The sequence below is a fragment of the Pecten maximus genome, chromosome 9 (genome assembly GCF_902652985.1).
Source record: "Pecten maximus chromosome 9, xPecMax1.1, whole genome shotgun sequence".
Classification (NCBI taxonomy): Eukaryota; Metazoa; Mollusca; class Bivalvia; order Pectinida; family Pectinidae; genus Pecten; species Pecten maximus.
Genome location: NC_047023.1, coordinates 32,575,557 through 32,699,693, shown reverse-complemented (window position 1 = coordinate 32,699,693; position 124,137 = coordinate 32,575,557). Strand labels below are relative to the sequence as shown.

Sequence of the window (124,137 nt, the reverse complement as noted above, 5' to 3'; positions counted from 1 at the left end):
GTGGTTTTTTGCACCTTTATTAGCCACGAGGTCAAACGTACATGCATGTTATATGTATGTAGTTAAGAGTAATGATAGGACAAATGACAGCACACGAGGGGATGACAGCGTCCTTATAAGATATCGGTCACAGATATGTTTCAATTAAGATATCATATTACGCAGTCACAACATGATCATATCGAATACATTTGTGTAGCCTACGTAGAGAAAATCAGGTAATTTCATTCTGAAGAGCATGTTACCTGTGTACGTAACCTAAAACGTCAAGTCAAAGCGAATGTATTTTGTCGTGCTTTTATAAGTACACCAATCAAAGATAAATCATTTACAATTCTACTATCTAGTATCCAGAGAGGTAAAGTAAGGATGGACTTTCAAGAGAGGTAAGGGAAGGGTAGACTACCTAGAGAGGTAAGGGAAGGGTGGACTATCTAGAGAGGTAAGGGAAGGATGGACTATCTAGAGATGAAAGGGAAGGGTGGACTATCTAGAGAGGTAAGGGAAGGGTGGACTATCTAGAGATGAAAGGGAAGGATGGACTATCTAGAGAGGTAAGGGAAGGATGGACTATCTAGAGAGGTAAGGGAAGGATGGACTATCTAGAGATGAAAGGGAAGGGTGGACTATCTAGAGAGGTAAGGGAAGGGTGGACTATCTAGAGATGAAAGGGAAGGGTGGACTATCTAGAGAGGTAAGGGAAGGGTGGACTATCTAGAGATGAAAGGGAAGGATGGACTATCTAGAGAGGTAAGGAAAGGGTGGACTACCTAGAGAGGTAAGGGAAGGGTGGACTATCTAGAGATGAAAGGGAAGGATGGACTATCTAGAGAGGTAAGGGAAGGATGGACTATCTAGAGAGGTAAGGGAAGGATGGACTATCTAGAGAAGTAAGAGAAAGATGGACGATCTAGAGAGGTAAGGAAAGGGTGGACTATCTAGAGAGGTAAGGGAAGGATGGACTATCTAGAGAGGTAAGGGAAGGGTGAACTATCTAGAGAAGTAAGGGAAGGATGGATTATCTGGAGATGAAAGGGAAGGGTAGACTATCTAGAGAGGTAAGGGACGGATGGATTATCTGGAGATGAAAGGGAAGGATGGACTATCTAGAGATGAAAGGGAAGGATGGATTTACTAGAGAAGTAAGGGAAGGGTGGACTATCTAGAGAGGTAAGGGAAGGATGGACTATCTAGAGAGGTAAGGGAAGGATGGACTATCTAGAGATGAAAGGGAAGGATGGATTTACTAGAGAAGTAAGCGAAGGGTGGACTATCTAGAGATGAAAGGGAAGGATGGACTATCTAGAGAGGTAAGGGAACGGTGGACTATCTAGAGAGGTAAGGGAAGGGTGGACTATCTAGAGAGTTAACGGAAGGGTGGACTATCAAGAGAGGTAATGGAAGGATGGATTATCTAGAGATGAAAGGGAAGGATGGACTATCCAGAGAGGTAAGGGAAGGATGGATTTACTAGAGAAGTAAGGGAGGGATGGACTATCTAGAGAGGTAAGGGAAGGATGGACTATCTAGAGATGAAAGGGAAGGATGGATTACACTAGAGAAGTAAGGGAAGGATGGACTGTCTGGAGAGGTAAAGGAAGGGTGACTATCAAAAATCAAACGAGGTTAGGAAAGGCTTGACTATCTAGAGAAGTAAGGGAAGGATGGACTATCTGGAGAGGTAAGGGAAGGATGGACTATCTAGAGAGGTAAGGGAAGTGTAGACTATCTAGAGAGGAAAGGGAAGGATGGATTATCTGGAGATGAAAGGGAAGGGTAGACTATCTAGAGATGAAAGGGAAGGATGGATTTACTAGAGAAGTAAGGGAAGGATAGATTATCTAGAGAGGTAAGGGAAGGGTGGACTATCTGGAGATGAAAGGGAAGGATGGACTATCTAGAGATGAAAGGGAAGGATGGATTATCTAGAGAAGTAAGGGAAGGATAGATTATCTAGAGAGGTAAGGGAAGGGTGGACTATCAAGAGAGGTTAGGGAAGGATGGATTATCTAGAGAGGTAAGGGAAGGATGGATTATATAGAGAAGTAAGGGAAGGACGGATTATCTAGAGAAGTAAGGGAAGGATGGACTATCTAGAGATGAAAGGGAAGGATGGATTTACTAGAGAGGTAAAGTGAGTATGGACTATCTAGAGAGGTAAGGGAAGGATGGATTATCTGGAGATGAAAGGGAAGGATGGACTATCTGGAGAGGTAAATGAAGGATGGACTATCTAGAGAGGTAAGGGAAGGGTAGACTATCTAGAGAGGTAAGGGAAGGATGGATTATCTGGAGAGGTAAGGGAAGGGTGGATTATCAAGAGAGGTAAGGGAAGGGTGAACTATCTAGAGAAGTAAGGGAAGGGTGGACTATCTAGAGAGGTAAGGGAAGGATGGACTATCTAGAGAGGTAAGGGAAGGGTGGACTATCTAGAGAGGTAAGGGAAGGGTGGATTATCAAGAGAGGTAAGGGAAGGGTGAACTATCTAGAGAAGTAAGGGAAGGGTGGACTATCTAGAGGTAAGGGAAGGATGGACTATCTAGAGGTAAGGGAAGGGTGGATTATCAAGAGAGGTAAGGGAAGGGTAGACTATCTAGAAAGGTAAGGGAAGGATAGAATATAAGAGGTAAGGGAAGGGTGGACTATCTAGAGAAGTAAGGGAAGTATGGACTATCTAGAGAGGTAAGGGAAGGATGGACTATCTAGAGAGGTAAGGGAAGGGTGGACTATCTAGAAAGGTAAAGGAAGGATGGACTATCTAGAGAGGTAAGGGAAGTATGGACTATCTAGAGAGGTAAATGAAGGATGGACTATCTAGAGAGGTAAGGGAAGGATGGACTATCTAGAGAGGTAAATGAAGGATGGACTATCTAGAGACATAAGGGAAGTATGAACTATCTAGAAAGGTAAGGGAAGGATGCACTATCTAGAGAAGTAAGGGAAGGATGGACTATCTAGAGAAGTAAGGGAAGGATGGACTATCTAGAGAGGTAAAGTAAGGATGGACTATCTAGAGAGGTAAGGGAAGGATGGATTATCTGGAGAGGTAAGGGAAGGATGGACTATCTAGAGAGGTATTGGATGGATGGACTATCTAGAGAAGTAAGGGAAGTATGGACTATCTAGAGAAGTAAGGGAAGTATGGACTATCTAGAGAGGTAAAGGAAGGATGGACTATCTAGAGAGGTAAGGGAAGGATGGACTATCTAGAGAAGTAAGGGAAGTATGGACTATCTAGAGAGGTAAGGGAAGGATGGACTATCTGGAGAAGTAAGGGAAGGATGGACTATCTAGAAAGATAAAGGAAGGATGGACTATCTAGAGAGGTAAGGGAAGGATGGACTATCTGGAGAAGTAAGGCAAGGATGTATTATCTAGAGAGGTAAGGGAAGGATGACTATCTAGAAAGATAAAGGAAGGATGGACTATCTAGAGAGGTAAGGGAAGGATGGACTATCTAGAGAGGTAAGGGAAGGATGGACTATCTGGAGAAGTAAGGCAAGGATGTATTATCTAGAGAGGTAAGGGAAGGGTGGACTATCTAGAGAAGTATGGGAGGGATGGACGATCTAGAGAGGTAAGGGAAGGATGGACTATCTGAAGAGGTAAGGGAAGGGTGAACTATCTAGAGAAGTAAGGGAAGGGTGGACTATCTAGAGGTAAGGGAAGGGTGGATTATCAAGAGAAGTAAGGGAAGTATGGACTATCAAGAGAAGTAAGGGAAGGATGGACTATTTAGAGAAGTAAGGCAAGGCTGTATTATCTAGAGAAGTAAGGGAAGTATGGACTATCTAGAGAGGTAAGGGAAGGATGGACTATCTAGAGAAGTAAGGCAAGGCTGTATTATCTAGAGAAGTAAGGGAAGTATGGACTATCAAGAGAAGTAAGGGAAGGATGGACTATCTAGAGAAGTAAGGCAAGGCTGTATTATCTAGAGAAGTAAGGGAAGTATGGACTATCTAGAGAGGTAAGGGAAGGATGGACTATCTAGAGAAGTAAGGCAAGGCTGTATTATCTAGAGAAGTAAGGGAAGTATGGACTATCAAGAGAAGTAAGGGAAGGATGGACTATCTAGAGAAGTAAGGCAAGGCTGTATTATCTAGAGAAGTAAGGGAAGTATGGACTATCAAGAGAAGTAAGGCAAGGCTGTATTATCTAGAGAAGTAAGGGAAGGATGGACTATCTCGAGAGGTAAAGGAAGGATGGACTATCTAGAGAAGTAAGGGAAGGATGGACTATCTAGAGAGGTAAGGGAAGGATGGACTATCTAGAGAGGTAAAGGAAGGATGGACTATCTAGAGAAGTAAGGGAAGGATGGACTATCTAGAGAGGTAAGGGAAGGATGGACTATCTAGAGAGGTAAAGGAAGGATGGACTATCTAGAGAAGCAAGGGAAGGATGGACTATCTAGAGAGGTAAAGTAAGTATAGACTATCTAGAGAGGTAAAGTAAGTATAGAGTATCTAGAGAGGTAAAGTAAGTATAGACTATCTAGAGAGGTGGAGTAAGTATAGACTATCTAGAGAGGTAACGTAAGTATAGACTATCTAGAAAGGTAACGTAAGTATAGACTATCTAGAGAGGTGGAGTAAGTATAGACTATCTAGAGGGATGGAGTAAGTATAGACTATCTAGAGAGGTAAAGTAAGTATAGACTATCTAGAGAGGTAAAGTAAGTATAGAGTATCTAGAGAGGTAAAGTAAGTATAGACTATCTAGAGAGGTGGAGTAAGTATAGACTATCTAGAGAGGTAACGTAAGTATAGACTATCTAGAGAGGTAACGTAAGTATATACTATCTAGAGAGGTGGAGTAAGTATAGACTATCTAGAGAGGTAAAGTAAGTATAGAGTATCTAGAGAGGTAAAGTAAGTAAAGACTATCTAGAGAGGTAACGTAAGTATAGACTATCTAGAGAGGTAAAGTAAGTATAGACTATCTAGAGGGATGGAGTAAGTATAGACTATCTAGAGAGGTGGAGTAAGTATAGACTATCTAGAGGGGTGGAGTAAGTATAGACTATCTAGAGAGGTAAGGGAAGGATGGACTATCTAGAGGGGTAAAGTAAGTATAGACTATCTAGAGAGGTGGAGTAAGTATAGACTATCTAGAGAGGTGGAGTAAGTATAGACTATCTAGAGAGGTAAAGTAAGTATAGACTATCTAGAGAGGTGGAGTAAGTATAGACTATCTAGAGAGGTGAAGTAAATATAGACTATCTAGAGAGGTAACGTAAGTATAGATTATCTAGAGAGGTAAAGTAAGTATAGACTATCTAGATAGGTAAAGTAAGTATAGATTATCTAGAGAGGTAAAGTAAGTATAGACTATCTAGATAGGTAAAGTAAGTATAGACTATCTAGAGAGGTGGAGTAAGTATAGACTGTCTAGAGAGATGGAGTAAGTATTGACTATCTAGAGAGATTAAATAAAGATTGACTATTTAGAGAGGTACCTCTCTAGGTAGTCCGTGCTTTACAAAGGTACTTCTTGACAGTTCGATGTTTGATAAGCGAAGCATGGCATCATTATGCATACCACTTTCCTGAAAATTCACGCCAAAATATTCAAAATTGAATTATCTCATCTCTTCTCCAAACAATTTATAAAATGAGTGTCGTTCCTTGTTAATACAAAGAATATTGCCTGGCGGTGAATGCAGGCCGCCGTGTCACCAATAGGAAGAAAAAAGACTTCAATGTCGTTTAGACGCTTTGACTTCTATCTCAATAGATTTACCAAGTGTCAGATATATAATATTACAAAATGAGGGGATAAAATCATAATTATCTCACGGAGTCGCCACAACCTCATGGACGTCGTCTTGGGAATAATCAATATAGATATAAAGTATATAATGTATAAATGGAGACACGACTAAGATTTAGTCAGTATGTCACACAGATTTTGGGGAACTGTAACACACACAAAATGGCAGATAGATAAGCAGATATTGGTTATAAACTCAGAGCTATCATTTGGTCATCTTCCAGAAATTCGAAGTTCAAATAATTCTGGGATCTGAAATATTCAGTAGAATTTTTTTGTTGATTGCCTATTTCGCTATTCTTTATATTTGTATATAAATACACGGTGTTTATCTCAAGTTTCATGTAATGGTTGACTTAGTAACGTGATTTCTCCCGAAGAAATTTAGGTAATATTACAGCCCTGTTCTGACGGAAGGGGCGCATCTGAACTCTCCAAATCACAGGACCGGGAGTATGTATGCTAAGATAACTCTTATCTAGAAGGAACACATTAACAGATATTGTGGAGTGAAAATAACATATGGAAATCAACTTGTCTGTCTATAAATAAACATATCATTTCCTCTTCGAATGTGGTGTGGTGCGACACAGTACCCTTTCATCAAATCGGCCGAGGTGCACGAATCACATTCGCCGATTGCCATCATGACCTCGTTCTAGCGTCAGCTATTTACTATAGTCTGGCTGTTCCGTCTCATGTGATTACATATGCGTATAAACAACAACCAACCAATGTCTTGCCTCCCAATGATGATGCATGCGCAAACGAAGTCAAGTTGCTGTAGTCGGAATAGACATGCGCATGGTAACTACTTGTATCTCTACACATGCGCATTGCCTGCAACCAAAAAAAGTTCGCTTCTACAATAATTAGATCCTAGTCACTACAGTAGGCGCTCGAAATAGGCCCCTATCTATTGTGGGTACCAGTGTATGGTTATCGGTGCTGATTATAACGGAAGTGACGTCAAAATTATGACAAACAATAGATTTCATTATTTTGCATTCTACCATGTTTGCTATGCAACGCCAGTTTTGATTGGTTTAAAACCATGTATTATTTTCCAATAACCCACGCTCGTGCCAATAATACACGGTCGGGAGTCACGGCTGTAACAATTTTATATATCTAATATTCACCCGTTTAACAAAAGGTTACTATAGCTGAGTGGGCTAATGGGTTAGTCATTCAATAAATTTTTATCACGATGCGAGTTCGAATCCTACCAAGGCCCCCCCCCCCCCCCCCTTTTTTTTTTATCCTTTTTTTTTTAATTTTCAAAATCATTGCCATATAATAGATTATCTTGATCGTAGTACTGTATTGCCTGTGTATTTCATCAACAAATTAGAAAGAGGTCGATCTCAGAACTCAACAGTACATGGTAGAATAGAAATAATCAACTTTGACTCGTGTATTGTCAATTGCAAAATATCCTCGTCCTCGTTGTATATCCTGCAATAATACACGAATCATCGTTAATTATTTCTTAAATACATTGTAGCGTCAACTATTCAATTAAGGATTGGCCTTTTAGTTTGTTTAGTTAATGAAATAATAAATTTTGTACAATATCGTAATTTATTTCAATGAAAACACGAAAAGAATCGCAACACATATTACATATACAGCACTAAGGCGGTTAAATATGAATCTCTAACCCAGTCTTCAGTGCATGCTAGTCAAAGGAGAACATGTATCTAGCGTGTGTGTGGCGTAGATACAGATTAAAGGCAAATTGGAAAGTCTCTGTATACTTACACGATTGAGGATGGTGCCCCTAATTACCTATGAATGGCTGTACACAACATGGATGTCATTACGGAGACATAAAGGACTAGTTAAATCACTAGATTACACACAGAGATTATAATTAAAACAAAATTCTCTTTCAACTACATTTTTGAATTTGTCTACAAAGAACAAGGAAAGACACTCACAATTAAAAGCTAGTTCTTTGTCAGCCATATTATATGGTATTTACTTCTCCATCTTAGTACAAATCTCACATGGGTTCGCCAAATCGTCTCCTTCGTGATAAATGGAAAGATATGAGCAAGCGAAATGTAAAATAACGAACATCACAAATTGACGTGATGTTTCAAAGGAGCTGTATTGAATCAGATAGAACCAAACAGGATATGACGTCATCTAAGTCTATGGCGGTATTTAAAAGAACACGAATAATTTCCGCCCCTGTTTTCATTACTCTGTTTTTTGCTAATTACCGGAAGTATGTTCGCGATTGGAGCAGTAGCTGGGTATACAAATGTACTTTCACACGGAAGATCATTTCATGTGTGTATCGACATCGTTATTGAATTTTCCATTTTCCATTTCGTTTTGCTAATCAATTACAGAGTATTTAGCGAGTCATATTGGGTTTACGCTATTTAGATTAATGTAATTATATGGAAGATAACGCTCAGTATTGGCCATCTTGCACACCACTGAATAAACACGTTGATTTTGACATAATTTTATAATTAATCTTGATTTAGCCTTCAAAATTTGTGATATATGTATTAGAGAGTTGATTGTAATCATCAACTCGGATACTCGATAAAAGCTCCGTCATGTTATTGGCGTATTGAAGGAATGCGTTCATTAAAATCAGTATGGTGGTAGTGCTTTCCTTAAGCAATGCTTTAACAGCGTAAAAACAACTAAGATGAATTCTGTTAGAATAGAACAGTAGCGATTGGCTAAACATATCACTCAAACCGCTCCTTAAATTTTCAAAATGAAACTATAAACGTTCACGCCCGTTCGCCCGGATTGAAGCGCGTGAGGGATCTTACTGTGGAGCCCAGAGAAAGTGGTTAGGTACATGTATACGGTACATTTTCACGTTTGATCTGAGAATCAAACTCCGATCGCCGGTGTGAAAGGCGAGTGCCTTACCACCTTGTAACCCAACAACCGAATTAATGACGTATTCACCCGACCACTTAAATGATGACTTATTTCACCCGACCACTAAAATAATGACGTATTTCACCTAACCACCAAAATAATGACGTATTTCACCTAACCACCAAAATAATGACGTATTTCACCCGACCACCAATATAAAATACGAAATGTATAAATTCTAATGCCAGATACCATAGAACCAAACAATGTCCACAAAGCTCGAGACAAGGAATGTTGTCAGTTGCTCTTTGTCTCAACATCGACCCTTAGGAGCGAAAACAGTATATTAAAAACAAATCGAAACGTCCTGTAAAAGACTGCTATATAGCCTGCTGTACACCAGGTATACGTGAAGTGTAAGTATGATTTTGTAACAGTGAATTTACTTAACAATATGTGATTGCCTTGTCACTTTTTGTTTAATGGAACAACACACGATTCAATAAAACGTATAACCGATTTTTTCGGATTAATTTTTATTTATCCCCGTCGCCTACTTTTCCGGCCAATGATTCGGGGGTGATGTAGCTACAATACAATCAGACTAACTAGACAGTCCATCGCAAAGTCCTGGGGTTCGATTCTTTAGACAGTCTATCGGGGTTCAAGGTCAGCAACAATGACTTTTAAAATGTCCAGACATCCCTCTTGGTACAACGGCAACCACAGATGTCCCCTACGCGAGCGCTCAAGGACAAGCTTTGGGCACGGCAGACAACGGTGATTTATCATGACCACAACTGTCTTTGAATAAAAGCACGCGAAGGAAAAGGCAACAGACAGGACCATTGTCATTGGTACATTGTGATATCAGCAACCATGTCTCCGTATTCTTACATATATATCGCCTTCATAATCTCGACATCCCTGATTATAAATTCAACATACACGTATATCACCTTTATAAACACCATATCCTTGTCTACAAACTCAACACATGTCACCTTCATCAACTCGACATCCTTGTTTACAAACTCAACACATGTCACCTTCATCAACTCGACATCCTTGTCTACAAACTCAACACATGTCACCTTCATCAACTCGACATCCTTGTTTACAAACTCAACATATGTCACCTTCATCAACTCGACATCCTTGTTTACAAACTCAACACATGTCACCTTCATCAACTCGACATCCTTGTCTACAAACTCAACACATATCACCTTCATCAACTCGACATCCTTGTTTACAACCTCAACACATGTCACCTTCATCAACTCGACAACATTACTTACAAACTCAACACATGTCACCTTCATCAACTCGACATCCTTGTTTACAAACTCAACACATGTCACCTTCATCAACTCGACATCCTTGTCTACAAACTCAACACATGTCACCTTCATCAACTCGACATCCTTGTTTACAAACTCAACACATGTCACCTTCATCAACTCGACATCCTTGTTTACAAACTCAACACATGTCACCTTCATCAACTCGACATCCTTGTTTACAAACTCAACACATGTCACCTTCATCAACTCGACATCCTTGTCTACAAACTCAACACATGTCACCTTCATCAACTCGACATCCTTGTTTACAAACTCAACACATGTCACCTTCATCAACTCGACATCATTGCTTACAAACTCAACACATGTCACCTTCATCAACTCGACATCATTACTTACAAACTCAACACATGTCACCGTCATCAACTCGACATCCTTGTTTACAAACTCAACACATGTCACCTTCATCAACTCGACATCATTACTTACAAACTCAACATAGGTCAACTTGAACAAGTTGAAATCCCTGTCTGTACATTATACACGGGGTTATGTCATTATTATGATGATGGTCCCTTACATAATACTGACTTGAGTGGACCGTCAATACTACCGTGTGGCCGGTATAGAATTAATACATTAATGGATAGTCAATACTACAGGGTGGCCTGTATAGAATTAATGTATTAGTAGACCGTTAAGACTATCTACCGTGTGGCCGTGTATGACATTATTGTGTGTTGGACCGTTAAGACTACCGTGTGACCATGTATGACATCATTGTGTGTTGGACCGTTAAGACTACCTTGTGACCATGTATGGCATTATTGTGTGTTGGACCGTTAAGACTACCTTGTGACCATGTATGGCATTATTGTGTGTTGGACCGTTAAGACTACCGTGTGACCGTGTATGACATTATTGTGTGTTGGACCGTTAAGACTACCGTGTGACCGTGTATGACATTATTGTGTGTTGGACCGTTAAGACTACCGTGTGACCGTGTATGACATTATTGTGTGTTGGACCATTAAGACTACCGTGTGACCATGTATGGCATTATTGTGTGTTGGACCGTTAAGACTACCGTTTGTCCATGTATGACATTATGGTGTGTTGGACCGTTAAGACTACCGTGTGGCCCTGTATGACGTTATTGTGTGTTGCACCGTTAAGACTACCGTGTGACCATGTATGACATTATTGTGTGTTGGACCGTTAAGACTACCGTGTGACCCTGTATGACATTATTGTGTGTTGGACCGTTAAGACTACTGTATGACCATGTATGACGTTATGGTATGGTACCATGTTGCCCTGCATGATATTATTGATTAGTCTTAGGACTACAGTGCGGCTCTGTATGGCCAGATTGTGCTAGAAATCTCCAGTTTTTCATGAATAAATCAATGCATTTACATACAAGTTAACATTCTAAAAATACCCTTATTGAATTGGTTCCACACAGTGCGATCAAAGATAAACTAATATTTTACTAGTGAGTTCCAATGTGTACATCTTGTCAGAAGAAAATGTACGTTAGCAATTACCCAGTGAAATTACATTAAATATCAATATATGTGATCGTACATTGTATCTTTGTATAATTACATTGCTAGAATTAATTAATAACGAATAATTCATATTTGATATATGGCATTAGTCATTCAGCACGGAAAATACTTCATCATTAAATCGGTGTAATTCACGTGAAACATGTAAAGCAATTTTGTTACACTTCAAAGCATTAAAAAAAAAATCAAAATCGATTCTGTGAACGAAAGACGTTCAGAAACCCTTACAGGGATAAGGCGGACATTTACAACGAACCCATTTTCTGTAATATCGATTAAAAAAATCAAAGTGATATGTCAAAATCCGAAATCATTTTAGATTAATCTTCATCAAAGAACTGATAATTGTAATTAGTAATTGCGAGCAAACGCTAAATTCCGGAAATTGCATAACAGCCATTATTTTTAAATGGATTGAAGAAATCACCGAAAAAGAATCGTTAAATTCATATCATATTATCACACGAATTTAAAGTTCTCGAATCACAGCTATAGCATTTCATGCGATGTTTCCTTGTACTATTCACCAGCCTAATGAAATGTTATCAGATCATAACTGTTTATAGTTTTGATAAAATACTTAAAACAGAAGCAAGATTTTTTTGTTTTACCTCAAGTCGTCTTAGAAAGGCAAATAATGAAGGAAGATATTAATCTGCTTGTTAAAATCCTGAGGCAGTGTTTACACCGTATTGGCAAAATGGATCACAGATATTGGCTCCTGGTAGCCGTGACAGAGAAAAATGGACATTTCGCAGAGAATCGCAAAATACCAATGTGTCTCTGAGATATTCAGACAGTGTCGTTTCATTAAAATTTGAATATGGACTGCAGATTTTCCATCCTGTCGAATAATTTTTCAATATCAATAAAGAGTTATAGAAATATCTTTGCAGACGTAGACAACAAGCTATTTGTAATGTGTTGAAGTCATTTAAAATCAGGGATGTAATATTGACGGTTTTTACCAGTTTTGAGAGCATTGATGTAATACCCAACCGCATATGCATTTCTTATTCATGAGACGTTTGGAATTAGGATTTCTACAAATAAGTTTTGTCTTGGAATTTGCTATAAGTACTGGTGGTGTCCAAACGTTTGTTAGTACATTGTACATCTACTGTTCCACTCATATAGTTTGTACATAAAACCAGCGCAGCTTGTCTGACGGAGGAATGTGTTCTAGGATGTCACACCCATATGCATTTTCTTCTTTCCTTTTGACATGGTTCGAAGGTACTAAGACAGCTTGTCGAATCAGTAGAATCTCGTTATACTCGGAACAACTCCCTCAATATTTTTGTTCGATATGCCTCTAGAATATATGTACAAGTGCCGTGTTTGGCGAGTTTTATCGTTTTTTCATGATTTTCTCTTACACGATTCGTCATTGAACATATTGCGAACGACAGAAATACGAGTATTCACTCTAGGGGGGGGGGGGGGTTCTGATCGTGCCTAATTGTGTGTCAATTGTAAACAGTGTCATCAGCTCCATCATTTATTATGTTGTACAGATTAAATCTGATTTAATCAAAACTGATGTTTCCAACATTTATCTGAATAGCTGAAGGAGGATAGGACATTTATTGTAAATTTGTTTCTGAATGTTGATTGATTTATACGTAATAGTTTGTTATCGAGGCCACGTTTAGCTTAATTTAATGACTACTCTGCATGATCTCAGAGTTAGGCCGATGTGTATCGCCATATACAATGCAATATTGCGTAATGTGTTTTAATAAGTCAGTTGGTCAAAAGTCACGTGTAACTCACCATTTGAGTGACGTATAAACTGATATATACACTTCAGTTTATTTATAACACTTTGTATGGTAAGTGCATACTATACTTTTATTAAGCCTAGTCTTGTTCCACATTCTTCATTGTTTATCCCATTCACCTAGGCGGCCGATATTTAATCCCCATTCGAGGTATGGGGTCACCTACCCGACCAGGTGGGAACCCCTCTCGCGCTACCACCCGGTTCTTTCCCGGAGAAAGGGGTACACAAACCAGGCCCAGTTTCAGCAAATTTCTTAACTTCGGGAAATTCACTAACTTAAAATTCCCATAGGAAAACATAGGAGAATTAAAGTAGATTATTTAACTCAGAGTTTTCAGCAATGTTTTCATGAGAAATACACTGTAAGTGAAGGAATTCCTTTACGTCAAAGAACATACTAGACTGCTTCAATGCTGAATAATGTATTCTTAGTTTATTCTGTATCGATATTGGACAGGCTAGTAAGCCAGGGGTCCCGGGTTCGATTACTAGTGGAGGCATTGGGAAAATATTGACTTTTGTTAAATCAATAAAGGTAAGAGAGAGCCGTGTATATAAGTGTATACCTCTACATCCGACTCTAAGCATGTTTCTAACATCACCATACACATATATACTTACATCTACAAACACATACACGCTAAATAGACATCACAGTGTTTACTCAATGGTGGTAAATAAAATCCGGATCACTCAGAAGTTTTAAAACTTGCTTTTGAAATGTATTTATTGAAATCACTGATACCATATCTTCGGGGGGACTACTAGTAATACTCGTCGTAGAGAAAGTTAATGTGTACTTATTCTAAACATCAAGTTTAAACCAATAAAAATCAGATTGTTGTTTTTCATATTCAAGCTTCCTCCTCGCACTTTTATTGATAATATCAACTAATATTTGAAGATTGTATTAGAGTTTCTTAAAATATGTCTTTCTGTACGAGGCCCGTTGACAATCTTATATATAGCAGTGGTCAAATGGTCACTTGACCTACAAACTTAATCGTTCGATACAAAGAGTGGAAGTCCGAAGTGTGAAGACAGCCAGATACACTATCATTAAGTTTACTTCTTTTGGTACTCGCGAAATTTTTCGAGTCTTAGTTCTATATAAACGAGAATATTTGTAAACATATAAAATCTCAAGACAGTGTACTAATATACTTGTGGGCTGTGACGGGCCCTCCCACTATCTCCGATCACCTTTTCACACGTGTTATGATGATCCGTAGGCGTTTTTGTAGACTTGACCTAGACGTGACCGAAATGAGAGAGATCAGCTTTAACCTTTGATGTCAGGATAGACGAAATGTTGTGGAGGTTTGTATTCGCAGCATAGCAGGGCCCAAGGCTCAGAACATTAAGAACTAGTACATGTATGTTGTGATTGGTGCAGCGAATCTTGACGAAATCGGTCGAGTTGCCGGATTGATATTTCCGACACTTGACGGAATCGGCCGAAATATCGGGATTGGTATTTACGATCGAAATATCGGGTTGATATTTCCGATCGAAATATCGGGATTAGTATTTCCGATCGAAATATCGGGAATAGTATTTCCGACCCTTTAAGGAAGCGGTCAAGATTTTATTGGTATAGAACAGGTGAATGGAAGTTATATCGTATATTAGAGGTAGATCAGTTAACACTCAGACCAGAAATAAAACGTAACAGCCATAAAAATACCAATATATCATACATGACCGGATATATTGTATTGTAAAACTGACATATTGATAACATTTGGAACAGAAACCAATATTGCTACAAGAGAAATCAAAAGGTTGTATTGGTCTTTTATTATCGTAAGCTCATCAATAACACCGAGGAAAAATAGTTCCGAATGGAAATAAATCCTCTAAGGAGCGATAAATGTCCGAATAGAGCAAAGACAAGAAAATCGTAGGTCGAATGTTTCAGACATTTAAGTAATTATGTAGTGAAACACACAATTCTTATTCCTAGACGAGAATAGACCTTGTCAGTCGAGGCAATCAATAGTCTAGTTAAATAATGTAGCTACTTGAGATAATAAATTTCCAGGTGTTCCTTTCAAGAAAGATTTTTTGGCGCAAAGTATCAATTAAATTGTCGATGATGCTTGAGACCTAGATCAATGTTTGCAGAACCCCTGGTATCTCGTCAAGGTCGAAAGCAAGCGTGGTGTAGGGATCATCAAAATCATACAATCAACGAGTATCACCAATTTAAGATGCGAATACAAATAGATTATCATTAATATAATCAGTCTTTCCGCGATTCTCCGTCTGGGGAGAAAGAAAGGAAATATTTACTTGCAAAAATAAATTGAAATTACTTGATTATCATAAACATCGGATAACTTAAGAACTTAAAAAATGTCCAGCACTGACGCACATAGAGGTCCTTTCAAGACATCGGGATACATTACATATACTTGTACAATGTATTCGATCTTTTTTTTATAAATAAAACGCAAAGAAACGCATGCGGGAAATGTGAAACACCTCTGTGAGTGGTTCCTAGATTAGTCAGAGGGTGACTGCTAAGTAAAAAATCCTCTCTGAGTGGTCACTAGATTAGTCAGAGAAAGGTTAACTACTAAGCATATCTGTGAGCGGTCCCTAGATTAGTAAGACAGAGGGTGATTGCTAAGTAAAAATTCTCTGTGAGCGGTCCCTAGATAAGTCAGACAGAAGGTGACTACTAAGTAAAAATCCTCTGTGAGCGGTCCCTAGATAAGTCAGACAGAGGTTGACTGCTGAATATACATGTAGTATAACCAACCTTTACGACTATGTTAAACAAAACTTGTCCTCTAAAAAGTTCTAAACGTATGTCTTTTTAGGGAAAAACAAATACACAATGGCTACCCCAGCTTCTTGTTCATTCAACCCTTACTTACCTACATAATAATAATAATGAGTCTAGCTAGTGAAGTCTACATAAAGGGAAGGAAGGAAGGTACCCCGTATAGATTACATACCAATTTTACTTTTCTATTTTTTTTACTTGATGGTTACTCTGGACTGGCAATGAACCATTGCTACAAGACGGTGGGGCTAGATTTAGATCAAATCGTCACAAAGTTTGCGGACAAGAAAGACAGAAAACTTGATTTTGTTTAGTTCCGAAAGCTATCAAAATTTTTCGAATTGAATTATCTTGGTCTCTTTTTTCTGTTGTCTATGGTTTCATTTCTCACATTGTGGTTAAGCTTTGGTCAATTCAACTTCATTTTCTCTTCAGTGTTTGGAGCCAAGTTCCATTGCTCCTTCGCCATCGTGTTTTCTCTCCTTCGCCTTCGTGTTTTCGCTTCTTCTCTCCTTCGCGTTTAGGTCGAAGGAGTGAAGGAGCGATATTGCAGATTTGGCCCCAACGGAACACCATAAAAGACAGCTGACACCCGCCATGACGCCACTCACAATAGCGAAACGTCATTTTATGAAGCGTTTCCGCGTCGCATATTGATAACGTTATCAATTTCTGCGCACATTTCTATGATGGTGCAATGAAAAGATTCACAACACCTTATAATTGATTACTTTTTAAAATACAGTATGTAAGAAAAATAAGAAAGATTAAACATGGGCCTAAACCGTGGACATGCCCATGTAAGATTTTATTAATCTACTGTAGATCGTTGAGCAGTTATCCAATACTTTACAGGGAAATCTCCGTTTTTAGTAGGAAAAAGACAACTATGTAATATTCATTGGCTGTGTTTTAACCGGGATATAGGGAAAAGATAGCTTACGAGAGCTATGACGTCACTATATTGTTTCCCTGACGTCATACAATTGTTGTTGGTAGACGTCTAAAAGGATTGATTGTCAATTTTGTTTCTTGCATGGACTGATGAAGGGAAGTGAACCTCTTGCAAATGAAGTGAAATGCGAAGCAGTTCATGTACCATTTGCACGTGGTTCACTTCCCTTCATCAGTCCATGCAAGCAACAAAATTGACAATCAATCCTTATATTTACGTTAACCAAATTTAAAACTTCGCCACCAGATTGCAAAATTCGGTCGCAACGATGTGACGTAAGTGCGTCACTTTGTAACATGGTTATACGTATCGTACATGTGTGCACAGTAGCGGAACAGCAGATCTAGAAAGTCAGCTATTCTCGTCGCCAAGGCAACACAAAATATAGTCCAATACATGTTTTGATTATTACGATGTTGATAGACATAAATATGATATTTTCAAGGTAAAATATTCATTTATTTGTTATAAATAACAAATATTTATGCTATTGTATAATAAAAACTTAGCAATACCCATATAAATACGAACTTAAAGTGCAGTGTTGACAGTATAGTATGTGTGTGATTTGGTCACTCGAGACACAGGGACTCGGTTAAAAAAATGAGCACAAGGTTAACGTGACGACAGTTCAGTGAAATATCAAAACATTAAAACAAACAGTGTTTATATACTCTCTAAAGCCTTGAAAAAAATCGATTTTGTAAGGTTTTATAATTTGAATGAATGTTGGATTTTTAGTCTTGCGATTATTTATAGATCTATATCATATGTTACTCAAAATTTAACGCCGAACCCCTGCGACCGTATGTGATACAGTCTAACGGTCGAAATATTAAGAGCTCAAGAAAAAGTGTAACAACGTGGATTTTAGTCGCAGGTTAGCTGATGATGTACATGGTGTTCTTGAAATATTGGACTCATTGTCGCACTGGCGTTTTGGGATGTAAATTCTGATAATAGTAAGTAAAGAAACATTGATTTGAAAATTGGCGGTATTCGACGGTCGGAAACTTGTGTCCTCCATGTTTAGATTGATAATCATTATGAGTCAAATTAAAATTACGACAATAATGTGTCCCTGTGCTCGATATAGCATACTGCTGCTACCAGTCTGTTTTGTGTTGTTAAATAGTGTTAAAATTGAGGTTTATTTTCTGTGTGTGTTTGTGATGTCAATCTAGGTTTTGTGATGTAAACTAATAATATTGATCATGTATTATGTGCTTCAGGATCCTGTGTGATGAGTCCTGATTTGACCTCTACCCCTGACCCGGATGTATATAATCCACGTTGGTGACACATTTTGACAGCTATCTCCAGAAAATGCCCAACATGCTGGGTTGAAACTTTTATATTTTGCTTCTCAGATGTTGGTCTTGGCCAGGTGAGATGGAAAGTTGCATATGAGATTTTGGGAATTTATTATGAATTTTAATGTTACAATGAAACATATAGCGAAGCTAATTGTTGTCTTAGTCCACCTTATACATCGGATGTGACGTCAGTTTGTATATATCGTCAATATATAAATATGTATATAGAGTGGACTTCTTCTCTTCCCTTAATGTTATGATAGTCGTTTAAACCAAACAGGCTTTCCATTTTTAGACGGTTAATTTAAAGAATCCCGCATATTAACCTCGAAGGAGAATAACCTTCAGAACAGCTACATATCTTCGATCCAAGATTCATCTAGGAGATATTCCCACGATGTAATTTGATGAAGATAGTTTTGTTTTTGTTGTATGAAGCACAGGGATGCTAATTTGTACATGTAACAGTCTTTGTATTTTGGGGTCTATCCCAGTGTGTTGAGAATATTTGACACATTTTATGTGTCTGGAGTTTTATTTGGCAAGAATAACATCCCTCAATGTATTTTCCTGAATGTTAATGTATCTCTCTAAAACTTCTACAAATATCCTATCAACACAAGGGCGAGTCTTCGACTGAAACGAATTCTCGGGCCCTGTATTACACAGTTTTATCCTGTTAAACGGTCAGTAACACATGCATATGATACCGATCTGTGTACAAGCAATACAGAGTGCCGATCATGCTGATAAATTTTTAAGCTAATCTCAGCATAGCTTTAGATATTTCAACGCCTTCATTGATTAGATTTCACGAAGAACGTGAAATAAAATTAAATATTAATCATGGTTTTTAAAATACAATTTAGATTTAAATCAGTTTGTTTCTATGGAAATTTGTTAAGGTTACTAGCTTGTTTCGATCTGAACCCGTGTTAATTACAAAAGAAAGGCTGTCAAATTAACTATTCTCGAAAAAATGATTATGATATATCTTGTTAAACTTGGATCTAATTGTGTGTTAAAACACTGGTGATTATCGTGAATTTTAAACAAAGAATCGATACCGAAATGAGAACGATTAACGTAATTATGTGTTTGGCAACCATTTGAACTGATTAATTAATCAGCTGTGTTCGGTCCTGGTTATACTACCCCTACATTGAATTCTTCCAGCGCCGTAAGACATCATTTACAATCTCCACAGTGACGAGAGACACATACCTTACATTATAGATGAAATAGAAACAAAAAATAGCACAGCATCAACACACAGGGACAAAATACAGCACAACGTCAATACATCGAAAAAAAAACCCAGCACATCGTCAACACAAAGGGACAAAATATAACACAACGTCAACGCATACGGACAAATTATAGCACAGAGTCAACGCATACGGACAAATTATAGCACAGAGTAAACGCATACGGACAAATTATAGCACAGAGTCAACGTATACGGACAAATTATAGCACAGAGTCAACGTATACGGACAAATTATAGCACAGAGTCAACGGATACGGACAAATTATAGCACAGAGTCAACGTATACGGACAAATTATAGCACAGAGTCAACGTATACGGACAAATTATAGCACAGAGTCAACGGATACGGACAAATTATAGCACAGAGTCAACGTATACTGACAAATTATAGCACAGAGTCAACGTATACGGACAAATTATAGCACAGTCAACGTATACGGACAAATTATAGCACAGAGTCAACGTATACGGACAAATTATAGCACAGAGTCAACGCATACGGACAAATTATAGCACAGAGTCAACGCATACGGACAAATTATAGCACAGAGTCAACGTATACGGACAAATTATAGCACAGAGTCAACGTATACGGACAAATTATAGCACAGAGTCAACGCATACGGACAAATTATAGCACAGAGTCAGCGTATACGGACAAATTATAGCACAGAGTCAACGTATACGGACAAATTATAGCACAGAGTCAACGCATACGGACAAATTATAGCACAGAGTCAACGTATAGGGACAAAACGAGCATAGTGTCAACATCAAGAAACAAAAGTTAACACGATGTCAACACACATAAGCAAATTACAGCATATAGTCAACACACAAGGACAAAATGTAACAAAGCGTCAACACACAAGGACAAAATGCAACAAAGCGTCAACACACAAGGACAAAATACAACAAAGCGTCAACACACAAGGACAAAATGTAACAAAGCGTCAACACACAAGGACAAAAAAGAGTTAACACACGGGGCCAAAATACTGCATAGCGTCAGCACACAGGGACATAATTCAGCATAGGGTCAACACACGGGGTCAAAATACTGTATAGCGTCAACACACGGGGACAAATTACAGCATAATGTCAATACAAAGGGACAGAATGCTGCATAGCTTCAACACACAGGGACAAAATTCAGCACAGCGTAAACACAAAGGGACAAAATACAGCATAGCGTCAACACACAGGGACAAAATTCAGCATAACTTCAATACCACGGGGACAAAATACAGCACAGCGTAAAGAAAAAGGGACAAAATACAGCATAGCGTCAATACCACGGGGACAAACTACTGCATAGGATCACCACACAGGGACAAAATACTGCATAGCTTCAACACACAGGGACAAAATATAGCATTACGTCAATACCACGGAGACAAAATATAACACAGCGTAAACACGCAAGGGCAGAATGTAAGCGAGTGGCATCACTCAAGACAAAATGTAACCCAGTTTCAACTCGCAGGCACAAAAAAGAACCCAGCGTCAATAAAAAACGGACAAAATGTAACCTACATATGTAGCGTCAACACACAGGGACAAAATGTAACCCAGCGTAAACACACAGGGACAAAATGTAACCCAGCGTCAACACACAGGGACAAAATGTAACCCAGCGTAAACACAAAAAGGGTGTACAGCATCAGCAACAGGATATAAAGCCTTTCACAAACAAATATCGATGATTATTACACAAGCAATTTAAGAATCACATGTTTTATCTTTTCCCATGTACTGGTGCAAAGTGAATTTACCGTCGTACGTTTGTAGTTCACGCTTTTCCATGCATCACCTCCCCATCGTAAGTCACAGCGTCTCTATACGACTGTTAGATTTATCTGGATTTCGGTTCTACTCAAGGTCGGAAATCTTACCAAGTTTTCTACGTAGCCTGTCATCATCGAGGTTGCTTTCAACAAGAGTATATTATGATCTACCTCACCGCTGTGCGGTAATATTAACTTTTTATTAAGAGTGATTGTTTCGTACTTTAAATTGAACGTCAAGCGTTTAAAAGTGCAGTATTTTGAAATTGGCCTGATGACGAGATATTGAAAACTTTGTCACCGTTTCAAGTTCCATTTTCATTAATAAAGAGAGAGGAAACGTTTCACATGACTAATAGTCTGTTTTAATGTAAGACGTTCTCTTTCTCACCTATAATCTCATTCGAATTAAGCTTCTGGAGAAACCCGATCGATCTCTGCACCGCAGTCTGCAGTGTGCTAACGGAACTACATCAGTTAAAGTCACGTGTTCATGTGACATGCACAGAATGATCGAATCCAGTATAAGGAAACTTGTTTGGTACAATCCCGTTTCGGGATATCGTGCTTTAGGTTTTTTCTCGGCTCTGGTCAGTTGAAACATACTCGCTATGCAGCAACCATCATGTGAAGATATAAAAGAAATCCTGTATCATTTAAACAGATGATGATATCATCGGGTTTACTCAGAATCTTAACCCATCACTTATATACGTCGTATGTGTTAGTTTGTAGATGAAGTATGATAAAAAAAAGTCACTTATGATTAAGTAGGACCGACCTCCGCACGGGCAGTATGCAATCATTCTTAATTAAACCGGTCACCTAGGTTTCCCGACATTGATCAATCCCTTATATATCTAGTATTTTGTTTATCGGTATACAGTACCTTGCACTGAGACATGTTCTCAAATCCGGATTTATAGTAATATTCCTGTTATTTTCTTTGTGATGTCCTCTCATCGGGACTCCACTGTAAAGGAAACTTTTATATCCGGGGAACATGTAATTAGATATCCGGAATATCGAGTCTTCATTGTAAAGGAAACCCCTATATCCGGTGTACATATCATTAGATATCCGGGATATCGAGTCTCCACTGTAAAGGAAATCATATCCGGTGTACATGTCATTAGATATCCGGAATATCGAGTCTCCACTGTAAAGAAACTTTTATATCCGGTGTACATGCCATTAGATATCCGGAATATCGAGTCTCCACTGTAAAGGAAACTCTTATATCCGGTGTACATATCATTAGATATCCGGGATATCGAATCTCCACTGTAAAGGAAATCATATCCGGTGAAAATGTCATTAGATATCCGGAATATCGAGTCTTCACTGTAAAGGAAACTGTTATATATCCGGTGTACATGTCATTAGATATCCGGAATATCGAGTCTCCACTGTAAAGGAAACTCATATCTTGTGTAATTAGATAACAAGAATATCGAGGCTCAACTGTAATGTAAAATTTTTCATCTGGTGTACATGTAATTATATATCCGGTCTAGCGAGGTTCTACTGCATAGAGTATTCGATCTCTCTCAAACTGTGGTCTCGCAATGCACTCTGGGATATATTTGACAGCTTATAACGACATTCCACTCTAATATAAAAAAAACCCGTATGGTTGTTGATGACACGTTCGTGGTAAAACATTCTATGCAATATTTATACTTGACAGTTCCCCTGAGTGAAATATCCAGTTTTCACTTTTTAGCATATTAATATTAAAAGTTTCATAGCAATTGTTCATACCTTTATCATGCTTCGCCAAAGCGATATACACCTATTACAGAAGTCGCGGTATACCCAACCTTTGGGGTTCACAGTTTGTAGTTAGTGTATTTTTCGCGCGACAAACAAACGAAACGAAAAATATAATATAACTCTTGTCCATGATATTCATTATAGTCACCCGACATCTAACGGGACTGATATGTTCTTGTAGAGGCTAATCATGAATCACGACCGAGCTCCAAAAAGAACCCTCGAAGTTAATTTCGAAACAGAGTTACCTTGCAAACTTGCCAAATGTAAGACATCGCAAGATACTGACGAAATTGCAAAAGAAAATTGTTCCATTCGGAAGCCTAATTTATCTTACATAGCGATGATTTCAATGGCCATTCAAAGTGTACCCTCAAAACAGATGTTACTTTCGGAAATATATGAATGGATTTCAAAGAACTATCCGTATTATAAAATGGAGGATAAGAGTTGGAGAAACAGTATTCGTCACAATCTCTCCCTAAACGAGTGTTTTATAAAGTCGGGACGGAGTGAAAGTGGAAAGGGAAGTTACTGGTCAATCCATCCAGCTAACATAGAAGACTTTGGAAATGGCGACTTCCGCCGACGTCAGGCAAGGCGGCGCGTGCGAAAATGTGATGACGAGCTGCGGATGCTGTGTAAACCGTGTTATGCATCCGGGGATTCTGTGCTGACGTCACAACCTTCACATTCACAGGTCAAGCTTTACTCTGGGTACGTACCTATGAGCAGAACGTATGTGAGCACGGGATATCTGACATCCATATTTGGGACTGCTCCGATCCGTACCAAGGACGAACAAAACCGAAACGCACAACAGACAGATAGGTTTGTATTACCTAATGAGGTCATCCCTCCAACTCTTCAAACATTTCCCGGAAGTCTAACCGGTTCCCCCGGTGGTGGGGAAAATGATACCCCTTCTGTGAGTGTCAACGTGAATGTAAATCTAGACGGATTTCAACAACAATTTCGAAAGGTACAGCTATAATTAAAAACGGAATTGGACAGGAACTATCTACATATTTATGTACATTAATTTGTTATACTTATATATGTATATATATATATATATATATACAAATATAGATGAACTGCTGACTTGTTTGTGCAGTATATTACCGAAGATCTACGTCCAAATAATGGTTATTTTCGTTGCGCGGTCTTAGATTAGATCTAAATCTGTGGTTGTTTTAAGTGACTGAATTACGAACCTTTTGTTAATTAATTCCTGTTAATTGATAACGGAGCTGTTAATGCTATATACATGTGCAGGTTTTTTTATGCTAAAATAAGATATTTAACAATAAATGTTATTTTTATACAATGTTGAAGACGCAAGTCTGTTAATGATGCTGGATTTATAACAAAACATGTTTTTGCATTAAACTTATTTATCCTATAATGTACATCTGTTATAACGTGTAATAACTATGATACAAAAAATGTAATTAATTTCGTGGTATGTAATACAGACCTGTGGTATTTGACAATACAAAGGCGGTTTAGCAATTTGTTGTATGGCCATTCGAGTTATTCCCCTTCCATCAACCATACTGTACCATGATAGAGAGAAGTTCTCAAATCGTCTAAAATAATAACGTTGTTTTTCAGTCACATAAAGTATCGTAATGATATCCTGTTCAGATATGCTGTTTGGTTCTAAAAAGGTCTGTGCGATATTGAACAAAAATGGTTAACAGAAACAGGAAGACCTCATACAATGAGAGCAGAAAAAATCTGGGGAGTCCATTATCCTGTCAAAAGAATGGTTTTCTTTTTCCATCGAGCCGGTCGCATCGTGTTTCTGAAATAACGTTACCATGTAAAAGAACTTAATTATGTGTAATCCGGCTAGTTATAAAAACCCAAATTGACAATTGGATAATGGATGAGGAAATTGATTCAGTATAGGACTTTTATAGATACAAGCTTCCCCACCCAGAAGCATAGTCATGTCTGAGTTTAAGTGCCTTCAATTTCCTTAATCTACAGGACGATCTTAATTGCGAAGCCCCGTTAAGTTAGGAAATGTTTTCCGTTGCAATTTAAAATCAATATAAATCTGTCGGCGTGAGCGTATGTGACGATATCGTCTCACAGAGGTGCTATCCCTAATCAACAGTCCTGTATCCCTAATTGATCAACTTAGGCACGCGCGAGAGATAGTGAGTGCTGGTTTTGCTGACTACGACTTGCCTCTTTATACGTATCGAGCAGACTACAGAAAAACAGAAGTGTTATCATAACTTCAGACAACAAATCATGATAATTTTTTCAATGGGATTAGCTCCCTTTGAACACACTTTGTAAAACAAAGCGATGTGAATGATTTCAGTGTTTACAAACAAAACAACAACTATCATATAAACCGCCGTTTCTTTTGTAAAATTCTGCGAAGAAGTTTATCATTGCAAAACGTTTTACAGAAATTAAAGGAAAACACATTTCAGAATAAAATTTTAATTTTCGACGTCATTTCGACATAATTTGCATTGCAGATAGTCGGGTAGCACATTGGTAACACATATGCGGCCGAGGTTCTATTCCACCCGGAACCAAGTCTTCTTCTTCTTCTCCTTCTTCTTCTATTTTGATATACTTTGGTACAATATATATAGGTAAGTAACCAATATACCGCTCGGCTGGAGATATATTCTCTTTTTAAGTTCGATCGGTTGAGCGTAAGACTAGTAAGCTAGAGGTCCTGGGTTCGATCCCTAGCGGAGACAGTGATTTAATTTCAATTAATCACGCACAACAGCAGGGAGACCGGTCACTTTCGTAACCTCAATTTTACATTTAAACAAAATGGTGACCATTTCCTAGCATCTGATTGGTCGAAATTTTGTATATATGGGTATTAAGGGACTGTACAAGCAACCACACGGATGCTTCTGATTGGTCAAAATTTAAAGATACTACACCGCCGACAGAGTGTAATAAATTGTTATTATTTTGACATTTAGTCCATATATATATATGCCTATTTAAGACATACAAATGAAAAGAATAATTTTAAAACGTCAAAAATTGTCGGAATGATGTAAAGAAGCTTCTAACTTTTGAACATTATAATTTCTACTTTGCATACACTTGACCTTGGTCGCAGTGCATTCTGGGAGAGATTTACATACAGAAGAAAACAAATGGGACAACTGTATATTGCCTGTTGCCTAACATAACTACAACTTTTAATTGCGAGGTTTCCATGCAAACAGAAAATAAAAACTAAGTAAACATTTCAATATAATTCGTTGCGAAAAATCATGATCCTGTGCCTGTTGTCGCCCACGAACCGAAACGCTTTCTTAGCGTTACCCCCTTAGGCCCCTTTCGCTGGATTGATACAGGTATGATTTATCAACAGGTTTAAGCTGGTGAACTATAATAGTGACTCTGCAATCACTACAGATTCAATCGCATCATATGCTTTAAGTTTTCAGTAAATATGACAACACTGTCAACAGACCGAACGTTACACTACGTACGTGTGTACGTTACACACTTGCCTCTCCGAGAAAAACTCAACTCTGTCATTACCGCATGAGTTCCAATTCCATTGTCGTTCATAATTCCACCGGTTTGTGCAGCCTTCGATTGAAATCCTTCCATTTCTTCGTTCTCTTTCATAATCTAAATTATGCTCCGTTCTTTCTGGAGATGTTATGCTTACATATGTTGCCTTCCTCGCTTCGCCATGTGGTTCCTACTCGTTTGCGTTTTTCTGCTTTAGGCGCCTGCGCAGTCAGTATTTCATTCAACATGGAGGCGGAGCGAAATGGAATTTCTTCGGAACGCAAATAATAATAATTATTATTATTTTTTTAATTTTAAAGACAAATAAGAAGATGAATCTTTCAGAGGGTGGTAATAATGTCAAGTGTGCAACTTTTATTCCTGAAGAAAAATACATACGAGTCTATTTGTGTTTTTAATTGATACAAAAAAAATAGTATCTGTCGAAGGTGTAGCACCTTTAAATATTATCTGATTTTGACAATAAAAGAAGTATATATAGGGTCTAAGTGGACTGCGAATTCAACCGTATGGTCTTGGCTGCCACAGTTACCACAAAGAGGCATTTTAGGTGGGTCTGATTTACTTCGCCATTCTAGTTGTAATTACTTTAATTTTCTTATTATTCTCCTTCCACTTAATGAAACTTAAAACCAGAGTTCATCACGGTCAGGGTATTTTAATGAAAATCGGTATGTATATACACTATTGGACACCGGTCACTTTCGTAACCCCAGTTTCACATTTAAACAAAACGATCGCCATTTACGGGCCTCTGATTGGCCGAAATTTAGATATTGATCGATTTCAATGAAAATTGGTACAGAATGACCCGTACCTATAAAATTTGATAGATTTCAAGTTGTAATCAGTCATTCCGGAAACGAAGCATCATACAGTGTTCGTGAAGACTCGTGTTTCATAGAATCAGTTCGCTCTGTATGGCGGCCGGACAGTGCAAAATAGCTGTTTTGTATAGTTGACCTTAGTTGGAGTAAAAGAGAATACGTCACCTTTACTCTGTGCTAGTCATGTCTGTGTCATTTTATATTCGTTTTTCACAAATAAATGGAAAAGTTTCATTTCCGCTTACGCTGTGCCATCCATAACGTGAGGATCTTGTCATCACCAAGTAATTCAACGCATGCGCGCCATCCGCATCCGGGTTATGACTTAAACTCCAGTGGAAATATGACATATTTTCTCCGTCGTTAAATCGCCATGTTCCTTCTCCTTTGACGTCACTTCCTTGAATATAAATCTTTTCGTCCTGGATGATATCTACAAATATTGCAAACAACTCTTATTATCTTCCGGCAAATAAATACAAATCTCATTCACTGCGGACGAGCCTATTTACATTGTATGACTTTAAGTAACAGCTCCCGACTATCGTCCCAAAATGGTTGCGCCTATTGCATACATACATCGATTGTCGAAAAACACACTTTTGGCTTTAATAAAATTAACAAAAAAATATATAAATTAATAAAATAAAATAGAAATTAAAAAAACAAAACAGAAACCCCACAATGTCGGTGGAGAAAATATATACATAATCATTTTATCATATCATGAGGCAAAACACTTGATGGAGACATACTGAAATGATGTATTTTGCATAGCGTATAAAGGGCAACTGCAATGCATTTGGAACATAGTGGATACTTATCAGACGGCGATCAGATATCACGGGCCTTTAGGACAAACGAAGGAAGCACTTTGGTTTTTCCCAAATTCCAAAAGTGTATCGAAGGTGCATCTTCTGTTGACACACAATTATGGAAAGTGTGAAATATGTCAAAACAGCTGTATGACTTACCCAGATACTCGGTAAGGTGTTGCTGTTTCTTGTTCGAGTCTACTCTGACCAATTCGCCATTTTCCTCTTGGCATACCAGCGCTGCATCGGACGCTGATTTTACGTCAGCCCCGGAATGACGCTTGTAACATAACGACAGATGGCGCTGATGAATGTATCCAAGTGAGGGGTCACATTCTCCTCAAAAGTAAAAAAAAAAAAAAAAAATAGATAGTCACTAGAAACACGCATACAAATTCCGAGCCTGTTGTGCATAATACAGTATCAGTGTTATATGTATAGGTAAATTATGTATACATTATATGAGTAATGGCAAGGGTATTTGTGTCAAAATTATATGACGCAAGAATGGCTGGTTTTAGATGAAAACGTCGGAGCAAAACATTTCGGCATGCCAATACGCTATTGAATTTCATCTCGGATCACTTTTTATGAAACACACAACTTCTTACCTCCATTCATTTGGTAGTAGACCCAGGCCTTATCAGGGGTCCAGAAAGCGGAGGCAGGAAATAACACTGAATGCAAATTGCACACTCTTCTCTCTGTGTTGAAGAAGAACGAAACACAGTCACGGATACAGAGACAATGATACGAGCACATTCCAAGTGAGACAACTTTCATCGAGGTCAGTTGGTTTTCCCAAGCAACGAAATTTCGGTATTTTTTCTTTTCATTGGCGACCGCCACATTTTCAGAACTATAAATTCTAACAACAAACAAATGAAATGATATTAGGAACTTTGAAATAAATACAACAGTTGCCATGGTAGCTATGTAAACCACATACGTATATATATCTGCTGTACGGTGAGCACTATAGCCTCGTTTTGATTGAGGATCCCTTTTGCGTCACAGTTTGACGACCTTTCAAGCACCACCTGTGTTTTAGCTGACGCAGTATCTTAATTTCTCTCCTACAAAATGGAGTTCTCATTGTATATGTGTCAATGACGCGGAAGGCCTATCTCTTTCGCACACACTGTCCGGAGAACATCCCGCCATTATTACGTGTACCAATAACACGGTTCAATAGGCTCCTAGAATATTGGTAAAGCGCCAATGCGACTGAAATGATTGTTGTTAAGTATATTCGTTGATGGAGACAGTGGTGATGTTGACCGTGGTGTGTTTACTTTGAAGCGGAAATGGAAATGCTACGTTATTTCATTTCGATCTTTTAACGCGTGCTCACATTCTAAATTCGTGATTGTCTGCTAATATGTGAAAATTTCTTTGTCCATACATTGCTACAGAACTCTCTGGGATGGACTACGACACTTAACATGATATACAAAGAGATACATATCTACCCCTAATTGTATGTGAGGATAACATACGCCACACATGATAATCGAGGGGCCACCGCAGTGATTGTGTTTTTATCATCTATATAGTACTCATCAATTATTTTTTGAACGAAAGTCAATTTTAAATTGTAAACAATAATATTGTCGACTTACACAAGTTTCAACAGCAACGAAGCACATGTTGATGTGTCCACCGTCTTTCAATGTCAAGGCTACATTCCAATGTTGGCGGAGTAATATGTAGTGTTCAACAAAGGGCCTGTTTCCAGTAATGTTAATTCTCCATAGGAGCCTGCCCCCGTATAATTTCTTATCTACATTTGTAGCTCAACTACAGTTTTTTTTCTTTTCCGAAGAATAATTTTACACCTTTCCGACACCCAGATTTCATAATGTCAGTGAAAATGTATTTTTATAAAGTTGTCATTTTGAGCATCAAAGACATAAGGTCGTAAATAAAAGAAGGTAATCTCGAAATTGTAATTCGCAACATAGTATAAATTTCTTTTGATAAATATTTCCAAAACATCGTGTTTATTCATAAAACATAAAACAAAAAATTTCTCGGATGAAAATGCACTTGCAGAGACACAATTATGAAGAAAAATGCCATAAAATTGCAATTTTCTCCCGTTATATAGTTTTGGATGCAAATTTCCATCACAAAATCGGATAGAGCTTTACTTGTTTTGATTTAAACATATTTTTTATTTGTCAATGAACTTTACAAAGGGATTGGGCACAAGTTATACAACTTATATAAAGCCCTTTCCCGATATAGTTATACATAAACATTACAACAAGATGGCATATTTACATATTTACATATTTAAATTGAGAGAGAGAGAGAGAGAGAGAGAGAGAGAGAGAGAGAGAGAGAGAGAGAGAGAGAGAGAGAGTTACATATCTATATATATCCATCCAAGCAATTTAGATAAGAGCTAATCTTCACCGATGCCGACAACAGAAGTATACACAAAGCGCTTTCCAAAGCTTGCTGCTGGTACTAATGTTCATCACTTCCCATGCCAATGTTTCTTTCTCCTTTCACTCCTTACTTCCTTGAATATCCGTTTCTCTTTTGTTGTCGGCAACGGAAAAGAATAAGTATAATCAATTGATACTATATGTATACACACACACACTTGTGTATACATACACAAAAACATAACATACCATATGTAAATATATACATAAAATATAAATTTAAAATGGGTGTAGGAGAGAAATCAGAATCTATTTGAGTTAGCGATGTATATCTGAGTGACTTGACAAATTCTTAAATTTTCATCATGCGATAAATCATTTCTTCTGTGTAAAAGTAACTGCAAATCTAGTGGAATATAGTCATTCAGATCACGAAACACTGATATTCTCTGCTTTACTTGTTTCATATGTGTACCAAAAATCAGCTAATTCCATGTGGCGGAACGTTCTCATATCGCCGCCTGAATGTGGTTGTAAATTGAAAGAAAAGGGGAAATGAGTAACAACCTTGTCTGAAACCCTATTATATAGCTTATTATATACAAAATTTTATATTGAATATCAGAGCGGATATTTTCATGACAGTTTTATGATATCTAACGACTAAATAAACAGTATCGATATAAAGATTTACACTGAGGACACCCTGATACATGAATACTGTTCTATCTCAAGTTGTCCTCTTTTGAATTTTCTGATCGTGTGGCCTTGTACATTTATCCGTATCTTCTTGTCTTTGTCTATACGTTTACGGAATCATTGAGTCGACGCTAGCTATTCTTGTCTCACTTTCCTTGTTTTATTGTCCCATCTCCAAAGCGTTGTGGCTCTGTCAGGGTTGGGACCCTGACTTTTCTCACTTTATTTGTACCTAACGACCACGCCACATCGAATAGATAGATTATCCATATGAAATACTTTATTTTGTTCTAAGTAATCAATCAATTCTGCGCTTCTTGGAGGTATTGAATGTGATTTATTATATTGTCTTGTTATTTTGTGTAATTAGTTGTTCGTTATTTATCACACATTTTCGCATAATTGTACCAAACTACTAAGTATTAGCTGTTTACAGCAATCATCGGTGGCTTGCTATTTTGTTACTTTATCGGCGCTTCATAAACCAATCGTTATTGTTTCAAGATGGAGGGTAAATGTGTTGGAGAAGGCTGTCAACTATACTTCAAGAAACGTAGTGGCAATAAGAACAGAAGTGCACGCAATGTAAATAGTCCACAATATAAATGATCTTACCAAAACGTGCAAGACATCACCTGATCTATTCACACAAACTGTGTTGTCCCACCTCATCCCGCGTCTGCTCCATTCACCTTATTGGTAACGACTTAGATCCGTCTACAGAGGTTGTCCTTGATGGTAGAGGTTCCTTGGAATCTCAGTTACCATCAAAATTGTCCGAAATCATTAATGACCTCCTAGAGGTGTCGCACGTCCTTTCACAGAACCAGTCTGCGTTTGCAATAAGCTTTTCTTCTCTTGATGACTCGGCATGCATGGCCTGGACAGGTTGGTCCAAAGATCAGTTCCTCGAAATCCACTCGCACTGTTCATCATATCTTTCATCTGGTATATATACCAAGACTACACACGATGCTCTATTACTGTTCTGGGTAAAACTGAAAACCGACATTTCCTGGAGTCAGTGTTCTTCTCTTTTTGGAATTTCTAGGTCAAGTGTGTCCAAAACTTTCAACTCCATAGTACAGGCATTAGACACATCGATAGTCCCACAATTTCTAGGTCCGGATCACTTGACAAGAGAACAGTTGCTCGGGCACAATACTGTCTTTTCAGAAGCATTTTTTGGAGATAAAGCCACTGCCATATTAGATGGCACCTATATTTATATCCAGAAAAGCTCCAACCACAAGCTCCAGAGAATGTCCTACTGTGGCCAGAAGAAGAGAAACTATCTCAAATTTATAAGCATTGCCTTACCAGATGGCTACATTCTGGACACAGTAGGACCATTCACTAGCAGCGAAAATGATGCTACAATTACAAAAAAAGTAATGGACAAGCTAGTTACTTGGCTACAACCAGATGACAATGTTGTCGTTGACCGAGGTTTTAGAGATGTCCTACCAGTTCTCGAAGCCTCTGGCCTCAATGCTAGCATGCCGTCATACCTGAAACCCGGTCAAAGTCAACATTCTGACGTCCAAGCAAATTTTGACAGAACTATCACCAAATCGAGGTGGATTGTGGAATCCTATCATGGTCGTCTGAAACACTGGAAGTTCTTCCGAACGCAATTGGTGTCTAACAGCTTTATCAATGTCATTGAGGCTTTGCTTCGAACCGTCACAGCCTGTCTGAATGGTATTAGAGGACCGATCTACCAGAGATCTCCAGAGAGAGAGAGATGCCAAAGATAGGCTAATGTATGAAGGATCGTTTGACAACACCGAATGGTTTAGCTCAGAGAGTCAAGACAGATCCGGATCTATCTAGACGGGCAAGGTCCGAGTTTGTCAAGATGGATGCATCTTCCGTACTGTTTCCCCGTCTCGATCTCGATTACTTGAGAACCATTATGTGTGGAACGTATCAGATATCTCTGGCTCCTGGTTACATCGCCGAACATTAAGTGATGACGGAGACTATGAGATGTGGCTTTACCAGCACTCCCCAGACCTTCTCCGATGTCAAATACATTCTCGACACAAAAGCCAAACGAAATATAACGTTTGGATACGGTTCACCGTTTCACCCGATGATGAGGCCCCAATAAAGGACTACTACTGCCAGTTTCTCTCACTTTTTTCATATCTGTGTACATATTCTCAACATACTGAGCAAATACTCTCGTGTTTTTGTTAATTATCTAAAGAAAGTCGAAAATCGGCAATTCAACCATAGGCTAATTCAACCCAAGATTTGAAAATGTTCCACCACTTACATGTTGATGATTTTTCCTCTCATCAATAGCATATTACGTACTGTTTAATAGGATAAAAATGTGTTTGCATCCAACGCCCATAAAAGGGTGTATTCTCTAAAAAAACACAGTTTTTGTGTCTAAAATGTTATCATCGAAAATGGCATTTTTGAGATTGTTTCTTCCATAAAACAGCCAAATGGCGCGATGGAAAACATGATTTTTTGTCACAATCATGCCATGAATGTATTCTTTACGTTGACCATCATTTGATTAGATTTTCATTAATATTTTACATAACATGCACATTTTATCAACACTTAGACAGCTTCTGAAAGGTACAACTTTGAGGAGCCATAAAAAACAAACCAAGTGACCTAAATCTTTATACTTTATAGATTTGTGACCACAACGGCATGGGCAATGCACCACCAACAGGAAATTTGAATCAAAGAAGGGGCCATTTTGGAAACAGGCCCTTTAATAAAACAAAATAAACAAATTATGTATTATGCCAATTCACTTTAAATATATATGCATATTTATGACTGAAATTATGTTTTTGTTTCCAAATGATGCACTTTTAACTTAAAAATTTAATAAAATCTGAACGGACTATCTTTGGGGCGCAGTAGTACAACTCAGTGTGTGTTTTACGGCTCACCGTCAGAGTCAATCACACAAATTCGTCTTTTCTTCGGCGGAAACGTCACAGCAAATGCAGTCTCCCACCAGAAGTTTTTTTCAAGTTCTTCTCATGTTGTTCTCAAGTCGTTCTCAAGTTCTTCTCATTTTTATCAAAGGAAATAATTTATTTCTCATGTATTCAGTAGCTGGTATATTGTAGTATAAAGATGATAATATATATTACACTTGATATATATAACACATGCTTCGGGCTTTTTCGTTAATGCTACACTGAATGGGATATATTTTCCTTTGGGTCATGGATCAATATCACCACGCACGGAGAGTTCTTCGTGAAGTGGTTCAAATAACTGTAATATTAGCGGCGGCATTATTAATCAGACGTCTGAATTTAAAGCTCATGTTCAAATGGCGTCCTTTGTAATCCAGCGATTTCTGATACGGAAAGCACTATTGGCTATGCTAGTTATATACATTTCTGGTAAAATGACCATTGTAGGCATAATGAAGTTTTATAGTGATATAAAGTTTATAAATGATAAATGAAACAGGAAATTAATTACAGGTACCCCTTCACAAAGTTATAATTAAGACCATTAAAGTCGTTTTCCTTAGAAAGATTAAGTCACAGTGATAGTTAGGTATGTATTGATTTCTTTATAAATTACACTTCAGAAATTCATCTCTTCCACTGTCCAAATTATCATCTCAGTATCTAGTACTCAAGAAACGGTTGTCGAGGAGAACATCAATGACAAGGGTTATAATTCAAATTCATATGCAAATTTTTATTAAACCATAAAGTGGGCCCACGAAGGGGCAAGTGGACAATATGTGAAACATGCATACTCATACAATACAAACATATTAGAAATTATGCAATACAAACAAGTTTGACGTGACAACCTACAGTAAGGCCTTGCTAAGGGTAAACACTGGGTGTACCGTACTTGCATACATTAAAAGACAATAAGTTATGAATTATAGTTTATATTTGTGCCCAGGTGGGTCGGCTAAAAGTTTATTCTTTAAATTTACTCTTTTTTTCAAAGACATTGATTATATACTTGGCAACATTTGTTAAAATAGTTTCGTCTTCCTTTGTGACCAGCCATATACACTTAGAATTATCCGGTAAAGCAACTAAGTTTGGATATCTTTTCAACAATGGCTGCATGAGTTCATTTCTAAGTTCATCATAAAGTATACAGTTGGTGAGAAAATGACTTTTATATTCAACTAGATTCGAAGAGCAGTATATACAAATTCGCTCTGATCTTTCCAATAAGGGTTTTGTGTGCCGCCCTGTTTCAACCCTTAGGCAATGTGCCGAAATCCTTAGTTTACATAATGCCTGTCTATGTCTGAAGTCTTATTTTCAGGTAAGGTTCCATTTTGAAACAGTTTTTAATATTAAAGTAGGTATCAAGTTTGCCACTTTTGGACTCTATGCTATTTTTTTTTTTGGTGACATTCCAGGCAAGTAAAAAACTTTTTCGTATATTGTTTTGGACATGGCATTTTAGCTTCATGACCGATACTGTAGTTTTCGGTACATTCAGCTGATTTAATTAATAATCAACAGAGGAATACCATGTTATATACATTGGTGATGTTATATGAGGACGGTTGTTTGGGATGTTATCAAGGATCACCATTATATGAGGACGGTTGTCTGGGATGTTATCAAGGATCACCATTATATGAGGACGAGTGTCAATGACAAGACAAACGCCAGGGTTATATGAGGGCGGTTGTGAAGGAGGACATCAAACGCCAGGGTTATATGAGGGCGGTTGTGAAGGAGGACATCAAACGCCAGGGTTATATGAGGGCGGTTGTGAAGGAGGACATAACTGCCACGGTTATATGAGGGCGGTTGTGAAGGAGGACATCAACCGCCAGGGTTATATGAGGGCGGTTGTGAAGGAGGACATCAACCGCCACGGTTATATGAGGGCGGTTGTGAAGGAGGACATCAACCGCCACGGTTATATGAGGGCGGTTGTGAAGGAGGACATCAACCGCCAGAGTTATATGAGGGCGGTTATCAAGGAGGACATCAACCGCCAGGGTTATATGAGGGCGGTTATCAAGGAGGACATCAACCACCAGGGTTATATGAGGGCGGTTGTGAAGGAGGACATAAACTGCCAGGATTATATGAGGGCGGTTATCAAGGAGGACATCAACCGCCAGGGTTATATGAGGGCGGTTGTGAAGGAGGACATCAACCGCCAGGGTTATATGAGGGCGGTTGTAAAGGAGGACATCAACCGCCAGGGTTATATGAGGGCGGTTGTGAAGGAGAACATCAACCGCCAGGGTTATATGAGGGCGGTTTTGAAGGAGAACATCAACCGCCAGGGTTATATGAGGGCGGTTGTGAAGGAGGACATCAACCGCCAGGGTTATATGAGGGCGGTTGTAAAGGAGGACATAAATGGCCAGGATTATATGTCAATGAGATACCATCATTTCTAGAGAGTAGAAGTAAATTCGTAATTCCGTAACGTCAGCGCACACAATCAAAAGTAGCATTTAAACACGGAAATCTGCACTATTAAAATCAAAATGAAGTAAATCATACCGACAATCTCAAATGAAAGGAGTGATCATTTCATTATTATTCTGTTTGTATTGTATATATATATTCGTGTGACACAACACAAACTGACTTGTGAGTGTGACTGAAATTTGAGTTCAGATACTACACACCTTATCTGTATATATAGATAAGAGTATTTGTTCGTCTTAAACCTCGAGAGCGCTACAAACACTTCAGAACTTGTTGGGAACACTTGAGTTTTCCACAATGAGGATTATCGCTTTAGTTTTAGTGTGTGTGTTATGTAGTTATGTTGCTGCTGAGAATGGTAACTCCGATTTAGCCGACAGATTAAAGGCCCTAGAGGATGAACGTGCCCAGCTGGAGGCAGAGATCAATCTTTACAGAGAAAAGGCGAAACATCTACTGGATATCTTCCGTGACGTTCTAAAAGATGACGATACTGAATCCCCTTCGGACGAGCCAATCACAAAGAGGCAGATAGGTACTGGCATTGGTGATGTTTCTAATCATTGTATGTTAGAACATTTACGCTGTATACTGTTTTTAAATGTGTATATTTATGAAAAAAGACAATTCTTACTACCCACTGCATATAATAATGATCGTTCTTTTTGTCCAATATTTTTTTTTTCATTAATCAGTTTATACACTGTATAGACTGCTAAGGTCTTTGAAGGCGCTAATTACTTGAGTCGTTTGTACAAGGCTGTACATATGTCGTGTGATGTTGTGTTCTTTGTACAAGGCTGTACACATGTCATGTGATGTTGTGTCGTTTGTATAAGGCTGTACATATGTCGTGTGATGTTGTGTCGTTCGTACAAGGCTGTACATATGTCGTGTGATGTTGTGTCGTTCGTATAAGGCTGTACATATGTCGTGTGATGTTGTGTTCTTTGTACAAGGCTGTACACATATCATGTGATGTGTCGTTCGTACAAGGCTGTACATATGTCGTGTGATGTTGTGTCGTTTGTATAAGGCTGTACATATGTCGTGTGATGTTGTGTCGTTTGTATAAGGCTGTACATATGTCGTGTGATGTTGTGTCGTTTGTACAAGGCTGCACATATGTCGTGTGATGTTGTGTCGTTCGTACAAGGCTGTACATCTATGTACATATGTCAGGTGAAGGAGCCAGATGATCAGGCCCTAACGTTATCAAAAACGTCATCATTGTCAACATGTTTTATTGAATGAACTAACCAGAATTACGACCGTAACCCAACGATATGATAACATGTTGTTTTATATTTTTCTGTGATCTTACTCTAATGATATTTACATTCTTTTAAACAGCTTGCAATACCGCCACATCCCAGGTAGTCTTCCACACACGACTCCTCCGCCAGAAGGAATTCGCTACTATTAATGAGGATATCGTATTCGATATTGTACACACCAACATCGGAGGTGGCTACAACAGCTCAACTGGTATCTTCACAGCTCCCAGACAGGGCAACTACCAGCTGATGGCGAGCACAATGGCGACCGACGGCAACTCCACTGATGTTCGAATGGTCCGTTCCTCTCACTATCCATATACTATCTGCAGTACTCATGCCGGCACATCCCACTCGTCCATGGGGCTTTGTGTGGCGTTTGTCACATTAGAAGAAAATGAAAACGTGCGCGTGGAACATTACCACCGATCACACCAGGTGATAGCTGGCGGGAAATTTTCATCCTTTTCTGGACATCTCATTAATGATAACTAATACCGAGAAATGATTATGTAGCTTAACAATACAGTAAAGATTCCTGTAAAATGTCGAGTGCTTTTGCTTCTATTTGTTGATACCCTAAGTCAAAGCTAAAGGATTGTACCAAGGGTACACAAGGTATTAGCACCTTTCCGTATCAATTGAGGCTAAGATAAAGCAGCGCAAAGAATTAATAAAACTGTGTCAACCAGCTGTTTTATCCTTCTAGGACCCGTCAATGATGCCTAATGGTCTGAAGTGTTGATAACTAGGCTGCAAAAGAGGAAATATGGGCTTGTTTTACATATTAACCATTCACCTTCAACTTTTATTCTTAATGGATAACTTTGACTATTATAAAACTCCACGAGTGATGAAATTGTTCTGAGCTTTTTAGTTATAAACATTGATAAGTAAAACATCATAGACACTACTTTGTATAGAAAACACATTTACCACGACAGGACAGACGAAAGGATGTTCAGATCCAGATAATGACTAATAATGATTATAGTGAATAATGCCTACAGTATATGTGCCATACAGTTAAACGTGTTGTTAAAGCTCAACTTTCTTGAAGCCAACTGGTAGCTCCAATAACGTATAAAGACGGGGTAAATCGGTAGGCTAATAACATCGCGGGACGGTAAAAAGGAACATCCCTTCAATTAGATGGAAAGTAAAGTAGAAAGGAATGATACAGCTTTAAATATCTGTTATAAGAAGTAACCAAATGTTAGCATACTTTTATACCAAATAAAACTGTAGTGAATATAACGTTCATTTAAGCATTGAACTGTTACCAAATGGTAGTATACAGTCGATATGAATACAATTTGGGTGACAGATAAATAGAATGTAGGGCGACATGAAATATTTATCTGTCACCCAAATTGTATTCATATCGACTGTATACTACCATTTGGTAACAGTTCAATGCTTATATTTACATTCATAAAGATTTTTTTTTATTTTCTGTAGGTTATGACGCGTTTAAATTTGCCGCTTACCCTATCACCGACGTCATCAAGTTCAAATACCGGAACAGCCGACATTTTCCAGACGGAATAATATAGTCCCTGATGACGTTATTAATTCCAAGCACATAACATCGTTTTTGTACAAATTTGGCGCTTTTTTTTTTTATTTCATAAACTTTTGTAGGTATCGTCAAATTGTTCACAATTGCATAATTTCTGATTGTTTAAAATTGAAACCGTTTTTTTCTGCGCAATGATATTATGTCACGGTGAACCGTCTCTCATGTCGTGATATGTCACGGTTGTTCGTCTCTCATGTCGTGATATGTCACGGTTGTTCGTCTCTCATGTCGTGATATGTCACGGTGATTCGTCTCTCATGTCGTGATATGTCACGGTTGTTCGTCTCTCATGTCGTGATATGTCACGGTAATTCGTCTCTCATGTCGTGATATGTCACGGTAGATCGTCTCTCATGTCGTGATATGTCACGGTGGTTCGTCTGTCATGTCGTGATATGTCACGGTGGATCGTCTCTCATGTCGTGATATGTCACGGTGATTCGTCCCTCATGTCGTGATATGTCACGGTGGATCGTCTCTCATGTCGTGATATGTCACGGTGATTCGTCTCTCATGTCGTGATATGTCACGGTAGATCGTCTCTCATGTCGTGATATGTCACGGTTGTTCGTCTCTCATGTCGTGATATGTCACGGTGATTCGTCTCTCATGTCGTGATATGTCACGGTAGATCGTCTCTCATGTCGTGATATGTCACGGTTGTTCGTCCCTCATGTCGTGATATGTCACGGTGATTCGTCTCTCATGTCGTGATATGTCACCGTGGTTCGTCTCTCATGTCGTGATATGTCACGGTTGTTCGTCTCTCATGTGATATGTCACGGTTGTTCGTCTCTCATGTCGTGATATGTCACGGTGATTCGTCTCTCATGTCGTGATATGTCACGGTGATTCGTCTCTCATGTCGTGATATGTCACGGTAGATCGTCTCTCATGTCGTGATATGTCACGGTAGATCGTCTCTCATGTCGTGATATGTCACGGTGGTTCGTCTATCATGTCGTGATATGTCACGGTGGATCGTCTCTCATGTCGTGATATGTCACGGTGATTCGTCTCTCATGTCGTGATATGTCACGGTAGATCGTCTCTCATGTCGTGATATGTCACGGTTGTTCGTCTCTCATGTCGTGATATGTCACGGTGATTCGTCCCTCATGTCGTGATATATCACGGTGGATCGTCTCTCATGTCGTGATATGTCACGGTTGATCGTGTCTCATGTGATATGTCACGGTGATTCGTCTCTCATGTCGTGATATGTCACGGTAGATCGTCTCTCATGTCGTGATATGTCACGGTTGTTCGTCCCTCATGTCGTGATATGTCACGGTGATTCGTCTCTCATGTCGTGATATGTCACCGTGGTTCGTCTCTCATGTCGTGATATGTCACGGTTGTTCGTCTCTCAAGTGATATGTCACGGTTGTTCGTCTCTCATGTCGTGATATGTCACGGTGATTCGTCTCTCATGTCGTGATATGTCACGGTGATTCGTCTCTCATGTCGTGATATGTCACGGTGATTCGTCTCTCATGTCGTGATATGTCACGGTAATTCGTCTCTCATGTCGTGATATGTCACGGTGATTCGTCTCTCATGTCGTGATATGTCACGGTGATTCGTCTCTCATGTCGTGATATATCACGGTTGTTCGTCTCTCATGTCGTGATATGTCACGGTAGATCGTCTCTCATGTCGTGATATGTCACGGTGGATCGTCTCTCATGTCGTGATATGTCACGGTGATTCGTCCCTCATGTCGTGATATGTCACGGTAGATCGTCTGTCATGTCGTGATATATCACGGTGATTCGTCTCTCATGTCGTGATATGTCACCGTGGTTCGTCTTTCATGTCGTGATATGTCACGGTGATTCGTCTCTCATGTCGTGATATGTCACGGTGATTCGTCTCTCATGTCTTGTTATGTCACGGCGATTCGTCTCTCATGTCGTGATATGCCACGGAGATTCGTCTCTCATGTCGTGATATGTCACGGTGATTCGTCTCTCATGTCGTGATTTGCCACGGTGGTTCGTCTCTCGTGTAGTGATATGTCACCGTGGTTCGTCTGTCTTGTCGTGAAATGCCACTGTAATTCGTCTCTCATGTCGTGAAATGTCACGGTGGATCGTCTCTCGTGTCGTGATATGTCACGGTAATTCGTCTCTCATGTCGTGATATGTCACGGTAATTCGTCTCTCATGTCGTGAAATGTCACGGTGGATCGTCTCTCATGTCGTGATGTGTCACGGTGGATCGTCTCTCATGTCGTGATATGTCACAGTTATTCGTCTCTCATGTCGTGATATGTCACGGTTATTCGTCTCTCATGTCGTGAAATGTCACGGTGGTTCGTCTCCTACATAATGTATGTCGTGATATGTCACGGTTGTTCGTCTGTCATGTCGTGAAATGTCACGGTGGTTCGTCTCCTACATAATGTATGTCGTGATATGTCACGGTTGTTCGTCTGTCATGTCGTGATATGTCACGGTGATTCGTCTCTCATGTCGTGATATGTCACGGTAGATCGTCTCTCATGTCGTGATATGTCACGGTAGATCGTCTCTCATGCGATATGTCACGGCGGTTCGTCTCTCATGTCTCGATATGTCACCGTGGTTCGTCTCTCATGTCGTGATATGTCACGGTGGTTCGTCTCTCATGTCGTGATATGTCACGGTGGTTCGTCTATTATGTCGAGATATGTCACGGTGATTCGTCTCTCGTGTCGTGATATGTCACGGTGATTCGTCTCTCGTGTCGTGATATGTCACGGTGATTCGTCTCTCATGTCGTGATATGTCGAAATGGATCGTCTCTCGTGTCGTGATATGTCACGCTGATTCGTTTCTCATGTCGTGATATGTCACGGTTGTTCGTCTCTCATTTCGTGATATGTCACGGCGGTTCGTCTCTCATGTCGTGATATGTCACGGTGAACCGTCTCTCATGTCGTGATATGTCACGGTGGAACGTCTTTCATGTCGTGATATGTCACGATGATTCGTCTCTCGTGTCGTGATATGTCACGGTGAACCGTCTCTCATGTCGTGATATGTCACGTTTGTTCGTCTCTCATGTCGTGATATGTCACGGTGGATCGTCTCTCATGTCGTGATATGTCACGGTGGTTCGTCTTTCATGTGATATGTCACGGTGATTCGTCTCTCATGTCGTGATATGTCACGGTGATTCGTCTCTCATGTCGTGATATGTCACGGTGGTTCGTCTCTCATGTCGTGATATGTCACGGTGGATCGTCTCTCATGTCGTGATATGTCACGGTTGTTCGTCTCTCATGTCGTGATATGTCACGGTGATTCGTCTCTCATGTCGTGATATGTCACGGTGATTCGTCTCTCATGTCGTGATATGTCACGGTGGATCGTCTCTCATGTCGTGATATGTCACGGTTGTTCGTCTCTCATGTGATATGTCACGGTGATTCGTCTCTCATGTCGTGATATGTCACGGTTGTTCGTCTCTCATGTCGTGATATGTCACGGTTATTCGTCCCTCATGTCGTGATATATCACGGTGGATCGTCTCTCATGTCGTGATATGTCACGGTAGATCGTCTCTCATGTCGTGATATGTCACGGTGATTCGTCTCTCATGTCGTGATATGTCACGGTGATTCGTCTCTCATGTCGTGATATGTCACGGTTGTTCGTCTCTCATGTCGTGATATGTCACGGTGATTCGTCTCTCATGTCGTGATATGTCACGGTGATTCGTCTCTCATGTCGTGATATGTCACGGTGGATCGTCTCTCATGTCGTGATATATCACGGTGATTCGTCCCTCATGTCGTGATATGTCACGGTAGATCGTCTCTCATGTCGTGATATGCCACGATGGTTCGTCTCTCATGTCGTGATATGTCACGGTGATTCGTCCCTCATGTCGTGATATGTCATGGTGGATCGTCTCTCATGTCGTGATATGTCACGGTGATTCGTCTCTCGTGTCGTGAAATGTCACGGTGATTCGTCTCTCATGTCGTGATATGTCACAATGGATCGTCTTTCATGTCGTGATATGTCACGGTGATTCGTCTGTCGTGTCGTGATATGTCACGGTGATTCGTTTCTCATGTCGAGATATGTCACGGTTGTTCGTCTCTCATTTCGTGATATGTCACGGCGGTTCGTCTCTCATGTCGTGATATGTCACGGTGAACTGTCTCTCATGTCGTGATATGTCACGGTGGAACGTCTTTCATGTCGTGATATGTCACGGTAATTCGTCTCTCATGTCGTGATATGTCACGGTGATTCGTCTCTCATGTTGTGATATGTCACGGTGATTTGTCTCTCGTGTCGTGATATGTCACGATGGTTCGTCTCTCATGTGATATGTCACGGTGATTCGTCTCTCATGTCGTGAAATGTCACGGTAGATCGTCTCTCATGTCGTGATATGTCACGGTTGTTCGTCTCTCATGTCGTGATATGTCACGGTGATTCGTCTCTCATGTCGTGATATGTCACGGTGGTTCGTCTATCATGTCGTGATATGTCAGGGTGATTCGTCTCTCGTGTCGTGATATGTCACGGTGATTCGTCTTTTGTGTCGTGAAAAGTCACGGCGGTTCGTCTCTCATGTCGTGATATGTCACGGTGAACCGTCTCACATGTCGTGATATGTCATGGTGGAACGTCTTTCATGTCGTGATATGTCACGGTAATTCGTCTCTCATGTCGTGATATGTCACGATGGTTCGTCTCTCATGTGATATGTCACGGTGATTCGTCTCTCATGTCGTGATATGTCACGGTAGATCGTCTCTCATGTCGTGATATGTCACGGTTGTTCATCTCTCATGTCGTGATATGTCACGGTGATTCGTCCCTCGTGTCGTGATATGTCACAGTGGATCGTCTTTCATGTCGTGATATGTCACGGTAGATCGTCTCTCATGTCGTGATATGTCACGGTAGATCGTCTCTCATGTCGTGATATGTCACGGTGGTTCGTCTATCATGTCGTGATATGTCAGGGTGATTCGTCTCTCGTGTAGTGATATGTCACGGTGATTCGTCTCTCGTGTCGTGAAATGTCACGGTGATTCGTCTCTCATGTTGTGATATGTCACAATGGATCGTCTTTCATGTCGTGATATGTCACGGTGATTCGTCTGTCGTGTCGTGATATGTCACGGTGATTCGTTTCTCATGTCGTGATATGTCACGGTTGTTCGTCTCTCATTTCGTGATATGTCACGGCCGTTCGTCTCTGATGTCTTGATATGTCACGTTGAACCGTCTCTCATGTCGTGATATGTCACGGTGGAACGTCTTTCATGTCGTGATATGTCACGGTAATTCGTCTCTGATATCGTGATATGTCACGGTGATTCGTCTCTCATGTTGTGATATGTCACGGTGATTCGTCTCTCATGTCGTGATATGTCACGGTGAACCGTCTCACATGTCGTGATATGTCATGGTGGAACGTCTTTCATGTCGTGATATGTCACGGTAATTCGTCTCTCATGTCGTGATATGTCACGATGGTTCGTCTCTCATGTGATATGTCACGGTGATTCGTCTCTCATGTCGTGATATGTCACGGTAGATCGTCTCTCATGTCGTGATATGTCACGGTTGTTCATCTCTCATGTCGTGATATGTCACGGTGATTCGTCCCTCGTGTCGTGATATGTCACAGTGGATCGTCTCTCATGTCGTGATATGTCACGGTAGATCGTCTCTCATGTCGTGATATGCCACGATGGTTCGTCTCTCATGTCGTGATATGTCACGGTGATTCGTCCCTCATGTCGTGATATGTCATGGTGGATCGTCTCTCATGTCGTGATATGTCACGGTGATTCGTCTCTCGTGTCGTGAAATGTCACGGTGATTCGTCTCTCATGTCGTGATATGTCACAATGGATCGTCTTTCATGTCGTGATATGTCACGGTGATTCGTCTGTCGTGTCGTGATATGTCACGGTGATTCGTTTCTCATGTCGAGATATGTCACGGTTGTTCGTCTCTCATTTCGTGATATGTCACGGCGGTTCGTCTCTCATGCCGTGATATGTCACGGTGAACCGTCTCTCATGTCGTGATATGTCTCGGTGGAACGTCTTTCATGTCGTGATATGTCACGGTAATTCGTCTCTCATGTCGTGATATGTCACGGTGATTCGTCTCTCATGTTGTGATATGTCACGGTGATTTGTCTCTCGTGTCGTGATATGTCACGATGGTTCGTCTCTCATGTGATATGTCACGGTGATTCGTCTCTCATGTCGTGAAATGTCACGGTAGATCGTCTCTCATGTCGTGATATGTCACGGTTGTTCATCTCTCATGTCGTGATATGTCACGGTGATTCGTCTCTCATATCGTGATATGTCACGGTGGTTCGTCTATCATGTCGTGATATGTCAGGGTGATTCGTCTCTCGTGTCGTGATATGTCACGGTGATTCGTCTTTTGTGTCGTGAAAAGTCACGGCGGTTCGTCTCTCATGTCGTGATATGTCACGGTGAACCGTCTCACATGTCGTGATATGTCATGGTGGAACGTCTTTCATGTCGTGATATGTCACGGTAATTCGTCTCTCATGTCGTGATATGTCACGATGGTTCGTCTCTCATGTGATATGTCACGGTGATTCGTCTCTCATGTCGTGATATGTCACGGTAGATCGTCTCTCATGTCGTGATATGTCACGGTTGTTCATCTCTCATGTCGTGATATGTCACGGTGATTCGTCCCTCGTGTCGTGATATGTCACAGTGGATCGTCTCTCATGTCGTGATATGTCACGGTAGATCGTCTCTCATGTCGTGATATGTCACGGTAGATCGTCTCTCATGTCGTGATATGTCACGGTGGTTCGTCTATCATGTCGTGATATGTCAGGGTGATTCGTCTCTCGTGTAGTGATATGTCACGGTGATTCGTCTCTCGTGTCGTGAAATGTCACGGTGATTCGTCTCTCATGTCGTGATATGTCACAATGGATCGTCTTTCATGTCGTGATATGTCACGGTGATTCGTCTGTCGTGTCGTGATATGTCACGGTGATTCGTTTCTCATGTCGTGATATGTCACGGTTGTTCGTCTCTCATTTCGTGATATGTCACGGCCGTTCGTCTCTGATGTCTTGATATGTCACGTTGAACCGTCTCTCATGTCGTGATATGTCACGGTGGAACGTCTTTCATGTCGTGATATGTCACGGTAATTCGTCTCTGATATCGTGATATGTCACGGTGATTCGTCTCTCATGTTGTGATATGTCACGGTGATTCGTCTCTCATGTCGTGATATGTCACGGTGAACCGTCTCACATGTCGTGATATGTCATGGTGGAACGTCTTTCATGTCGTGATATGTCACGGTAATTCGTCTCTCATGTCGTGATATGTCACGATGGTTCGTCTCTCATGTGATATGTCACGGTGATTCGTCTGTCGTGTCGTGATATGTCACGGTGATTCGTCTGTCGTGTCGTGATATGTCACGGTGATTCGTTTCTCATGTCGAGATATGTCACGGTTGTTCGTCTCTCATTTCGTGATATGTCACGGCGGTTCGTCTCTCATGCCGTGATATGTCACACGGTGAACCGTCTCTCATGTCGTGATATGTCTCGGTGGAACGTCTTTCATGTCGTGATATGTCACGGTAATTCGTCTCTCATGTCGTGATATGTCACGGTGATTCGTCTCTCATGTTGTGATATGTCACGGTGATTTGTCTCTCGTGTCGTGATATGTCACGATGGTTCGTCTCTCATGTGATATGTCACGGTGATTCGTCTGTCGTGTCGTGATATGTCACGGTGATTCGTTTCTCATGTCGTGATATGTCACGGTTGTTCGTCTCTCATTTCGTGATATGTCACGGCCGTTCGTCTCTGATGTCTTGATATGTCACGTTGAACCGTCTCTCATGTCGTGATATGTCACGGTGGAACGTCTTTCATGTCGTGATATGTCACGGTAATTCGTCTCTGATATCGTGATATGTCACGGTGATTCGTCTCTCATGTTGTGATATGTCACGGTGATTCGTCTCTCATGTCGTGATATGTCACGGTGAACCGTCTCACATGTCGTGATATGTCATGGTGGAACGTCTTTCATGTCGTGATATGTCACGGTAATTCGTCTCTCATGTCGTGATATGTCACGATGGTTCGTCTCTCATGTGATATGTCACGGTGATTCGTCTGTCGTGTCGTGATATGTCACGGTGATTCGTCTGTCGTGTCGTGATATGTCACGGTGATTCGTTTCTCATGTCGTGATATGTCACGGTTGTTCGTCTCTCATTTCGTGATATGTCACGGCGGTTCGTCTCTCATGCCGTGATATGTCACGGTGAACCGTCTCTCATGTCGTGATATGTCTCGGTGGAACGTCTTTCATGTCGTGATATGTCACGGTAATTCGTCTCTCATGTCGTGATATGTCACGGTGATTCGTCTCTCATGTTGTGATATGTCACGGTGATTCGTCTCTCGTGTCGTGATATGTCACGATGGTTCGTCTCTCATGTGATATGTCACGGTGATTCGTCTCTCATGTCGTGAAATGTCACGGTAGATCGTCTCTCATGTCGTGATATGTCACGGTTGTTCATCTCTCATGTCGTGATATGTCACGGTGATTCGTCTCTCATGTCGTGATATGTCACGGTGGTTCGTCTATCATGTCGTGATATGTCAGGGTGATTCGTCTCTCGTGTCGTGATATGTCACGGTGATTCGTCTTTTGTGTCGTGAAAAGTCACGGCGGTTCGTCTCTCATGTCGTGATATGTCACGGTGAACCGTCTCACATGTCGTGATATGTCATGGTGGAACGTCTTTCATGTCGTGATATGTCACGGTAATTCGTCTCTCATGTCGTGATATGTCACGATGGTTCGTCTCTCATGTGATATGTCACGGTGATTCGTCTCTCATGTCGTGATATGTCACGGTAGATCGTCTCTCATGTCGTGATATGTCACGGTTGTTCATCTCTCATGTCGTGATATGTCACGGTGATTCGTCCCTCGTGTCGTGATATGTCACAGTGGATCGTCTCTCATGTCGTGATATGTCACGGTAGATCGTCTCTCATGTCGTGATATGTCACGGTAGATCGTCTCTCATGTCGTGATATGTCACGGTGGTTCGTCTATCATGTCGTGATATGTCAGGGTGATTCGTCTCTCGTGTAGTGATATGTCACGGTGATTCGTCTCTCGTGTCGTGAAATGTCACGGTGATTCGTCTCTCATGTTGTGATATGTCACAATGGATCGTCTTTCATGTCGTGATATGTCACGGTGATTCGTCTGTCGTGTCGTGATATGTCACGGTGATTCGTTTCTCATGTCGTGATATGTCACGGTTGTTCGTCTCTCATTTCGTGATATGTCACGGCCGTTCGTCTCTGATGTCTTGATATGTCACGTTGAACCGTCTCTCATGTCGTGATATGTCACGGTGGAACGTCTTTCATGTCGTGATATGTCACGGTAATTCGTCTCTGATATCGTGATATGTCACGGTGATTCGTCTCTCATGTTGTGATATGTCACGGTGATTCGTCTCTCATGTCGTGATATGTCACGGTGATTCGTCTCTCATGTCGTGATATGTCACGGTGATTCGTCTCTCATGTCGTGATATGTCACGGTAATTCGTCTCTCGTGTCGTGATATGTCACGATGGTTCGTCTCTCATATGATATGTCACGGTGATTCGTCTCTCATGTCGTGATATGTCACGGTAGATCGTCTCTCATGTCGTGATATGTCACGGTTGTTCATCTGTCATGTCGTGATATGTCACGGTGATTCGTCCCTCGTGTCGTGATATGTCACAGTGGATCGTCTCTCATGTCGTGATATGTCACGGTAGATCGTCTCTCATGTCGTGATATGTCACGGTGATTCGTCCCTCATGTCGTGATATGTCATGGTGGATCGTCTCTCATGTCGTGATATGTCACGGTGATTCGTCTCTCGTGTCGTGAAATGTCACGGTGATTCGTCTCTCATGTCGTGATATGTCACAATGGATCGTCTTTCATGTCGTGATATGTCACGGTGATTCGTCTGTCGTGTCGTGATATGTCACGGTGATTCGTTTCTCATGTCGAGATATGTCACGGTTGTTCGTCTCTCATTTCGTGATATGTCACGGCGGTTCGTCTCTCATGCCGTGATATGTCACGGTGAACCGTCTCTCATGTCGTGATATGTCACGGTGGAACGTCTTTCATGTCGTGATATGTCACGGTAATTCGTCTCTCATGTCGTGATATGTCACGGTGATTCGTCTCTCATGTTGTGATATGTCACGGTGATTTGTCTCTCGTGTCGTGATATGTCACGATGGTTCGTCTCTCATGTGATATGTCACGGTGATTCGTCTCTCATGTCGTGAAATGTCACGGTAGATCGTCTCTCATGTCGTGATATGTCACGGTTGTTCATCTCTCATGTCGTGATATGTCACGGTGATTCGTCTCTCATATCGTGATATGTCACGGTGGTTCGTCTATCATGTCGTGATATGTCAGGGTGATTCGTCTCTCGTGTCGTGATATGTCACGGTGATTCGTCTTTTGTGTCGTGAAAAGTCACGGCGGTTCGTCTCTCATGTCGTGATATGTCACGGTGAACCGTCTCACATGTCGTGATATGTCATGGTGGAACGTCTTTCATGTCGTGATATGTCACGGTAATTCGTCTCTCATGTCGTGATATGTCACGATGGTTCGTCTCTCATGTGATATGTCACGGTGATTCGTCTCTCATGTCGTGATATGTCACGGTAGATCGTCTCTCATGTCGTGATATGTCACGGTTGTTCATCTCTCATGTCGTGATATGTCACGGTGATTCGTCCCTCGTGTCGTGATATGTCACAGTGGATCGTCTCTCATGTCGTGATATGTCACGGTAGATCGTCTCTCATGTCGTGATATGTCACGGTAGATCGTCTCTCATGTCGTGATATGTCACGGTGGTTCGTCTATCATGTCGTGATATGTCAGGGTGATTCGTCTCTCGTGTAGTGATATGTCACGGTGATTCGTCTCTCGTGTCGTGAAATGTCACGGTGATTCGTCTCTCATGTTGTGATATGTCACAATGGATCGTCTTTCATGTCGTGATATGTCACGGTGATTCGTCTGTCGTGTCGTGATATGTCACGGTGATTCGTCTCTCATGTCGTGATATGTCACGGTTGTTCGTCTCTCATTTCGTGATATGTCACGGCCGTTCGTCTCTGATGTCTTGATATGTCACGTTGAACCGTCTCTCATGTCGTGATATGTCACGGTGGAACGTCTTTCATGTCGTGATATGTCACGGTAATTCGTCTCTGATATCGTGATATGTCACGGTGATTCGTCTCTCATGTTGTGATATGTCACGGTGATTCGTCTCTCATGTCGTGATATGTCACGGTGAACCGTCTCACATGTCGTGATATGTCATGGTGGAACGTCTTTCATGTCGTGATATGTCACGGTAATTCGTCTCTCATGTCGTGATATGTCACGATGGTTCGTCTCTCATGTGATATGTCACGGTGATTCGTCTGTCGTGTCGTGATATGTCACGGTGATTCGTCTGTCGTGTCGTGATATGTCACGGTGATTCGTTTCTCATGTCGAGATATGTCACGGTTGTTCGTCTCTCATTTCGTGATATGTCACGGCGGTTCGTCTCTCATGCCGTGATATGTCACACGGTGAACCGTCTCTCATGTCGTGATATGTCTCGGTGGAACGTCTTTCATGTCGTGATATGTCACGGTAATTCGTCTCTCATGTCGTGATATGTCACGGTGATTCGTCTCTCATGTTGTGATATGTCACGGTGATTTGTCTCTCGTGTCGTGATATGTCACGATGGTTCGTCTCTCATGTGATATGTCACGGTGATTCGTCTGTCGTGTCGTGATATGTCACGGTGATTCGTTTCTCATGTCGTGATATGTCACGGTTGTTCGTCTCTCATTTCGTGATATGTCACGGCCGTTCGTCTCTGATGTCTTGATATGTCACGTTGAACCGTCTCTCATGTCGTGATATGTCACGGTGGAACGTCTTTCATGTCGTGATATGTCACGGTAATTCGTCTCTGATATCGTGATATGTCACGGTGATTCGTCTCTCATGTTGTGATATGTCACGGTGATTCGTCTCTCATGTCGTGATATGTCACGGTGAACCGTCTCACATGTCGTGATATGTCATGGTGGAACGTCTTTCATGTCGTGATATGTCACGGTAATTCGTCTCTCATGTCGTGATATGTCACGATGGTTCGTCTCTCATGTGATATGTCACGGTGATTCGTCTGTCGTGTCGTGATATGTCACGGTGATTCGTCTGTCGTGTCGTGATATGTCACGGTGATTCGTTTCTCATGTCGAGATATGTCACGGTTGTTCGTCTCTCATTTCGTGATATGTCACGGCGGTTCGTCTCTCATGTCGTGATATGTCACGGTGAACCGTCTCTCATGTCGTGATATGTCACGGTGGAACGTCTTTCATGTCGTGATATGTCACGGTAATTCGTCTCTCATGTCGTGATATGTCACGGTGATTCGTCTCTCATGTTGTGATATGTCACGGTGATTTGTCTCTCGTGTCGTGATATGTCACGATGGTTCGTCTCTCATGTGATATGTCACGGTGATTCGTCTCTCATGTCGTGAAATGTCACGGTAGATCGTCTCTCATGTCGTGATATGTCACGGTTGTTCATCTCTCATGTCGTGATATGTCACGGTGATTCGTCTCTCATATCGTGATATGTCACGGTGGTTCGTCTATCATGTCGTGATATGTCAGGGTGATTCGTCTCTCGTGTCGTGATATGTCACGGTGATTCGTCTTTTGTGTCGTGAAAAGTCACGGCGGTTCGTCTCTCATGTCGTGATATGTCACGGTGAACCGTCTCACATGTCGTGATATGTCATGGTGGAACGTCTTTCATGTCGTGATATGTCACGGTAATTCGTCTCTCATGTCGTGATATGTCACGATGGTTCGTCTCTCATGTGATATGTCACGGTGATTCGTCTCTCATGTCGTGATATGTCACGGTAGATCGTCTCTCATGTCGTGATATGTCACGGTTGTTCATCTCTCATGTCGTGATATGTCACGGTGATTCGTCCCTCGTGTCGTGATATGTCACAGTGGATCGTCTCTCATGTCGTGATATGTCACGGTAGATCGTCTCTCATGTCGTGATATGTCACGGTAGATCGTCTCTCATGTCGTGATATGTCACGGTGGTTCGTCTATCATGTCGTGATATGTCACGGTGATTCGTCTCTCGTGTAGTGATATGTCACGGTGATTCGTCTCTCGTGTCGTGAAATGTCACGGTGATTCGTCTCTCATGTTGTGATATGTCACAATGGATCGTCTTTCATGTCGTGATATGTCACGGTGATTCGTCTGTCGTGTCGTGATATGTCACGGTGATTCGTTTCTCATGTCGTGATATGTCACGGTTGTTCGTCTCTCATTTCGTGATATGTCACGGCCGTTCGTCTCTGATGTCTTGATATGTCACGTTGAACCGTCTCTCATGTCGTGATATGTCACGGTGGAACGTCTTTCATGTCGTGATATGTCACGGTAATTCGTCTCTGATATCGTGATATGTCACGGTGATTCGTCTCTCATGTTGTGATATGTCACGGTGATTCGTCTCTCATGTCGTGATATGTCACGGTGATTCGTCTCTCATGTCGTGATATGTCACGGTGATTCGTCTCTCATGTCGTGATATGTCACGGTAATTCGTCTCTCGTGTCGTGATATGTCACGATGGTTCGTCTCTCATATGATATGTCACGGTGATTCGTCTCTCATGTCGTGATATGTCACGGTAGATCGTCTCTCATGTCGTGATATGTCACGGTTGTTCATCTGTCATGTCGTGATATGTCACGGTGATTCGTCCCTCGTGTCGTGATATGTCACAGTGGATCGTCTCTCATGTCGTGATATGTCACGGTAGATCGTCTCTCATGTCGTGATATGTCACGGTAGATCGTCTCTCATGTCGTGATATGTCACGGTGGTTCGTCTATCATGTCGTGATATGTCAGGGTGATTCGTCTCTCGTGTAGTGATATGTCACGGTGATTCGTCTCTCGTGTCGTGAAATGTCACGGTGATTCGTCTCTCATGTTGTGATATGTCACAATGGATCGTCTTTCATGTCGTGATATGTCACGGTGATTCGTCTGTCGTGTCGTGATATGTCACGGTGATTCGTTTCTCATGTCGTGATATGTCACGGTTGTTCGTCTCTCATTTCGTGATATGTCACGGCCGTTCGTCTCTGATGTCTTGATATGTCACGTTGAACCGTCTCTCATGTCGTGATATGTCACGGTGGAACGTCTTTCATGTCGTGATATGTCACGGTAATTCGTCTCTGATATCGTGATATGTCACGGTGATTCGTCTCTCATGTTGTGATATGTCACGGTGATTCGTCTCTCATGTCGTGATATGTCACGGTGATTCGTCTCTCATGTCGTGATATGTCACGGTGATTCGTCTCTCATGTCGTGATATGTCACGGTAATTCGTCTCTCGTGTCGTGATATGTCACGATGGTTCGTCTCTCATATGATATGTCACGGTGATTCGTCTCTCATGTCGTGATATGTCACGGTAGATCGTCTCTCATGTCGTGATATGTCACGGTTGTTCATCTGTCATGTCGTGATATGTCACGGTGATTCGTCCCTCATGTCGTGATATGTCACGGTGGATCGTCTCTCATGTGATATGTCACGGTGGATCGTCTCTCATGTCGTGATATGTCACGGTAGATCGTCTCTCATGTCGTGATATGTCACGGTGATTCGTCCCTCATGTCGTGATATGTCACGGTGGATCGTCTCTCATGTCGTGATATGTGACGGTGGATCGTCTCTCATGTCGTGATATGTGACGGTGGATCGTCCCTCATGTCGTGATATGTCACGGTGATTCGTCCCTCATGTCGTGATATGTCACGGTGATTCGTCCCTCATGTCGTGATATGTCACGGTTGTTCGTCCCTCATGTCGTGATATGTCACGGTGGATCGTCTCTCATGTCGTGATATGTCACGGTGATTCGTCCCTCATGTCGTGATATGTCACGGTGGATCGTCTCTCATGTCGTGATATGTGACGGTGGATCGTCTCTCATGTCGTGATATGTCAGGGTGATTCGTCTCTCGTATCGTGATATGTCACGGTGATTCGTCTCTCGTGTCGTGAAATGTCACGGTGATTCGTCTCTCATGTCGTGATATGTCACAATGGATCGTATTTCATGTCGTGATATGTCACGGTGATACGTCTGTCGTGTCGTGATATGTCACGGTGATTCGTTTCTCATGTCGTGATATGTCACGGTTGTTCACCTCTCATTTCGTGATATGTCACGGCGGTTCCTCTCTCATGTCGTGATATGTCACGGTGAACCGTCTCTCATGTCGTGATATGTCACGGTGGAACGTCTTTCATGTCGTGATATGACACGGTAATTCGTCTCTCATGTCGTGATATGTCACGGTGATTCGTCTCTCATGTTGTGATATGTCACGGTGATTCGTCTCTCATGTCGTGATATGTCACGGTGATTCGTCTCTCATGTCGTGATATGTCACGGTGATTCGTCTCTCATGTCGTGATATGTCACGGTAATTCGTCTCTCGTGTCGTGATGTGTCACGATGGTTCGTCTCTCATATGATATGTCACGGTGATTCGTCTCTCATGTCGTGATATGTCACGGTAGATCGTCTCTCATGTCGTGATATGTCACGGTTGTTCATCTGTCATGTCGTGATATGTCACGGTGATTCGTCCCTCATGTCGTGATATGTCACGGTGGATCGTCTCTCATGTGATATGTCACGGTGGATCGTCTCTCATGTCGTGATATGTCACGGTAGATCGTCTCTCATGTCGTGATATGTGACGGTGATTCGTCCCTCATGTCGTGATATGTGACGGTGGATCGTCTCTCATGTCGTGATATGTGACGGTGGATCGTCTCTCATGTCGTGATATGTGACGGTGGATCGTCCCTCATGTCGTGATATGTCACGGTGATTCGTCCCTCATGTCGTGATATGTCACGGTGATTCGTCCCTCATGTCGTGATATGTCACGGTTGTTCGTCCCTCATGTCGTGATATGTCACGGTGGATCGTCTCTCATGTCGTGATATGTCACGGTGATTCGTCCCTCATGTCGTGATATGTCACGGTGGATCGTCTCTCATGTCGTGATATGTGACGGTGGATCGTCTCTCATGTCGTGATATGTGACGGTGGATCGTCCCTCATGTCGTGATATGTCACGGTGATTCGTCCCTCATGTCGTGATATGTCACGGTGATTCGTCCCTCATGTCGTGATATGTCACGGTGGATCGTCTCTCATGTCGTGATATGTGACGGTGGATCGTCTCTCATGTCGTGATATATCACGGTGATTTGTCCCTCATGTCGTGATATGTCACGGTAGATCGTCTCTCATGTCGTGATATGTCACGTTGGTTCGTCTCTCATGTCGTAATATGTCACGGTGATTCGTCTCTCATGTCGTGATATGTCACGGTGATTCGTCCCTCATGTCGTGATATGTCACGGTGGATCGTCTCTCATGTCGTGATATGTCACGGTGGTTCGTCTATCATGTCGTGATATGTCAGGGTGATTCGTCTCTCGTATCGTGATATGTCACGGTGATTCGTCTCTCGTGTCGTGAAATGTCACGGTGATTCGTCTCTCATGTCGTGATATGTCACAATGGATCGTATTTTATGTCGTGATATGTCACGGTGATACGTCTGTCGTGTCGTGATATGTCACGGTGATTCGTTTCTCATGTCGTGATATGTCAAGGTTGTTCGCCTCTCATTTCGTGATATGTCACGGCGGTTCCTCTCTCATGTCGTGATATGTCACGGTGAACCGTCTCTCATGTCGTGATATGTCACGGTGGAACGTCTTTCATGTCGTGATATGACACGGTAATTCGTCTCTCATGTCGTGATATGTCACGGTGATTCGTCTCTCATGTTGTGATATGTCACGGTGATTCGTCTCTCATGTAATATGTCATGGTGATTCGTCTCTCATGTCGTGATATGTCACGGTAATTCGTCTCTCATGTCGTGATATATCACGGTGATTCGTCTCTCATGTCGTGATATGTCACGGTAGATCGTCTCTCATGTCGTGATATGTCACGGTTGTTCATCTCTCATGTCGTGATAATGTCACGGTGATTCGTCTCTCATGTCGTGATATGTCACGGTGGATCGTCTCTCATGTCGTGATATGTCACAGTGATTCGTCTCTCATGTCGTGATATGTCACGGTGATTCGTCTCTCATGTCGTGATATGTCACGGTGATTCGTCTCTCATGTCGTGATATGTCACGGTTGTTCGTCTCTCATGTCGTGATATGTCACGGTTGTTCGTCTCTCATGTCGTGATATGTCACGGTGGTTCGTCTCTCATGTCGTGATATGTCATGGTGGATCGTCCCTTCATGTCGTGATATGTCACGGTAGATCGTCTCTCCTGTCGTGATATGTCACGGTAATTCGTCTCTCATGTCGTGATATATCACGGTGATTCGTCTCTCATGTCGTGATATGTCACGGTAGATCGTCTCTCCTGTCGTGATATGTCACGGTGGTTCGTCTCTCATGTCGTAATATGTCACGGTGATTCGTCTCTCATGTCGTGATATGTCACGGTGATTCGTCCCTCATGTCGTGATATGTCACGGTGGATCGTCTCTCGTGTCGTGATATGTCACGATGGACTATCTCTCATATCGTGATATGTCACGGTGGACTATCTCTCATGTCGTGATATGTCACGGTAATTCGTCTCTCATGCCGTGATATGTCACGGTGATTCGTCTCTCATGTCGTGATATGTCACGGTGGACTATCTCTCATGTCGTGATATGTCACGGTGGATCGTCTCTCATGTCTTGATATGTTACGGTGATTCGTCTCTCATGTCGTGATATATCACAGTGATTTGTCCCTCATGTCGTGATATGTCACGGTAGATCGTCTCTCATGTCGTGATTTGTCCCGGTGATTCGTCTCTCATGTCGTGATATGTCACGGTGATTCGTCTCTCATGTCGTGATATGTCACGTTGGTTCGTCTCTCATGTCGTAATATGTCACGGTGATTCGTCTCTCATGTCGTGATATGTCACGGTGATTCGTCCCTCATGTCGTGATATGTCACGGTGGATCGTCTCTCATGTCGTGATATGTCACGGTGGTTCGTCTCTCATGTCGTGATATGCCACGATGGTTCGTCTCTCATGTCGTGATATGTCACGGTGATTCGTCGCTCATGTCGCGATATGTCACGGTGGATCGTCTCTCGTGTCGTGATATGTCACGATGGACTATCTCTCATATCGTGATATGTCACGGTGATTCGTCTCTCATGTCGTGATATGTCACGGTGGATCGTCTCTCATGTCGTGATATGTAACGTCGATTTGTCTCTCATGTCGTGATATGTCACGGCGGTTCGTATCTCGTGTTGTGATATGTCACGGTGATTCGTCTCTCCTGTCGTGAAATGCCACGGTGGATTGTCTCTCTGTCGATAACGTGATATTTCTCTGAATTAACAATAAAATCATTGAACCTTAAAAAAAATTCTCTGAATTGACATAGGTAGATGTAATGCCGTGGATAAAGTTGATGACGCTTATCATTTCCGAACACCTGGTCTCAAACTACCTGCACTTTAACAGAAGTAGTCGTGAAAGTTTTTGTTCATATTTAACCGTCCTTTTATTTTCTTTATCGTTTCGTAGCGTGTGTTCGTATACGGGTTAACACGTGTGTTCGTACACGGGCTCACACGTGTGTTCGTACACGTGTTTACATGTGTGTTCGTATAGGGGTTTACACGTGTGTTCACACACGGGTTTACACGTGTGTTCGTACACGTGTTTATACGTATGTTCGTATACGGGTTTGCACGTGTGCTCGTACACGGGTTTACACGTGTGTTCGTATACGGGTTTACACGTGTGCTCGAACACGGGTTTACACGTGTGCTCGTACACGGGTCAACATGGGTTTACTCGCTTTTCAATGATTCCCAAGTTAATGACATGTGTTAAATCTAAAACTCAAACATGTGTGACAGATGAAATTTTAAGAAAGTTATAGCATGTAGTGAACGTATTTTATCTGATTTACATTACCTGAGATTAGAATCGCGCCTGTTCAATTTGTGTTCCAAAAAAAACACGATCAATCTAGAACTAAGACATAAACAATTTTGGTACAGTCTGCACACTAACCTGACTGTGACTTATTAATAAATTTGTATGGCGGGTCCTGTTGATCAAACAGAAGACGCTTGCTCTTTTGAAGCACGTGGTCTTATTTTCCGTGAGCGTTTGAAGGATTCTCTATTCAAATATATATTACTCTAGTTAAACCGCTTTTTATTTTGAATTATTGTTAAAGAAGTTTCGTCCATTACATTTCGAATAAATTTTAAATAAAAACAACTATAAATCAAGCATAATTGAAGCTGTTTATTTGAAGTAAATACAGTTAATCTCTTGCTATCAAATGTCCAGAAAACGACGGGTAACTATAGCCTCCATATATGTATGTTCCTCTACCGCTGTAGTGGCGTATGAATACGTCATCACCGGTATTAAGATGAACCATTGAAACACACATGCCGATATCCATGTTAGGAGATCCGGCATGCGCTCTACATAACATCCGGTTGTTGAGAACCATTTCCACGTCGACATAGTAACCGGTGTGAGCGGAAACAGTTGCAACGAACTCGTAGAGGCCAGGGAATCGGGCCTTGAAGACGCCGAAGTTGGAATCATAAGCGTTTCCGATGTTGGTGATCACAGTGTTATAAACGATGGTCTGTTTAGGGCTCATTACACTGTACGAGTTGGACAGAATCGCATGGAAAACCATTGGCTCTGACGGACGGGTAGTAGTGGCCGCAGCTGGGGTTGAGAGTATCTCTAAAATGATAAACATTTAAATTATTGCAGGTAAAATGCGCAAAATCGTTCCTTCAAGAAATATCTAATTGTGAAAGATATACTATTTGAATTGCACTGCAGAATAGCAGAAATATGTTATATCCAGAGATCTGATTTATCTGTTTTAGAATATACAAATATATATAGTCCGGAATATTTGATACGAAGTACTGGTAATCGACCGCTATTCTTTTGCACGAGGCTTCTTGATATACAATGTACTTGCTTTAATGCATAATTACTAAAACACTAAGCGTCACTGAAATATCGGCTTTCTTGTCAGCCATGACTGTCGTCTAGTAGTGTTGAGTGACTTAGACGATTGAAAGGGTAGGACTAAATTCCAAAACGTCACAAGTGTTCAATAATTCGCACGTGACCATGGAATATTCATTTAAGCCGTGCAAAATATAGCTTATGGTACAGTTAAGGAAAATCAAACGCACTATGTAATAAAGATAATTAGATAGCTACTAAGTTTTGTCGTGAACCAGAGTAAGTTCAGGTTCATTATTTGATACATGATATTATTCTCACCATCAGTCTGGTTTTCTATCTGATCATGAACTTTAATAACATATAAAGGTATAAAAATAAATGTTGATATCAATGATATTTACTGCAGAATATTGACCGCAACTGTACACATGTCGATATGCTGCTAAATTTAGATATCTCTATGAGAACTATATAGTATTATTGAATGATAAAATGCATAATTATATCCGGAAAAAAGGTCAAAAAATCACTTAGATATCAGTTTAACAATGACTGCAGTATTTGCTGGACTGTACTATTTATATTTTGGTATTCGATTCGTCCGTAAAGGACTCGTCTGTGATGCCTTGGACTTCAGACCTGAATGCCAAACTTAATTTGAAAGCAATCTCGATGATTATTTAGTCAACATCTTATTCATGTAATATTCTGTGTATATAAGTAGAGACGCGTGTTTTAACGGACATTCTACCATGTTTGCTATGCAACGTCAGTTTTGATTGGTGTAAAACCATGTATTATTTTCCAATAATACACGCTCGTGCCAATAACACACGCTCGTGAATCACGACTGTTACAATGTTATGTATCTAATATTCACCAAAAAAGAATACGGTTACTGTAGCCGAGTGGGCTAATGGGTTATTCTTTGCTTATTTTTTTATCACGACGCGAGTTCGAATCCTACGAAGGCCGCTTTTTTTTCATCCCTTTAAATTTAAAAAAAATCCATGCCATATGATAGATGTTCTTGATTGTAGTACTGTAGTGCCTGTAAAGAAATGTATATTTTATCAACAAAATAATGCAATACTCAAGAAATAAATTACAAGTTTTTCCCGGGGTTTCTTTGCCGTTTTTCTATTAGAAAGAGGCCGATCTCAGAACTAAACACTACATGGTATAATAGAAATAATCAACTTTGACTCGTGTATTGTTGTAGGATATACAACTCGGACTCGGATATTTTGCAATTTTAATTAATAACTCAGGCCTCGTTGTATATCCTGCAACAATACACTAATCATCGTTGATTATTTCTTAACTGACAAACGGAAAGGGAAATAACATTTAAACACGAAATTCTATAGAAATCACAGGGACCTGGGCATTTTTATTACAGAACGTGTAATTGGACCTTCCCTTGTGTATGTAGTACATTTTCAGACGTTTTGGAGAGCTAGATTAAAATTCAGGGGAAATGATATTAGTCACATAATGAACACGGAGGTATGTCATCTTTACCGAATTTTAATCTGGCCCCCAAAACATCAGAAAATGTGCTACATACACTAGAGAAAGTATCATGTAAGCACAATACATCCATTTTGCGTGATCTTGATCAAAGGCGTCTGCATCCGGTAAGTAGTGAGGGGAACATATTAGCCCCTACCCCTACTGTCAATACGGTAAAACGCTTGAAAAGTCGGCAGTGGTGTTGAGGTTCGATTGATATATTAGGAGTAAGGGCTAATATTTTTTAGTTTTTGTTTAATACTAACCTGATTCAGACGAATGTGTTTATATCATATTTGTTACTAAATGGACAATTAAATGAGCTATCTACAAATATTTATCTCTGCAAAATAAGTATCGATATATATCATGAAGACAGATTGCATACATATCTAGTTAAGATCACAAATGTTTGTAAATGTTCAAAAAAGAAAAAAAACTTTATGAAATTACGTCAAACTGTTTTAAACTGTACTTAACAAATCATGCTAGGTAATTCTGTAATTAATAACACCCTACGCAGCATTAAACATATAACAAACTATGAATAAAATCTTAACATAAGCTCACGTCGTCTGTATATATCGATTTCCGGTTGGTTTTCGGTGCCGACTTCCGGTTCCTCCAGGGATTTTTCATTGGGTTCCACAGACTGGGTCTTAGCCTTAGCTCTGGCTTTGGTAAGCAGTCGTTGTAGTCCCTCGCTGCTTTCAATGATCAGTTTCTCATAGTTGCCATACAGAGCTTCAAGCTTATCTATCCTGTCAGTTAATTCACTATTTAAAAGGGAGCCATTACATGTACGAACCGTGGTTAGGACAATGAGAAAGATTCCTAACAGAATTTTAACGGCCACCATTTTGAAATCGTATAGAGCAGAATGGAAATGTTTGAGATATGTTCATGTATGTGAGACGTTATTGACCTTGCCCGTGACACTATCGTCAGAGATAAGCCAATATACCTTGTGACAAGTGTTAAACTTGCTCTCCACATACATGTATGTCGCGATTATACCTAACAGCTCGTTGAAACAAAGACGAAATATTACTCAACATTTCATACCGATATCGACACTGTCAAGAGGACTTTTCGAGAAGAATTAAATACCTTAAACATTTGGGTTTGAAAGGGACTCGAGTAATTAGTAACTTGCAATAATTTCATTGTTAGAGTCGAGCATATAATTTGTTCATGTCAATGTACAAATCTCTTTTACTAGGTGGTAGTAATATCTGTGTTCTATTGCCATATTGTTCTCCGAAATATACAAAAAGCTGGTCAACCCATCTACTCTAACTTTGTAATATGCTCAATCGCGAGAAATTTTCACAAATGAGTTTGGCTTTTGACAATTGGTAATGGTATTATGAGCTATAGAATGGCGATTAGGCTTTATGGCAGATGTTTGATGAAATTAAGTTTTCATGCTCCTGAATATAAATATCAACTCTTTTTTTAATTTCCATTTACTTCTGAAGAAGGACTATACTACGGCATTCATCAGTTCTGTCGTTAAACTCATATTTTCAAAATATTAGATTTATTTTAATGATCTTGCTTTTAATACTAACCGACATGGATATCGAATCAAGTCCTGGTCCTAAGGGATTATCTAAATGTATTTTCCATTTAACATAAGAAGTGTTAGAAGCAAAATGGATATTATAGAGGATTTGGCTGGGGAATATGATATTATTTGTCTTACAGAAACACTAAGACGAGCATGTTTCAACAGAAAGTTTACATTTAGAAGACATTTAGTAGCCCTTTTCGTTTAGGTAGGAATTTTGCTTTGTGGTATTCTTGTTTTGTAAATGAACAATTGTGGTATTCTTGTTTTGTAAATGAACAATTGTGGTATTCTTGTTTTGTAAATGAACAATTGTGGTATTCTTGTTTTGTAAATGAACAATTAGAATTTAAGCGACTAAATGACCTTGCATTTTTAAGGGATTTATTAATATGAACTCGGATCCATACTTACAATTGAAAGAGCACTTGACATTTCACCAAATTTAGTCATTATTGGAAACCTAAGTGTTGACATGTTTACTCCTCGGCATGGTCTGTCTGATATAGTCTCAACCTTTGGTTTTATTAATGTCATTGATGAACCTACTAGAACTGGTCGTACCAGGTCAAGTCTGCTTGATCCGATTGATTTTTTTTGACGGAACCCATTAAATACAATATATGTGAATATTTTAGAAAAACTAAATTTATATTTTGCTCATACTTGTATTCCTACAAAAGAGATTGTTATTAGACCTAAAGATAAATATAAAACATAAAATATTAGCACTTCAAAAGTAAACTCATCAGAAATTTTGAAATTGGTTAAAGCCTCAGGTCATGGTGGAATAAGTCATCATATGCTCAAATATACTGTCCAGTCAATTACAAAGCCACTTTAAATATTTATTATTATTTGATTTGTCACTATCTTCTAGTATCTATACAAATATATGGAAAATGGCCACATTAATGACATTGTTCAAAAATGTGATATGCATTCTACGTCTAGTTACAGATCAATATCATTATTATCAGCGTAAGGAAAAGTTTTCGAGAGTGTTATTTTTAAACAAATTCACAATTACTTTGTAGAAAATTCTCTAGTCTACAAGTATCAATCGGGGTTTATACAAAGTCACCCAACTGTTCATCATCAAACATAAATTGGTCACAATGTCTGTTGAGTAGTAGTGGAGAAAAGGTCCGCTTGTTTAGTATTTTGTGACATATCTAAAGCATTTTCGAGTTTTGCATAAGGGTTTGTTAATTGAATCAAAATCTTCCGGTATATCAGATGAATTGCTGATATGGTTAAGTAACCATATTTCGAACAGGAGAAAAATGGTATTCATGTTCAAACTCATTTTCTAACACTTAATAAGGTAGGAGTACCACTGGGTTCTATCCTTGGTCATTTACCATTTAACTTACATTGATGATGTTGCTGAAGTTCTGCAATCAGCTTCCCGTCTTTTTGCTGATGCTACGTCACTAATGAGTACATCTTCCTCTTGTAATGAAATTGAAAGCAACATCAATCAAAACTAAAATCTTTAAGTAATGGGATCTTTATTTCGAATTCTGAAATGTTGGAGTGGGATATCGAATCGTTTGATAATGAGTTCCGAAACTTGCCTGGGTGTTACTACCAGTTCGAAAGGTAAATGGGGTGACCATATTGAAAACATCTATAAATATGTTCTTAAAAAGTGTAATGATCTTGGAACAAATGCTTAAATGTGATACACATTTAGATATATATAAAATGTCTATCTTACCGGTTTTGGAATATGCCTATGAATTATTGGATGGGTGTAATGTGTTAGAATCCAATTTATTAGAAAAGGCCAAACTTGAAGCAGCATGTATTATAACTGGTTTACCTTCATATGCTAGTAATGATTCTTTTGTCTAGAGTTACTTTCGTATAGACGTAAAAGAAGAAAACTACAAGTACTGTACAAGATGAAAAATCATTTAACTCCAGACCTCTTAAATTCTGTATTGCCTCAAATGGTTGGTCAAAATACCCCTTATGTACTGAGAAATAGAAATGATTTTGTTATTCCAAACTATAGGCTTTCTAGTGCGAAGTTTCCTTTTTACCTTCAACTCTTCGTCTATGGAATGGACTAGATCATATAAATAAATCTTCACCTTCCTTGAACATATGAATACATTAAAACATCTTAGTTATTATGGTTTTGGCAATAGGAAAATTAATATCATGTATACGAAGCTAAGTTAATGATTTTTGTCGAGTAAACCTGGTAGAAAATGCAGAATGAACTTGTGGTAACCCTTGTAAAGATTGCTTTCATGTGTTCTTTGATCGTCCACAATATGATAAACAGAGGCGTTTATTTTTTCTTAGTCTCCAAAATTTAGATGTGGTCATTAGAGTTACTTTTCTGCGGAAATGAACATAGACACAAACATAATTATATTCATAATTATGCACATGTTTATAAAAAAAATCCAAGAGATTTGAAAAAGTATAAAATTATTTTCTTCTGTACTTCTTTTGGTTTGAAAAATAACTAAATAAAATAAAAGAAACAACATTAATTACTACCGAGGATTTGTGTGACCTGTTCCTACCACAACAGGAAAACGTGTTTACTTTTCAAAATATCAGTCCCGGTGAAAATGACCTTAAGTAAAATGCCGCTAAAAATGTGCTAAACTGACTATTTCGCAAAAGCACGGAGCTGTTGTAAAATATCATGAATTCTAACAAATATTTAACAAGTTTATTATATTCAAACAAATGAAATGATGGCAATATATTTAAAACCATAAATACAAATGAGAACTTCTTTGTGTTTGTTATCATTTCTGGGAAATCGTGAAGTGGCCTTCAGGTGATAGCCAATCAGAACGCATTGAGCCACGTGATAAAATATAGTTCCGGTCAAACTGAATGTTATTCAACATATTTTGTTATTATTATTATTATTATCCCCCCCCCCCCCCCCCCCTTCGGAGTGGAATAACTGCTACTTATTGTGATAGCAAAGCTCACATATTCTGTCCATTGTAATGTCATATGCTTCTGACGTCGGTTCATTATCATATGATATCAAACTATATTTCACATTCAACCTAATGAAACATTAAAAGGATGTTTCATGATAAACATGACAAACATCATGAAATAACGAAATCCTCATTAATTTAAACCTGATTTTATTTAATATCAGTTATTGATATCTGCACTGATCATATGTCCCGAGAAGGACGTATAACCGTCACGTCCACTCAGGTGTGTCCCTATTCCATTGAGATGGCGGACGAATATATCGTCATCTTTGGTTACGTGTACAATTGCTACACACATACCGATTCCCTGATCTGGTATCGACGCATGCGCCTTACATAGGATAGCATTATTCTTCATCAACATGACATCCACAAAATGGCCTTGAGCAGCAGCAACAGTTACTATAAACTCATATAATCCGTTATACGGTATCTTGAACAGTCCAAAGTTGCTGTCGTATGCATGACCTACATTGGTGATTACTCGGTCGAACACAATAACTTGTTTAGGACTCATGATAGGATACAGATTCGTCAAAGACGCATGGAAAACAACCGGTGGTATGACACGTTCAGTGGTAGTGGGTAACGTTGTAGTTGTTGGAGTTGTGGTTGTTGTTGGTGTTGTGGTTGTTGTTGGTGTTGTGGTTGTTGTTGGTGTTGTGGTTGTTGTTGTGGTAGGTGTTGTAGTTGTGGTTGGTGTTGTTGTTGGAGTTGTAGTTGTTGTGGTAGGTGTCGTAGTTGTGGTTGGTGTTGTTGTAGAAGTAGGAGTTGTGGTTGTGGTAGGTGTCGTTGTAGATGATGTTGTTGTTGGAGTTGTGGTTGTGGTATATGTCGCTGTTGTTGTTGGTGGTGGTGTTGGTGTAGTTGTTGGAGTTGTGGTGGTCGGAGCTGTCGTAGTTGACGTTGTTGGTGTAGTTGACGTTGTTGGTGTAGTTGACGTTGTTGGCGTAGTTGACGTTGTTGGTGTAGTTGACGTTGTTGGTGTAGTTGACGTTGTTGGTGTTGTTAGAGGAGTTGTGGTGAAGGTAATTGTTGGCGAAAACAATAGGGAAATTGATCCGTCAGCAGGAACACGATCCTGTCGTTGTGTCGCTATATATTGGAGAGCCACTTTGTCTTCAGGTGTTCGAATCGCATTCAGTTCAGCTGTAAACATATCAAAACAACTAGACTCATATAAATATTATCGTTATAACAACACTATATGCTGTATTGATACTTTGTCGTTGAAAAAGCATGAAATATAAACCTTATATACAATGTTAAACGTTTGAAAATTAATTCATTTCAATTAATTGGAATTTGATATTGATATTATGAACGAATACTCAATCGCAGTCTCTTTTATCGAAAAAAGGAAGAAAATAAGCAGGCATGGGATCTCCATGTACCTTCGTATTGACCTTTGAATGACCTTGGGAAGGTTTCCTTGCATACGTTGGTGATACTTTGCATATACGCTCCTATCTCTTGTAATTCTTCCTCCAGAGAACTGTAGGAATTTTCCAGATCTTCAAGAGTAACAATGGCATCGTGGTGATTTGCAAACATACCGTAGGCACAAGACAATATCATTATACTGTACCATTGTGCCTTTGTAAATTGTGTCATTGTTAAAATTCACAATGTCACAATATTTCGTCCTAGTTATGAAGTAGGAGATACAGGTTATGCCACCGCGATCTTATCAGGCCAGGTTGCTCACCACTACGATTCCAAATACTAGTTTACAGGTGATCATTTCCTCGCCATTTAAGTTCTATTTATAGAACGTGAATTGTGACCCAATTTCATGTAAGTTGTCTAAAATCAAGTTCAGATGTCGTATATAACACTCTCAACATTCGTTATTGAAATCATAATGTTAACATGAGTTATTGAAATCACAATATTAACATGAGTTATTGAAATCCCAATGTTTACACTTTTTTTGTTAAAATCCAAATGTTTACATACGTTACTAAAATCCCAATTCTCACATTCGTTAATAAAATTCCATTTTTTACATGAGTTATTAAAATCCCAATGTTTACCTTCGTTATCAAAATTCCAATGCTTTCATTCATTAGTAAAATCCCAATGTTTACATTCATTAGTAAAATCACAATGTTTACATTCATTTATAAAATCCCAATGTTTACATTCATTAGTAAAATCCCAATGTTTACATTCATTAGTAAAATCCCAATGTTTACATTCATTAGTAAAATCCCAATGTTTACATGCGATATTGAAACCCAAAGTTTACATGCGTTATTAAAATCCCAATGTTTACATGCGTTATTAAAATCCCAAAATTTACATGCGTTATCAAAATCCCAAAGTTTACATGCGTTATTAAAATCCCAAAGTTTACATGCGTTATTAAAATCCCAAAATCCCAATGTTTACATGCGTTATTAAAATCCCAAAATTTACATGCGTTATCAAAATCCCAAAGTTTACATGCGTTATTAGAATCCCAAAATCCCAAAGTTTACATGCGTTATTAAAATCCCAAAATTTACATGCGTTATCAAAATCCCAAAGTTTACATGCGTTATTAAAATCCCAAAATCCAAAGTTTACATGCGTTATTAAAATCCCAAAATTTACATGCGTTATCAAAATCCCAAAGTTTACATGCGTTATTAAAATCCCAAAGTTTACATGCGTTATTAAAATCCCAAAATCCCAATGTTTACATTCGCACATCGTCCGCACAAAAGTGCGATGTGATATTGTATCGAAAAAGGTAGCAGAAATGGGATAGCCTGGTCGTGGGCGATTTTTTGTTAAGCAGTAAACTGTATTATGATATGCAGATAAAACTGAAAAATAAGGGCATTCTATAATTGGTAAACTCGATATGTAGTAGTATATACATGCTTCACATTAGTTTTAAAGAATCTAAAAAGGTTCGAGATGATTTTTCCCGATTTTCCGAAAGTGTGTTTATACAAGAAAACTTAGCTTTACTTGCAGCGTATCAGACGAGGTAAGACAGCAGAAAATCCTATAAATTAACATATGTCAAAACAAGGTTAATTCAGTCTTTGGGATAGAGATATTTAATTTCAGATACATGTAGGTTTCAGAAAAGAAATATATAGGGAATTGTGTCATTTGGGGTAAAAAATCATATTTTGTAATCTTTTTTTTTTTTTTTAATTTTTTTAAAAGTGGTAATAAATGATATGTATCAAAATTGCAACTGTTGCATAGATTAATAGAATCTTTCCCTGCCTTGGGGGTGTTACAAAGAAATCTCAACCCGAGGAGGAATTCATGAACGTCCGACCCGACGATTGCCGAGGGTTGGACATTCATGAATTTCCCCGAGGGTTGAGATTTCTTTGCCACACTCCCGAGGTAGGGAATGATTATTTTTCTCCCCAAATCGGTGGTCAAGGTATGTTTCTAAAACAATACACATGTTCGGCGCATGAATATCCTCATTTTAAGAAGTAACCATCACAACCATAAAAAAACAATGCATCCCAATATCATTATACAAGAAAAAATACACGTATGTCTAAAATTAATTTACATTATTTATTCAAACAGACACTGAAAAAAGGTATCAGGATACTATTTTGATGTTAACAACAGTATATAACATAAAACATTATATACCAACGCGGGAACTATTAGTGACGTCACTCAAAAAGTATTTCCGTAAGTACTTCCGGTTCAGAAGGCTAGCGCGTACAATCTTTTATATCCAAGGGATTGACAGAGACATCTCTCACATCATAAAACTGGAGATAAACCACTGAACTTTGGGAGAAATATATATATACTTGAGTATGGGTAATATGTAGAGTTAACTGGCTATGTTTACATATCTAACATATGTGCCTTATTTTTCAGAATTTGGCACTTTTACTGTACTCTGTTTCCCAATTGTGCGGTTGAACGATCGGGCAACCCATATTACGAAATGAAAAAAACAACAACATGAAATGTGTCGTATCAAGGACATACAAAAATGTATAATTATATATATTTCAACCACAATTAAATCTTACTTCGTCTTCCTTCATAGGTAATGCCAATTAAACTTTAATTATCTGCATACGGATAGATAATACTTACAGATACGTTCCATGTATTGCGCTGTTGTATACACGTGCACTCGGTAAGTCTGTTATTTTGTACATAGCCACGGATGTGGGTTTCCCCACGTTTCGAAAGACTAAGACAAAGACAACCAATGATAGTCAGTTTTTTTTATAGTTACCACAGGTAAATTGACTTGAAATAGAACAAATATTTTAACAACAGTTTACCTTTTTCATAGTTTTGTTTTGTTTTACTTATTTTGTTACATGTATGGAAGTAATACTACATAAGCATCGCTTAGCTGCTCTCTGTAGTAACAAGACTGGTCAATGAAGTCTCTGGACATCATATGTCCAGGTCGTCAGACTCGATCTATTAGTGCCCTTTGAAATTTCTTCCATCTCGAAATCATTTCCGTGAAAGCCCCAATATTTCCAGTAAAAGGCTCGGTTCAACTCTGCAGACATCGGAATTTCCGAAGGAACCAGCTGCAGCTAGATTCATCCTGTCAATATAACGTAAGTTGCTGACAAAACATCCCTGTTTAAAGTATGCTTGGACCAAGGTCAATTTTATTATTGACGCGTCCTAGAGGGGCGAAACAGCTGTATGATATCCCTTACATCACTGACTAACGATAGAAGGATGAAACATCTGTATGGTATCCCTAACATCTAACAAGTGATACATCTGTGTCATGTCCCTCATGTCTCATTACTGACGAGTCATAGGTGGACGAAACATTTGTATGATGTCCCTAACATCACTGACGAATATAGGAATGATACAGCTGTATGATGTAGTTAATTTCTTTTTTGGTTCTGCATTATCTGACTCTTAATTTGTTGGGGAAAAGTGGTAATGTTTATGTTCCCTTTTGTATGTTTCGCAGTAAATTAAATACCAGCTTCCTGACCATGTATGGAATCCAGCATTATATTCAAATCAAAGGCAGAGTCCAGAAAGTATTTACGAGCTCAGCCTAATGCAAACGCACCAATATTTGAAGATAGCAAACTCGTGGTGGCATACAAATGTTGTACTGGACATATGAAAAACTCAAAGACAATTTTTTGATGACGTCATTGTTTTATTTCGTATCAATAACGGGCTTTCAGTAAAGCAGATTTCTTCTGAATTAGTGACAAGTTTCATAAACTAATATCTGATGATAAATGAGTAACTTGTCAACTTTTCATATATAAGTATATACTTAAATGATCAAATGACCAGAGAATGCTGGGTAACCCTGTCCGTTTACGTACACAGATCCTGTGCCACGGTTTCGTATCCAAACGCGATCCCCAGATAGTAATTCAAGAACACTGACACAGACCCCCATTGTCTGGTTTGTAGGTCCAGCGTTTCCATAACATACGTCATTTCCGTTGTGAAGCATCTCGTAATCCATATGGTAGCCTTCACGTGACCACATCGTTGCTATGAACTCGTAGGCGCCGCCTATAGGAGCCTGGAATATTCCTGTGTATTTGTCGTATGCATTCCCTACATTTGTGATGACGTCATCATATTGTATGATTTGTTTGGCACCAACAGGGAATATGGAGTCCGTCATAAGAGCGTGAAACGCTACTGGCGAGGGCTTGGTGTGACATTCTGTAAAACAATAAAAAAAAAAAAAACACACAATAAAAACAAAAAAAACCTTGAGGTCTCACATTTTCAGGCGAATATAAGAGTTACTTTTTTTTCGATTGTATTTGTTACAACGCCGACAGCCTATACTCCGTCACAACGATGTAACAGCGCCGACAGCCTATACACTGTCTGACACAAAGATGTTACAGCGCCGACAGCCTATTCTATGTCTGTCACAAAGATGCTACAGCGCCGACAGCCGATACATTGGACCCACGCGATCAAATCTATCTAATTAACACCAACAAATAATATATATATATATATAACGGTGTCGTTACTAAAACCCAGATTAACCTGTCGTGTTGACCTTTGATTGGCAAACGAATATTTATTTATGAAGGGAAAAGAGTTAATTGCATAGGCAACAGCATAATTGCTTACTTGGCCAACTTTGAAGCGTAATATGGGGTGAATGTATTGCAAGATCTGACCATGTTTAATACACATTGGGCAAAACAATCAATATGAACAGAACGGAACAAAATGGAACAAAAATAATAGCCATTAGTATATTTTTTGTTTGAAATAAAATCTATTCATACATAATAAGGTATTGCTTTGAAGCAATGACATTTATCAACCTTGAAATTGGCCTGTGGGGACTGCTTTGGAACTTCCAAATTAATGCTATTTATATTCTTATAATATGAAGGACTAAAGTTGAAAAAAACTCATGGCACTGTTTTCTTTGCGTGTTTTCCTAAGCTTAGATATCTGAAATATAATGCTAGAAGTCAAGTTAACCAATATCTTCGCTCGTGTTAGTTCATCATTATGAACAACAATTTTACTTCAAAGAAGGCTACACGTGCTTTTCTCTTATTTCATGTCATAAAAGGCAGAAAGACGTTTTTCCAAAGGTCAATTTTGGTAGACTTTTTGCTTGTTTTAATGAAGATACCGACCATTCCAAAAAAACTAAGAAGAAAAATCGGTTGCAATTATGTGCCGTTTTGGGCTATATTTCTAGTAAATTGACTGGATTAGTCACTATTGTCTTTCCAAACCGCTTGTATGCAAAATCGCAGCCAGTTACTTTAAAACGTGTACACTGTACGTTATGAACTCGATGCATCAAAAATTACACCAACGCACAAATGGGTCGTCTACTTTACCGATCCCACGAAAGTCAACACGACAGGTTGGCGGAATACGACAGGTTGGCGGAACACGACAGAATTTTTTCGGGATGCAATTAATTATTTTTCCATCTTAGATTTTAAAGATCCAATTAGAAGCTGAGGTTGATAATCGCATAACGTATTTCAATTTGGGTTATATATAACAATACAAACATTCTGTTCTTGTTTTAAATTGATCATAATTACTCTGTCGGCGCTGTAGCATCTTTAAAGTGTTTTTGGTGTGATATTTTTATTATGAATGAGTGGTGTTGAAATGTTTCGTATACCGGTACTTAAAGCCACATACTTCCAAACAACCGAAAATTCTAGTTGCACACATGTACTCATGACAATCCAAGATGCTCATTCACGCTCTTCTAACATTAAAATGACCACTGGCCTGGACGCTTGACCGGGGAAGTCCTTGAGACATCAGAGTATAATAATAACTCGCCGCATTTATATTTATCGCGAGATTTGTCACGGAGCCGAGAACGAGGCTATAACAATGTGCACTACATATTAACAGAATATTCGCGTAATAGCCAGGTAACTGAACAAAATAAACAAACATAGTTTGCATTTAAATACTTAATTTTAAAATGTAGCAATATGCATACAACAAAACATCGATTAAATCTTAGATCGGTGAAGTTGACAATGTTCAAAAGCTAACCCGCAATCCGTCCGGTAAAATCGGAATTCAGGTCTATTCCATTTTCTTCTCTCGGTAAGTTCCAGCGAATCATTTCCTTCCCTAAAGAAATACTCGGGTTTTGCCGATTCCATTCACTTTTGCGTCTTTTTTTGGCAGAATCTGTCAGCCACAGTTATTATTTTGGGAATTCCCCGTGTACTTTCATAAATACGCATTTTCTTTCAGTTTCTGATTTACGATAATCTGTTAGGTATGTGTCAAGTCCGAAAACTGTAAAAAGCTCAAAATGTAAACACTGATATATGTTTCTTCGGGAATATGTGGCTTTAAGATAAATATCAGCATATCTGTTTGAAATGGCCTCATCAATTTTGTTTGGGTTTTTCATATCACAATTCGAAAAAACGAATAATAACTTTCATTATACAGAAACAGTTGTTTTTATTTACATTATTCTTTTAATTTTCTGAGATATATAAAAGTCAACTGAAAAATAACGCAAAGAGTAGTCATGAACGAATAATGAATGCAGTATATATACGTTGACCTATGTGGGAGTATGTACACTGATAAGGTTTTGCTTCCACAGAAGACCATCCTCTTATGGATTTTGTTTACTGGATTTACAGAACTGGCCTTTTAACGTGGGCCTATCACGTGACATAAATCCTGTCCTAAATATTCCGCCATGAAAGCATTCTGCGGCTGCGAAATATACCACTATAACTTAGATGATATTGTTATGATACTAAAGTTTACCTCTACGTTGACGTGTGTCTGGGTCTACGTGTTTGACATTGGTAGTCTGGTCTACATACAGCTGTAGAAAGCTATTGTACGTGCTGATATGGCCTTGTAGTTTCTCCCGAAGTCTAATGTTCTGTCTTTCTAACTTTGAAATTCGTTCAGAAACATTTGCTTCAATTCCACTCATCGAAAGAAAACATATTCCAAATATCAACACATTCCACATTCTCATAAATGTTGGTTTCACGGAATATCGAAGTAAACTCAAGATGGCTGCCGTTGGATCATATAGTCGTTATCTACTTATTGCAATGACATAATATCCAAACGTCTTACGTACCAAACTTTGAAGAAATTGGTACACGTATGTGCTTATACATTAAAGAAAAAAGCCATCCTTTTTTTTCTACTTCATATAGCAGTAAAACGTGCCCTATTAACATTGGTATCGTAATCTAGCACAAACGATATAATTGTTTAGCTCTTTTAACTTACTCTTGGGGTTAATTAAACAATCAGAAGTTGTGTTTGTTGTAAACAATTTGTTGATAGGTTGTCATCAATACCCTGGTACTGATATTTAGGATGTGACATCAAAATGGTAAACATTGCCTGTTTCTAAGAATTCGTTTTTAACATTATTTTTAAGTTCTTTACGCGTATCTATATTATTTGAAGTGTTAAACCTTATTTTATAATGCAAAACCTAATGACAATACAGTTTTACTATATTAAGAATTCGTGTATCACAAAAAACCCCTGCTAATTTGGCCAGTGACCGTTGACCTTGATCTGAGACAATGTGTAAGAGTACATAAAGTCAGTGAATGAACAGCTGGCTCATTGACACGAACCAATACAAGACTTAACTTCCTTGTCGGGCCTATGTGTGTCAGGAAATACGTGACCTATGTAAAATGAAGTCATCTGATTGGTTGTATGGATGCCACTCTTTCCCCGTTGTAAAGCATATGGCTTCGACCCACGCTTGCTGAAAACAGATAAGTCAGAACCATTCTGATTAAGGACAAGGAGAGGAACCTACTGGCATTTGTACCCAAAATCAAGAGATAACATTTGTGTTCCTCAAACTTGAAAATAACAAAATACATATAAACATGGAAAATGGCCACCATAAGTGCCATTTAATAATAATCATAAAAAGTTAAAACAATTACATAACAAAGCATCAATTCAAAGGTATTTTTAATTACAAGCAGGTTACATTACAGTTCGCCCTAGTGGGGATGTAAAAAAAAAAACATAGCTAAAACACAAGTCAAAGTATTTATAAACAACACTCAATGGTATGTTAAGTAAATGGGTTGACAAGTGGATGTGTTAATAAAATTGTCTAAAAGGCACTAAATTGATGACAAAAAAGACGAAGATCAAATTGGCGTAAACATGGGATTTTCTCTTTTCTTGATATGAATGCGCATGCGCCAAAGGCTACAATATTGAGCTATGGGTTTAAACCAATGAGATTAACGGTATAATTATATACCTCTTTGTTTACAAATAACTAATGTTAAAGATGCTCACCTCCCTTCCTTATCCCCTTCCGTACCCCCTCCATGCCACCTTCCTTACCCCCTTCCGTACCCTTTACTACCCTTTCATACCCTCTTCCTTATCCCTTCCTTACCCCTTCCTTGCCCTTACTTATCCCCTTCCTTACCCTCTTCCTAACCCCCTTCCTTATTCCCTTCCTTATCCCCATTCTTACCCCCTTCCTTATCCCCTTCCTTACCCTCTTCTAACCCCCTTCCTTATCCCCTTCCTTACCCTCTTCCTAACCCCCTTCCTTATTCCCTTCCTTATCCCCTTCCTTATCCCCATTCTTACCCCCTTCCTTATCCCCTTCCTTATTCCCCTTCCTTACCCCCTTCCTAACCCCTTCCTTATTCCCCTTCCTTATCCCCATTCTTACCCCCTTCCTAACCCCTTCCTTATTCCCTTCCTTATCCCCATTCTTACCCCCTTCCTTATCCCCTTCCTTATTCCCCTTCCTTACCCCCTTCCTAACCCCTTCCTTATTCCCCTTCCTTACCCCCTTCCTTACCCCCTTCCTTACCCCCTTCCTTATTCCCTTCCTAACCCCTTCCTTATTCCCCTTCCTTATCCCCTTCCTTATTCACTTCCTTATTCCCATTCTTACCCCCTTCCTAACCCCCTTCTTTATTCCCTTCCTTATCCCCATTCTTACCCCCTTCCTTTCCTTACTTACCCCCTTCCTTACCTCCTTCCTAACCCTTTACTACCCTTTCATTCCCTCTTCCTTATCCCCTTCCTTATTCCCTTCCTTATCCCCTTCTTTACCCCCTTCCTTAACCCCTTTCTTACTCCCTTCCTCACCCCCTTCTTTACCCTTGTATACCCCCTTCCATACCCTAACGTACGATGTCATAATTATGTTACTGATTCCCGCGCTTTTTTATCCGCTGAGCCTTTTTTTACTGCGTATTTGCTAATCTATTCGCTGTCAGAGTTGACTAATCTCAAGAAGGGATAGATGTAAATATAAATAGTTCAGTGTATTAAATTAAAATGTTTCGTCATTTTATTGTAAGTGAAACAAAATTAATGGATTGCTTTTGATAAGATCTTTTGGACGTACGATATCATATAAAGAGAAAATTATAAGTGGTAGGAAATGAAGTTGTTTGATGTCGATTACAGTCTCATACGTATATACATATATTTCCACAGCATATATTGTATTCAACTAACTTAATGTATTTGTGTTTTTGACGTTAATCATTCACTTGTACATTGTATGTTATATAGCTATGTTAAGTATTGTATTCAGGCCATTTTCCGTCCACCGTGAAACTTTTGCATTAGTTTATTAATTCAACTATTTTTTGCTGTGCTTTGAAACCACAACAATGAGTCAATTCAGTAGCATGATTAGGTTAGTTTTTGTTACGTATGGAATTAATTTATATGAAAAACAGTAGGTCACATTTGCTTTCAACGACCAGATCCATATTTGAAATGCCACATTGAATACTTCTACATACAATGGGGTTCATCGGCTGCAAATTTCAAAGCAAAATTCACGAATACTTGGTGTAAATGGGAAAACCTTATTTGTCTTGATATTTAATAGCCAAAACTTATTCCTGACAGTTTACAAACACTATTATATTCTTTTTGTAACTAAAGTTATGCCATTATGAATATTACTCCCCACATCTCTACCCTAAAGGAAACTCTTTTGATTTCTATCTCTCTACAGAAATAAATAATTTACTCTATGCACATGTATTCAAATTAACCGCAACTATTCTCCTTGTTTCTATCACTATCTTTTTCTTTCTTTCCTCCTCCTTCCATTCTTCCCTTCTCTTAAATAATTATGTTATGTTTCAGTGTGAGAGTGGATATACTAGTATGTATGCATGGGTGTATGGGTGTAAATGAAACAATAAATGAATATGAATATTGATACAATGAATAAGTTTTAAAATGTTGTATGTGAGGATATATGTGTGTATGTATGAATATATATTACGTATCTATGAGTGAATGAGAATGCAATTGTAAAAATATGAACATTAATGTAATACTGTCGCTGTGTGTTATGTGTATGTGATTAAACATGTATATGTATTATACACCATGATTTCAAAATAAAAAATGAATTATAAAAAAAAAATTAGTTTATTAATTCAACTATTTTTGCTGTGCTTTGAAACCACAACAATGAGTCAATTCAGTAGCATGATTAGGTTAGTTTTTGTTACGTATGGAATTAATTTATATGAAAAACAGTAGGTCACATTTGCTTTCAACGACCAGATCCATATTTGAAATGCCATATTGAATACTTCTACATACAATGGGATTCATCGGCTGCAAATTTTGCCGCCAGATGGCGTTTGTGCTCTAGTTAGTATGTTCTCCTACAGTATTTAGGGATGTCTTAATATACTTTTAACAGTAGCAAAGTTTGAAAAGCAGATATATTCATGGAAGGATTATACAGATACACAAGTACAATGAAATCTTTGAATACTAATTTAGGACGAAATAAGTATGTGGTGGTCAATCAATATGAAACTGCATGCAGTTGTATCGTCCTCCTAGGACTCGTCAGCAATGTTAGGGACATCATTCAGCTGTTTCGTCCTCCTAGGACTCGTCAGCAATGTTAGGGGCATCACACAGCTGTTTCGTCCTCCTGGAACTCGTCAGTAATGTTAGGGACATCATACAGCTGTTTCGTCCTCCTAGGGCTCGTCAGTAATGTTTGGGACATCATACAGCTGTTTCGTCCTCCTAGGGCTCGTCAGCAATGTTAGGGACATCATACAGCTGTTTCGTCCTCCTAGAACTCGTCAGTAATGTTAGGAACATCATACAGCTGTTTCGTCATCCTAGAACTCGTCAGTAATGTTTGGAACATCATACAGCTGTTTCGTCTTCTTAGGACTCGTCAGTGATGTTAGGGACATCATACAGCTAGTTTGTCCTCCCAGGACTCGTCAGCAATGTTAGGGACATCATACAGCTGTTTCGTCCTCCTGGAACTCGTCAGTAATGTTTGGAACATCATACAGCTGTTTCGTCTTCCTAGGACTCGTCAGTGATGTTAGGGACATTATACAGCTGTATTGTCCTCCTAGGACTCGTCAGTAATATAAGAGACATCATACAGCTGTATCGTCCTCCTAAAACTCGTCAGTGATGTTAGTGATACCATACATCTGTTTCGTCCTCAGAGGTATCACCAGTGATGTTAGGGACCAAAGGAGTGGAAGACCAAAAGGAAAGTCAGCAAAATCAGTTCGCTTAAAATGTGAAAATATGTTGATACATAAATAATAAATATAAACTGGTAATCAAATAATATTTATCTTTGTTCAATTACTTACTGAATTGAATTTTGAATCCACGCTGTAGTGATTTTGTGATTGCTTAAAGCAGAACAGAAGTAAATCGTCCAAACCTTCATCAACATCAGTTTATTAGCTCCAAAACCTCATGAATAATGAAAAATATATAGACCTAATGTTCATTTGAATGATTCAATGTCGATAATTATCAGTTTATTACATTATTGAACAGATGTACGTCCTTGTTTTACATTTAATGTCTTCTGCTGAAGTTGTTTTGGCGCAAAAATATGTAGCTCTCAGTTCGTTAAAAGAAAACTTTGAAAATTATGTTTTAAATTATGGGGCTAGTTCAGCACTCCATTCAAATCGTATTTCTGTCGATATCTTTCAAGTTTTATCCATCTGTATCTAGCTCTCAATTGGATTTAGGGATGTTAACATCTAGTGCATCGTTTGATATGTACAATCCTTCAGACCGAAAACACTTGTGGGCAATGTTTTATTCTTTAACCGACATAACTTTTATCCACAAGTATTACGATATCTATTTTATGTGTCTTTTGTGCAATCCAGTTGGAAAACAAGCAGTTCCGCTTTTGACTTACCGGAATAATGACTGAAGCCAGTTTCGTATACCATGTAAAAAGAGTACTGGAAAGTAAACAAAGAAGACATTTACATTTTGATGGTTTTATTGATGTAAACAGTCTACACGATAAGATGTCCAGCAAATGATGGATATTCTTGACCGTTTGCGTATGTGCTCCTGCCGCTGAGATGTCGACCCCAAACCCTATCCCCAGCAGACAGTTCCACCATGCTGACACATGAACCTATGGTCTGGTTAGATTGACTAGCCCGCCCGTAACAAAAGTAAACGCTATTTCGTACCATTTCAAACTCCAGGAAGTTACCGTCAGAAGACCACATGGTGGCGATGAATTCGTAAGCACCACCTACTGGTGCCCGGAAGAGACCAGTAAAAGAGTCGTAGCCATTGCCAACATTGGTGACAACGTCTTCGTAAGCGATGATTTGATTGGTTCCGATGGGGTAAATGGCATTCTGGAGTCTGGCGTGGAACACTACAAAAGGTATCAGGATACTATTTTGATGTTAACAACAGTATATAACATAAAACGTTATATACCAACGCGGTAACTATTATTGACGTCACTCAAAAAGTATTTCCGTAAGTACTTCCGGTCAGAAGGCTAGCGCGTACAATCTTTCATATCCTAGGGTTTGACAGAGAAATCTCTCACATCTTAAAACTGGAAATAAATCGGTGAACTTTGGGAGAAATATATATATACTTGAGTATGGGTAATATGTAGAGTTAACTGGCTATGTTTACATATCTAAAATATTTGCCTTATTTTTCAGAATTTGGCACTTTTACTGTACTCTGTTTCCCAATTGTGCGGTTGAACGATCGGGCGACCCATATTACGAAATGAAAAAACAACAACATGAAATGTGTCGTATCAAGGACATATAATTATATATATTACAATCACAATTAAATCTTACTTCGTCTTCCTTCATAGGTAATGCCAATTAAACTTTAATTATCTGCATACGGATAGATAATACTTACAGATACGTTCCATGTATTGCGCTGTTGTATACACGTGCACTCGGTAGGTCTGTTATTTTGTACATAGCCGCGGATGTGGGTTTCCCCACGTTACGAAAGACTAAGACAACCAATGATAGTCAGTTTTTTTTTATAGTTACCACAGGTAAATTGACTTGAAATAGAACAAATATTTTAACAACAGTTTACCTTTTTCATAGTTTTGTTTTGTTTTATTTATTTTGTTACATGTATTGAAGTAATACTACATAAGCATCGCTTAGCTGCTCTCTGTAGTAACAATACTGGTCGATGAAGTCTCTGGACATATGTCCAGGTCGTCAGACTCGATCTATTAGTGCCCTTTGAAAATTCTTCCATCTCGAAATCATTTCCGTGAAAGCCCCAATATTTCCAGTAAAAGGCTCGGTTCAACTCGGCAGAATCGGAATTTCCGAAGGAACCAGCTGCAGCTAGATTCATCATGTCAATATAACGTAGGTTGCTGACAAAACATCCCTGTTTAAAGTATGCTTGGACCAAGGTCAATTTTATTATTGACGCGTCCTAGAGAGGTGAAACAGCTGTATGATATCCCTTACATCACTGACTAACGATAGAAGGATGAAACATCTGTATGATATCCCTAACATCACTGACGAGTTCTAAAAAGTGATACATCTGTGCCTCATGTCTCATTACTGACGAGTCATAGGTGGACGAAACATTTGTATGATGTCCCTAACATCACTGACGAGTCATAGGTGGACGAAACATTTGTATGATGTCCCTAACATCACTGACGAATATAGGAATGATACAGCTGTATGATGTAGTTAATTTCTTTTTTGGTTCTGCATTATCTGACTCTCAATTTGTTGGGGAAAAGTGGTAATGTTTATGTTCCCTTTTGTATGTTTCGCAGTAAATTAAATACCAGCTTCCTGACCATGTAAGGAATCCAGCATTATATTCAAATCAAAGGCAGAGTCCAGAAAGTATTTACGAGCTCAGCCTAATGCAAACGCACCAATATTTGAAGATAGCAAACTCATGGTAGCATACAAATGTTGTACTGGACATATGTAAAATTCAAAGACAATTTTTTGATGACGTCATTGTTTTATTTCGTAACAATAACGGGCTTTCAGTAAAGCAGATTACTTCTGAATTAGTGACAAGTTTCATAAACTAATAACTGATGATAAATGAGTAACTTGTCAACTTTTCATATATAAGTATATACTTAAATGATCAAATGACCAGAGAATGCTGGGTAACCCTGTCCGTTTACGTACACTGATCCTGAGCCACGGTTTCGTATCCAAACGCGATCCCCAGATAGTAATTCAAGAACACTGACACAGACTCCCATTGTCTGGTTTGTAGGTCCAGCGTTTCCATAACATACGTCATTTCCGTTGTGAAGCATCTCGTAATCCATATGGTAGCCTTCACGTGACCACATCGTTGCTATGAACTCGTAGGCGCCGCCTATAGGAGCCTGGAATATTCCTGTGTATTTGTCGTATGCATTCCCTACATTTGTGATGACGTCATCATATTGTATGATTTGTTTGGCACCAACAGGGAATATGGAGTCCGTCATAAGAGCGTGAAACGCTACTGGCGAGGGCTTGGTGTGACATTCTGTAAAACAATAAAAACAAAAAAACACAATAAAAACAAAAAAACCTTGAGGTCTCACATTTTCAGGCGAATATAAGAGTTACATTTTTTTTCTCGATTGTATTTGTTACAACGCCGACAGCCTTTACTCTGTCACAACGATGTTACAGCGCCGACAGCCTATTCTATGTCTGTCACAAAGATGTTACAGCGCCGACAGCCGATACATTGCACCCACGCGATCAAATCTATCTAATTAACACCAACAAATAATATATATATATATAACGGTGTCGTTACTAAAACCCAGATTAACCTGTCGTGTTGACCTTTGATTGGCAAACGAATATTTATTTATGAAGGGAAAAGAGTTAATTGCATATGCAACAGCATAATTGCTTACTTGGCCAACTTTGAAGCGTAATATGGGGTGAATGTATTGCAAGATCTGACCATGATTTAATACACATTGGGCAAAACAATCAATATGAACAGAACGGAACAAAATGGAACAAAAATAATAGCCATTAGTATATTTTTTGTTTGAAATAAAATCTATTCATACATAATAAGGTATTGCTTTGAAGCAATGAAATTTATCAACCTTGAAATTGGCCTGTGGGGACTGCTTTGGAACTTCCAAATTAATGCTATTTATATTCTTATAATTTGAGGGACTAAAGTTGAAAAAGACTCATGGCACTGTTTTCTTTGCATGTTTTCCTAAGCTTAGATATCTGAAATATAATGCTAGAAGTCAAGTTAACCAATATCTTCGCTCGTGTTAGTTCATCATTATGAACAACAATTTTACTTCAAAGAAGGCTACACTTGCTTTTCTCTTATTTCATTTCATAAAAGGCAGAAAGACGTTTTTCCAAAGGTCAATTTTGGTAGACTTTTTGCTTGTTTTAATGAAGATACCGACTATTCCAAAAAAAAACTAAGAAGAAAAATCGGTTGCAATTATGTGCCGTTTTGGGATATATTTCTAGTAAATTGACTGGATTAGTCACTGTTGTCATTCCAAACCGCTTGTATGCAAATTCGCAGCCAGTTACTTTAAAACGTGTTCACTGTACCTTATGAACTCGATGCATCAAAACATTACACCAACGCACAAATGGGTCGTCTACTTTACCGATCCCACGAAAGTCAACACGACAGGTTGGCGGAACACGACAAATTTGTTTCGGGATGCAATTCATTATTTTTCCACCTTAAATATTAAAGATCCAATTAGAAGCTGAGGTTGATAATCGCATAACGTATTTCAATTTGGGTTATATATAACAATACAAAAATTCTATTCTTGTTTTAAATTGATCATAATTACTCTGTCGGCGCTGTAGCATCTTTAAAGTGTTTTGGGTGTGGTATTTTTATTATGAATGAGTGGTGCTGAAATGTTTCGTATACCGGTACTTAAAGCCACATACTTCCAAACAACCGAAAATTCTAGTTGCACGCATGTACTCATGACAATCCAAGATGCTCATTCACGCTCTTCTAACGCTTGACCGGGAAAGTCCTTGAAACATCAGAGTATAAAAATAACTCGCCGCATTTATATTCATCACGAGATTTGTCACGGAGCCGAGAACGAGGCTATAATAACGTGCATTGCACTTAAACTACACACATGGCCGTTGTTTACATATCGAGCATACGTGAACTTTGCCTAATAATGCTTTCATTTAAACATATTAACAGAATATTCGCGTAATAACCAGGTAACTGAACAAAATAAACAAACATAGTTTGCATTTAAATACTTAATTTAAAAATGTAGCAATATGCATACAACAAAACATCGATAAAATCTTAGATCGGTGAAGTTGACAATGTTCAAAAGCTAACCAGCAATCCAATAGACGTCCGGTAAAATCGGAATTCGGGTCTATTCCATTTTCTTCTCTCGGTTAGTTCCAGCGAATCATTTCCTTCCCTAAAGAAATACTCGGGTTTTGCCGATTCCATTCACTTTTGCGTCTTTTTTTGGCAGAATCTGTCAGCCACAGTTACTATTTTGGGAATTTCCCGTGTACTTTCATAAATACGCATTTTCTTTCAGTTTCTGATTTACGATAATCTGTTAGGTATGTGTCAAGTCCGAAAACTGTAAAAAGCTCAAAATGTAAACACTGATATATGTTTCTTCGGGAATATGTGGCTTTAAGATAAATATCAGCATTTCTGTTTGAAATGGCCTCATCAATTTTGTTTGGGTTTTTCATATCACAATTCTAAAAACGAATAATAACTTTCATTATACAGAAACAGTTGTTTTTATTTACATTATTCTTTAAATTTTCTGAGATATATAAAAGTCAACTGAAAAATAACGCAAAAAGTAGTCATGAACTAATAATGAATGCAGTATATATACATTGACCTATGTGGGAGTATGTACACACACTGATAAGGTTTTGCTTCCACGGAAGACCATCCTCTTATGGATTTTGTTTACTGGATTTACAGAACTGGCCTTTTAACGTGGGCCTATCACGTGACATAAACCCTGTCCTAAATATTCCGCCATGAAAGCATACTGTGGCGAAATATACAACTGTAACTTAGATGATATTGTTATGATACTAAAGTTTACCTCTACGTTGACGTTTGTCTGGGTCTACGTGTTTGACATTGGTAGTCTGGTCTACATACAGCTGTAGAAAGCTATTGTACGTGCTGATATGGCCTTGTAGTTTCTCCCGAAGTCTAATGTTCTGTCTTTCTAACTTTGAAATTCGTTCAGAAACATTTGCTTCAATTCCACTCATCGAAAGAAAACATATTCCAAATATCAACACATTCCACATTCTCATAAATGTTGGTTTCACGGAATATCGAAGCAAACTCAAGATGGCTGCCGTTGGATCATATAGCCGTTATCTACATATTGCAATGACATACTATCCAAACGTCTTACGTACCAAACATTGAAGAAATTGGTATGTGCTTATAGAAAAAAGCCATCCTTTTTTTCTACTTCATATAGCAGTAAAACGGGCCCTATTTACATTGGTATCGTAATCTAGCACAAACAATATAATTGTTTAGCTCTTTTAACTTACCCTTGGGGTTAATTAAACAATCAGAAGTTGTGTTTGTTCTAAACAATTTATTGATAGGTTGTCATCAATACCCTGGTACTGATATTTAGGATGTGACATCAAAATGGTAAACATTGCCTGTTTCTAAGACTTCATTTTTAACATTATTTTTAAGTTCTTTACGCGTATCTATATTATTTGAAGTGTTAAACCTTATTTTATAATGCAAAACCTAATGACAATACAATTTTACTATATTAAGAATTCGTGTATCACAAAAAACCCTGTTAATTTGGCCAGTGACCGTTGACCTTGATCTGAGACAATGTGTAAGAGTACATAAAGCCAGTGAATGAACAGCTGGACTTAACTTCCTTGTCGGGCCTATGTGTGTCAGGAAATACGTGACCTATGTAAAATGAAGTCATCTGATTGGTTGTATGGATGCCACTCTTTCCCCGTTGTAAAGCATATGGCTTCGACCCACGCTTGCTGAAAACAGATAAGTCAGAACCATTCTGATTAAGGACAAGGAGAGGAACCTACTGGCATTTGTACCCAAAATCAAGAGATAACATTTGTGTTCCTCAAACTTGAAAATAACAAAATACATATAAACATGGAAAATGGCCACTATAAGTGCCATTTAATAATAATCATAAAAAGTTAAAACAGTTACATAACAAAGCATCAATTCAAAGGTATTTTTGATTACAAGCAGGTTACATTACAGTTCGCCCTAGTGGGGATGTAAAAATCCCCATAGCTAAAACACAAGTCAAAGTATTTATAAACAACACTCAATGTTATGTTAAGTAAATGGGTTTACAAGTGGATGTGTTAATAAAATTGTCTAAAAGGCACTAAATTGATGACAAAAAAGACGAAGATCAAATTGGCGTAAACATGGGATTTTCTCTTTTCTTGATATGAATGCGCATGCGCCAAAGGCTACAATATTGAGCTATGGGTTTAAACCAATGAGATTAACGGTATAATTATATACCTCTTTGTTTACAAATAACTAATGTTAAAGATGCTTACCTCCCTTCCTTATCCCCTTCCGTACCCCCTCCATGTACCTTCCTTACCCCCTTCCGTACCCTTTACTACCCTTTCATACCCTCTTCCTTATTCCTTCCTTACCCCTTCCTTGCCCTTACTTACCCCCTAACTTATCCCCTTCCTTACCCTCTTCCTAACCCCATTCCTTATTCCCTTCCTTATCCCCTTCCTTACCCTCTTCCTAACCCCATTCCTTATTCCCTTCCTTATCCCCTTCCTTACCCTCTTCCTAACCCCATTCCTTATTCCCTTCCTTATCCCCATTCTTACCCCCTTCCTTATCCCCTTCCTTACCCCCTTCCTAACCCCTTCCTTATTCCCTTCCTTATCCCCATTCTTACCCCCTTCCTTTCCTTACTTACCCCATTCCTTACCTCCTTCCTAACCCTTTACTACCCTTTCATACCCTCTTCCTTATCCCCTTCTTTACCACCTTCCTTATCCCCTTCCTTACCCCTTCCTAACCCCCTGCCTTACCCCCTTCCTTATCCCCTTCTTTACCCCCTTCCTTACCCCCTTTCCATACCCCTTCCTTATCCCCTTCTTTACCCCCTTCCTTACCCCCCTTCCTTACCCCCTTCCTTATCCCCTTCTTTACCCCCTTCCTTAACCCATTTCTCACTCCCTGCCTCACCCCCATCTTTACTCTTGTATACCCCCTTCCATACCCTAACGTACCCCCTTACTTATACTAACTTACCCCCTTCCTTGCCCTAGCTTTCCCCCTTCCTCATCTCCTTCTTTACCCTTCCTTACCCCTTTTTACCCCTTCCTTACCCCTTTTTACCCTTCCTTACCCCCTTCCTTACCCTCTTTTTACCATGCCTTATCCCCTTCTTTACCCTTACTTACCCCGTTCCTTATCCTACCTTACCCCTTCCTTACCCTAACGTACCTTTAGATTTCGAAATACATGTAGATTGTTTACAGTACACATATTTATTAATACGGGTAGGTTCGCGGGTAAGGTGATTATTCGTTAATTAACTAATTAACTAAAGTATTTCTGCTAAAACTGAATTAAGGTTCCTGTTAGTTTTTTATACGGTGCCGAGCCACAAGTATTATTTGAGTATGGTATATTTAGGAGTATACATCAAACAAATCGTATAAATACAGTACGAAAAAATAAAATAAAGGGTTTGTGGCGACGTTGGCAACTCAACATTTTTATTTAATGTCTTTTACGTTTTTAATTAATTGATAAATTCACAATCCACAATTTCCTCCTCAGATTAACTATGGTTGTCAAGCATAGCGTGTATTGATTTAGTAGTGACGTGGTCGATTTTTCTCTAGCAACTGTAAGCTTCAGCCATTTGTTGTTAGCTAACCTCTTGGAGAAGTTAAATATGCACCCATTTCCGCAATATTCAGTTTAGTTTTTGACAAAATACTTACTTGACGTTAGGTTTTCGTACAGAGATAATCGGGTAACAGGAGAAAACGCTAAAATTACTTTGGTCAGTCCTTTCAAAATGGCACCGTCTATTTGACGTTCTGGTAACATCCCAAATAGACGATGTCATAATTATGTTACTGATTCCCGCGCTTTTTTATCCGCTGAGCCTTTTTTTTACTGCGTATTTGCTAATCCATTCGCTGTCAGCGTTGACTAATCTCAAGAAGGGATAGATGTAAATATAAATAGTTCAGTGTATTAAATTAAAATTTCTCGTCATTTTATTGTAAGTGAAACAAAATGAATGGATTGCTTTTGATAAGATCTTTTGGACGTACTATATCATATAAAGAGAAAATTATAAGTGGTACGAAATTAATTTGTTTGATGTCGATTACAGTCTCATATGTATATACATATATTTCCACAGCATATATTGTATTCAACTAACTTAATGTATTTGTGTTTTTGACGTTAATCATTCACTTGTACATTGTATGTTATATAGCTATGTTAATTATTGTATTCAGGCCATTTTCCGTCCAACGTGAAACTTTTGCATTAGTTTATTAATTCAACTATTTTTTGCTGTGCTTTGAAACCACAACAATGAGTCAATTCAGTAGCATGATTAGGTTAGTTTTTGTTACGTATGGAATTAATTTATATGAAAAACAGTAGGTCACATTTGCTTTCAACGGCCAGATCCATATTTGAAATGCCATATTGAATACTTCTACATACAATGGGGTTCATCGGCTGCAAATTTTGCCGCCAGATGGCGTTTGTGTTCTTGTTGGTATTTTCCCCAACAGTATTTAGGGATGTATTAATATACTTTTAACAGTAGCAAAGTTTGAAAAGTAGATAGATTCATGGAAGGATTATACAGATACACAAGTAAAATGAAATCTTTGAATACTAATTTAGGACGAAATAAGTATGTGGTGGTCAATCAATATGAAACTGCATGCAGTTGTATCGTCCTCCTAGGACTCTTCAGTGATGTTTGGGGCATCATACAGTTGTATCGTCCTCCTAGGACTCGTCAGCAATGTTAGGGGCATCATACAGCTGTTTCGTCATCCTAGAACTCGTCAGTGATGTTAGGGACATCATACAGCTGTTTCGTCATCCTAGGACTCGTCAGTAATGTTAGGGACATCATACAGCTGTTTCGTCCTCCTAGAACTCGTCAGTAATGTTTGGAACATCATACAGCTGTTTCGTCCTCCTAGGACTCGTCAGCAATGTTAGGGGGCATCATACAGCTGTTTCGTCATCCTAGAACTCGTCAGTGATGTTAGGGACATCATACAGCTGTTTCGTCATCCTAGGACTCGTCAGTAATGTTAGGGATATCATACAGCTGTTTCGTCCTCCTAGAACTCGTCAGTAATGTTTGGGACATCATACAGTTGTATCGTCCTCCTAGGACTCGTCAGCAATGTTAGGGACATCATACAGCTGTTTCGTCCTCCTAAAACTCGTCAGTAATGTTTGGGACATCATACAGTTGTATCGTCCTCCTAGGACTCGTCAGCAATGTTAGGGACATCATACAGCTGTTTCGTCCTCATAGAACTCGTCAGTAATGTTAGGGACATCATACAGCTGTTTCGTCATCCTAGAACTCGTCAGTAATGTTAGGAACATCATACAGCTGTTTTGTCTTCCTAGGACTCGTCAGTAATGTTAGGGACATCATACAGCTAGTTTGTCCTCCTAGGACACGTCAGTAATATAAGAGACATCATACAGCTGTTTCGTCTTCCTACAACTCCCCAGTAATGTTAGGGAATTCATACAGCTGTATCGTCCTCCTAAAACTCGTCAGTGATGTTAGTGACACCATACAGCTGTTTCGTCCTCAGAGGTATCACCAGTGATGTTAGGGACCAAAGGAGTGGAAGATCAAAAGGAAAGTCAGCAAAATCAGTTCGCTTAAAATGTGAAAATATGTTGATACATAAATAATAAATATAAACTGGTAATCAAATAATATTTATCTTTATTCAATTACTTACTGAATTAAACTTTGAATCCATGCTGTAGGGATTTTGTGATTGCTTAAAGCAGAACAGAAGTATATCGTCCAAACCTTCATCAACATCAGTTTATTAGCTCCAAAACCTCATGAATAATGAAAAATATATAGACCTAATGTTCATTTGAATGATTCAATGTCGATAATTATCAGTTTATTACATGTGTACAGGTGTACGTCCTTGTATACATTTAACGTCTTCTGCTGAAGTTGTTTTGGCTCAAGTGTATGTAGCTCTCAGTTCGTTAAAAGAAAACTTTGAAAATTATGTGTTAAATTATGGGGCTAGTTCAGCACTCCATTCAAATCGTATTTCTGTCGATCTCTTTCAAGTTTCATCCATCTGTATGATGCAGTTTTGTTATTTATGAATCTAGCTCTCAATTGGATTTAGGGATGTTAACATCTAGTGCATCTTTTGATGTGTACAATCCTTCAAACCGAAAACACTTGCGGGCACAGTTTTATTCTTTAACCGACATAACTTTTATCCACAAGTATTACGATATCTATTTTATGTGTCTTTTGTGCAATCCAGTTGGAAAACAAGCAGTTCCGCTTTTGACTTACCAGAATAATGACTGAATCCAGTTTCGTATACCATGTAAAAATAGTACTGGAAAGTAAACAAAGAAGACAATTACATTTTGATGGTTTTATTGATGTAAACAGTCTACACGATAAGATGTCCAGCAAATGATGGATATTCTTGACCGTTTGCGTATGTGCCCCTGCCGCTGAGATGTCGAACCCAAACCCTATCCCCAGCAGACAATTCCACCATACTGACACATGAACCCATGGTCTGGTTAGATTGACTAGCCCGCCCGTAACACAAGTCCACGCCATTTCGTACCATTTCAATTTCCAGGAAGTTACCGTCAGAAGACCACATGGTGGCGATGAATTCGTAAGCACCACCTACTGGTGCCCGGAAGAGACCAGTAAAAGAGTCGTAACCATTGCCAACATTGGTGACAACGTCTTCGTAAGCGATGATTTGATTGGTTCCGATGGGGTAAATGGCATTCTGGAGTCTGGCGTGGAACACTACAGGGCCGGCGCATGCTGTTGTATAAAAATGAAAGAATTTGTTTGAAATACAGCTGTGAACTAATCGACACAGCGATAAGGAGTACGCAATGATTTGTTTCCCCTAAAATATAGTTTCATGTCATAATAAGTAAAAACACTATATCATTATCCTAACCCATACATAGAATTATAATCCTAAAACATTTGACGTATATAGATTCTATTCAAATCTAAGTCATTGATAAAGCATTTTCTCCTAATTATGGAAAAGAAAAAGGACAATTTATACTGTCAATTTGTCAAAAATATCAAAATAAAATAAAATAATTTGCAATTATTTCATACTCACTCAATAGCTGCCTTTTTTGGTGACCATCGCTACGATCTGTAAAATCAGAAGACGTCGCAAGCTCGTTCAGGAGATCATTATAAACATTTTTTTGACTGTTAAGCTGCTGTTTAAGATTATCATTTAATGCTTCTAACTTTTCAATTCTTTCTCTGATCACATCTTCCTCGTTACAATTAATCCCTACTGTTAATAAAACTACTACAAAACACCATGCCGCTGCCCGGGGAGCCATGTTTGACAGGTATTATTGAGTTGCTACACATATGTAAATTGACCCCTGATTCTGCCCAGACAAGACCCTTATCTATGACGGCATACCATTACTCAGATCGAGGCCGTGGTGCTTGTGTCACCTGGACGACTTAACTCTGTGTCACTCTTATTCTCAAAGAATTCTTCAGGTTCTTCAGAAACATGGCACCGAAAGGTCTTTGTGTAAAATTTTGCATTTTACTAGTAGCAGTGTCAAATGCTTTTGGTAATCCTTCAAATGAAGATCGCCTAAGCAGGCTTGAAGCTCAGCTGGGGAAAGTTACTGCGGAGCTGAATGAGATTAAGACCCGATGTCCCTGTCGTCAGGGAGACAACTCTACGGTCTCAGATGTTGAAAGGTTTCGAGGTAATGTATCCAATCTTATGATCACACGTTTACATGTCGGGAGGTGTTACGAAACCATTAATACAGGAAATCATAAATACCTTCTGTTCATTTACCTATTTACCCAAATTGTTTTGCTTGTCCTATTATCAAATCATACATAAGAACAGTAAACTGTCTGTTATTATCAATACAATCAAGGTCTTCATATACATTATCAATTGTATGCATACATCCATTGAAACACAATTATCTACAAAAGTACGAAACATTATATACACCAGTTATCTACGAAAGTATCCACGGAATGAAATATAATATACATCAGTTATCTACAGAAGTATATAATATGATATACACCAGTTATCTACAGAAGTATATATACACCAGTTATCTACAGAAGTATATATACACCAGTTATCTACAGAAGTATATATACACCAGTTATCTACAGAAGTACATAACAGGATATACACCAGTTATCTACAGAAGTATATATACACCAGTTATCTACAGAAGTATATATACACCAGTTATCTACAGAAGTATATAACATGATATACACCAGTTATCTACAGAAGTACATAACATGATATACACCAGTTATCTACAGAAGTATATAACATGATATACACCAGTTATCTACAGAAGTATATAACATGATATACACCAGTTATCTACAGAAGTATATAACATGATATACACCAGTTATCTACAGAAGTATATAACATGATATACACCAGTTATCTACAGAAGTATATAACAGAAACACCAGTTATCTACAGAAGTATATAACATGAATATACACCAGTTATCTACAGAAAGTATTAATTACACCAGTTATCTACAGAAGTATATAACATGAATACAGTACCCAGTTATCTACAGAAGTATATAATAAAAATTAAAATTAAAATTACAAAGTTTTTATAAAAAAAAAATTATACACCGTTTCTAAATTAATAAATGATTAACAACTAAAAATTATTAAAATTACTACTTTTCCTAAATTTACCCAGTTTTGAAAAATAAAGTTAAAGAAGTAAAAACCCTTTTTTAAAAAATTATTAAAAATTTTTAAACCAATTAATAAAATTTAAAAATTTATTAAAATAAAAAAATGAATAACCCCTTTTCCAGGAAAAAATTTTGATTTTTTTGGGGGGGGGTTTAAACCCACCTTACCCCCTAAAAATTTTCAAACCCAGTTATTAAAAAAGTATTTTAAAAGTTTCCAAAAAATTAAAGTTATTAGATTTCCCAGTTTTAACATTTCCCCTTTTAAAAAAAGTTCCGGGTTTTAAAATTTTTTCTTAAAAACGGGTTTAAAAAAAACTTTACATTTCAAAGATTCCTACTCGAATTACTCTTTACACCCAGTTTTACGAGTAATATCCTCTTACAATTATCCCAGTTAATAAGAATACTAAAACACCAATGCCGTTATCCAGCAAGTTTGACAGTTTATTGAGTTGCAAACAGTTAAAGACCCCTGATTCTGCCCAGTACAAGACAAAAATCATGACGCATACCAGTTACTCAGAATCGAGGCCAGTTGTGTGTCACCTGGTTACTTAAGTTATAGTCACCTTTTCTCAAAGAATTCTTCATGGTTCTTCAGTAACATGGCACCGAAAGGTCTTGTGTAAAATTTTGCAGATTTATACTATACATGTCAATGCTTTTGGTAAATCTTCAAGAACCCTAACAGGTTAAGCTCAGCTGGAAAGTTACTGCGGAAGTAAGGGAGATTAGACCAGATGTACGAGTCGTCAGGGTAACAAACTCTACTGGTCTCAGATGTTGAAAGGTTTCGAGGAAGTATCTAATCTTATGACACACGGTATTCAGGAGTGTTAACGAAACCATTAATACAGGAATCATAAATACATCTGTTCATTTACCTATTTACCCAAATTGTTTTGCTTGTCCTATTATCAAATCATACATAAGAACAGTAAACTGTCTGTTATTATCAATACAATCAAGGTCTTCATATACATTATCAATTGTATGCATACATCCATTGAAACACAATTATCTACAAAAGTACGAAACATTATATACACCAGTTATCTACGAAAGTATCCACGGAATGAAATATAATATACATCAGTTATCTACAGAAGTATATAATATGATATACACCAGTTATCTACAGAAGTATATATACACCAGTTATCTACAGAAGTATAAAACATGATATACACCAGTTATCTACAGAAGTATATATACACCAGTTATCTACAGAAGTACATAACAGGATATACACCAGTTATCTACAGAAGCATATATACACCAGTTATCTACAGAAGTATATATACACCAGTTATCTACAGAAGTATATATACACCAGTTATCTACAGAAGTACATAACATGATATACACCAGTTATCTACAGAAGTATATAACATGATATACACCAGTTATCTACAGAAGTATATAACATGATATACACCAGTTATCTACAGAAGTATATAACATGATATACACCAGTTATCTACAGAAGTATATAACATGATATACACCAGTTATCTACAGAAGTATATAACATGATATACACCAGTTATCTACAGAAGTATATAACATGATATACACCAGTTATCTACAGAAGTATATATACACCAGTTATTTACAGAAGTATATATACACCAGTTATCTACAGAAGTATATAACATGATATACATGTACACCAGTTATCTACAGAAGTATATAACATGATATACATGTACACCAGTTATCTACAGAAGTACATAACATGATATACATGTACACCAGTTATCTACAGAAGTATATATACACCAGTTATCTACAGAAGTATATATACACCAGTTATCTACAGAAGTATATATACACCAGTTATCTACAGAAGTATATATACACCAGTTATCTACAGAAGTATATATACACCAGTTATCTACAGAAGTATATAACATGATATACACCAGTTATCTGCAGAAGTATAAAACATGATATACATGTACACCAGTTATCTACAGAAGTATATATACACCAGTAATCTACAGAAGTATATAACATGATATACACCAGTTATCTACAGAAGTATATATACACCAGTTATCTACAGAAGTATATATACACCAGTTATCTACAGAAGTATAAAATATGATATACACCAGTTATCTACAGAAGTATATAACATGATATACACCAGTTATCTACAGAAGTATATAACATGATATACACCAGTTATCTACAGAAGTACGTAACATGATATACACCAGTTATCTACAGAAGTATATAACATGATATACACCAGTTATCTACAGAAGTATATAACATGATATACACCAGTTATCTACAGAAGTATATAACATGATATACACCAGTTATCTACAGAAGTATATATATACCAGTTATCTACAGAAGTATATATACACCAGTTATCTACAGAAGTATATATACACCAGTTATCTACAGAAGTATATATACACCAGTTATCTACAGAAGTATAAAATATGATATACACCAGTTATCTACAGAAGTATATAACATGATATACACCAGTTATCTACAGAAGTATATAACATGATATACACCAGTTATCTACAGAAGTACGTAACATGATATACACCAGTTATCTACAGAAGTATATAACATGATATACACCAGTTATCTACAGAAGTATATAACATGATATACACCAGTTATCTACAGAAGTATATAACATGATATACACCAGTTATCTACAGAAGTATATATATACCAGTTATCTACAGAAGTATATATACACCAGTTATCTACAGAAGTATATAACATGATATACACCAGTTATCTACAGAAGTATATATACACCAGTTATCTACAGAAGTATATAACATGATATACACCAGTTATCTACAGAAGTATATAACATGATATACACCAGTTATCTACAGAAGTATATATATACCAGTTATCTACAGAAGTATATATACACCAGTTATCTACAGAAGTATATATACACCAGTTATCTACAGAAGTATATAACATGATATACACCAGTTATCTACAGAAGTATATAACATGATATACACCAGTTATCTACAGAAGTATATATACACCAGTTATCTACAGAAGTATATATACACCAGTTATCTACAGAAGTATATATACACCAGTTATCTACAGAAGTATAAAACATGATATACACCAGTTATCTACAGAAGTATATAACATGATATACACCAGTTATCTACAGAAGTACATAACATGATATACACCAGTTATCTACAGAAGTACATAACATGATATACACCAGTTATCTACAGAAGTATATAACATGATATACACCAGTTATCTACAGAAGTATATAACATGATATACACCAGTTATCTACAGAAGTATATAACATGAAACACCAGTTAGCTACGCAGTAATTTATTTAACATGAGATACACCAGTTATACAGAAGTATCTAACACCAATTTACAGCATATATATACACCAGTTATCTACAGAAGTATATAACTTTGATATTCATGTACAACCAGTTATCTAAAAGTATAAACTATATAATTACAACAGTTATCTACGAATACATAACATGATTACATTTCACCATTATCTACAGAATATATATACACAGTTATCTACAGAAGTATTATATAACACCAGTATCTACAAAAAGTATAATACACCAGTTATTACAGAGTATAATACACCAGTTATCTACAGAAGTATATAACATGATATTACACCAGTGATCTCCGAAGTATAAAACATGATTACCTTAAACCAGTTAGATACAGAATAATATACACCATATCTACAGAAGTATATAACATGATATACACCAGTTATCTACAGAAGTATAAGATCACCAGTATCTACAGAAGTATATACTACACCAGTTATCTACAGAAGTACATCACATGATATACACCAGTTATCTACAGAAGTACATAACATGATATACACCAGTTATCTACAGAAGTATATAACATGATATACACCAGTTATCTACAGAAGTATATAACATGGTATACACCAGTTATTTTCAGAAGTATATAACATGATATACACCAGTTATCTACAGAAGTACATCACATGATATACACCAGTTATCTACAGAAGTACATAACATGATATACACCAGTTATCTACAGAAGTACATGACATGATATACACCAGTTATCTACAGAAGTACATAACTTGATATACACCAGTTATCTACAGAAGTACATAACATGATATACACCAGTTATCTACAGAAGTACATAACATGATATACACCAGTTATCTACAGAAGTACATAACATGATATACACCAGTTATCTACAGAAGTATATAACATGATATACACCAGTTATCTACAGAAGTACATAACATGATATACACCAGTTATCTACAGAAGTACATAACATGATATACACCAGTTATCTACAGAAGTATATAACATGATATACACCAGTTATCTACAGAAGTATATAACATGATATACACCAGTTATCTACAGAAGTATATATACACCAGTTATCTACAGAAGTATATATACACCAGTTATCTACAGAAGTATATAACATGATATACACCAGTTATCTACAGAAGTATATATACACCAGTTATCTACAGAAGTATATAACATGATATACACCAGTTATCTACAGAAGTATATAACATGATATACACCAGTTATCTACAGAAGTATATATATACCAGTTATCTACAGAAGTATATATACACCAGTTATCTACAGAAGTATATATACACCAGTTATCTACAGAAGTATATAACATGATATACACCAGTTATCTACAGAAGTATATAACATGATATACACCAGTTATCTACAGAAGTATATATACACCAGTTATCTACAGAAGTATATATACACCAGTTATCTACAGAAGTATAAAACATGATATACACCAGTTATCTACAGAAGTATATAACATGATATACACCAGTTATCTACAGAAGTATAAAACATGATATACACCAGTTATCTACAGAAGTATATAACATGATATACACCAGTTATCTACAGAAGTATAAAATATGATATACAGAAGCTGTACCAATGATATAGGAAAGGAGTATAACAATAATAAGGGAAAGGGGTATAACAATGATATTGTAAAGGGATATAACAATGATGTGGGAAAGAAGTATAACAGTGATGTGGGAAAGGAGTATATTGATGTGTGGCAAAGCTAGATTACAATTATATTTGATAACAATATAAGAAGTCCAAGATAATTAATGCAACAATATTGAGAGAAATCATTACACCTATAATAATAGAAAATAGTACAGTAATAAAAAGGAAACATAGTTAAACCAGTTATATAGGAAGTAGTGTAACAATAATAATTTTGAGGTAAAGTATTGGAAAGTATAGCGCAACAACAGTAGAACAAAAAGCATAGAGAAATAATACAATAGCATAGAGAAATAATACAATAGCAATACATATTGTATAGGAAATGATTGTAAAATAGTATAATTAATTTTTCTTTGTTTTCATGGTGAATGCTCAAATGTGATTGGTCGAAAAATTCTTTTCATTCTTCTATGAAAGAAATTCCGGGAATGGCGCGAAAAATGTGACGTCACAATGCGACAATTGACGTTGCGTATTGATTTGAGAAAAAGAATCCCATTTAAAACCAGTAAAATTGTATATAAAACATGTTTTAAATTAGAAAATCATTTAATTAATTATAAGCGTTGATGTCAATTTTTTTTAGTTTCATCGGGGTATGAAACAAATTTTGTTGCAAACTTCTGTAAGAATCCGCTACGCGGATTCATACAGTTTGCAAACAAAATTTGTTTCATACCCCGATGAAACTAAAAAAATGACATCAATGCTTAAATAAACATGATTTAATTCACCTAACAACAAAATATTAATGACTTTAACGAATTTAATATATTACAGATACCAGAGCTCTCGATAACTTCGTGGCATTTGCAGCTACTATCCTCAGTGACATGACACCGATAGCTTCCAACGAGGTCATTATCTTCGACAATGTTGTAACGAGCGTAGGCGGGGGGTATGACCCGTTCATTGGCCGTTTCCAGGCTCCAGTGGCTGGATACTACCACTTCGTCGTCAGTATCATGTCTTATTCATCACACTATATCGAAATTGAATTAGTTCACGACGGTACTTTGCTCTGTCGTGCACGTGCCTCCCAGACATACAATGCTATGGGAGCATGTGCTTCTAATATACATCTGAACATCGGCAGTGACGTGTGGGTCCGGCATAGGTCATCTAGTGGCGACTACATCCGCGGACAGATGTTCCCATCTTTTACTGGTCATCTTATTAAAGCCGATTAAAATCTTCACACGTTTTTTTTTTCTGTTTTGATTTATAGACCGTTGGTGTATATCTGGTTTCACGAAGTAAAAGCTGTAAAGTACTTAAGTTACATCAAAAATTAAATGTAAAAAAATACTTATCAAATTGTATAATTTTCCGCATTGTTGTTTATTATTTTCATTATATTAAACAATACAAAATTGTACAGCAACAATGCATGAATTTGCTAAAATAACAACCACACACTGATTTGAGTGATCAGTCTAGAGTCCAAAAAAGATGAATTTTGGCACTCCATTAGGTCGAGATAAACACATTTTTAAAAATGGCCGCCGAATATGATAATTTTTTTCAATTCTTGTGATTTTATTTTTTGATAAATAGCAGACATCTAGATTTTTGACACAATTTTCATATTCGTGTTTGTTAATAAGAATGGTTATATTTTGTGAAATATTGCAAAAAAAAAAAAAAAAAGAAAGAGACTTGAACGTGATTGAAACACCAGAAGAGTATATCCTCATGCTGTTTTTCTTGTCATAATTTTGTGAGTGATCAAATCTTGTCTGCAATATGCATTTTGAAATAAAGTCATTGAAATAAGTGATTTTAATAGGACGTTAAACAAATTAAACCAAACAAACCAAACCATTGAAATACATACTGCATAATATTAACGAGGTGTGTATTGTTTCGCGAAATTTGATAACGGCTTACTCGGTCCGACCGGGACGATCGCGAAATATTAGCTCCGTGAATCAACTGTACAGTATTAACTATTAATTTATTGTGTTATGTAATGAAATGTTAAATTCACATATCATGCATCAACGTTGTTTTTCGCTTTCTAACTTACTTTATATAAAGATAATTGATAGATATTTGTACCGTTTAACTGCTCAGCTTTATAATTATATACAACACCTGGGAGATATTCCATGATGTTTTACATCCATATCAATTTTAGTTTCAATAGGAGCTTAATCTACATATATCGAGTATGACATAAACACACGACTTGTTACAGAAAATCGTATGTAATGGAAAATAGACAATGGTAAAAAATATATTTTCATCCTTCACTAAATAGAGACATAGACAAAAATCAATGTATATTAGAAGCGTGTGAGTACAGAGACAATATGTCAGATACGTAGGTCGCTCTTATTAGTTGTTCATCGACATTCGTCGTTTATTAATGTCCTACATCTTTCTCCGATCTAAAATGTATATTTACATATAGATAATTGACTTCTTAATAAGTTTACAGCTGTAATTTCGAGTTCGAATTCTTCTGACATTTTGCATGCTTTTATTAATACAGTTACCGATAGTGTACCTAAATTGTGTGTAATGAACCATGAGTATAAACAGGTATTGAACAGTGTTTAACGACAGAAATTTCGAAGTTTTGGGACAGGCGTTTCGGTTGAGAGGGAAGCCATTTGGAATCAAACAACAGTGCCCTTCTGTAATCGAAGAGACCAGGATAAAGTTTCATCCTATAATGAAGCAAAAACGCAGGAATGGTTGTAAGTTAAAGTTTGTTCGGGACAAGATATTTGTTGATGGAGAATTTTACACGGCCAATCAAGTTCGGGTATAAGCATGAAGAATCACAGTCGAAATTCACCACGGCGGTCACTTGTTCCTAACAACTAACAATCCCCCAATGTAAGAGGTGGTTCCCCTCCAATCATTCACCTTCACGGCGTGCGCGTTACGTTGATCACAACGACGGATAAAGTGTTAATTATGATGAGGACCAGACTTTCCCAAGGTTGTGTCAAAATAGGGATTACTGGAGAGCATTTCCACTATCAAGATATGTTCCTTGAACATTCATAGAGATATTTTTGATAAGATAGTAAAGAATTATCTTAAGAACATTTTGATTATTCAGACATTTTTTTTGCAGTGAAGAAATTTGAGTTTGAGAATAAGAGGAAGGGGTGGTTTGGTGTGTTAGGTAGCAGTGTACAGTAAACATGCCCAATTCTAAAAAATATGGCACATGTTTTAGATATGTGAACATTGCCAGTTAACCCTACATATTACCTCGAATAAAGTACATGTATATATATTTGTAATCTTTACAACATTTGCAATTTTAATACAGCTCTGAAGGATAAGTTAACTTATTTTTTCTGTGACTTTTAGAGATGTGAATACCATAGTAACAGCTTAAAAAGTGCTCAAAATTGCAAAATATTATATTTGTCCCAAAATGACACAATTCTATACACAATTTTTTTTTCTGAAACCTATTTAAAATTAAATATCTCTATCCTAAAGACAGAATTAATCTTGTTTAGACATATGTTGTAAATTAAGTTTCCCTGCTACCTTTTCTGTGGGCTTCCATTTTTCGCTGTCGGCAAAACTAAATTTCCGGTGTAAACACACTTTCGGAAAATCCGGAAATTTAAAATTCGGAACCAATTTATTAATTTTTGTTTTAACTAATGTGAAGCCTACCAATTAAAGTGTACATTTATTTTTTCATTTTTTATGCATATCATAATACAGGAGTTATTTAAAATCGCCCATGGCCAAGCTGTCCTACTGTAGTCTGCTACCTTAATCCAAGTGCAAAGGATGAAAAAATATACCCCATTAATTGATGTTGAAGCCGACAGCGTTGTTCGGATAAAGCTTGACGGTGGAGTGTTTTATAGATGATATTGATAGTTGTAATTGTTTTGTATATATACCACCAGAAAGAATGACATTTCATGGTATTTATTATGTTGATATTTTTGAAATTGTATTAGAAACTGGCATTGCTAAATTTAGCAGCATGGGCCATGTGTTTATTTCTGGTGATCTTAATAGCAGAACAGATAGATATCGATCCTGACTTTATAAAGTTTGATGTTCTGCACAATACTGTACACCATATTATAGGCAATGTTTCTCATATGAAGATGAAAACTCAACTAAAAAAACAAACATTGTGCGGACGTCTGAAGATTTTTTAAAATTTGGACATCGTCTATAACAAATATGCAAAGTAACTGACATTTGAATGGTTGGAGATACCGACGGCAATTTTACATTTTATAACGCCTTAGATATAAGTAATATAGACTATGTTATTACTCATATGAATATTGTTAAAAAATTGTAAAGTCGTAAATTCTAATGATTATTCAGACCATGCTCCATTGTTTTTTTTAAACTTGGGTGCAGCTTCCGGTAGCTGTTGTGATACACTTGATAAATTCTGTATAGTCAGTTCTGTCACATGGACAGATGATGCTAGGATGAGTTCTGCCACATGTGTTAATGAAAATCAGGAATTATTTGTTAGATCATTGAATTAGTTGCGGATACCAAGAAACAACATTGTTTTTGTCTTAACGTGTTGCCAAATAATGTCGATCTTCAGGCAATATATATGTTTTAGTTCGTCATAAGAAAAATTATGTATTGAGTAAGGCTGAAACGTAATTATCTTCAGATGGAGGGTGATATGTTAAACATTTTACGGATAAACGACCCAAAAACTTTTTTTCTAACCTAACGACTCAGGAAGTTGGAAATGCATCCTTAAATTGCTTTAACGAACGAAACAGATAAAGGCTGTATTGTTAAGTTTACAGTTGATTCTTCCTCAGGAAACAAACCAGATATTGTTAATATTTCATTTGCTTCTTCCTCGGGAAACAAAACAGATATTGCTAATCTTCAGTAGATTCTTCCCCGGGAAATAATACAGAACATATTACAGATGACGACCGTATCTACTCTGAGCTTGATTTTAATCTCGACGAGTTGTTAATTACAATTAAGGGCTTATATCTAGGGGTAAGTCATCTAGATTTTATACTCAAAGAATATTGTATTGGATACAGTGATGTTTTGCACCATTTCTATTAAAATAAGTGAACGCCATTTTACAATAAGGTTATTTTCCAAAAGTTTGGTCGGAAGGAGTAACCATTTCTTTTGCACAAGAAAAGTAATAAAAATGATGTTTATAATTATAGGGGCATTACGTTATTAAGTCAAACAACTAAGTTGTTTACCTCCCTTTTGTATACCAGTCAGTTTATGTGATGCTCAATTTGACTTTGAACGGGGAAGCGTGCCCAAGACGCCATTTCTCTTCTGAATAGTTTGATAACAAAATCTTTAACTTTACTGTGTATTTGTCGACGACGGTAAGGCGTGAAACCCGTTTGATAGTATATCGCATGATAAGCTATGGTTTAAACTGTGTAAATCTGGTGTAAGGGGATGTTTGCTGAATGTTAATAGGTCAATATATGAAAGAGTCAAGTCTTGTGTAAGGCTGCACGGTCGGTTTTAACAAGGGGAATATGTCGCCGATTTTGTTCCCTTTATTTGTCAATGACAAGGAATCCAAATTAATTCAATCTCATTGCCAAATCTACCACATTCAACTACTTCATATGTTCCTTAATTATGTATGAATGGTTATTATACTATCTGACATTGAAGTTGAAGATGAAACTCATTTTATGTTGTTGTGTCGAACTTATTCAGAAATAAGAGTTAAACATATCAATCCATAAGTTTATCGCCGACCATCAGTTTACAAAATAACGGAACAGTTCTCTAGAAATAATGTTAACTTTAAGGAGTTTTGGAAGATATTCATTTCATGCTACGGCTAAGAGAACATTATATTTAAACAGTTAAGATATTGTACTTATTTGCCATCTTTCTAACGTAATTTATTGTTTGTTTTGTTGTTTACAAGCACAAGTTTCATATCCATTTCGATATAGATACTTCACGTATACGAAAGTAGTTCAAGATATTACATCAACAGTTTCTTTGTTTGTTATTTTTCAAAACAATGGTTTTGTATATCACTTATTACTTATTTGTATATGATTTTTTTTCATGATGACGCCTGGAAGCTATGACGTATTGAGCTGTATTATAATTTCGTTTTGAATTATGCTGGCTGTGTTCTCCGTCATCTTGTAAAATGAAATATGTCATAATATGAATGTACATTATGATCGTATATGCTGATGTGCTGATGTATACGGCATAATGCTAATTTAGTAATTGAGAAATGTATTGTTGAAATACATATAATAAACTTGATGCAGACTCGAAACAGGCGACTTTGATTCTTTGAATACCTGCCTTCATATGTAAATTCTACCAATTTACCGTCTTAATTAAAATGGATATTTCAAATGATTTAAACCCCACTTCAAAACCTACTCGTGTATGGTTTATAATATAAACCTGAGTAAAATTAAATGTTTGTTGTGCTTAAACAGCCATTTTTTAATGCGGTGTCTCCATGTAGTAGTTAGTGACTACCTCACTGGACAACATACAGGAGACCCGACTTATGTCATCCAGAGCAATTAGGGTGAAGAGTCTTATCCATGAAGAACACCGTGACAGCACAGACCGACCCCTTTCCAAATCCTTAATGAAATCTAGTCTTGTGCTTCTACTATATGTATACATCTAACTATTTGACCGACTTTTAAATGATTTTATTCGCGTTGCTAGGAGTTATTTTACCTGGCGGTGTCAAGCGTCACGCTCTAGGAATTCTACCTAAAGAAGCTGGGGTCAAGCTAAACTATGACGATTTGTGTTCTATTTTTGAACTTTTCTTTTACCCTGTTAGGTTTGATGGAATAATACGTGTTTACTTATGAGGCAGTGTTTGTATGTAAGCAATCTTCCACTCTAAATGCAGGAAGCAGAATTCGGGCTAGCAGTAAACACCGTAAAGGTCTTCTACATCGACGAGTAAACTGAACATAGCTGACGGCATTACTGTACAACCCTCCGCAAATTTGAGCATTTTTGGACGTTTTTCTAATGTTGTATTTATTTTCATTTGTTGGTGTAAACATGATATATTTCTATACTGTATGTGCAAATTTTTTTTTTACATTTTTGTGACAAACAGTACTGTCTGCGATGTCTGTGGTGTAGTGTTTGAAGGTATCTACACCTGTATATAATGTAGGTAAACCTGACTACAAAGCCACGCAGTGAGGGTTGTACATCTACCTGTATCTATATATGTACGCCACTAGCTAGAAAACACGAGGAGTCCCTCGCCGTATGGTGTACTCTGCATACAGCGCGTATATAGCACGAGGCGTTTAAATGTTCAAACTTGAAGTGTTTGCCGCAGTAAAGATAGTGCCTCATCTCAATTTTAATGGGAAAACCTGTATCACATTAACAAGACATTGAGCATCAACAGACATGTCATCTAATTCAACAGCGTCAGCCTTTTCGTCATCTAGCATCGGAACAATAGACATCATCGTCATTGTCATCTATCTAGTCTTCTGTCTGGCTACAGGGATATGGGTAAGTATAACACGAGTGGTAAGAATCAGTTAATGATATCAATAATGTTAGTATATATTATGGTGAGTTAAACGTATTACCGATACTGCTGTGCTCCTTATTATAGGTTAGTGTGGTTACTCGAGCGGGTGATCCTTTATTGCTATATATACCGTTACTATGACGTTATTTTCCTTTTAAGTAAAGTTTTGTCGACGGTCTTTAAACTGTTCTGCGTCAAGATGGCGTATACTTCTATGGAACCGCTAGGACGAAAAGTGATCAGTAGACTATCGGCATTCAACATCCTCGTATCATCATTGTGTAGACATGGTAGATAAATGATTTAAAGAATATCTGCATTTTGGTTATGAAATACTCATCCCACTATCTTATCAAACAGTGGGTAGGTACCATGCATGCTTGTATGCCAAACCATCCAAGAGAGTCTATAAAGCATCCATATTTTTTTTCCTAGCCATGCCACTGAAGTTTGTACATTAACTTACGACTGTGGAGAGTATGGGGACGGATAAACTTAATCACGGTTTTACAAATAAAACTCGCTCCTTTCCTTTGAATGCTTTTCACTCTATGCATAATTTGTGACATACATCTTAACCCTAAGTTAATATCTTTGTACTGTCATTGAATAATTACTCCTGTTTCAATGATCTCAATTTAATTTGTCATTTATATTCACGATTTGTTATAATGACAATGATATCGCTCGTGACTATGTCTACATTATGATACACAGGCTACACTCAGGACAGACCGAGGCAGTGTCAGTGGCTATTTCTTAGCTGGCCGGGATATGCTCTGGTTTGCGGTAAGGACGTTTACCTGTATGTTAAACTAACAGTGCTTCATTCAAAACAGAGAATAAAGTAAAACGAGGCTCCCCGCTAGTGTCCTGCTCCACTACACTATTGTAGTAAAATATGCATATTTGAAGCTAGGTTAGCTTTATGATATATACATAAAAAATCAGCTTGGATATTTTCAAATATACAATGCAATTCAATAAAACTATTTCAAGCATACAATTAAATATGGTTACTAGAAGGCAAGGTATATATATAAAAATAATTTTGAACTGTTAGAAACCTCCTAAGTTGCACGTTTGTCCCCGATATGAGGATTCACGAAGCTAAACAGACCAAAGTATGTACCCCCTAGCGACGTACGCGGATTTATATACCGCTTACTTATCTACGTATCTATAAAACATTTACACTGGTTTGACATCAGCGTACTAGTAACAAACAAAACATTTGTTTAATACTAGACTCAGCATATAAATCACAAAGTTGATTCCAGGGTTCTACGTTACATTCATTTTTTTCTTGAGATTTATACTTCAGGGTGAATATCTGTCAATGAATGATATACATTCCATAAACTAAATTCCATTCAATGACATGTAATTCGAAATAATACGTCCTACTATTTCATTTTCTTCACTTTTAATACGGTTTGTTACCTGTAAAGAAACGTTTCTTCAAACAAACATAATTAACACGAATATATGATAACAAAGACGGAGAAGACCGACACAAAGACGGAGAAGACCGACACAAAGACGGAGAAGACCGACACATAGACGGAGAAGACCGACACAGAGACGGAGAAGACCGACACAAAGACGGAGAAGACCGACACAAAGACGGAGAAGACCGACACAAAGACGGAGAAGACCGACAAATCACTTTAAGCTTCATCATCCGTGAACAGTTACATTTCACTGAATTTCAGAAACAAAAAACGACAGCAACGTAATCAGGAAAAAAACCTACGATATCTTTTCTTTTCCATACCGAGGTATTCATCTACAGAGATGTGTTTTGATAACAATTATTGAAAAATGACACATGCAACCAGGCTGTGTGTCAGAATACAATAGTCCGTAAAGTGACAGTGAAATTGTGTTTGAAAAATATACAAATTACGAATGTTTCTACTTCAACGTAAGAACAGTGTCTGATCACACTTTCACGAATAAAATTATCTTGAATTTTAAAGAAAACTTCAATATACGATATAGTATTTAAACATAAATGTTTAGTAATATACACGAAGTAAAACTGCTCTCGCTTTTTTTTTATTTCAGATAGGTGCTTCACTCTTCTCGAGCAACATTGGTAGCGGCAGTTTTGTGGGGTTAGCAGGTACAGGCGCGGCAAACGGAATCGCTGTGGCTAGTTACGAATTGAATGTAAGTTTTAACCACGGACTAGTATATGCTAGCCATTCAATCACTTATTGATAAATCTACCCGGACATATAAGGGAAAAGTGTTGACTGTTCAATCATAAATGAAATCTTATAAAATATGTCATTTCTTTATGTCGATGTATGGCATCGATTACGAACATTGCAAATGGGGGAGGGGAATGGCATCAAATCAAGGAACACAAACAGCGCCAGTTTAATATATTTTCTGAGATCAACATAACAACCAAAACAATTAGGTAGTCTGGAAGTCTTGCGTTATATCATTATAGTTTAAAGAGTTTGAATATAGAACAAACTGAAGGGATTGGTTTATTTAGGATATATAATTACTACACGAGAATTTACATATTATTGCATCATAATTCGGCGTAAGATTCCGAATCAGGAGGTAGGTTTAAAATGATACAGCAATAATTGTATAACTGGACAGGATATCGTGTAACGAAACATAAAACCCCGACAGTCCTGATAAAAGATGGATAAATAAACAACATATTTTGATGCACTCTATTTCGAAGATATAACACATCGGTCATATGATTATATATATCCGTCTGTATCGACAAACACGTAGTATTGCATACACATGTCTTATCACACAAAGTCCGTATGCCCTCCTTGTCACCAAATCTGAAAAGAATATCAACTACTTATACTCTGCCCGTCTATTTGAATGATATATATAACAAATCCTCTTTCGTTCCTACCGTACACACAGATGTTGTTACAGCACGTCATTCATCCTACTTTTAAGTGTTATAAAGATTAGTAATAATGTGTACCATTCTAAGACAGCCGTTTTATAGCATACCTTTGTCACTATGAAACGTCCAATAGCAGAAGATAACCGACTAGCTTACAATTTATGTTGTGTTGTTAACATGTCACAGTTGATTCAGTACTCAATGCCTTGTTCTCAATATCACGACTCCTTTGATAAATGTCGACTGCTGACAGAAAATAATACAGCACTTTGGGGAGGGGGTTTATGGAAATAAAGGTTCTATGAAAAAAATATCCTTTATTTGGGCAAAAACATACTATATCCTTGCACAATATTAAGTTTGACGTTCGACGCTACATTGTAATATACTTAGTGGTTCCATGGCTCTCATTATGAGAACGTGACATTTCATTGATTTAACAGTTGCTGTACATGAATAGGAATACACTCACTATCCTACTTTAAACATGTTCTTTCAAGGGTCTCCGGGCAAGTCTATTTGTTCATGTTCTGCCCTCGTTTTATCGACTTTCAATTAAATTAAACTTTTAGAGCCGATATTCCCGTCGATAATTGTTTTAAATGTCACTATCGTTTTTAAAATGATGGCACTTTCGTGTGAATTCAATGATTTCTTCGTCAGCTTTGATATAAAGTATACCCACTTAATCCGTTTTTATTCGACTACGTTGTCATTGCTTACAGGGACTGTTCTGCTTGCTGCTGATGGGATGGTTCTTTGTACCAATCTACATTTCTAGTGGGGTATGTAAAACGATGCTAAACACAATGTATTATTTTAAATATCAACGGTTCGCAGGATGAAGAAGAGTTTGACCTTGTCTATTAAAAGATTTTAAATGATACATTTTTTGGATATTCATTTACCAGTGAAGGTAATCGATACATATGTTGTAGGTAAATCTGGTGACGAGAAATGTTTTATCTGTTTTAGATATATATTATTTATCACGGGTGAATGATTTATCTGATGTAGTTATATTAGTTTTTACGGGTGAATGATATATCTGTGTAGATACATGTATATATTATTTATTACGGGTGAATGATATATCTGTTTTAGATATATATTATTTATCACGGGTGAATGGTATATCTGTTTTAGATATATATTATTTATTACGGGTGAATGATATATCTGTTTTAGATATATATTATTTATCACGGGTGAATGATATATCTGTTTTAGATATAGATTTTTGTATGTTATTTATCACGGGTGAATGATTTATCCGATGTAGTTGTATTAGTTTTTTTACGGATGAATGATATATCTATTTTAGATATATGTTATTTATCACGGGTGAATGATATATCTGTTTTAGATATCTATTATTTATCATTATGAATTGTTATATTTTGAATTGGATTGACTCCGATTTGATATACTTAAATGACATTATTGGTGATAATGGCGATATAGATGATAAGCTTATTTATCAGAAATTAAGATGTAAAAGAAATTGGATCGCTGAAATATCGGCTATAAAGCGTGCTATGCCGCGAATTTGGTTAGATGCACTACGAAAAGGAGTCAGTTGTACAGATCGGTTGGTTTTGTCTGTACAAAAGAAATAAAAATGGCAATATGCCATTAGTTAAAATAAGTAATCATGATTTGTATGCGATATTACGAGATACAAAAGCGTATTCTTCCCATAACTTTGATAAATGGATAGAATGCTTCAATATCAATGAAACATATAATTACACTTTTAAAAATCTATTTCGTTTTATATTTTTTTTAACAATAGAAAATGAAGAGAAAATATTTCGTTGGAAGTTACTCCATAATATTATTCCAAATGGTGTTTTACTAAAGAGATGGAAAATTAAGTTACATGAAAATTGTGAAATTTGTAAAACGAAGGATGATTATAATCATTATTTTATTGAATGTTGTGGTATTGACCCACCTTGGCATCACGTTAATCAATCGCTAATTAGACTTGGTTATACTATCGATCTAAGGAATTTAAGGTATATAGTTATTGGGTACAAAATTGTGTATACAGCCTATAACGATATCAACAGCCTTTTATCGCTTATAGGGTTTGTTATATACAAATGGTATCACCTCAGTGAAACAAGAACTAAATATGTGGATATAGTTAAACTTTTTAAATACGAATTGAGAAGGAAGCTTTATCTTAAGTATTACCAAAAAATGTCATTGTTACACAATTTTGTGTAAAACAGTATTTTAGTGAAGTAAATGAAATATCAGACATGTTCATGTATCAAATATGGAAATTGTTGTATGATATAAAACATAATGAATTGATTAATACGAATAAAAAAAAAGAATAAAAATATCAAGCACAATGATGAGAACAAAAAGAGAATGAAGACATCAGCTAATGCAGAACTTAAAACAATTTATTATGATATGACTAAAAAAAGTTCGAAATTGGTTTATTCCAAGTTGTCAGTATGATTGTAAGAATGTGTACTATATAGAGAATATCAGTCAGTGTGCTCGGCATTGGGTCTACAATGTTTACATTTTTTACATTTGTATTGTTTATACATATATCGAAGATTGCTCAAAACATGTTTGTACAAGTTTTTTTTTGTTTTTGTTTTTGTCTGCATGTGTGCAATGTTTGAAGCCAGAGAGTCGGGTTTTGTCATCATAAGTATAAATAGAATGTGTTCGGTATGGTGGTTTGGTTTCGTGTTCTTGTCTCCGTCTAAATAATGTATATCAATTCGTTGTCCTTGTAAAAGCGAGGTGTACATGTATTATAAAGTGTGTAAGATGAGTTTTTTTGTTATATGCGAATGTGTGTCCATTTAAATGAGTGTAAAAGAGAGAAAAACATGTTTAATGGAAAAATATAATTTGTGCAAGCTGAAAGTCGAAAACAAATATATATTCTCAGTTCTGAGTGCAAAAAAAAAAAGAAAAAAATTTATTTATCACGGGTGAATGATATATCTGTTTTAGATATATATTATTTATTACGGGTGAATGATATATCTGTTGTAGATATATATTATGTATTACGGGTGAATGATATATCTGTTGTAGATATATATTATAATTATTACGGGTGAATGTAATATATGTTTTAGATATATATTATTTATCACGGGTGAATGATATATCTGTTTTAGATATACATGTATATTATTTATTACGGATGAATGATATATATGTTTTAGATATATATTATTTATTACGGGTGAATGATATATCTGTTGTAGATACATATTTTATTGCGTGTGAATGTAATATATGTTATTGATATACACATTTTATGTGTACGTTTTATACCCATTGTGTAAATGTTACATCTGCTGTATGTGCTAAGTACATGTATATTGTAATTATACATTGGGAGATCTCATCTCTGTTGTAGGTCTTCAGATCCTTTAATATGAGGTTCACAACATATCAATCAGCCCTCCTAATTATACATTGGGGGATCTTATATGTTGTAGGTCTTCAAATCCTTTAATATGAGGCGCACAACATATCAATCAGCCCTCCTAATTATACATTGGGATATCTCTGTTGTACATTGTAGGTATTCACACTACCCGAGTACTTGATGAGGCGGTTCGGAGGACAACGTCTCCAGATATATATGTCAGTTTTAGCCCTTCTTATATATGTTTTCACCAAAATATCTGTAAGTATAACACATATCGTCATAGCTTGTCTTTTGCACATCTCATTCCGAGTCAATCTGCCTACCTTTTTCGAGTTTTTGTTTTGTTTTTGGTAGCCTCCTTTAACCAAAGCTTTGAAGCCCTAAACATCATTAGCGGAGATATATATACATGTACATGTACTGAATACTGCATATAGCTGATTTTTAGAAAAAATAGTATAATTATAAGTTGATATGGATGATTCAACTTTTGAGATATGTTTTATTATGGAATAGTTGCTTTAGTACATATACTCAGTGGCGTTCGTAAAGCTTTGTTTACCTTTCTACAAATGTAGGTGGACATGTTTGCGGGCACTATATTCATTCAGCAGGCAGTAGGATGGGACCTGTACGCGGGGGTGTTCCTGTTGCTTGGAATATCCGCACTCTATACTATATCAGGTAAACTACTGTGCACTGAAACACTTTCATTTGTTCATGTTATTACCTTGTATAGGTATTAGTGTAATTTATCCCGAGGCGTTTTTAAGTGATTGTTCCAGTCGGAAATCGAATTTGTTTGTGAAACTCGTCTCGAACTTCAAAGAGTCGTTTCATAAATTTTAACATCAAATAAAAACTAGCTTATATAAATATTGAGAGCACATATATGCATATAGCATTGAAATTAAACAGACAAAGGGCATCTAAAAGAGTTTATGATAGTCTTGATTCATCCAAGAAAACACAAGGGAATTCGTCGAAATTACAATGAATTCTAATCATTTAGTAACAATTATAATGAACTGTAATCATTTAGTAATAATTATAATGAACTGTAATCCTTTAGTAACAATTATAATGAACTGTAATCATTTAGTAACAATTTAATGAACTGTAATCATTTAGTAACAATAATAATGAACTGTAATCATTTAGTAACAATTATAATGAACTGTAATCATTTAGTAACAATTATAATGAACTGTAATCATTTAGTACTTTGTATGCGTATTTGTTATTTTTTCAGGAGGATTAAAGGCCGTGATGTATACTGACACGTTACAAACAGTGATAATGGTGGCGGGATCTCTTGTCCTTATGGTGATCAGTAAGTTATATGTTATCTTCACATTAGCTTTCTTTCTTTTAATTAAGCTGGTATATTTTTTTAAAAGTTTTGTTACGATAAATCGACATCGGTTAAAACTCAAAACCGAGGGAAATGCTAGCCGAACTACGTTTGCTTCCGTTTTATCTATATTTAAACGTCATTCTCCGTCTATAATCACAAGCAGTATTAGATCATAGATTTTCTATATCATGGAACCATATACGTTTTATAAATCAATGTCATCCTACATAGTAACATACTAAATAAGTAAACATAACGTTGCCTATGTTATAAATAGAAACACAAATATTCAACGAATACTTCCCGGAAATAGTTTCAGTCTTTAAACATAAATGTGTTTAACTTTCTTTTCAAGGTTATGTAAAAGTAGGAGGTATAGAAAAAATATACGCCGAGTTCCACCGTGCTATCCCGGACCAACGGATTAATGGCTCCACATGTGGTATACCTCCCGCAAACGCCTTCCATTTACTGCGAGACGCCTCCTCTGCCGATCTCCCTTGGCCGGGAAATGTGTTTGGGATCACGATACTGAGTGCCTGGTACTTCTGCTGTGACCAGGTATCTGTTACTATTGTTCTCGACACTGACCCTCTTCCTACAATAATATCCTCCTCCCTTTAAAATGAATACATACATTCATTCGTTCAATAATTGATTAATCAATTATTAATTCAATTAATCATTCTTGCGTTGGTTGGTTCATTCATTCGTAAGTTCATAAAGAATAAATATACGTATACATAAATATTAAATATCCATTAATCTATGCATTCATGTGTTGAATATCACTTTAAATCAATAACTTTTAATTGATGAGCACATCATTGATAGATAACATTTTTTCTTGACATATGCATGCTTAATTAATTTACACTGTACATATTGATATATTGCATATACGTATAAACGAGTAATATTTAATATTATTTCATGTTCTGATGTCTGACGATTAAACTTCTTCTTGTTAGGTCTTAGTACAAAGAACACTGTCAGCGAAGAATATGCACCATGTAAAGGGTGGATCAATTCTTGGTGCCTACCTCAAGATACTGCCCTTATTTACAACAGTGTTTCCTGGTATGATCAGCCGAATCCTTTTCAAAGGTACATGTATGTTCACTTCTGTATATGAAACATCCAATAGCTTGTGTAACGTTTGTATATAACATTTTATATACAAACGATGTCTTGTCAAACCCGAACAGAATTTCATTAAGGGGTTCCTTTTCAGATTAAACTGTTTAGTTTTAAATGACTTCCCAAAAAGGGAAAAACTCTGTAGGACGGCTTCAACGCAAACTCTGTAGGGCGGCTTCAACAAATCCTGTATTTAACATTATTCGATGCGTTCAAATGACGTTGATTGTTCATGGGCGATAAAGCCGGTAAACACATTAAATCTACAAGCAAACTATATTAACTGATGTGAACTCTGATCATTTGATCATAAAGCGCTTTGTGGAATTATATTAATTATAAAAAGTTTGCGGTTAAAAAAATAAAATTAAGCTAGGTAATTAAACTAAGTACTTTAAACAAGAAGCGCAATTAAATCATATTATTTTAATGGTACATCGTTATAAAATTGATAATGGACATTTACATGTACATGTTTTATAATGCAGTAATGATAAAAATCAAATATCATTTTCTGTGTGCTATACAGACCAGGTTGGATGTGTTGACCCCAAAATCTGTAAACAGGTCTGCGACAATGAAGCCGGTTGTACCAACATCGCTTACCCTAAACTGGTTGTTGAACTGATGCCAGAAGGTGAGAATCAATTACAATCGTACAGTAAGAATATATACGTTGGTGGTTTCTCTTATTATAAATTTTGATTTTAAACTTAATGTTTTATTTATGATATATTTCTGCAAATGTATTCATATAAATAAAAGGCACATTTTGATGGACGGATTTTAAAACAAAGTGAACATACGGTAGTATATATATTCTATCGCTAAAATTGTTAAATAATACTACAGAAATTGTGAACAATAAATAAGAATATGTGTTTAAAGAAATAATCCGCCAAGGAGAGATAGAATTTAGTATCACTTGTAGCTAACATGGTCTGGGATCTATAACAATAACCATCAACTTGAATGCCTTTTAGTAAATATGCATTTTAATCATGACAATGTCCATGTGATAAGATTATGCAAAATGTTACCGAAATAACAATTTGGTCGAGACTTTTCATATCTTTCGGCTGTCAAGGAGCTAAAATGTATGACTTAGCGAACGTTAGGGGGATGTTGACAAACGCATCACAGTCAAAAGCAAGTTAAACATCCTTCGTTATAAGGAAAAAATATTTCCATATGGTTTCTCATCAATTCGAACCTACCAGTAGTCACGTTGAGAGTTTTTCTATTTGTCGAGTCATTGTAAACGTGAACAGATTAACGGTTTGATAATATTCACGCAATGCTGATGTATGCTCCGATGAAGTGACCACCTACTGTATAATTTTCTAAAGGCCTGAAGGGTCTGATGCTAGCAGCTATGATGGCGGCCTTAATGAGTTCCCTCACCTCAGTATTCAACAGTACCAGCACAATTTTTACAATGGATATATGGAGAAGGATACGTCCGAGGTCTTCAGATGGCGAGCTTTTGGTCGTAGGAAGGTGATTTGTATAATAGTATTTTACAGTATGCAATGAAGGAACAAATTGATGTCAAACAGTTTTCCTAATACAACGAATTATGTTCCAAGCATGAATAAACAATACTTTAACACATTTTTTTTCCCGAAGGAGTCTATTTCTAAATAATGATTTTACATATTTTCTCGGATTTAATGCACGGGATCATAAATGATTATATATGTATGGTAAAGGATAAGCTCACTTCAGAGCCTGATTTTGAAATAACATTTGGATAGAATTGTTATGCCAGAAAAGGCATTGAATGATACATCAGAAGACTTTATGCTTTTTTTTTCTATTGAAGAGGTTTGATACGACACCTCAACATTTACCAATTAGATGTATATGTATACATACAAATCTTTGTATCTTAACAGGTTATTTGTACTTGTTCTCGTCGTTGTGAGTATTATATGGATCCCAGTTTTACAAGCATCTCAAGGAGGACAACTCTTCAACTACATTCAGTCTGTCAGTGGGTACCTTGTTCCACCGGTTCTCTCCCTTTTCCTGCTGGCGATATTATGGAGCCGCACAAACGAATCCGTAAGTTGATAGATGACTTTGTTGTACTGTTGAATTTGATTTACACAGAAAGAACGAGATAGATAGTCATCACAGATATCATTGAATGTACAACCAAACCCCGTTATCTCCAAGTTAATGGGGTAAAACAACCGACAAGATATCCGGGTATCCGAGGTACGTATATATCACATAGAATGTTTTACCGTCGGAACTGAATGTTTACTTCGAGTTAAACATGGTCTTCGAGTTATCATCGTCGAGATAATGAGGCATAGTTTATATAAACAACATTACAAAAATAGATTAATATAAATTACACATGTTTTGTTTTTTATATGAATAGAACAGTTTTATCAGAAGCACTGTAGTATATCGTTAGGTAGTACCAATATATCTATAGAAACATACCATAGGATACAATTAAAAACATTAATTTACAAATATTCATAATATCAAACCAATATAACATATATTACATATGATTATCAATATTAGCGTAAATAATACAAATGAACGCATATGTTGTAAAATTGTCATTCTTGTACGGGATATATATTTCGTAGAATATAAATGATTACATCATTGTGAATATAAATTATGTAGTACAAATCTTATTTAATTCAAAGGTTAGCATACATAATACTTGTGTAATGATATATCATACTTATATAATCATATATGATACTTATATTAGCATATATATTACGCATGTTAGTATACATGTATATGTTAAATACATGTTAGTAGATGTGATAGAAACGTTAATGTTTAATAAACAGTTAATATGTAAGTATCATGTACATATAACGTTTCAGGGAGCCTTCTGGGGTTTGATGGTGGGGCTACTTGTTGGATTAATCCGTCTCGGGCTAGACTTCGGTTATGGGTCCCCAGCCTGCGGCGAAGAGGAGTTTAGGCCTTCAATTATTGCAAAAGTTCATTTCTTACACTTTACAATAATCCTGTTCTTCATCAGCCTGTTTACGACTATAATTGTATCAATTCTAACGCCACCGATACACCCACAACACGTAAGTGATTCAAAGTATGACACAACCCTTTATTTGTCATCAAATCAAATACTCGTTATCATTTGAATTTTTTAAAACGATAAACTTTAAATAAGTTATATCAACTTATATTACGCTTGTTGGTATGAGGAGTCTTACTGTAGGAGGAAATCTGCATATCCGGGGAAACCCACGTGGTTGCGCAGATGAAAGGCGTGGTCGGACAGATGAAAGGCAAATGCGTTACCCAATGAACCACCTGATCACATAACATGATTGAAAATAAGTTTATTATTTACAGCTAATAAGTAATAAAAAGTAATAATTTGGAACAGGTTGATATGTTTTCATACACATGGAAATCAAAATAAATCCAAATGCATTTTCTCTGACTGTGTTAGTATCATCATAACAACGCATTTTTTGTTATATTCATATATAAAAAGTTATATAATGTATAACAATTAAAATGATTTCGAATCCATAGTTAGTGAGACTAACGTGGTGGACACGTCACAGCACCATTGAGAGGGTTCCATTTAAAGAGGAAGAGAAGACGAACAAGATCTATGAGGAGGCGAAACAAAACAGGATCACTGAGCTCAAGGAGAAACCAAAGGGTACATTTTACTTACTTACTCCGATCACCATTTCGTTAATTCATAAGGAGGTGACAAAGTCCACCAGCAATAATTGTTTGTAATTAAGCATATGATAATTTTACAAAAGTAGATCATAGGGAAACAGAGAGCAAACATGAAATGTTTTATTTTTTATTAATTTTTATTTTTTTTTCCGATCACCTTAATAGGAATACATAGTAGGAAAAAATGTTTTCTTTAACTATAGTCACACCAGTCACGTAATCTTGTCCTTTTTAGTCATAGTTTTAGGTCTATTATATCGTTATTTCAAAACAAGATAATCTAAAGTGCCAAGTTAGTTTTCCCGAGATAACTTCTGTAATGTGAGAATATTTCAGGTGCCGGTGGACAGTTGTCTTAGTTTTGTTGTTATAATTCCGATTTTTGTCCACTCCGGCTTCGTGCTTGTCTGCTAGGAAGTGACTTAATGGATACCATGGCTACGTCAGTTTATACCTCCACTTAGTACAGCGGATGGGGTATATAGTAATCACTTTGTGCATCGAGTCGTTTGTACACACTATTTCATGAAACAATGGGCAGAATTTAGTTCATATTGGCATCATAGTATCAATCAATAGAGATTTATACATGATTAAATTTAAGTGGTCATAAGTCAAGGTCAAAGTTCGCACTTGACCACTTGTAAAATAAATACAAAACGATACACTATATCCGATGAAGTCCCAGACAGGTTTAGATCATATGTACACCATCACACAATAATGTTGTATCCCTTATTAGAACCTGATGGTCATCATTTAAGACACATCGTGCTTGATCACTTTAAAAAACAAGTGTTGTCAGAAGACAACTTAGCTGGCCGAGTCTGTCGAAATTTAGATATATCAATTTTTCATAAATTCTTATTTCGGAATATACTAATTTATTCGCAACTATGTACATATATTCATGCATTTTAAGACCAAAGCAATAGGATTTTAAATTAATCTTATTTGAATAATGATATTACCTTTACATAAAAATTTCTTTATTCTGTTATTGATAATAAGTCTTAGAAAAGACACGTGTATGTCTAATAGCCCAGGTAATGCTCTGTACGTTAATCTAGATTACTAACATTTAATCTATGTACGATTTGTGATACAGTGGTGATCCCCAGATGGAAGTCTGTTGTCTACCTTATATGCGGATATAAACCCCCTAAAGAGGTCCTCGAATCAGAAGAAAATAACGAAGTTAAAAAGAGCATGCTGATTGATATCAGGGAGGTACCTAAGTGGAAAATGTTTGTCAACATCAACGGAATCCTACTGATGACGATAGGCATGTTCCTGTGGGGATTCTTCGCCTAGTCCAGTCTATCAATTTGTTCACGTATGTCTCTTATGAAATAAATATGATGTCTCTTTATCTGTCTTCATTGTGTTGAGCCATTGCCAATATCCTTGCTATCAGATCATTTGAAGAGATCAATTCCGTATGTCATTATATGTGTTCAATAAAGTGAGAATATGTTTCCTCACGTGTCGCTAATGTGATGACTAGAGCTGTTTGAATTAGTGAGTGTGTCTACTGTCTAGTAATACTCAGATAAACCGGAGTATTTAGGATAATCTGACTATAGCATCTAGAGAGGAAATATTTCATATTAAATATGAATGTAACCTCCCATCTTCTTCAATGATATCAAATAAAGGGCTACTTCGATTGAAAGTCTCGAATGATGTCAATGCGCAAAACTTCAATGCCATTTTAAGTAATATTAAAAGAATCTCATTTATGATTGGCTGACGAAGGAACGTCAATTATTTAGGAATACAAGCATTATTCATGTATTTTTTTTACTGAAAATGGAACCTCTGTGCAAAGATAAATAAATTAAATACGATGACATTATTCTGTTACTTGTGACGTAATGGTTGGTGTAGATGCTTGACGTTGATATTGTATAAAAAGTAAACGCCATCATGCATGATCACGGGCACGTCAACAAGACAGACTTGTCCCAATGGCATTCAAATTAGTTCAGTTTTTCCGTCAACTTTCATTGATTTGTATCATATTGATAAAATAATGCCATTTACAGATAGACTTCTAATTTCTGAATATTGGAAGTAATAGTAAGAAAGTAGAAAACGGTAGAAATAGCCCAGCATTTAGAACACCTAACTCCAGTCTGATATCAACGACACATTATATATGTTAATCTGTTTTCAAACGATACTAACTATCGAAATTCCAACGACATGTTAGTTAATCACCATCTTATTATAATTAATACTTGAAAATATAAGATGCTATTGATTGGTTTTTTAAAAAAAAATGAAATAATTCTGGCGAGAGTAGCTTATACTATGAAAAACGAGCAAAGTAAAGAATACATATACAGTACTGGGAGGGTGATTTTGTACTCAAACCCTGCGGGAGCGACGAGCGGCAGTCGAGCGGAGGGGATTAAAATCCCCCTGCGATGTCGCCCGAGCGATCGAAGTGTATCGAAGTGATACGGTTCTCCGTGACGATCATGGGTATAACTAAATAAAAAAGCATCTGGATACCGTATAGTGAGTCTACGAAACTCCCTTAACGTCTCAATTGCTGCTGGTGATAAATGATGTGGTTTAAATGATCTGCAATTCAATATTTATATATAGGCCTATGCATTTAGTCACTACTGTTTTAGCTGACCTGTTTATAGATGGCGGTTTGTGCATGACCTCAGATGCCATGACCTCGGAGAGGCCACATAAGGGGCTTGTTATATTTTTACGTGATCTAGCAAAGTCCTTAATTTCATAATTTAGTCATCACATGTATCTGAAGTATCTAGCTAGTAACATGTCTGTTTGAGAAATTGATCCAGATACATGTACGACCCGTGACGGATGAGAAGACGATAAACATTGATAAGATCATTACTTTGTCCACGCGGGGACATAATGTATGTTTTTTGTTTGGAAGAAAACCAAATTTTATCCTCAATACTATAACTTATAATTATTTTGTCTGACTTTTGAAGCGGGTTCCATACATAGACTATTATTATTATTTGAACATTTCATAGTGTAAATACACGGCTTAAAGACGTTGTGTGTTTTCTTACTATCATTATTTATGCAGTTTACAGGGGCGACTCTGGCGTGGCTAATAACATAGACATACACTTCGGTGCATTCATATTACCGGTAGATATAGAAATCCGTGCTCATATTTTCCAAGCTATATATATAGTAGTTAATCAACTTCATTATTTTATTAACAGCCAAATTGTCACAGCAATTACCATTTAACCAGCCAAGTACAAAATCATTATGCGAGATCTCTCTTTTTTCGATTACATGCATGATTGGAATCTATGTGTATACTATAAATGTTGTATATATTTTTAAATGGAAATTGTCAAATAAATATTGTTTGAAATACATAGACTACAGAATGTGTATGTATAGTCCGATGTGCTCTCTTTATTGTGAGAAAACAATACTTTGGTGTATGTAATAAAAAAAATCTATAAAATACATTTTAACATATTTCAATTAATTATAAGCATAACATGGGAATCTTTCCCATATTTCAATTAATTATAAGCATAACATGGGAATCTTTCCCGTCCCTTTTATTTTGGAAGCAAAACAAAATGACGTACTAACAATGCAGACGTCACCATTACGATCAAGACCTAACGTCCAAACAATGTGAACTATTTCGTCCTTTCTCTATCTATAGACCAGTCTATAAATACTGTATGGAGCTTTTGTTATTACAGATGTACATACATCATTTATATGTAAACCGTATTGTAGTCCAGGGGACTAGTGTTCCGCGGTTATCCCAGTCGGATCAAGTTCTTCGGTTTAAAATTGTCCACATCCACGCCTTGTTAACATTCTGATTCAAACTCAATGTTTACTAGGTACTTATTTTTGCGCTACATTTGATTAACTTTAAATAGCGAAAATAAATCTCCCTCGAATATTACCAACACTATAATCTCGTTAATTAGGACAAACAATACAGAAGTGTATCAAATACACGACACTTATTTATTGGATGAATTATCTTTAAAGTAATGATAATTCATCAGAATAAAGATACATTAACTATAAATCAGAATTCATATAACAACAGTTTATCAGAAAACATTTGAGAACAGTTAATTATCATATAAATGTCAGTAGATCTTTAAGGACAAATATAATTATGATGCGCACGTGAGTAATTTATGATGATGCTCTAAAAATAGTTGATCATGAAGATAGACCTGGGAACAGTTAACTTAGATACTGATGAGAACAGATTATTTATATCATGATATTCGAATGTAGTGATACATCGCGCACGCCTTCCTAATTCAGTTCATCACATGTGCCGCCAACATGTAATTAAGACCTAAACATCGAAAGAACTTTTGGGTGTATTTAATGCTATATAGAAATGTGTGCATTAAAACATTTCTATCGCTCCATTTCAAAAGTTATCTGGTGATACCATCATATACCGTGTCTGCTAATTTATGTGATCCGGACGGGATACAGACAAGTTTACGACTGTGTGGAGATCTATACCACCACCGATATAGGTATAACGGGCAAATGCTCGGCTCACTTTGACAGCCCCCGGCTTAATTTAGACTCTGGGAAAGGTATCCGCGGAAAATGTTTTAACTAAGAGCCCCAATCAGTCACGCTATCACGTGTCAGCTGGTACAACACGCGCAAACACTCTGTAGGATATGCACGTGATACATCTATTTATAGAAAAAATACTATTATCTTTAAAATGAAAGATTTTGATACCTATATGGAAGTTCGTTAATATTTTTTATAAATGAGGTAAAATATAAAAATATTTAATGTTTTGTCCATACAAAGGAGATTATACATTATAATGCTATAGATGAATGACATCACACTGTAAGTAAATGTTTTGGTTATGCTACACCTTCTATTTGCATGTTTTTCATTCATGACTTTAATTAAACAAGACTCACATGGAATGTAATGACTATTGAGATCAGTGACATTACCACATACAGTGTATATAGAGTTTCCAGTCTGGGTTAACATCATCAGTTACAGTTTTGAAACATGTTCACGTTTCCATATATCAGTATTAAGCAGTAATATATATTAAGGTGATATATAATATAATAAGACATTCCAAGGTGATATATGATATAATGATACATATCAAGGTGATATATGATATAATAATACATACCAAGGTGATATATGATATAATAATACATACCAAGGCGATATATGATATAATAATACATACCAAGGTGATATATGATATAATAATACATACCAAGGCGATATATGATATAATAATACATACCAAGGCGATATATGATATAATAGTACATACCAAGGCGATATATGATATAATAATACATACCAAGGTGATATATGATATAATAATACATACCAAGGTGATATATGATATAATAATACATACCAAGGTGATATATGATATAATAATACATACCAAGGTGATATATAATATAATAATACATACCAAGGTGATATATGATATAATAATACATACCAAGGTGATATATAATGTAATAATACATACCAAGGTGATATATAATATAATAATACATACCAAGGTGATATATGATATAATAATACATACCAAGGTGATATATGATATAATAATACATACCAAGGTGATATATGATATAATAATACATATCAAGGTGATATATAATGTAATAATACACACCAAGGTGATATGTAATGTAATAATACACACCAAGGTGATATGTAATGTAATAATACACACCAAGGTTATATGTAATATAATAATACATACCAAGGTTATATGTAATATAATAATACATACCAAGGTGATATATAATATAATAATACATACCAAGGTGATATATAATGTAATAATACATACCAAGGTGATATATGATATAATAATACATACCAAGGTGATATGTAATGTAATAATACATACCAAGGTGATATATAATATAATAATACATACCAAGGTGATATATAATATAATAATACATACCAAGGTGATATATAATATAATAATACATACC

At 37.5% G+C, this 124,137-nt stretch overlaps 9 protein-coding genes across 9 annotated transcripts; 4 read left to right on the top strand and 5 right to left on the bottom strand.

Moving 5' to 3' along the window:
- Positions 1-23,348: 23,348 nt before the first annotated feature.
- On the top strand, positions 23,349-25,304 carry LOC117334845 (forkhead box C1-A-like). Its single transcript, XM_033894670.1, has one exon. It carries the CDS (start codon positions 23,385-23,387, stop codon positions 24,186-24,188), a length of 804 nt encoding a protein of 267 aa, XP_033750561.1. The 5' UTR covers positions 23,349-23,384; the 3' UTR covers positions 24,189-25,304.
- An 11,798-nt stretch (positions 25,305-37,102) lies between these two features.
- LOC117334486 lies at positions 37,103-38,730 on the top strand. The gene is made up of 2 exons (XM_033894142.1): positions 37,103-37,438; positions 38,257-38,730. Exons 1-2 carry the CDS (start codon positions 37,201-37,203, stop codon positions 38,673-38,675), a joined length of 657 nt encoding a protein of 218 aa, XP_033750033.1. The 5' UTR covers positions 37,103-37,200; the 3' UTR covers positions 38,676-38,730.
- A 20,594-nt stretch (positions 38,731-59,324) lies between these two features.
- Positions 59,325-62,499, bottom strand: LOC117334485 (C1q-related factor-like). The gene is made up of 2 exons (XM_033894141.1): positions 62,124-62,499; positions 59,325-59,798 (listed from the first exon to the last, which is right to left on the bottom strand). Exons 1-2 carry the CDS (start codon positions 62,410-62,412, stop codon positions 59,359-59,361), a joined length of 729 nt encoding a protein of 242 aa, XP_033750032.1. The 5' UTR covers positions 62,413-62,499; the 3' UTR covers positions 59,325-59,358.
- A 3,567-nt stretch (positions 62,500-66,066) lies between these two features.
- LOC117334484 (uncharacterized protein DDB_G0290587-like) lies at positions 66,067-67,758 on the bottom strand. Its single transcript, XM_033894140.1, has 2 exons — positions 67,520-67,758; positions 66,067-67,262 (listed from the first exon to the last, which is right to left on the bottom strand). The coding sequence occupies exons 1-2, from the start codon at positions 67,725-67,727 to the stop codon at positions 66,271-66,273; spliced, it is 1,200 nt and encodes a 399-aa protein (XP_033750031.1). The 5' UTR covers positions 67,728-67,758; the 3' UTR covers positions 66,067-66,270.
- Positions 67,759-71,229: 3,471 nt separating this feature from the next.
- On the bottom strand, positions 71,230-74,646 carry LOC117334483 (caprin-2-like). The gene is made up of 2 exons (XM_033894139.1): positions 74,364-74,646; positions 71,230-71,777 (listed from the first exon to the last, which is right to left on the bottom strand). The coding sequence occupies exons 1-2, from the start codon at positions 74,581-74,583 to the stop codon at positions 71,374-71,376; spliced, it is 624 nt and encodes a 207-aa protein (XP_033750030.1). The 5' UTR covers positions 74,584-74,646; the 3' UTR covers positions 71,230-71,373.
- A 5,260-nt stretch (positions 74,647-79,906) lies between these two features.
- LOC117333966 lies at positions 79,907-87,167 on the bottom strand. The gene is made up of 4 exons (XM_033893387.1): positions 87,005-87,167; positions 82,189-82,427; positions 81,047-81,296; positions 79,907-80,283 (listed from the first exon to the last, which is right to left on the bottom strand). Exons 1-4 carry the CDS (start codon positions 87,165-87,167, stop codon positions 79,907-79,909), a joined length of 1,029 nt encoding a protein of 342 aa, XP_033749278.1.
- A 3,449-nt stretch (positions 87,168-90,616) lies between these two features.
- Positions 90,617-91,666, bottom strand: LOC117334481 (C1q-related factor-like). Its single transcript, XM_033894137.1, has 2 exons — positions 91,361-91,666; positions 90,617-91,044 (listed from the first exon to the last, which is right to left on the bottom strand). The coding sequence occupies exons 1-2, from the start codon at positions 91,593-91,595 to the stop codon at positions 90,650-90,652; spliced, it is 630 nt and encodes a 209-aa protein (XP_033750028.1). The 5' UTR covers positions 91,596-91,666; the 3' UTR covers positions 90,617-90,649.
- Positions 91,667-91,670: 4 nt separating this feature from the next.
- On the top strand, positions 91,671-99,265 carry LOC117334482 (cerebellin-3-like). Its single transcript, XM_033894138.1, has 2 exons — positions 91,671-91,982; positions 98,848-99,265. Exons 1-2 carry the CDS (start codon positions 91,778-91,780, stop codon positions 99,255-99,257), a joined length of 615 nt encoding a protein of 204 aa, XP_033750029.1. The 5' UTR covers positions 91,671-91,777; the 3' UTR covers positions 99,258-99,265.
- Positions 99,266-104,891: 5,626 nt separating this feature from the next.
- LOC117334480 (sodium/glucose cotransporter 4-like) lies at positions 104,892-119,593 on the top strand. The gene is made up of 15 exons (XM_033894135.1): positions 104,892-105,570; positions 106,310-106,381; positions 107,663-107,767; positions 109,217-109,276; positions 112,066-112,170; positions 112,491-112,596; positions 113,165-113,245; positions 113,625-113,830; positions 114,241-114,376; positions 114,939-115,046; positions 115,759-115,909; positions 116,308-116,476; positions 117,274-117,489; positions 117,956-118,088; positions 119,223-119,593. Exons 1-15 carry the CDS (start codon positions 105,463-105,465, stop codon positions 119,426-119,428), a joined length of 1,962 nt encoding a protein of 653 aa, XP_033750026.1. The 5' UTR covers positions 104,892-105,462; the 3' UTR covers positions 119,429-119,593.
- The last annotated feature ends 4,544 nt before the right edge of the window (positions 119,594-124,137 follow it).

Bases quoted from the DNA above. Each gene is read 5' to 3' on its own strand.
- LOC117334845 (XM_033894670.1), top strand. From the start codon at position 23,385: ATGAATCACGACCGAGCTCCAAAAAGAACCCTCGAAGTTAATTTCGAA.
- LOC117334486 (XM_033894142.1), top strand. From the start codon at position 37,201: ATGAGGATTATCGCTTTAGTTTTAGTGTGTGTGTTATGTAGTTATGTT. The intron at 37,439-38,256 runs GTACTGGCATTG...TCTTTTAAACAG, and splicing joins AATCACAAAGAGGCAGATAG to CTTGCAATACCGCCACATCC.
- LOC117334485 (XM_033894141.1), bottom strand. From the start codon at position 62,412: ATGGTGGCCGTTAAAATTCTGTTAGGAATCTTTCTCATTGTCCTAACC. The intron at 59,799-62,123 runs GTGAGCTTATGT...TTATCATTTTAG, and splicing joins AATCGATATATACAGACGAC to AGATACTCTCAACCCCAGCT.
- LOC117334484 (XM_033894140.1), bottom strand. From the start codon at position 67,727: ATGACACAATTTACAAAGGCACAATGGTACAGTATAATGATATTGTCT. The intron at 67,263-67,519 runs GTCAATACGAAG...ATATGTTTACAG, and splicing joins CTTCCCAAGGTCATTCAAAG to CTGAACTGAATGCGATTCGA.
- LOC117334483 (XM_033894139.1), bottom strand. From the start codon at position 74,583: ATGAGAATGTGGAATGTGTTGATATTTGGAATATGTTTTCTTTCGATG. The intron at 71,778-74,363 runs GTAAACTTTAGT...ATTGTTTTACAG, and splicing joins AGACACACGTCAACGTAGAG to AATGTCACACCAAGCCCTCG.
- LOC117333966 (XM_033893387.1), bottom strand. From the start codon at position 87,167: ATGGGGGTGAGGCAGGGAGTGAGAAATGGGTTAAGGAAGGGGGTAAAG. The intron at 82,428-87,004 runs GTAAGGCAGGGG...ATTGTTTTACAG, and splicing joins AGAAGGGGATAAGGAAGGGG to AATGTCACACCAAGCCCTCG. The intron at 81,297-82,188 runs GTATGTTATGGA...TACTTTAAACAG, and splicing joins TGCTTCACAACGGAAATGAC to GGATGTTTTGTCAGCAACCT.
- LOC117334481 (XM_033894137.1), bottom strand. From the start codon at position 91,595: ATGGCTCCCCGGGCAGCGGCATGGTGTTTTGTAGTAGTTTTATTAACA. The intron at 91,045-91,360 runs GTGAGTATGAAA...TTTATACAACAG, and splicing joins CCAAAAAAGGCAGCTATTGA to CATGCGCCGGCCCTGTAGTG.
- LOC117334482 (XM_033894138.1), top strand. From the start codon at position 91,778: ATGGCACCGAAAGGTCTTTGTGTAAAATTTTGCATTTTACTAGTAGCA. The intron at 91,983-98,847 runs GTAATGTATCCA...AATATATTACAG, and splicing joins AGATGTTGAAAGGTTTCGAG to ATACCAGAGCTCTCGATAAC.
- LOC117334480 (XM_033894135.1), top strand. From the start codon at position 105,463: ATGTCATCTAATTCAACAGCGTCAGCCTTTTCGTCATCTAGCATCGGA. The intron at 117,490-117,955 runs GTAAGTGATTCA...TCGAATCCATAG, and splicing joins CACCGATACACCCACAACAC to TTAGTGAGACTAACGTGGTG. The intron at 118,089-119,222 runs GTACATTTTACT...TTTGTGATACAG, and splicing joins GCTCAAGGAGAAACCAAAGG to TGGTGATCCCCAGATGGAAG.